Source organism: Carassius gibelio, chromosome A22, assembly GCF_023724105.1.
Source record: "Carassius gibelio isolate Cgi1373 ecotype wild population from Czech Republic chromosome A22, carGib1.2-hapl.c, whole genome shotgun sequence".
In the NCBI taxonomy this organism is placed as follows: domain Eukaryota; kingdom Metazoa; phylum Chordata; class Actinopteri; order Cypriniformes; family Cyprinidae; genus Carassius; species Carassius gibelio.
This window is the reverse complement of record NC_068392.1, coordinates 23,433,357-23,577,535: the sequence shown is the minus strand read 5'-3', so window position 1 is coordinate 23,577,535 and position 144,179 is coordinate 23,433,357. Positions and strand designations below refer to the sequence as shown.

The following is a 144,179-nucleotide window of genomic DNA, read 5'->3' as shown; positions in this document are numbered from 1 at the left end:
CTTAGCCCCAAACAAAACTGCTAGCCTTAGCCCCACTGACCGTAACCCACTGACCCCTGGCCCCACCGTTTTTAAACGTGCCAGTCCCTAGACTCTGTAAACCTTTATTAAACCAGACGCTTCATCAAATTCTGTACAGAAATATCATAAAACTAATATCATATTCTCCAGGATATAACCCTTGGCTTCTCGGTCGCCCTCTCCTGGATAAAACTGTGAATAGCCATGTGTAAAAAACTGATTAGGATTCCAATATTTTAGCAGGATTTGACACTCCAGGCGGAGCTCTTGAGCGGATGACTTCACTCAAAGACATCTTTCCAGTCTAATTTTAATGATGCACTCTCTCTCTCTTTCACAAACACACACATACCACTCCTGTGCACACTCACACGCACGTGTGCACACTCACACGCATATGCAGTCAAAACACACAGACGCACACGAACTGGCTGGAAAACTATTTTTATTCAGGCTAGTGATACCTTGTTCCTAAAAAGACAAATGATTTCACGGGTTATTTCGTTTGGATGTATTTCTTGTTTTTATCGATGACTGGCTTCCTTTTTGTCACGCTTTAGACTGATGTACGGTCACATTGGATTTGAAAACGACATCCTTTCTTCCATAGATCCACGCTACCTGAAAGAAGGCCGCCTTCTGAATCCAACGATACCAGTTATGTGCACATCGGACCTACGCTTCAAAAGATACGGACAGGTAAGCTTTGGCCAATCAGATCGCATATGCTAACGAGGGGTGGAATTAATGAGGGTGAAACTCGTTTTTATCTATATACCTAGCTGCAACTGACCCCAAACTAGCCCCTAAACCTTAACCCTCAAAACTGCTAGCCTTAGCCCCAAACAAAACTGCTAGCCTTAGCCCCACTGACCGTAACCCACTGACCCCTGGCCCCACCGTTTTTAAACGTGCCAGTCCCTAGACTCTGTAAACCTTTATTAACCAGACGCTTCATCAAATTCTGTACAGAAATATCATAAAACTAATATCATATTCTCCAGGATATAACCCTTGGCTTCTCGGTCGCCCTCTCCTGGATAAAACTGTGAATAGCCATGTGTAAAAAACTGATTAGGATTCCAATATTTTAGCAGGATTTGACACTCCAGGCGGAGCTCTTGAGCGGATGACTTCACTCAAAGACATCTTTCCAGTCTAATTTTAATGATGCACTCTCTCTCTCTTTCACAAACACACACATACACTCCTGTGCACACTCACACGCACGTGTGCACACTCACACGCATATGCAGTCAAAACACACAGACGCACACGAACTGGCTGGAAAACTATTTTTATTCAGGCTAGTGATACCTTGTTCCTAAAAAGACAAATGATTTCACGGGTTATTTCGTTTGGATGTATTTCTTGTTTTTATCGATGACTGGCTTCCTTTTTGTCACGCTTTAGACTGATGTACGGTCACATTGGATTTGAAAACGACATCCTTTCTTCCATAGATCCACGCTACCTGAAAGAAGGCCGCCTTCTGAATCCAACGATACCAGTTATGTGCACATCGGACCTACGCTTCAAAAGATACGGACAGGTAAGCTTTGGCCAATCAGATCGCATATGCTAACGAGGGTGGAATTAATGAGGGTGAAACTCGTTTTTATCTATATACCTAGCTGCAACTGACCCCAAACTAGCCCCTAAACCTTAACCCTCAAAACTGCTAGCCTTAGCCCCAAACAAAACTGCTAGCCTTAGCCCCACTGACCGTAACCCACTGACCCCTGGCCCCACCGTTTTTAAACGTGCCAGTCCCTAGACTCTGTAAACCTTTATTAACCAGACGCTTCATCAAATTCTGTACAGAAATATCATAAAACTAATATCATATTCTCCAGGATATAACCCTTGGCTTCTCGGTCGCCCTCTCCTGGATAAAACTGTGAATAGCCATGTGTAAAAAACTGATTAGGATTCCAATATTTTAGCAGGATTTGACACTCCAGGCGGAGCTCTTGAGCGGATGACTTCACTCAAAGACATCTTTCCAGTCTAATTTTAATGATGCACTCTCTCTCTCTTTCACAAACACACACGTACACTCCTGTGCACACTCACACGCACGTGTGCACACTCACACGCATATGCAGTCAAAACACACAGACGCACACGAACTGGCTGGAAAACTATTTTTATTCAGGCTAGTGATACCTTGTTCCTAAAAAGACAAATGATTTCACGGGTTATTTCGTTTGGATGTATTTCTTGTTTTTATCGATGACTGGCTTCCTTTTTGTCACGCTTTAGACTGATGTACGGTCACATTGGATTTGAAAACGACATCCTTTCTTCCATAGATCCACGCTACCTGAAAGAAGGCCGCCTTCTGAATCCAACGATACCAGTTATGTGCACATCGGACCTACGCTTCAAAAGATACGGACAGGTAAGCTTTGGCCAATCAGATCGCATATGCTAACGAGGGTGGAATTAATGAGGGTGAAACTCGTTTTTATCTATATACCTAGCTGCAACTGACCCCAAACTAGCCCCTAAACCTTAACCCTCAAAACTGCTAGCCTTAGCCCCAAACAAAACTGCTAGCCTTAGCCCCACTGACCGTAACCCACTGACCCCTGGCCCCACCGTTTTAAACGTGCCAGTCCCTAGACTCTGTAAACCTTTATTAACCAGACGCTTCATCAAATTCTGTACAGAAATATCATAAAACTAATATCATATTCTCCAGGATATAACCCTTGGCTTCTCGGTCGCCCTCTCCTGGATAAAACTGTGAATAGCCATGTGTAAAAAACTGATTAGGATTCCAATATTTTAGCAGGATTTGACACTCCAGGCGGAGCTCTTGAGCGGATGACTTCACTCAAAGACATCTTTCCAGTCTAATTTTAATGATGCACTCTCTCTCTCTTTCACAAACACACACATACACTCCTGTGCACACTCACACGCACGTGTGCACACTCACACGCATATGCAGTCAAAACACACAGACGCACACGAACTGGCTGGAAAACTATTTTTATTCAGGCTAGTGATACCTTGTTCCTAAAAAGACAAATGATTTCACGGGTTATTTCGTTTGGATGTATTTCTTGTTTTTATCGATGACTGGCTTCCTTTTTGTCACGCTTTAGACTGATGTACGGTCACATTGGATTTGAAAACGACATCCTTTCTTCCATAGATCCACGCTACCTGAAAGAAGGCCGCCTTCTGAATCCAACGATACCAGTTATGTGCACATCGGACCTACGCTTCAAAAGATACGGACAGGTAAGCTTTGGCCAATCAGATCGCATATGCTAACGAGGGTGGAATTAATGAGGGTGAAACTCGTTTTTATCTATATACCTAGCTGCAAACTGACCCCAAACTAGCCCCTAAACCTTAACCCTCAAAACTGCTAGCCTTAGCCCCAAACAAAACTGCTAGCCTTAGCCCCACTGACCGTAACCCACTGACCCCTGGCCCCACCGTTTTTAAACGTGCCAGTCCCTAGACTCTGTAAACCTTTATTAACCAGACGCTTCATCAAATTCTGTACAGAAATATCATAAAACTAATATCATATTCTCCAGGATATAACCCTTGGCTTCTCGGTCGCCCTCTCCTGGATAAAACTGTGAATAGCCATGTGTAAAAAACTGATTAGGATTCCAATATTTTAGCAGGATTTGACACTCCAGGCGGAGCTCTTGAGCGGATGACTTCACTCAAAGACATCTTTCCAGTCTAATTTTAATGATGCACTCTCTCTCTCTTTCACAAACACACACATACACTCCTGTGCACACTCACACGCACGTGTGCACACTCACACGCATATGCAGTCAAAACACACAGACGCACACGAACTGGCTGGAAAACTATTTTTATTCAGGCTAGTGATACCTTGTTCCTAAAAAGACAAATGATTTCACGGGTTATTTCGTTTGGATGTATTTCTTGTTTTTATCGATGACTGGCTTCCTTTTTGTCACGCTTTAGACTGATGTACGGTCACATTGGATTTGAAAACGACATCCTTTCTTCCATAGATCCACGCTACCTGAAAGAAGGCCGCCTTCTGAATCCAACGATACCAGTTATGTGCACATCGGACCTACGCTTCAAAAGATACGGACAGGTAAGCTTTGGCCAATCAGATCGCATATGCTAACGAGGGTGGAATTAATGAGGGTGAAACTCGTTTTTATCTATATACCTAGCTGCAACTGACCCCAAACTAGCCCCTAAACCTTAACCCTCAAAACTGCTAGCCTTAGCCCCAAACAAAACTGCTAGCCTTAGCCCCACTGACCGTAACCCACTGACCCCTGGCCCCACCGTTTTTAAACGTGCCAGTCCCTAGACTCTGTAAACCTTTATTAACCAGACGCTTCATCAAATTCTGTACAGAAATATCATAAAACTAATATCATATTCTCCAGGATATAACCCTTGGCTTCTCGGTCGCCCCTCTCCTGGATAAAACTGTGAATAGCCATGTGTAAAAAACTGATTAGGATTCCAATATTTTAGCAGGATTTGACACTCCAGGCGGAGCTCTTGAGCGGATGACTTCACTCAAAGACATCTTTCCAGTCTAATTTTAATGATGCACTCTCTCTCTCTTTCACAAACACACACATACACTCCTGTGCACACTCACACGCACGTGTGCACACTCACACGCATATGCAGTCAAAACACACAGACGCACACGAACTGGCTGGAAAACTATTTTTATTCAGGCTAGTGATACCTTGTTCCTAAAAAGACAAATGATTTCACGGGTTATTTCGTTTGGATGTATTTCTTGTTTTTATCGATGACTGGCTTCCTTTTTGTCACGCTTTAGACTGATGTACGGTCACATTGGATTTGAAAACGACATCCTTTCTTCCATAGATCCACGCTACCTGAAAGAAGGCCGCCTTCTGAATCCAACGATACCAGTTATGTGCACATCGGACCTACGCTTCAAAAGATACGGACAGGTAAGCTTTGGCCAATCAGATCGCATATGCTAACGAGGGTGGAATTAATGAGGGTGAAACTCGTTTTTATCTATATACCTAGCTGCAACTGACCCCAAACTAGCCCCTAAACCTTAACCCTCAAAACTGCTAGCCTTAGCCCCAAACAAAACTGCTAGCCTTAGCCCCACTGACCGTAACCCACTGACCCCTGGCCCCACCGTTTTTAAACGTGCCAGTCCCTAGACTCTGTAAACCTTTATTAACCAGACGCTTCATCAAATTCTGTACAGAAATATCATAAAACTAATATCATATTCTCCAGGATATAACCCTTGGCTTCTCGGTCGCCCTCTCCTGGATAAAACTGTGAATAGCCATGTGTAAAAAACTGATTAGGATTCCAATATTTTAGCAGGATTTGACACTCCAGGCGGAGCTCTTGAGCGGATGACTTCACTCAAAGACATCTTTCCAGTCTAATTTTAATGATGCACTCTCTCTCTCTTTCACAAACACACACGTACACTCCTGTGCACACTCACACGCACGTGTGCACACTCACACGCATATGCAGTCAAAACACACAGACGCACACGAACTGGCTGGAAAACTATTTTTATTCAGGCTAGTGATACCTTGTTCCTAAAAAGACAAATGATTTCACGGGTTATTTCGTTTGGATGTATTTCTTGTTTTTATCGATGACTGGCTTCCTTTTTGTCACGCTTTAGACTGATGTACGGTCACATTGGATTTGAAAACGACATCCTTTCTTCCATAGATCCACGCTACCTGAAAGAAGGCCGCCTTCTGAATCCAACGATACCAGTTATGTGCACATCGGACCTACGCTTCAAAAGATACGGACAGGTAAGCTTTGGCCAATCAGATCGCATATGCTAACGAGGGTGGAATTAATGAGGGTGAAACTCGTTTTTATCTATATACCTAGCTGCAACTGACCCCAAACTAGCCCCTAAACCTTAACCCTCAAAACTGCTAGCCTTAGCCCCAAACAAAACTGCTAGCCTTAGCCCCACTGACCGTAACCCACTGACCCCTGGCCCCACCGTTTTTAAACGTGCCAGTCCCTAGACTCTGTAAACCTTTATTAACCAGACGCTTCATCAAATTCTGTACAGAAATATCATAAAACTAATATCATATTCTCCAGGATATAACCCTTGGCTTCTCGGTCGCCCTCTCCTGGATAAAACTGTGAATAGCCATGTGTAAAAAACTGATTAGGATTCCAATATTTTAGCAGGATTTGACACTCCAGGCGGAGCTCTTGAGCGGATGACTTCACTCAAAGACATCTTTCCAGTCTAATTTTAATGATGCACTCTCTCTCTCTTTCACAAACACACACATACACTCCTGTGCACACTCACACGCACGTGTGCACACTCACACGCATATGCAGTCAAAACACACAGACGCACACGAACTGGCTGGAAAACTATTTTTATTCAGGCTAGTGATACCTTGTTCCTAAAAAGACAAATGATTTCACGGGTTATTTCGTTTGGATGTATTTCTTGTTTTTATCGATGACTGGCTTCCTTTTTGTCACGCTTTAGACTGATGTACGGTCACATTGGATTTGAAAACGACATCCTTTCTTCCATAGATCCACGCTACCTGAAAGAAGGCCGCCTTCTGAATCCAACGATACCAGTTATGTGCACATCGGACCTACGCTTCAAAAGATACGGACAGGTAAGCTTTGGCCAATCAGATCGCATATGCTAACGAGGGTGGAATTAATGAGGGTGAAACTCGTTTTTATCTATATACCTAGCTGCAACTGACCCCAAACTAGCCCCTAAACCTTAACCCTCAAAACTGCTAGCCTTAGCCCCAAACAAAACTGCTAGCCTTAGCCCCACTGACCGTAACCCACTGACCCCTGGCCCCACCGTTTTTAAACGTGCCAGTCCCTAGACTCTGTAAACCTTTATTAACCAGACGCTTCATCAAATTCTGTACAGAAATATCATAAAACTAATATCATATTCTCCAGGATATAACCCTTGGCTTCTCGGTCGCCCTCTCCTGGATAAAACTGTGAATAGCCATGTGTAAAAAACTGATTAGGATTCCAATATTTTAGCAGGATTTGACACTCCAGGCGGAGCTCTTGAGCGGATGACTTCACTCAAAGACATCTTTCCAGTCTAATTTTAATGATGCACTCTCTCTCTCTTTCACAAACACACACATACACTCCTGTGCACACTCACACGCACGTGTGCACACTCACACGCATATGCAGTCAAAACACACAGACGCACACGAACTGGCTGGAAAACTATTTTTATTCAGGCTAGTGATACCTTGTTCCTAAAAAGACAAATGATTTCACGGGTTATTTCGTTTGGATGTATTTCTTGTTTTTATCGATGACTGGCTTCCTTTTTGTCACGCTTTAGACTGATGTACGGTCACATTGGATTTGAAAACGACATCCTTTCTTCCATAGATCCACGCTACCTGAAAGAAGGCCGCCTTCTGAATCCAACGATACCAGTTATGTGCACATCGGACCTACGCTTCAAAAGATACGGACAGGTAAGCTTTGGCCAATCAGATCGCATATGCTAACGAGGGTGGAATTAATGAGGGTGAAACTCGTTTTTATCTATATACCTAGCTGCAACTGACCCCAAACTAGCCCCTAAACCTTAACCCTCAAAACTGCTAGCCTTAGCCCCAAACAAAACTGCTAGCCTTAGCCCCACTGACCGTAACCCACTGACCCCTGGCCCCACCGTTTTTAAACGTGCCAGTCCCTAGACTCTGTAAACCTTTATTAACCAGACGCTTCATCAAATTCTGTACAGAAATATCATAAAACTAATATCATATTCTCCAGGATATAACCCTTGGCTTCTCGGTCGCCCTCTCCTGGATAAAACTGTGAATAGCCATGTGTAAAAAACTGATTAGGATTCCAATATTTTAGCAGGATTTGACACTCCAGGCGGAGCTCTTGAGCGGATGACTTCACTCAAAGACATCTTTCCAGTCTAATTTTAATGATGCACTCTCTCTCTCTTTCACAAACACACACATACACTCCTGTGCACACTCACACGCACGTGTGCACACTCACACGCATATGCAGTCAAAACACACAGACGCACACGAACTGGCTGGAAAACTATTTTTATTCAGGCTAGTGATACCTTGTTCCTAAAAAGACAAATGATTTCACGGGTTATTTCGTTTGGATGTATTTCTTGTTTTTATCGATGACTGGCTTCCTTTTTGTCACGCTTTAGACTGATGTACGGTCACATTGGATTTGAAAACGACATCCTTTCTTCCATAGATCCACGCTACCTGAAAGAAGGCCGCCTTCTGAATCCAACGATACCAGTTATGTGCACATCGGACCTACGCTTCAAAAGATACGGACAGGTAAGCTTTGGCCAATCAGATCGCATATGCTAACGAGGGTGGAATTAATGAGGGTGAAACTCGTTTTTATCTATATACCTAGCTGCAACTGACCCCAAACTAGCCCCTAAACCTTAACCCTCAAAACTGCTAGCCTTAGCCCCAAACAAAACTGCTAGCCTTAGCCCCACTGACCGTAACCCACTGACCCCTGGCCCCACCGTTTTTAAACGTGCCAGTCCCTAGACTCTGTAAACCTTTATTAACCAGACGCTTCATCAAATTCTGTACAGAAATATCATAAAACTAATATCATATTCTCCAGGATATAACCCTTGGCTTCTCGGTCGCCCTCTCCTGGATAAAACTGTGAATAGCCATGTGTAAAAAACTGATTAGGATTCCAATATTTTAGCAGGATTTGACACTCCAGGCGGAGCTCTTGAGCGGATGACTTCACTCAAAGACATCTTTCCAGTCTAATTTTAATGATGCACTCTCTCTCTCTTTCACAAACACACACATACACTCCTGTGCACACTCACACGCACGTGTGCACACTCACACGCATATGCAGTCAAAACACACAGACGCACACGAACTGGCTGGAAAACTATTTTTATTCAGGCTAGTGATACCTTGTTCCTAAAAAGACAAATGATTTCACGGGTTATTTCGTTTGGATGTATTTCTTGTTTTTATCGATGACTGGCTTCCTTTTTGTCACGCTTTAGACTGATGTACGGTCACATTGGATTTGAAAACGACATCCTTTCTTCCATAGATCCACGCTACCTGAAAGAAGGCCGCCTTCTGAATCCAACGATACCAGTTATGTGCACATCGGACCTACGCTTCAAAAGATACGGACAGGTAAGCTTTGGCCAATCAGATCGCATATGCTAACGAGGGTGGAATTAATGAGGGTGAAACTCGTTTTTATCTATATACCTAGCTGCAACTGACCCCAAACTAGCCCCTAAACCTTAACCCTCAAAACTGCTAGCCTTAGCCCCAAACAAAACTGCTAGCCTTAGCCCCACTGACCGTAACCCACTGACCCCTGGCCCCACCGTTTTTAAACGTGCCAGTCCCTAGACTCTGTAAACCTTTATTAACCAGACGCTTCATCAAATTCTGTACAGAAATATCATAAAACTAATATCATATTCTCCAGGATATAACCCTTGGCTTCTCGGTCGCCCTCTCCTGGATAAAACTGTGAATAGCCATGTGTAAAAAACTGATTAGGATTCCAATATTTTAGCAGGATTTGACACTCCAGGCGGAGCTCTTGAGCGGATGACTTCACTCAAAGACATCTTTCCAGTCTAATTTTAATGATGCACTCTCTCTCTCTTTCACAAACACACACGTACACTCCTGTGCACACTCACACGCACGTGTGCACACTCACACGCATATGCAGTCAAAACACACAGACGCACACGAACTGGCTGGAAAACTATTTTTATTCAGGCTAGTGATACCTTGTTCCTAAAAAGACAAATGATTTCACGGGTTATTTCGTTTGGATGTATTTCTTGTTTTTATCGATGACTGGCTTCCTTTTTGTCACGCTTTAGACTGATGTACGGTCACATTGGATTTGAAAACGACATCCTTTCTTCCATAGATCCACGCTACCTGAAAGAAGGCCGCCTTCTGAATCCAACGATACCAGTTATGTGCACATCGGACCTACGCTTCAAAAGATACGGACAGGTAAGCTTTGGCCAATCAGATCGCATATGCTAACGAGGGTGGAATTAATGAGGGTGAAACTCGTTTTTATCTATATACCTAGCTGCAACTGACCCCAAACTAGCCCCTAAACCTTAACCCTCAAAACTGCTAGCCTTAGCCCCAAACAAAACTGCTAGCCTTAGCCCCACTGACCGTAACCCACTGACCCCTGGCCCCACCGTTTTTAAACGTGCCAGTCCCTAGACTCTGTAAACCTTTATTAACCAGACGCTTCATCAAATTCTGTACAGAAATATCATAAAACTAATATCATATTCTCCAGGATATAACCCTTGGCTTCTCGGTCGCCCTCTCCTGGATAAAACTGTGAATAGCCATGTGTAAAAAACTGATTAGGATTCCAATATTTTAGCAGGATTTGACACTCCAGGCGGAGCTCTTGAGCGGATGACTTCACTCAAAGACATCTTTCCAGTCTAATTTTAATGATGCACTCTCTCTCTCTTTCACAAACACACACATACACTCCTGTGCACACTCACACGCACGTGTGCACACTCACACGCATATGCAGTCAAAACACACAGACGCACACGAACTGGCTGGAAAACTATTTTTATTCAGGCTAGTGATACCTTGTTCCTAAAAAGACAAATGATTTCACGGGTTATTTCGTTTGGATGTATTTCTTGTTTTTATCGATGACTGGCTTCCTTTTTGTCACGCTTTAGACTGATGTACGGTCACATTGGATTTGAAAACGACATCCTTTCTTCCATAGATCCACGCTACCTGAAAGAAGGCCGCCTTCTGAATCCAACGATACCAGTTATGTGCACATCGGACCTACGCTTCAAAAGATACGGACAGGTAAGCTTTGGCCAATCAGATCGCATATGCTAACGAGGGTGGAATTAATGAGGGTGAAACTCGTTTTTATCTATATACCTAGCTGCAACTGACCCCAAACTAGCCCCTAAACCTTAACCCTCAAAACTGCTAGCCTTAGCCCCAAACAAAACTGCTAGCCTTAGCCCCACTGACCGTAACCCACTGACCCCTGGCCCCACCGTTTTTAAACGTGCCAGTCCCTAGACTCTGTAAACCTTTATTAACCAGACGCTTCATCAAATTCTGTACAGAAATATCATAAAACTAATATCATATTCTCCAGGATATAACCCTTGGCTTCTCGGTCGCCCTCTCCTGGATAAAACTGTGAATAGCCATGTGTAAAAAACTGATTAGGATTCCAATATTTTAGCAGGATTTGACACTCCAGGCGGAGCTCTTGAGCGGATGACTTCACTCAAAGACATCTTTCCAGTCTAATTTTAATGATGCACTCTCTCTCTCTTTCACAAACACACACATACACTCCTGTGCACACTCACACGCACGTGTGCACACTCACACGCATATGCAGTCAAAACACACAGACGCACACGAACTGGCTGGAAAACTATTTTTATTCAGGCTAGTGATACCTTGTTCCTAAAAAGACAAATGATTTCACGGGTTATTTCGTTTGGATGTATTTCTTGTTTTTATCGATGACTGGCTTCCTTTTTGTCACGCTTTAGACTGATGTACGGTCACATTGGATTTGAAAACGACATCCTTTCTTCCATAGATCCACGCTACCTGAAAGAAGGCCGCCTTCTGAATCCAACGATACCAGTTATGTGCACATCGGACCTACGCTTCAAAAGATACGGACAGGTAAGCTTTGGCCAATCAGATCGCATATGCTAACGAGGGTGGAATTAATGAGGGTGAAACTCGTTTTTATCTATATACCTAGCTGCAACTGACCCCAAACTAGCCCCTAAACCTTAACCCTCAAAACTGCTAGCCTTAGCCCCAAACAAAACTGCTAGCCTTAGCCCCACTGACCGTAACCCACTGACCCCTGGCCCCACCGTTTTTAAACGTGCCAGTCCCTAGACTCTGTAAACCTTTATTAACCAGACGCTTCATCAAATTCTGTACAGAAATATCATAAAACTAATATCATATTCTCCAGGATATAACCCTTGGCTTCTCGGTCGCCCTCTCCTGGATAAAACTGTGAATAGCCATGTGTAAAAAACTGATTAGGATTCCAATATTTTAGCAGGATTTGACACTCCAGGCGGAGCTCTTGAGCGGATGACTTCACTCAAAGACATCTTTCCAGTCTAATTTTAATGATGCACTCTCTCTCTCTTTCACAAACACACACATACACTCCTGTGCACACTCACACGCACGTGTGCACACTCACACGCATATGCAGTCAAAACACACAGACGCACACGAACTGGCTGGAAAACTATTTTTATTCAGGCTAGTGATACCTTGTTCCTAAAAAGACAAATGATTTCACGGGTTATTTCGTTTGGATGTATTTCTTGTTTTTATCGATGACTGGCTTCCTTTTTGTCACGCTTTAGACTGATGTACGGTCACATTGGATTTGAAAACGACATCCTTTCTTCCATAGATCCACGCTACCTGAAAGAAGGCCGCCTTCTGAATCCAACGATACCAGTTATGTGCACATCGGACCTACGCTTCAAAAGATACGGACAGGTAAGCTTTGGCCAATCAGATCGCATATGCTAACGAGGGTGGAATTAATGAGGGTGAAACTCGTTTTTATCTATATACCTAGCTGCAACTGACCCCAAACTAGCCCCTAAACCTTAACCCTCAAAACTGCTAGCCTTAGCCCCAAACAAAACTGCTAGCCTTAGCCCCACTGACCGTAACCCACTGACCCCTGGCCCCACCGTTTTTAAACGTGCCAGTCCCTAGACTCTGTAAACCTTTATTAACCAGACGCTTCATCAAATTCTGTACAGAAATATCATAAAACTAATATCATATTCTCCAGGATATAACCCTTGGCTTCTCGGTCGCCCTCTCCTGGATAAAACTGTGAATAGCCATGTGTAAAAAACTGATTAGGATTCCAATATTTTAGCAGGATTTGACACTCCAGGCGGAGCTCTTGAGCGGATGACTTCACTCAAAGACATCTTTCCAGTCTAATTTTAATGATGCACTCTCTCTCTCTTTCACAAACACACACATACACTCCTGTGCACACTCACACGCACGTGTGCACACTCACACGCATATGCAGTCAAAACACACAGACGCACACGAACTGGCTGGAAAACTATTTTTATTCAGGCTAGTGATACCTTGTTCCTAAAAAGACAAATGATTTCACGGGTTATTTCGTTTGGATGTATTTCTTGTTTTTATCGATGACTGGCTTCCTTTTTGTCACGCTTTAGACTGATGTACGGTCACATTGGATTTGAAAACGACATCCTTTCTTCCATAGATCCACGCTACCTGAAAGAAGGCCGCCTTCTGAATCCAACGATACCAGTTATGTGCACATCGGACCTACGCTTCAAAAGATACGGACAGGTAAGCTTTGGCCAATCAGATCGCATATGCTAACGAGGGTGGAATTAATGAGGGTGAAACTCGTTTTTATCTATATACCTAGCTGCAACTGACCCCAAACTAGCCCCTAAACCTTAACCCTCAAAACTGCTAGCCTTAGCCCCAAACAAAACTGCTAGCCTTAGCCCCACTGACCGTAACCCACTGACCCCTGGCCCCACCGTTTTTAAACGTGCCAGTCCCTAGACTCTGTAAACCTTTATTAACCAGACGCTTCATCAAATTCTGTACAGAAATATCATAAAACTAATATCATATTCTCCAGGATATAACCCTTGGCTTCTCGGTCGCCCTCTCCTGGATAAAACTGTGAATAGCCATGTGTAAAAAACTGATTAGGATTCCAATATTTTAGCAGGATTTGACACTCCAGGCGGAGCTCTTGAGCGGATGACTTCACTCAAAGACATCTTTCCAGTCTAATTTTAATGATGCACTCTCTCTCTCTTTCACAAACACACACATACACTCCTGTGCACACTCACACGCACGTGTGCACACTCACACGCATATGCAGTCAAAACACACAGACGCACACGAACTGGCTGGAAAACTATTTTTATTCAGGCTAGTGATACCTTGTTCCTAAAAAGACAAATGATTTCACGGGTTATTTCGTTTGGATGTATTTCTTGTTTTTATCGATGACTGGCTTCCTTTTTGTCACGCTTTAGACTGATGTACGGTCACATTGGATTTGAAAACGACATCCTTTCTTCCATAGATCCACGCTACCTGAAAGAAGGCCGCCTTCTGAATCCAACGATACCAGTTATGTGCACATCGGACCTACGCTTCAAAAGATACGGACAGGTAAGCTTTGGCCAATCAGATCGCATATGCTAACGAGGGTGGAATTAATGAGGGTGAAACTCGTTTTTATCTATATACCTAGCTGCAACTGACCCCAAACTAGCCCCTAAACCTTAACCCTCAAAACTGCTAGCCTTAGCCCCAAACAAAACTGCTAGCCTTAGCCCCACTGACCGTAACCCACTGACCCCTGGCCCCACCGTTTTTAAACGTGCCAGTCCCTAGACTCTGTAAACCTTTATTAACCAGACGCTTCATCAAATTCTGTACAGAAATATCATAAAACTAATATCATATTCTCCAGGATATAACCCTTGGCTTCTCGGTCGCCCTCTCCTGGATAAAACTGTGAATAGCCATGTGTAAAAAACTGATTAGGATTCCAATATTTTAGCAGGATTTGACACTCCAGGCGGAGCTCTTGAGCGGATGACTTCACTCAAAGACATCTTTCCAGTCTAATTTTAATGATGCACTCTCTCTCTCTTTCACAAACACACACATACACTCCTGTGCACACTCACACGCACGTGTGCACACTCACACGCATATGCAGTCAAAACACACAGACGCACACGAACTGGCTGGAAAACTATTTTTATTCAGGCTAGTGATACCTTGTTCCTAAAAAGACAAATGATTTCACGGGTTATTTCGTTTGGATGTATTTCTTGTTTTTATCGATGACTGGCTTCCTTTTTGTCACGCTTTAGACTGATGTACGGTCACATTGGATTTGAAAACGACATCCTTTCTTCCATAGATCCACGCTACCTGAAAGAAGGCCGCCTTCTGAATCCAACGATACCAGTTATGTGCACATCGGACCTACGCTTCAAAAGATACGGACAGGTAAGCTTTGGCCAATCAGATCGCATATGCTAACGAGGGTGGAATTAATGAGGGTGAAACTCGTTTTTATCTATATACCTAGCTGCAACTGACCCCAAACTAGCCCCTAAACCTTAACCCTCAAAACTGCTAGCCTTAGCCCCAAACAAAACTGCTAGCCTTAGCCCCACTGACCGTAACCCACTGACCCCTGGCCCCACCGTTTTTAAACGTGCCAGTCCCTAGACTCTGTAAACCTTTATTAACCAGACGCTTCATCAAATTCTGTACAGAAATATCATAAAACTAATATCATATTCTCCAGGATATAACCCTTGGCTTCTCGGTCGCCCTCTCCTGGATAAAACTGTGAATAGCCATGTGTAAAAAACTGATTAGGATTCCAATATTTTAGCAGGATTTGACACTCCAGGCGGAGCTCTTGAGCGGATGACTTCACTCAAAGACATCTTTCCAGTCTAATTTTAATGATGCACTCTCTCTCTCTTTCACAAACACACACATACACTCCTGTGCACACTCACACGCACGTGTGCACACTCACACGCATATGCAGTCAAAACACACAGACGCACACGAACTGGCTGGAAAACTATTTTTATTCAGGCTAGTGATACCTTGTTCCTAAAAAGACAAATGATTTCACGGGTTATTTCGTTTGGATGTATTTCTTGTTTTTATCGATGACTGGCTTCCTTTTTGTCACGCTTTAGACTGATGTACGGTCACATTGGATTTGAAAACGACATCCTTTCTTCCATAGATCCACGCTACCTGAAAGAAGGCCGCCTTCTGAATCCAACGATACCAGTTATGTGCACATCGGACCTACGCTTCAAAAGATACGGACAGGTAAGCTTTGGCCAATCAGATCGCATATGCTAACGAGGGTGGAATTAATGAGGGTGAAACTCGTTTTTATCTATATACCTAGCTGCAACTGACCCCAAACTAGCCCCTAAACCTTAACCCTCAAAACTGCTAGCCTTAGCCCCAAACAAAACTGCTAGCCTTAGCCCCACTGACCGTAACCCACTGACCCCTGGCCCCACCGTTTTTAAACGTGCCAGTCCCTAGACTCTGTAAACCTTTATTAACCAGACGCTTCATCAAATTCTGTACAGAAATATCATAAAACTAATATCATATTCTCCAGGATATAACCCTTGGCTTCTCGGTCGCCCTCTCCTGGATAAAACTGTGAATAGCCATGTGTAAAAAACTGATTAGGATTCCAATATTTTAGCAGGATTTGACACTCCAGGCGGAGCTCTTGAGCGGATGACTTCACTCAAAGACATCTTTCCAGTCTAATTTTAATGATGCACTCTCTCTCTCTTTCACAAACACACACATACACTCCTGTGCACACTCACACGCACGTGTGCACACTCACACGCATATGCAGTCAAAACACACAGACGCACACGAACTGGCTGGAAAACTATTTTTATTCAGGCTAGTGATACCTTGTTCCTAAAAAGACAAATGATTTCACGGGTTATTTCGTTTGGATGTATTTCTTGTTTTTATCGATGACTGGCTTCCTTTTTGTCACGCTTTAGACTGATGTACGGTCACATTGGATTTGAAAACGACATCCTTTCTTCCATAGATCCACGCTACCTGAAAGAAGGCCGCCTTCTGAATCCAACGATACCAGTTATGTGCACATCGGACCTACGCTTCAAAAGATACGGACAGGTAAGCTTTGGCCAATCAGATCGCATATGCTAACGAGGGTGGAATTAATGAGGGTGAAACTCGTTTTTATCTATATACCTAGCTGCAACTGACCCCAAACTAGCCCCTAAACCTTAACCCTCAAAACTGCTAGCCTTAGCCCCAAACAAAACTGCTAGCCTTAGCCCCACTGACCGTAACCCACTGACCCCTGGCCCCACCGTTTTTAAACGTGCCAGTCCCTAGACTCTGTAAACCTTTATTAACCAGACGCTTCATCAAATTCTGTACAGAAATATCATAAAACTAATATCATATTCTCCAGGATATAACCCTTGGCTTCTCGGTCGCCCTCTCCTGGATAAAACTGTGAATAGCCATGTGTAAAAAACTGATTAGGATTCCAATATTTTAGCAGGATTTGACACTCCAGGCGGAGCTCTTGAGCGGATGACTTCACTCAAAGACATCTTTCCAGTCTAATTTTAATGATGCACTCTCTCTCTCTTTCACAAACACACACATACACTCCTGTGCACACTCACACGCACGTGTGCACACTCACACGCATATGCAGTCAAAACACACAGACGCACACGAACTGGCTGGAAAACTATTTTTATTCAGGCTAGTGATACCTTGTTCCTAAAAAGACAAATGATTTCACGGGTTATTTCGTTTGGATGTATTTCTTGTTTTTATCGATGACTGGCTTCCTTTTTGTCACGCTTTAGACTGATGTACGGTCACATTGGATTTGAAAACGACATCCTTTCTTCCATAGATCCACGCTACCTGAAAGAAGGCCGCCTTCTGAATCCAACGATACCAGTTATGTGCACATCGGACCTACGCTTCAAAAGATACGGACAGGTAAGCTTTGGCCAATCAGATCGCATATGCTAACGAGGGTGGAATTAATGAGGGTGAAACTCGTTTTTATCTATATACCTAGCTGCAACTGACCCCAAACTAGCCCCTAAACCTTAACCCTCAAAACTGCTAGCCTTAGCCCCAAACAAAACTGCTAGCCTTAGCCCCACTGACCGTAACCCACTGACCCCTGGCCCCACCGTTTTTAAACGTGCCAGTCCCTAGACTCTGTAAACCTTTATTAACCAGACGCTTCATCAAATTCTGTACAGAAATATCATAAAACTAATATCATATTCTCCAGGATATAACCCTTGGCTTCTCGGTCGCCCTCTCCTGGATAAAACTGTGAATAGCCATGTGTAAAAAACTGATTAGGATTCCAATATTTTAGCAGGATTTGACACTCCAGGCGGAGCTCTTGAGCGGATGACTTCACTCAAAGACATCTTTCCAGTCTAATTTTAATGATGCACTCTCTCTCTCTTTCACAAACACACACATACACTCCTGTGCACACTCACACGCACGTGTGCACACTCACACGCATATGCAGTCAAAACACACAGACGCACACGAACTGGCTGGAAAACTATTTTTATTCAGGCTAGTGATACCTTGTTCCTAAAAAGACAAATGATTTCACGGGTTATTTCGTTTGGATGTATTTCTTGTTTTTATCGATGACTGGCTTCCTTTTTGTCACGCTTTAGACTGATGTACGGTCACATTGGATTTGAAAACGACATCCTTTCTTCCATAGATCCACGCTACCTGAAAGAAGGCCGCCTTCTGAATCCAACGATACCAGTTATGTGCACATCGGACCTACGCTTCAAAAGATACGGACAGGTAAGCTTTGGCCAATCAGATCGCATATGCTAACGAGGGTGGAATTAATGAGGGTGAAACTCGTTTTTATCTATATACCTAGCTGCAACTGACCCCAAACTAGCCCCTAAACCTTAACCCTCAAAACTGCTAGCCTTAGCCCCAAACAAAACTGCTAGCCTTAGCCCCACTGACCGTAACCCACTGACCCCTGGCCCCACCGTTTTTAAACGTGCCAGTCCCTAGACTCTGTAAACCTTTATTAACCAGACGCTTCATCAAATTCTGTACAGAAATATCATAAAACTAATATCATATTCTCCAGGATATAACCCTTGGCTTCTCGGTCGCCCTCTCCTGGATAAAACTGTGAATAGCCATGTGTAAAAAACTGATTAGGATTCCAATATTTTAGCAGGATTTGACACTCCAGGCGGAGCTCTTGAGCGGATGACTTCACTCAAAGACATCTTTCCAGTCTAATTTTAATGATGCACTCTCTCTCTCTTTCACAAACACACACGTACACTCCTGTGCACACTCACACGCACGTGTGCACACTCACACGCATATGCAGTCAAAACACACAGACGCACACGAACTGGCTGGAAAACTATTTTTATTCAGGCTAGTGATACCTTGTTCCTAAAAAGACAAATGATTTCACGGGTTATTTCGTTTGGATGTATTTCTTGTTTTTATCGATGACTGGCTTCCTTTTTGTCACGCTTTAGACTGATGTACGGTCACATTGGATTTGAAAACGACATCCTTTCTTCCATAGATCCACGCTACCTGAAAGAAGGCCGCCTTCTGAATCCAACGATACCAGTTATGTGCACATCGGACCTACGCTTCAAAAGATACGGACAGGTAAGCTTTGGCCAATCAGATCGCATATGCTAACGAGGGTGGAATTAATGAGGGTGAAACTCGTTTTTATCTATATACCTAGCTGCAACTGACCCCAAACTAGCCCCTAAACCTTAACCCTCAAAACTGCTAGCCTTAGCCCCAAACAAAACTGCTAGCCTTAGCCCCACTGACCATAACCCACTGACCCCTGGCCCCACCGTTTTTAAACGTGCCAGTCCCTAGACTCTGTAAACCTTTATCAACCAGACGCTTCATCAAATTCTGTACAGAAATATCATAAAACTAATATCATATTCTCCAGGATATAACCCTTGGCTTCTCGGTCGCCCTCTCCTGGATAAAACTGTGAATAGCCATGTGTAAAAAACTGATTAGGATTCCAATATTTTAGCAGGATTTGACACTCCAGGCGGAGCTCTTGAGCGGATGACTTCACTCAAAGACATCTTTCCAGTCTAATTTTAATGATGCACTCTCTCTCTCTTTCACAAACACACACATACACTCCTGTGCACACTCACACGCACGTGTGCACACTCACACGCATATGCAGTCAAAACACACAGACGCACACGAACTGGCTGGAAAACTATTTTTATTCAGGCTAGTGATACCTTGTTCCTAAAAAGACAAATGATTTCACGGGTTATTTCGTTTGGATGTATTTCTTGTTTTTATCGATGACTGGCTTCCTTTTTGTCACGCTTTAGACTGATGTACGGTCACATTGGATTTGAAAACGACATCCTTTCTTCCATAGATCCACGCTACCTGAAAGAAGGCCGCCTTCTGAATCCAACGATACCAGTTATGTGCACATCGGACCTACGCTTCAAAAGATACGGACAGGTAAGCTTTGGCCAATCAGATCGCATATGCTAACGAGGGTGGAATTAATGAGGGTGAAACTCGTTTTTATCTATATACCTAGCTGCAACTGACCCCAAACTAGCCCCTAAACCTTAACCCTCAAAACTGCTAGCCTTAGCCCCAAACAAAACTGCTAGCCTTAGCCCCACTGACCGTAACCCACTGACCCCTGGCCCCACCGTTTTTAAACGTGCCAGTCCCTAGACTCTGTAAACCTTTATTAACCAGACGCTTCATCAAATTCTGTACAGAAATATCATAAAACTAATATCATATTCTCCAGGATATAACCCTTGGCTTCTCGGTCGCCCTCTCCTGGATAAAACTGTGAATAGCCATGTGTAAAAAACTGATTAGGATTCCAATATTTTAGCAGGATTTGACACTCCAGGCGGAGCTCTTGAGCGGATGACTTCACTCAAAGACATCTTTCCAGTCTAATTTTAATGATGCACTCTCTCTCTCTTTCACAAACACACACATACACTCCTGTGCACACTCACACGCACGTGTGCACACTCACACGCATATGCAGTCAAAACACACAGACGCACACGAACTGGCTGGAAAACTATTTTTATTCAGGCTAGTGATACCTTGTTCCTAAAAAGACAAATGATTTCACGGGTTATTTCGTTTGGATGTATTTCTTGTTTTTATCGATGACTGGCTTCCTTTTTGTCACGCTTTAGACTGATGTACGGTCACATTGGATTTGAAAACGACATCCTTTCTTCCATAGATCCACGCTACCTGAAAGAAGGCCGCCTTCTGAATCCAACGATACCAGTTATGTGCACATCGGACCTACGCTTCAAAAGATACGGACAGGTAAGCTTTGGCCAATCAGATCGCATATGCTAACGAGGGTGGAATTAATGAGGGTGAAACTCGTTTTTATCTATATACCTAGCTGCAACTGACCCCAAACTAGCCCCTAAACCTTAACCCTCAAAACTGCTAGCCTTAGCCCCAAACAAAACTGCTAGCCTTAGCCCCACTGACCGTAACCCACTGACCCCTGGCCCCACCGTTTTTAAACGTGCCAGTCCCTAGACTCTGTAAACCTTTATTAACCAGACGCTTCATCAAATTCTGTACAGAAATATCATAAAACTAATATCATATTCTCCAGGATATAACCCTTGGCTTCTCGGTCGCCCTCTCCTGGATAAAACTGTGAATAGCCATGTGTAAAAAACTGATTAGGATTCCAATATTTTAGCAGGATTTGACACTCCAGGCGGAGCTCTTGAGCGGATGACTTCACTCAAAGACATCTTTCCAGTCTAATTTTAATGATGCACTCTCTCTCTCTTTCACAAACACACACATACACTCCTGTGCACACTCACACGCACGTGTGCACACTCACACGCACGTGTGCACACTCACACGCATATGCAGTCAAAACACACAGACGCACACGAACTGGCTGGAAAACTATTTTTATTCAGGCTAGTGATACCTTGTTCCTAAAAAGACAAATGATTTCACGGGTTATTTCGTTTGGATGTATTTCTTGTTTTTATCGATGACTGGCTTCCTTTTTGTCACGCTTTAGACTGATGTACGGTCACATTGGATTTGAAAACGACATCCTTTCTTCCATAGATCCACGCTACCTGAAAGAAGGCCGCCTTCTGAATCCAACGATACCAGTTATGTGCACATCGGACCTACGCTTCAAAAGATACGGACAGGTAAGCTTTGGCCAATCAGATCGCATATGCTAACGAGGGTGGAATTAATGAGGGTGAAACTCGTTTTTATCTATATACCTAGCTGCAACTGACCCCAAACTAGCCCCTAAACCTTAACCCTCAAAACTGCTAGCCTTAGCCCCAAACAAAACTGCTAGCCTTAGCCCCACTGACCGTAACCCACTGACCCCTGGCCCCACCGTTTTTAAACGTGCCAGTCCCTAGACTCTGTAAACCTTTATCAACCAGACGCTTCATCAAATTCTGTACAGAAATATCATAAAACTAATATCATATTCTCCAGGATATAACCCTTGGCTTCTCGGTCGCCCTCTCCTGGATAAAACTGTGAATAGCCATGTGTAAAAAACTGATTAGGATTCCAATATTTTAGCAGGATTTGACACTCCAGGCGGAGCTCTTGAGCGGATGACTTCACTCAAAGACATCTTTCCAGTCTAATTTTAATGATGCACTCTCTCTCTCTTTCACAAACACACACATACACTCCTGTGCACACTCACACGCACGTGTGCACACTCACACGCATATGCAGTCAAAACACACAGACGCACACGAACTGGCTGGAAAACTATTTTTATTCAGGCTAGTGATACCTTGTTCCTAAAAAGACAAATGATTTCACGGGTTATTTCGTTTGGATGTATTTCTTGTTTTTATCGATGACTGGCTTCCTTTTTGTCACGCTTTAGACTGATGTACGGTCACATTGGATTTGAAAACGACATCCTTTCTTCCATAGATCCACGCTACCTGAAAGAAGGCCGCCTTCTGAATCCAACGATACCAGTTATTTGCACATCGGACCTACGCTTCAAAAGATACGGACAGGTAAGCTTTGGCCAATCAGATCGCATATGCTAACGAGGGTGGAATTAATGAGGGTGAAACTCGTTTTTATCTATATACCTAGCTGCAACTGACCCCAAACTAGCCCCTAAACCTTAACCCTCAAAACTGCTAGCCTTAGCCCCAAACAAAACTGCTAGCCTTAGCCCCACTGACCGTAACCCACTGACCCCTGGCCCCACCGTTTTTAAACGTGCCAGTCCCTAGACTCTGTAAACCTTTATCAACCAGACGCTTCATCAAATTCTGTACAGAAATATCATAAAACTAATATCATATTCTCCAGGATATAACCCTTGGCTTCTCGGTCGCCCTCTCCTGGATAAAACTGTGAATAGCCATGTGTAAAAAACTGATTAGGATTCCAATATTTTAGCAGGATTTGACACTCCAGGCGGAGCTCTTGAGCGGATGACTTCACTCAAAGACATCTTTCCAGTCTAATTTTAATGATGCACTCTCTCTCTCTTTCACAAACACACACGTACACTCCTGTGCACACTCACACGCACGTGTGCACACTCACACGCATATGCAGTCAAAACACACAGACGCACACGAACTGGCTGGAAAACTATTTTTATTCAGGCTAGTGATACCTTGTTCCTAAAAAGACAAATGATTTGACGGGTTATTTCGTTTGGATGTATTTCTTGTTTTTATCGATGACTGGCTTCCTTTTTGTCACGCTTTAGACTGATGTACGGTCACATTGGATTTGAAAACGACATCCTTTCTTCCATAGATCCACGCTACCTGAAAGAAGGCCGCCTTCTGAATCCAACGATACCAGTTATGTGCACATCGGACCTACGCTTCAAAAGATACGGACAGGTAAGCTTTGGCCAATCAGATCGCATATGCTAACGAGGGTGGAATTAATGAGGGTGAAACTCGTTTTTATCTATATACCTAGCTGCAACTGACCCCAAACTAGCCCCTAAACCTTAACCCTCAAAACTGCTAGCCTTAGCCCCAAACAAAACTGCTAGCCTTAGCCCCACTGACCGTAACCCACTGACCCCTGGCCCCACCGTTTCTAAACGTGCCAGTCCCTAGACTCTGTAAACCTTTATCAACCAGACGCTTCATCAAATTCTGTACAGAAATATCATAAAACTAATATCATATTCTCCAGGATATAACCCTTGGCTTCTCGGTCGCCCTCTCCTGGATAAAACTGTGAATAGCCATGTGTAAAAAACTGATTAGGATTCCAATATTTTAGCAGGATTTGACACTCCAGGCGGAGCTCTTGAGCGGATGACTTCACTCAAAGACATCTTTCCAGTCTAATTTTAATGATGCACTCTCTCTCTCTTTCACAAACACACACGTACACTCCTGTGCACACTCACACGCACGTGTGCACACTCACACGCATATGCAGTCAAAACACACAGACGCACACGAACTGGCTGGAAAACTATTTTTATTCAGGCTAGTGATACCTTGTTCCTAAAAAGACAAATGATTTGACGGGTTATTTCGTTTGGATGTATTTCTTGTTTTTATCGATGACTGGCTTCCTTTTTGTCACGCTTTAGACTGATGTACGGTCACATTGGATTTGAAAACGACATCCTTTCTTCCATAGATCCACGCTACCTGAAAGAAGGCCGCCTTCTGAATCCAACGATACCAGTTATGTGCACATCGGACCTACGCTTCAAAAGATACGGACAGGTAAGCTTTGGCCAATCAGATCGCATATGCTAACGAGGGTGGAATTAATGAGGGTGAAACTCGTTTTTATCTATATACCTAGCTGCAACTGACCCCAAACTAGCCCCTAAACCTTAACCCTCAAAACTGCTAGCCTTAGCCCCAAACAAAACTGCTAGCCTTAGCCCCACTGACCGTAACCCACTGACCCCTGGCCCCACCGTTTTTAAACGTGCCAGTCCCTAGACTCTGTAAACCTTTATCAACCAGACGCTTCATCAAATTCTGTACAGAAATATCATAAAACTAATATCATATTCTCCAGGATATAACCCTTGGCTTCTCGGTCGCCCTCTCCTGGATAAAACTGTGAATAGCCATGTGTAAAAAACTGATTAGGATTCCAATATTTTAGCAGGATTTGACACTCCAGGCGGAGCTCTTGAGCGGATGACTTCACTCAAAGACATCTTTCCAGTCTAATTTTAATGATGCACTCTCTCTCTCTTTCACAAACACACACGTACACTCCTGTGCACACTCACACGCACGTGTGCACACTCACACGCATATGCAGTCAAAACACACAGACGCACACGAACTGGCTGGAAAACTATTTTTATTCAGGCTAGTGATACCTTGTTCCTAAAAAGACAAATGATTTGACGGGTTATTTCGTTTGGATGTATTTCTTGTTTTTATCGATGACTGGCTTCCTTTTTGTCACGCTTTAGACTGATGTACGGTCACATTGGATTTGAAAACGACATCCTTTCTTCCATAGATCCACGCTACCTGAAAGAAGGCCGCCTTCTGAATCCAACGATACCAGTTATGTGCACATCGGACCTACGCTTCAAAAGATACGGACAGGTAAGCTTTGGCCAATCAGATCGCATATGCTAACGAGGGTGGAATTAATGAGGGTGAAACTCGTTTTTATCTATATACCTAGCTGCAACTGACCCCAAACTAGCCCCTAAACCTTAACCCTCAAAACTGCTAGCCTTAGCCCCAAACAAAACTGCTAGCCTTAGCCCCACTGACCGTAACCCACTGACCCCTGGCCCCACCGTTTTTAAACGTGCCAGTCCCTAGACTCTGTAAACCTTTATTAACCAGACGCTTCATCAAATTCTGTACAGAAATATCATAAAACTAATATCATATTCTCCAGGATATAACCCTTGGCTTCTCGGTCGCCCTCTCCTGGATAAAACTGTGAATAGCCATGTGTAAAAAACTGATTAGGATTCCAATATTTTAGCAGGATTTGACACTCCAGGCGGAGCTCTTGAGCGGATGACTTCACTCAAAGACATCTTTCCAGTCTAATTTTAATGATGCACTCTCTCTCTCTTTCACAAACACACACATACACTCCTGTGCACACTCACACGCACGTGTGCACACTCACACGCATATGCAGTCAAAACACACAGACGCACACGAACTGGCTGGAAAACTATTTTTATTCAGGCTAGTGATACCTTGTTCCTAAAAAGACAAATGATTTCACGGGTTATTTCGTTTGGATGTATTTCTTGTTTTTATCGATGACTGGCTTCCTTTTTGTCACGCTTTAGACTGATGTACGGTCACATTGGATTTGAAAACGACATCCTTTCTTCCATAGATCCACGCTACCTGAAAGAAGGCCGCCTTCTGAATCCAACGATACCAGTTATGTGCACATCGGACCTACGCTTCAAAAGATACGGACAGGTAAGCTTTGGCCAATCAGATCGCATATGCTAACGAGGGTGGAATTAATGAGGGTGAAACTCGTTTTTATCTATATACCTAGCTGCAACTGACCCCAAACTAGCCCCTAAACCTTAACCCTCAAAACTGCTAGCCTTAGCCCCAAACAAAACTGCTAGCCTTAGCCCCACTGACCGTAACCCACTGACCCCTGGCCCCACCGTTTTTAAACGTGCCAGTCCCTAGACTCTGTAAACCTTTATTAACCAGACGCTTCATCAAATTCTGTACAGAAATATCATAAAACTAATATCATATTCTCCAGGATATAACCCTTGGCTTCTCGGTCGCCCTCTCCTGGATAAAACTGTGAATAGCCATGTGTAAAAAACTGATTAGGATTCCAATATTTTAGCAGGATTTGACACTCCAGGCGGAGCTCTTGAGCGGATGACTTCACTCAAAGACATCTTTCCAGTCTAATTTTAATGATGCACTCTCTCTCTCTTTCACAAACACACACATACACTCCTGTGCACACTCACACGCACGTGTGCACACTCACACGCATATGCAGTCAAAACACACAGACGCACACGAACTGGCTGGAAAACTATTTTTATTCAGGCTAGTGATACCTTGTTCCTAAAAAGACAAATGATTTCACGGGTTATTTCGTTTGGATGTATTTCTTGTTTTTATCGATGACTGGCTTCCTTTTTGTCACGCTTTAGACTGATGTACGGTCACATTGGATTTGAAAACGACATCCTTTCTTCCATAGATCCACGCTACCTGAAAGAAGGCCGCCTTCTGAATCCAACGATACCAGTTATGTGCACATCGGACCTACGCTTCAAAAGATACGGACAGGTAAGCTTTGGCCAATCAGATCGCATATGCTAACGAGGGTGGAATTAATGAGGGTGAAACTCGTTTTTATCTATATACCTAGCTGCAACTGACCCCAAACTAGCCCCTAAACCTTAACCCTCAAAACTGCTAGCCTTAGCCCCAAACAAAACTGCTAGCCTTAGCCCCACTGACCGTAACCCACTGACCCCTGGCCCCACCGTTTTTAAACGTGCCAGTCCCTAGACTCTGTAAACCTTTATTAACCAGACGCTTCATCAAATTCTGTACAGAAATATCATAAAACTAATATCATATTCTCCAGGATATAACCCTTGGCTTCTCGGTCGCCCTCTCCTGGATAAAACTGTGAATAGCCATGTGTAAAAAACTGATTAGGATTCCAATATTTTAGCAGGATTTGACACTCCAGGCGGAGCTCTTGAGCGGATGACTTCACTCAAAGACATCTTTCCAGTCTAATTTTAATGATGCACTCTCTCTCTCTTTCACAAACACACACATACACTCCTGTGCACACTCACACGCACGTGTGCACACTCACACGCATATGCAGTCAAAACACACAGACGCACACGAACTGGCTGGAAAACTATTTTTATTCAGGCTAGTGATACCTTGTTCCTAAAAAGACAAATGATTTCACGGGTTATTTCGTTTGGATGTATTTCTTGTTTTTATCGATGACTGGCTTCCTTTTTGTCACGCTTTAGACTGATGTACGGTCACATTGGATTTGAAAACGACATCCTTTCTTCCATAGATCCACGCTACCTGAAAGAAGGCCGCCTTCTGAATCCAACGATACCAGTTATGTGCACATCGGACCTACGCTTCAAAAGATACGGACAGGTAAGCTTTGGCCAATCAGATCGCATATGCTAACGAGGGTGGAATTAATGAGGGTGAAACTCGTTTTTATCTATATACCTAGCTGCAACTGACCCCAAACTAGCCCCTAAACCTTAACCCTCAAAACTGCTAGCCTTAGCCCCAAACAAAACTGCTAGCCTTAGCCCCACTGACCGTAACCCACTGACCCCTGGCCCCACCGTTTTTAAACGTGCCAGTCCCTAGACTCTGTAAACCTTTATTAACCAGACGCTTCATCAAATTCTGTACAGAAATATCATAAAACTAATATCATATTCTCCAGGATATAACCCTTGGCTTCTCGGTCGCCCTCTCCTGGATAAAACTGTGAATAGCCATGTGTAAAAAACTGATTAGGATTCCAATATTTTAGCAGGATTTGACACTCCAGGCGGAGCTCTTGAGCGGATGACTTCACTCAAAGACATCTTTCCAGTCTAATTTTAATGATGCACTCTCTCTCTCTTTCACAAACACACACATACACTCCTGTGCACACTCACACGCACGTGTGCACACTCACACGCATATGCAGTCAAAACACACAGACGCACACGAACTGGCTGGAAAACTATTTTTATTCAGGCTAGTGATACCTTGTTCCTAAAAAGACAAATGATTTCACGGGTTATTTCGTTTGGATGTATTTCTTGTTTTTATCGATGACTGGCTTCCTTTTTGTCACGCTTTAGACTGATGTACGGTCACATTGGATTTGAAAACGACATCCTTTCTTCCATAGATCCACGCTACCTGAAAGAAGGCCGCCTTCTGAATCCAACGATACCAGTTATGTGCACATCGGACCTACGCTTCAAAAGATACGGACAGGTAAGCTTTGGCCAATCAGATCGCATATGCTAACGAGGGTGGAATTAATGAGGGTGAAACTCGTTTTTATCTATATACCTAGCTGCAACTGACCCCAAACTAGCCCCTAAACCTTAACCCTCAAAACTGCTAGCCTTAGCCCCAAACAAAACTGCTAGCCTTAGCCCCACTGACCGTAACCCACTGACCCCTGGCCCCACCGTTTTTAAACGTGCCAGTCCCTAGACTCTGTAAACCTTTATCAACCAGACGCTTCATCAAATTCTGTACAGAAATATCATAAAACTAATATCATATTCTCCAGGATATAACCCTTGGCTTCTCGGTCGCCCTCTCCTGGATAAAACTGTGAATAGCCATGTGTAAAAAACTGATTAGGATTCCAATATTTTAGCAGGATTTGACACTCCAGGCGGAGCTCTTGAGCGGATGACTTCACTCAAAGACATCTTTCCAGTCTAATTTTAATGATGCACTCTCTCTCTCTTTCACAAACACACACGTACACTCCTGTGCACACTCACACGCACGTGTGCACACTCACACGCATATGCAGTCAAAACACACAGACGCACACGAACTGGCTGGAAAACTATTTTTATTCAGGCTAGTGATACCTTGTTCCTAAAAAGACAAATGATTTCACGGGTTATTTCGTTTGGATGTATTTCTTGTTTTTATCGATGACTGGCTTCCTTTTTGTCACGCTTTAGACTGATGTACGGTCACATTGGATTTGAAAACGACATCCTTTCTTCCATAGATCCACGCTACCTGAAAGAAGGCCGCCTTCTGAATCCAACGATACCAGTTATGTGCACATCGGACCTACGCTTCAAAAGATACGGACAGGTAAGCTTTGGCCAATCAGATCGCATATGCTAACGAGGGTGGAATTAATGAGGGTGAAACTCGTTTTTATCTATATACCTAGCTGCAACTGACCCCAAACTAGCCCCTAAACCTTAACCCTCAAAACTGCTAGCCTTAGCCCCAAACAAAACTGCTAGCCTTAGCCCCACTGACCATAACCCACTGACCCCTGGCCCCACCGTTTTTAAACGTGCCAGTCCCTAGACTCTGTAAACCTTTATTAACCAGACGCTTCATCAAATTCTGTACAGAAATATCATAAAACTAATATCATATTCTCCAGGATATAACCCTTGGCTTCTCGGTCGCCCTCTCCTGGATAAAACTGTGAATAGCCATGTGTAAAAAACTGATTAGGATTCCAATATTTTAGCAGGATTTGACACTCCAGGCGGAGCTCTTGAGCGGATGACTTCACTCAAAGACATCTTTCCAGTCTAATTTTAATGATGCACTCTCTCTCTCTTTCACAAACACACACATACACTCCTGTGCACACTCACACGCACGTGTGCACACTCACACGCATATGCAGTCAAAACACACAGACGCACACGAACTGGCTGGAAAACTATTTTTATTCAGGCTAGTGATACCTTGTTCCTAAAAAGACAAATGATTTCACGGGTTATTTCGTTTGGATGTATATTGGAATATATTGGAAAAAATAAATATATATAATAATATATGCCTAATATATTACATGATACTGTGGGCCATGGCCGAAGCTCTGACCCAGGCCTTGGACGAGTTTGATGTCTTTATGGATATGGTGAACTGGACAACAGTTTGATCCAGGGATCAAACACCTCCCCAGATCACTGTGTCTGTTTTATGGTTCTGTTTTTAGTTCATGTAATAGTTTTAAGAGTTCTTTGGTTTTATGATTTAAATGTTATAGTTTTATTGTTTTGTTGTATGTTTTATAGTTAATAAAAAAAATGTTCACAATTCACATTTAAGAGTTCTGATTTGTTCTACCAATCATACTTTCTATATTTGTTCTAAAACAACAGTTTTGGGCAGATACCGGCAGAAATTAGTCACCAAGGGCAAGAAGGAGAAGGATGGCCAAACACCTGAGCCCAAAAGAGGCAAAAAACTAATGGTTAAAGATGAAAAAAGTGCTTCAGATTAGAATGGAGAGATGTTGGGATTTCTTTCTTTTCCTTTTGTTTGACCAAAACAGTTTGTCATAGGGAGCATTTGGTCATTTGCTGGTCCATTATCCCTCAGTCCTGCATGATCCTTCATTATTTATTTTTTTATAAACATTAATTGTTGCATGATCTGACGGACTAAGTTAATTTGATGCTACAAGGCTATCTCTCTGTGTGTGTGTGTGTGTGTGTGTGTGTGTGTGTGTGTGTGTGTCAGTGTGTCTTTGTGTCAATTTGAAATTGCTGCAAATGTACTGTGCCCACAGCTCACTGGCTCTGCTTCGGTGACATCACTGAAGGTGAGACTGCTTCCCCCCCCCCACTGTTACTGTATCAACTGAGTGGAGGTGACAGTGAAATCAAAGCTGTCCTTTGGGATTTTTCATCAAAGTTTCACATCTGACCCGGACCCTCACTTACTTCGAGTCCTTTTGCAATGGCTGAACAAGCTGAGAGGAGGTAATATGTGTGTTTTTGTTTTACAATTGCATGTCTTTGTTTAACAGTTTAAACTGCAGTGTAAATAAACTGTAAACAAATGCTTTCCTTGCTTAGTATATTGTTTCCTGTCCGGATATCTATAAGCTCAGTCATCAAGAGGTTCACTGTCATTCACGTGTAGTCAAGCGTAAGATGTTGTTTATTGTTTTATGGAAAAGAATACAAATGAACCTAGCTGTTGGGTAAAGAAAGCTGAATGTTATTTGTCAATGGGCTAAGCTAAACCAAAAAACGTGTTTGCACTGGAATGTGTGCGTTAAAATTGTGTTATGAAATGTATTCCTGTTTTGATAGCAAAGTTAGAGTGATTTTTCAAGTTTTCAAGACTGTCTGTGCCTTTACAAAAACACTCTGCACTTTGAAGACCCATTGACACCATTACACAATGGAAATGCTAATGGCACAGGTCTCGCTCTGCTGCTGATGGCTGTTTTTTGTTGTTTGCCTTTCTAAATTTCTTTAACTCATGTCTGATTCTTTAAAATCATCTGTCAATTCTCCGTCATCGGTTAGGAACCTAGGTGTGCTATTTGATTGCAATCTTTCCTTAGAAAGCCACGTTTCTAGCATTTGTAAAACTGCATTTTTCCATCTCAAAAATATATCTAAATTACGGCCTATGCTCTCAATGTCAAATGCAGAAATGTTAATCCATGCATTTATGACCTCAAGGTTAGATTATTGTAATGCTCTATTGGATGGTTGTTCTGCACGCTTAGTAAACAAACTACAGCTAGTCCAAAATGCAGCAACAAGAGTTCTTACTAGAACCAGGAAGTATATGACCATACTAGCCCTGTCCTGTCAACACTGCACTGGCTCCCTATCAAACATCGTATAGATTTTAAAATATTGCTCATTACTTATAAAGCCCTGAATGGTTTTGCACCTCAGTATTTGAATGAGCTCCTTTTACATTATACTCCTCTACGTACGCTACGTTCTCAAAACTCAGGCAATTTGATAATACCTAGAATATCAAAATCAACTGCGGGCGGCAGATCCTTTTCCTATTTGGCGCCTAAACTCTGGAATAACCTACCTAACATTGTTCGGGAGGCAGACACACTCTTGCAGTTTAAATCTAGATTAAAGACCCATCTCTTTAACCTGGCTCACACATAACATACTAATATGCTTTTAATATCCAAATCCGTTAAAGGATTTTTAGGCTGCATTGATTAGGTAAACCGGAACCGGGAACACTTCCCATAACACCCTATGTACTTGCTATATCATTAGGCAAGGCAAGTTTATTTATATAGCACATTTCATACACAATGGTAATTCAAAGTGCTTTACATAAAAGAAAGTAAAATAATCATGAAGAAAAATAATAACAAAAATAAAACAAGCAATTTTAAAACTTTTAAAATGATTAAAACATTTAAAAACATTTAGAAAATGATTTTACATAAAAAAATAAAATAAAATAAAACATTGAAAATATAGTGCAATCAGTTCGGACATTGCACAGTGCTCATTCAATAAATGCACAGCTAAAAAGACGCGTTTTGAGTCTAGATTTAAATGTGACTAGTGTTTTAGCACATCTGATCTCTTCTGGAAGCTGCAGCCTTAAATTGAACTACTGGTTTCGTCTGGTCAGAGGAGAACTGAGCGTGGTTTCTCCCAAGGTTTTTTTCTCCATTCTGTCACCGATGGAGTTTCGGTTCCTTGCCGCTGTCGCCTCTGGCTTGTTCAGTTGGGGTCACTTCATCTACAGCGATGTCGTTGACTTGATTGCAAATAAATGCACAGACACTATTTAACTGAACAGAGATGACATCACTGAATTCAATGATGAACTGCCTTTAACTAACAATTTGCATTATTGACACACTGTTTTCCTAATGAATGTTGTTCAGTTGCTTCGACGCAATGTATTTTGTTTAAAGCGCTATATGAATAAAGGTGACTTGACTGACTTGACTTGTAGGAATCATTTATTTCATGTCCTCTCTCCCCCCTTTTTAGAAAAGCTGACCGGCGCTTCACTGCTTGGTTTGCCACAGACCGCAGGAGAACCTACCTGTCCACCTGGCGAGAAACAGCACGCCGGAACAAATAGCCTCAGAGGTTCAAAAGACGGAGTCCAGCAAGCACTGGATGCTTAGAGCTAGGACGTGGGACCACAGCCACATTTGTGCCCTCCATTTGTGCAGAACCTCGCAGGAGAACTTCTGAACCGTGGCTTCTTCGTGACAGACCTGCCCCTGGGAGCCCGGAGCCGGAGGTTTGGCGGAGGAGGCTGATGACCCGTCCTGTCTTCATGAAAAATAAGTGTACTCTGACCGTGCAACACATGTGCGAAACACAAAAAGCACCACGAGAGGGTGAAACTCTATCCATCTATCTATCCATCTATCTATCCATCTATCCATCTATCCATCTATCTATCTATCTATCTATCTATCTATCTATCTATCTATCTATCTATCTATCTATCTATCATATTCTCCAGGATATAACCCTTGGCTTCTCAGTCGCCCTCTCCTGGATAAAACTGTGAATAGCCATGTGTAAAAAACTGATTAGGATTCCAATATTTTAGCAGGATTTGACACTCCAGGCGGAGCTCTTGAGCGGATGACTTCACTCAAAGACATCTTTCCAGTCTAATTTTAATGATGCACTCTCTCTCTCTTTCACAAACACACACATACACTCCTGTGCACACTCACACGCACGTGTGCACACTCACACGCATATGCAGTCAAAACACACAGACGCACACGAACTGGCTGGAAAACTATTTTTATTCAGGCTAGTGATACCTTGTTCCTAAAAAGACAAATGATTTCACGGGTTATTTCGTTTGGATGTATTTCTTGTTTTTATCGATGACTGGCTTCCTTTTTGTCACGCTTTAGACTGATGTACGGTCACATTGGATTTGAAAACGACATCCTTTCTTCCATAGATCCACGCTACCTGAAAGAAGGCCGCCTTCTGAATCCAACGATACCAGTTATGTGCACATCGGACCTACGCTTCAAAAGATACGGACAGGTAAGCTTTGGCCAATCAGATCGCATATGCTAACGAGGGTGGAATTAATGAGGGTGAAACTCGTTTTTATCTATATACCTAGCTGCAACTGACCCCAAACTAGCCCCTAAACCTTAACCCTCAAAACTGCTAGCCTTAGCCCCAAACAAAACTGCTAGCCTTAGCCCCACTGACCGTAACCCACTGACCCCTGGCCCCACCGTTTTTAAACGTGCCAGTCCCTAGACTCTGTAAACCTTTATTAACCAGACGCTTCATCAAATTCTGTACAGAAATATCATAAAACTAATATCATATTCTCCAGGATATAACCCTTGGCTTCTCGGTCGCCCTCTCCTGGATAAAACTGTGAATAGCCATGTGTAAAAAACTGATTAGGATTCCAATATTTTAGCAGGATTTGACACTCCAGGCGGAGCTCTTGAGCGGATGACTTCACTCAAAGACATCTTTCCAGTCTAATTTTAATGATGCACTCTCTCTCTCTTTCACAAACACACACATACACTCCTGTGCACACTCACACGCACGTGTGCACACTCACACGCATATGCAGTCAAAACACACAGACGCACACGAACTGGCTGGAAAACTATTTTTATTCAGGCTAGTGATACCTTGTTCCTAAAAAGACAAATGATTTCACGGGTTATTTCGTTTGGATGTATTTCTTGTTTTTATCGATGACTGGCTTCCTTTTTGTCACGCTTTAGACTGATGTACGGTCACATTGGATTTGAAAACGACATCCTTTCTTCCATAGATCCACGCTACCTGAAAGAAGGCCGCCTTCTGAATCCAACGATACCAGTTATGTGCACATCGGACCTACGCTTCAAAAGATACGGACAGGTAAGCTTTGGCCAATCAGATCGCATATGCTAACGAGGGTGGAATTAATGAGGGTGAAACTCGTTTTTATCTATATACCTAGCTGCAACTGACCCCAAACTAGCCCCTAAACCTTAACCCTCAAAACTGCTAGCCTTAGCCCCAAACAAAACTGCTAGCCTTAGCCCCACTGACCATAACCCACTGACCCCTGGCCCCACCGTTTTTAAACGTGCCAGTCCCTAGACTCTGTAAACCTTTATTAACCAGACACTTCATCAAATTCTGTACAGAAATATCATAAAACTAATATCATATTCTCCAGGATATAACCCTTGGCTTCTCGGTCGCCCTCTCCTGGATAAAACTGTGAATAGCCATGTGTAAAAAACTGATTAGGATTCCAATATTTTAGCAGGATTTGACACTCCAGGCGGAGCTCTTGAGCGGATGACTTCACTCAAAGACATCTTTCCAGTCTAATTTTAATGATGCACTCTCTCTCTCTTTCACAAACACACACATACACTCCTGTGCACACTCACACGCACGTGTGCACACTCACACGCATATGCAGTCAAAACACACAGACGCACACGAACTGGCTGGAAAACTATTTTTATTCAGGCTAGTGATACCTTGTTCCTAAAAAGACAAATGATTTCACGGGTTATTTCGTTTGGATGTATTTCTTGTTTTTATCGATGACTGGCTTCCTTTTTGTCACGCTTTAGACTGATGTACGGTCACATTGGATTTGAAAACGACATCCTTTCTTCCATAGATCCACGCTACCTGAAAGAAGGCCGCCTTCTGAATCCAACGATACCGGTTATGTGCACATCGGACCTACGCTTCAAAAGATACGGACAGGTAAGCTTTGGCCAATCAGATCGCATATGCTAACGAGGGTGGAATTAATGAGGGTGAAACTCGTTTTTATCTATATACCTAGCTGCAACTGACCCCAAACTAGCCCCTAAACCTTAACCCTCAAAACTGCTAGCCTTAGCCCCAAACAAAACTGCTAGCCTTAGCCCCACTGACCGTAACCCACTGACCCCTGGCCCCACCGTTTTTAAACGTGCCAGTCCCTAGACTCTGTAAACCTTTATCAACCAGACGCTTCATCAAATTCTGTACAGAAATATCATAAAACTAATATCATATTCTCCAGGATATAACCCTTGGCTTCTCGGTCGCCCTCTCCTGGATAAAACTGTGAATAGCCATGTGTAAAAAACTGATTAGGATTCCAATATTTTAGCAGGATTTGACACTCCAGGCGGAGCTCTTGAGCGGATGACTTCACTCAAAGACATCTTTCCAGTCTAATTTTAATGATGCACTCTCTCTCTCTTTCACAAACACACACATACACTCCTGTGCACACTCACACGCACGTGTGCACACTCACACGCACGTGTGCACACTCACACGCATATGCAGTCAAAACACACAGACGCACACGAACTGGCTGGAAAACTATTTTTATTCAGGCTAGTGATACCTTGTTCCTAAAAAGACAAATGATTTCACGGGTTATTTCGTTTGGATGTATTTCTTGTTTTTATCGATGACTGGCTTCCTTTTTGTCACGCTTTAGACTGATGTACGGTCACATTGGATTTGAAAACGACATCCTTTCTTCCATAGATCCACGCTACCTGAAAGAAGGCCGCCTTCTGAATCCAACGATACCAGTTATGTGCACATCGGACCTACGCTTCAAAAGATACGGACAGGTAAGCTTTGGCCAATCAGATCGCATATGCTAACGAGGGTGGAATTAATGAGGGTGAAACTCGTTTTTATCTATATACCTAGCTGCAACTGACCCCAAACTAGCCCCTAAACCTTAACCCTCAAAACTGCTAGCCTTAGCCCCAAACAAAACTGCTAGCCTTAGCCCCACTGACCGTAACCCACTGACCCCTGGCCCCACCGTTTTTAAACGTGCCAGTCCCTAGACTCTGTAAACCTTTATCAACCAGACGCTTCATCAAATTCTGTACAGAAATATCATAAAACTAATATCATATTCTCCAGGATATAACCCTTGGCTTCTCGGTCGCCCTCTCCTGGATAAAACTGTGAATAGCCATGTGTAAAAAACTGATTAGGATTCCAATATTTTAGCAGGATTTGACACTCCAGGCGGAGCTCTTGAGCGGATGACTTCACTCAAAGACATCTTTCCAGTCTAATTTTAATGATGCACTCTCTCTCTCTTTCACAAACACACACATACACTCCTGTGCACACTCACACGCACGTGTGCACACTCACACGCATATGCAGTCAAAACACACAGACGCACACGAACTGGCTGGAAAACTATTTTTATTCAGGCTAGTGATACCTTGTTCCTAAAAAGACAAATGATTTCACGGGTTATTTCGTTTGGATGTATTTCTTGTTTTTATCGATGACTGGCTTCCTTTTTGTCACGCTTTAGACTGATGTACGGTCACATTGGATTTGAAAACGACATCCTTTCTTCCATAGATCCACGCTACCTGAAAGAAGGCCGCCTTCTGAATCCAACGATACCAGTTATGTGCACATCGGACCTACGCTTCAAAAGATACGGACAGGTAAGCTTTGGCCAATCAGATCGCATATGCTAACGAGGGTGGAATTAATGAGGGTGAAACTCGTTTTTATCTATATACCTAGCTGCAACTGACCCCAAACTAGCCCCTAAACCTTAACCCTCAAAACTGCTAGCCTTAGCCCCAAACAAAACTGCTAGCCTTAGCCCCACTGACCGTAACCCACTGAGCCCTGGCCCCACCGTTTTTAAACGTGCCAGTCCCTAGACTCTGTAAACCTTTATCAACCAGACGCTTCATCAAATTCTGTACAGAAATATCATAAAACTAATATCATATTCTCCAGGATATAACCCTTGGCTTCTCGGTCGCCCTCTCCTGGATAAAACTGTGAATAGCCATGTGTAAAAAACTGATTAGGATTCCAATATTTTAGCAGGATTTGACACTCCAGGCGGAGCTCTTGAGCGGATGACTTCACTCAAAGACATCTTTCCAGTCTAATTTTAATGATGCACTCTCTCTCTCTTTCACAAACACACACATACACTCCTGTGCACACTCACACGCACGTGTGCACACTCACACGCATATGCAGTCAAAACACACAGACGCACACGAACTGGCTGGAAAACTATTTTTATTCAGGCTAGTGATACCTTGTTCCTAAAAAGACAAATGATTTCACGGGTTATTTCGTTTGGATGTATTTCTTGTTTTTATCGATGACTGGCTTCCTTTTTGTCACGCTTTAGACTGATGTACGGTCACATTGGATTTGAAAACGACATCCTTTCTTCCATAGATCCACGCTACCTGAAAGAAGGCCGCCTTCTGAATCCAACGATACCAGTTATGTGCACATCGGACCTACGCTTCAAAAGATACGGACAGGTAAGCTTTGGCCAATCAGATCGCATATGCTAACGAGGGTGGAATTAATGAGGGTGAAACTCGTTTTTATCTATATACCTAGCTGCAACTGACCCCAAACTAGCCCCTAAACCTTAACCCTCAAAACTGCTAGCCTTAGCCCCAAACAAAACTGCTAGCCTTAGCCCCACTGACCATAACCCAATGACCCCTGGCCCCACCATTTTTAAACGTGCCAGTCCCTAGACTCTGTAAACCTTTATCAACCAGACGCTTCATCAAATTCTGTACAGAAATATCATAAAACTAATATCATATTCTCCAGGATATAACCCTTGGCTTCTCGGTCGCCCTCTCCTGGATAAAACTGTGAATAGCCATGTGTAAAAAACTGATTAGGATTCCAATATTTTAGCAGGATTTGACACTCCAGGCGGAGCTCTTGAGCGGATGACTTCACTCAAAGACATCTTTCCAGTCTAATTTTAATGATGCACTCTCTCTCTCTTTCACAAACACACACATACACTCCTGTGCACACTCACACGCACGTGTGCACACTCACACGCATATGCAGTCAAAACACACAGACGCACACGAACTGGCTGGAAAACTATTTTTATTCAGGCTAGTGATACCTTGTTCCTAAAAAGACAAATGATTTCACGGGTTATTTCGTTTGGATGTATTTCTTGTTTTTATCGATGACTGGCTTCCTTTTTGTCACGCTTTAGACTGATGTACGGTCACATTGGATTTGAAAACGACATCCTTTCTTCCATAGATCCACGCTACCTGAAAGAAGGCCGCCTTCTGAATCCAACGATACCGGTTATGTGCACATCGGACCTACGCTTCAAAAGATACGGACAGGTAAGCTTTGGCCAATCAGATCGCATATGCTAACGAGGGTGGAATTAATGAGGGTGAAACTCGTTTTTATCTATATACCTAGCTGCAACTGACCCCAAACTAGCCCCTAAACCTTAACCCTCAAAACTGCTAGCCTTAGCCCCAAACAAAACTGCTAGCCTTAGCCCCACTGACCGTAACCCACTGACCCCTGGCCCCACCGTTTTTAAACGTGCCAGTCCCTAGACTCTGTAAACCTTTATCAACCAGACGCTTCATCAAATTCTGTACAGAAATATCATAAAACTAATATCATATTCTCCAGGATATAACCCTTGGCTTCTCGGTCGCCCTCTCCTGGATAAAACTGTGAATAGCCATGTGTAAAAAACTGATTAGGATTCCAATATTTTAGCAGGATTTGACACTCCAGGCGGAGCTCTTGAGCGGATGACTTCACTCAAAGACATCTTTCCAGTCTAATTTTAATGATGCACTCTCTCTCTCTTTCACAAACACACACATACACTCCTGTGCACACTCACACGCACGTGTGCACACTCACACGCATATGCAGTCAAAACACACAGACGCACACGAACTGGCTGGAAAACTATTTTTATTCAGGCTAGTGATACCTTGTTCCTAAAAAGACAAATGATTTCACGGGTTATTTCGTTTGGATGTATTTCTTGTTTTTATCGATGACTGGCTTCCTTTTTGTCACGCTTTAGACTGATGTACGGTCACATTGGATTTGAAAACGACATCCTTTCTTCCATAGATCCACGCTACCTGAAAGAAGGCCGCCTTCTGAATCCAACGATACCAGTTATGTGCACATCGGACCTACGCTTCAAAAGATACGGACAGGTAAGCTTTGGCCAATCAGATCGCATATGCTAACGAGGGTGGAATTAATGAGGGTGAAACTCGTTTTTATCTATATACCTAGCTGCAACTGACCCCAAACTAGCCCCTAAACCTTAACCCTCAAAACTGCTAGCCTTAGCCCCAAACAAAACTGCTAGCCTTAGCCCCACTGACCGTAACCCACTGAGCCCTGGCCCCACCGTTTTTAAACGTGCCAGTCCCTAGACTCTGTAAACCTTTATCAACCAGACGCTTCATCAAATTCTGTACAGAAATATCATAAAACTAATATCATATTCTCCAGGATATAACCCTTGGCTTCTCGGTCGCCCTCTCCTGGATAAAACTGTGAATAGCCATGTGTAAAAAACTGATTAGGATTCCAATATTTTAGCAGGATTTGACACTCCAGGCGGAGCTCTTGAGCGGATGACTTCACTCAAAGACATCTTTCCAGTCTAATTTTAATGATGCACTCTCTCTCTCTTTCACAAACACACACATACACTCCTGTGCACACTCACACGCACGTGTGCACACTCACACGCATATGCAGTCAAAACACACAGACGCACACGAACTGGCTGGAAAACTATTTTTATTCAGGCTAGTGATACCTTGTTCCTAAAAAGACAAATGATTTCACGGGTTATTTCGTTTGGATGTATTTCTTGTTTTTATCGATGACTGGCTTCCTTTTTGTCACGCTTTAGACTGATGTACGGTCACATTGGATTTGAAAACGACATCCTTTCTTCCATAGATCCACGCTACCTGAAAGAAGGCCGCCTTCTGAATCCAACGATACCAGTTATGTGCACATCGGACCTACGCTTCAAAAGATACGGACAGGTAAGCTTTGGCCAATCAGATCGCATATGCTAACGAGGGTGGAATTAATGAGGGTGAAACTCGTTTTTATCTATATACCTAGCTGCAACTGACCCCAAACTAGCCCCTAAACCTTAACCCTCAAAACTGCTAGCCTTAGCCCCAAACAAAACTGCTAGCCTTAGCCCCACTGACCATAACCCAATGACCCCTGGCCCCACCGTTTTTAAACGTGCCAGTCCCTAGACTCTGTAAACCTTTATCAACCAGACGCTTCATCAAATTCTGTACAGAAATATCATAAAACTAATATCATATTCTCCAGGATATAACCCTTGGCTTCTCGGTCGCCCTCTCCTGGATAAAACTGTGAATAGCCATGTGTAAAAAACTGATTAGGATTCCAATATTTTAGCAGGATTTGACACTCCAGGCGGAGCTCTTGAGCGGATGACTTCACTCAAAGACATCTTTCCAGTCTAATTTTAATGATGCACTCTCTCTCTCTTTCACAAACACACACATACACTCCTGTGCACACTCACACGCACGTGTGCACACTCACACGCATATGCAGTCAAAACACACAGACGCACACGAACTGGCTGGAAAACTATTTTTATTCAGGCTAGTGATACCTTGTTCCTAAAAAGACAAATGATTTCACGGGTTATTTCGTTTGGATGTATTTCTTGTTTTTATCGATGACTGGCTTCCTTTTTGTCACGCTTTAGACTGATGTACGGTCACATTGGATTTGAAAACGACATCCTTTCTTCCATAGATCCACGCTACCTGAAAGAAGGCCGCCTTCTGAATCCAACGATACCGGTTATGTGCACATCGGACCTACGCTTCAAAAGATACGGACAGGTAAGCTTTGGCCAATCAGATCGCATATGCTAACGAGGGTGGAATTAATGAGGGTGAAACTCGTTTTTATCTATATACCTAGCTGCAACTGACCCCAAACTAGCCCCTAAACCTTAACCCTCAAAACTGCTAGCCTTAGCCCCAAACAAAACTGCTAGCCTTAGCCCCACTGACCGTAACCCACTGACCCCTGGCCCCACCGTTTTTAAACGTGCCAGTCCCTAGACTCTGTAAACCTTTATCAACCAGACGCTTCATCAAATTCTGTACAGAAATATCATAAAACTAATATCATATTCTCCAGGATATAACCCTTGGCTTCTCGGTCGCCCTCTCCTGGATAAAACTGTGAATAGCCATGTGTAAAAAACTGATTAGGATTCCAATATTTTAGCAGGATTTGACACTCCAGGCGGAGCTCTTGAGCGGATGACTTCACTCAAAGACATCTTTCCAGTCTAATTTTAATGATGCACTCTCTCTCTCTTTCACAAACACACACATACACTCCTGTGCACACTCACACGCACGTGTGCACACTCACACGCACGTGTGCACACTCACACGCATATGCAGTCAAAACACACAGACGCACACGAACTGGCTGGAAAACTATTTTTATTCAGGCTAGTGATACCTTGTTCCTAAAAAGACAAATGATTTCACGGGTTATTTCGTTTGGATGTATTTCTTGTTTTTATCGATGACTGGCTTCCTTTTTGTCACGCTTTAGACTGATGTACGGTCACATTGGATTTGAAAACGACATCCTTTCTTCCATAGATCCACGCTACCTGAAAGAAGGCCGCCTTCTGAATCCAACGATACCAGTTATGTGCACATCGGACCTACGCTTCAAAAGATACGGACAGGTAAGCTTTGGCCAATCAGATCGCATATGCTAACGAGGGTGGAATTAATGAGGGTGAAACTCGTTTTTATCTATATACCTAGCTGCAACTGACCCCAAACTAGCCCCTAAACCTTAACCCTCAAAACTGCTAGCCTTAGCCCCAAACAAAACTGCTAGCCTTAGCCCCACTGACCGTAACCCACTGACCCCTGGCCCCACCGTTTTTAAACGTGCCAGTCCCTAGACTCTGTAAACCTTTATCAACCAGACGCTTCATCAAATTCTGTACAGAAATATCATAAAACTAATATCATATTCTCCAGGATATAACCCTTGGCTTCTCGGTCGCCCTCTCCTGGATAAAACTGTGAATAGCCATGTGTAAAAAACTGATTAGGATTCCAATATTTTAGCAGGATTTGACACTCCAGGCGGAGCTCTTGAGCGGATGACTTCACTCAAAGACATCTTTCCAGTCTAATTTTAATGATGCACTCTCTCTCTCTTTCACAAACACACACGTACACTCCTGTGCACACTCACACGCACGTGTGCACACTCACACGCATATGCAGTCAAAACACACAGACGCACACGAACTGGCTGGAAAACTATTTTTATTCAGGCTAGTGATACCTTGTTCCTAAAAAGACAAATGATTTCACGGGTTATTTCGTTTGGATGTATTTCTTGTTTTTATCGATGACTGGCTTCCTTTTTGTCACGCTTTAGACTGATGTACGGTCACATTGGATTTGAAAACGACATCCTTTCTTCCATAGATCCACGCTACCTGAAAGAAGGCCGCCTTCTGAATCCAACGATACCAGTTATGTGCACATCGGACCTACGCTTCAAAAGATACGGACAGGTAAGCTTTGGCCAATCAGATCGCATATGCTAACGAGGGTGGAATTAATGAGGGTGAAACTCGTTTTTATCTATATACCTAGCTGCAACTGACCCCAAACTAGCCCCTAAACCTTAACCCTCAAAACTGCTAGCCTTAGCCCCAAACAAAACTGCTAGCCTTAGCCCCACTGACCGTAACCCACTGAGCCCTGGCCCCACCGTTTTTAAACGTGCCAGTCCCTAGACTCTGTAAACCTTTATCAACCAGACGCTTCATCAAATTCTGTACAGAAATATCATAAAACTAATATCATATTCTCCAGGATATAACCCTTGGCTTCTCGGTCGCCCTCTCCTGGATAAAACTGTGAATAGCCATGTGTAAAAAACTGATTAGGATTCCAATATTTTAGCAGGATTTGACACTCCAGGCGGAGCTCTTGAGCGGATGACTTCACTCAAAGACATCTTTCCAGTCTAATTTTAATGATGCACTCTCTCTCTCTTTCACAAACACACACATACACTCCTGTGCACACTCACACGCACGTGTGCACACTCACACGCATATGCAGTCAAAACACACAGACGCACACGAACTGGCTGGAAAACTATTTTTATTCAGGCTAGTGATACCTTGTTCCTAAAAAGACAAATGATTTCACGGGTTATTTCGTTTGGATGTATTTCTTGTTTTTATCGATGACTGGCTTCCTTTTTGTCACGCTTTAGACTGATGTACGGTCACATTGGATTTGAAAACGACATCCTTTCTTCCATAGATCCACGCTACCTGAAAGAAGGCCGCCTTCTGAATCCAACGATACCAGTTATGTGCACATCGGACCTACGCTTCAAAAGATACGGACAGGTAAGCTTTGGCCAATCAGATCGCATATGCTAACGAGGGTGGAATTAATGAGGGTGAAACTCGTTTTTATCTATATACCTAGCTGCAACTGACCCCAAACTAGCCCCTAAACCTTAACCCTCAAAACTGCTAGCCTTAGCCCCAAACAAAACTGCTAGCCTTAGCCCCACTGACCATAACCCAATGACCCCTGGCCCCACCGTTTTTAAACGTGCCAGTCCCTAGACTCTGTAAACCTTTATCAACCAGACGCTTCATCAAATTCTGTACAGAAATATCATAAAACTAATATCATATTCTCCAGGATATAACCCTTGGCTTCTCGGTCGCCCTCTCCTGGATAAAACTGTGAATAGCCATGTGTAAAAAACTGATTAGGATTCCAATATTTTAGCAGGATTTGACACTCCAGGCGGAGCTCTTGAGCGGATGACTTCACTCAAAGACATCTTTCCAGTCTAATTTTAATGATGCACTCTCTCTCTCTTTCACAAACACACACATACACTCCTGTGCACACTCACACGCACGTGTGCACACTCACACGCATATGCAGTCAAAACACACAGACGCACACGAACTGGCTGGAAAACTATTTTTATTCAGGCTAGTGATACCTTGTTCCTAAAAAGACAAATGATTTCACGGGTTATTTCGTTTGGATGTATTTCTTGTTTTTATCGATGACTGGCTTCCTTTTTGTCACGCTTTAGACTGATGTACGGTCACATTGGATTTGAAAACGACATCCTTTCTTCCATAGATCCACGCTACCTGAAAGAAGGCCGCCTTCTGAATCCAACGATACCGGTTATGTGCACATCGGACCTACGCTTCAAAAGATACGGACAGGTAAGCTTTGGCCAATCAGATCGCATATGCTAACGAGGGTGGAATTAATGAGGGTGAAACTCGTTTTTATCTATATACCTAGCTGCAACTGACCCCAAACTAGCCCCTAAACCTTAACCCTCAAAACTGCTAGCCTTAGCCCCAAACAAAACTGCTAGCCTTAGCCCCACTGACCGTAACCCACTGACCCCTGGCCCCACCGTTTTTAAACGTGCCAGTCCCTAGACTCTGTAAACCTTTATCAACCAGACGCTTCATCAAATTCTGTACAGAAATATCATAAAACTAATATCATATTCTCCAGGATATAACCCTTGGCTTCTCGGTCGCCCTCTCCTGGATAAAACTGTGAATAGCCATGTGTAAAAAACTGATTAGGATTCCAATATTTTAGCAGGATTTGACACTCCAGGCGGAGCTCTTGAGCGGATGACTTCACTCAAAGACATCTTTCCAGTCTAATTTTAATGATGCACTCTCTCTCTCTTTCACAAACACACACATACACTCCTGTGCACACTCACACGCACGTGTGCACACTCACACGCACGTGTGCACACTCACACGCATATGCAGTCAAAACACACAGACGCACACGAACTGGCTGGAAAACTATTTTTATTCAGGCTAGTGATACCTTGTTCCTAAAAAGACAAATGATTTCACGGGTTATTTCGTTTGGATGTATTTCTTGTTTTTATCGATGACTGGCTTCCTTTTTGTCACGCTTTAGACTGATGTACGGTCACATTGGATTTGAAAACGACATCCTTTCTTCCATAGATCCACGCTACCTGAAAGAAGGCCGCCTTCTGAATCCAACGATACCAGTTATGTGCACATCGGACCTACGCTTCAAAAGATACGGACAGGTAAGCTTTGGCCAATCAGATCGCATATGCTAACGAGGGTGGAATTAATGAGGGTGAAACTCGTTTTTATCTATATACCTAGCTGCAACTGACCCCAAACTAGCCCCTAAACCTTAACCCTCAAAACTGCTAGCCTTAGCCCCAAACAAAACTGCTAGCCTTAGCCCCACTGACCGTAACCCACTGACCCCTGGCCCCACCGTTTTTAAACGTGCCAGTCCCTAGACTCTGTAAACCTTTATCAACCAGACGCTTCATCAAATTCTGTACAGAAATATCATAAAACTAATATCATATTCTCCAGGATATAACCCTTGGCTTCTCGGTCGCCCTCTCCTGGATAAAACTGTGAATAGCCATGTGTAAAAAACTGATTAGGATTCCAATATTTTAGCAGGATTTGACACTCCAGGCGGAGCTCTTGAGCGGATGACTTCACTCAAAGACATCTTTCCAGTCTAATTTTAATGATGCACTCTCTCTCTCTTTCACAAACACACACGTACACTCCTGTGCACACTCACACGCACGTGTGCACACTCACACGCATATGCAGTCAAAACACACAGACGCACACGAACTGGCTGGAAAACTATTTTTATTCAGGCTAGTGATACCTTGTTCCTAAAAAGACAAATGATTTCACGGGTTATTTCGTTTGGATGTATTTCTTGTTTTTATCGATGACTGGCTTCCTTTTTGTCACGCTTTAGACTGATGTACGGTCACATTGGATTTGAAAACGACATCCTTTCTTCCATAGATCCACGCTACCTGAAAGAAGGCCGCCTTCTGAATCCAACGATACCAGTTATGTGCACATCGGACCTACGCTTCAAAAGATACGGACAGGTAAGCTTTGGCCAATCAGATCGCATATGCTAACGAGGGTGGAATTAATGAGGGTGAAACTCGTTTTTATCTATATACCTAGCTGCAACTGACCCCAAACTAGCCCCTAAACCTTAACCCTCAAAACTGCTAGCCTTAGCCCCAAACAAAACTGCTAGCCTTAGCCCCACTGACCGTAACCCACTGACCCCTGGCCCCACCGTTTTTAAACGTGCCAGTCCCTAGACTCTGTAAACCTTTATCAACCAGACGCTTCATCAAATTCTGTACAGAAATATCATAAAACTAATATCATATTCTCCAGGATATAACCCTTGGCTTCTCGGTCGCCCTCTCCTGGATAAAACTGTGAATAGCCATGTGTAAAAAACTGATTAGGATTCCAATATTTTAGCAGGATTTGACACTCCAGGCGGAGCTCTTGAGCGGATGACTTCACTCAAAGACATCTTTCCAGTCTAATTTTAATGATGCACTCTCTCTCTCTTTCACAAACACACACGTACACTCCTGTGCACACTCACACGCACGTGTGCACACTCACACGCATATGCAGTCAAAACACACAGACGCACACGAACTGGCTGGAAAACTATTTTTATTCAGGCTAGTGATACCTTGTTCCTAAAAAGACAAATGATTTCACGGGTTATTTCGTTTGGATGTATTTCTTGTTTTTATCGATGACTGGCTTCCTTTTTGTCACGCTTTAGACTGATGTACGGTCACATTGGATTTGAAAACGACATCCTTTCTTCCATAGATCCACGCTACCTGAAAGAAGGCCGCCTTCTGAATCCAACGATACCAGTTATGTGCACATCGGACCTACGCTTCAAAAGATACGGACAGGTAAGCTTTGGCCAATCAGATCGCATATGCTAACGAGGGTGGAATTAATGAGGGTGAAACTCGTTTTTATCTATATACCTAGCTGCAACTGACCCCAAACTAGCCCCTAAACCTTAACCCTCAAAACTGCTAGCCTTAGCCCCAAACAAAACTGCTAGCCTTAGCCCCACTGACCGTAACCCACTGACCCCTGGCCCCACCGTTTTTAAACGTGCCAGTCCCTAGACTCTGTAAACCTTTATCAACCAGACGCTTCATCAAATTCTGTACAGAAATATCATAAAACTAATATCATATTCTCCAGGATATAACCCTTGGCTTCTCGGTCGCCCTCTCCTGGATAAAACTGTGAATAGCCATGTGTAAAAAACTGATTAGGATTCCAATATTTTAGCAGGATTTGACACTCCAGGCGGAGCTCTTGAGCGGATGACTTCACTCAAAGACATCTTTCCAGTCTAATTTTAATGATGCACTCTCTCTCTCTTTCACAAACACACACGTACACTCCTGTGCACACTCACACGCACGTGTGCACACTCACACGCATATGCAGTCAAAACACACAGACGCACACGAACTGGCTGGAAAACTATTTTTATTCAGGCTAGTGATACCTTGTTCCTAAAAAGACAAATGATTTCACGGGTTATTTCGTTTGGATGTATTTCTTGTTTTTATCGATGACTGGCTTCCTTTTTGTCACGCTTTAGACTGATGTACGGTCACATTGGATTTGAAAACGACATCCTTTCTTCCATAGATCCACGCTACCTGAAAGAAGGCCGCCTTCTGAATCCAACGATACCAGTTATGTGCACATCGGACCTACGCTTCAAAAGATACGGACAGGTAAGCTTTGGCCAATCAGATCGCATATGCTAACGAGGGTGGAATTAATGAGGGTGAAACTCGTTTTTATCTATATACCTAGCTGCAACTGACCCCAAACTAGCCCCTAAACCTTAACCCTCAAAACTGCTAGCCTTAGCCCCAAACAAAACTGCTAGCCTTAGCCCCACTGACCGTAACCCACTGACCCCTGGCCCCACCGTTTTTAAACGTGCCAGTCCCTAGACTCTGTAAACCTTTATCAACCAGACGCTTCATCAAATTCTGTACAGAAATATCATAAAACTAATATCATATTCTCCAGGATATAACCCTTGGCTTCTCGGTCGCCCTCTCCTGGATAAAACTGTGAATAGCCATGTGTAAAAAACTGATTAGGATTCCAATATTTTAGCAGGATTTGACACTCCAGGCGGAGCTCTTGAGCGGATGACTTCACTCAAAGACATCTTTCCAGTCTAATTTTAATGATGCACTCTCTCTCTCTTTCACAAACACACACGTACACTCCTGTGCACACTCACACGCACGTGTGCACACTCACACGCATATGCAGTCAAAACACACAGACGCACACGAACTGGCTGGAAAACTATTTTTATTCAGGCTAGTGATACCTTGTTCCTAAAAAGACAAATGATTTCACGGGTTATTTCGTTTGGATGTATTTCTTGTTTTTATCGATGACTGGCTTCCTTTTTGTCACGCTTTAGACTGATGTACGGTCACATTGGATTTGAAAACGACATCCTTTCTTCCATAGATCCACGCTACCTGAAAGAAGGCCGCCTTCTGAATCCAACGATACCAGTTATGTGCACATCGGACCTACGCTTCAAAAGATACGGACAGGTAAGCTTTGGCCAATCAGATCGCATATGCTAACGAGGGTGGAATTAATGAGGGTGAAACTCGTTTTTATCTATATACCTAGCTGCAACTGACCCCAAACTAGCCCCTAAACCTTAACCCTCAAAACTGCTAGCCTTAGCCCCAAACAAAACTGCTAGCCTTAGCCCCACTGACCGTAACCCACTGACCCCTGGCCCCACCGTTTTTAAACGTGCCAGTCCCTAGACTCTGTAAACCTTTATCAACCAGACGCTTCATCAAATTCTGTACAGAAATATCATAAAACTAATATCATATTCTCCAGGATATAACCCTTGGCTTCTCGGTCGCCCTCTCCTGGATAAAACTGTGAATAGCCATGTGTAAAAAACTGATTAGGATTCCAATATTTTAGCAGGATTTGACACTCCAGGCGGAGCTCTTGAGCGGATGACTTCACTCAAAGACATCTTTCCAGTCTAATTTTAATGATGCACTCTCTCTCTCTTTCACAAACACACACGTACACTCCTGTGCACACTCACACGCACGTGTGCACACTCACACGCATATGCAGTCAAAACACACAGACGCACACGAACTGGCTGGAAAACTATTTTTATTCAGGCTAGTGATACCTTGTTCCTAAAAAGACAAATGATTTCACGGGTTATTTCGTTTGGATGTATTTCTTGTTTTTATCGATGACTGGCTTCCTTTTTGTCACGCTTTAGACTGATGTACGGTCACATTGGATTTGAAAACGACATCCTTTCTTCCATAGATCCACGCTACCTGAAAGAAGGCCGCCTTCTGAATCCAACGATACCAGTTATGTGCACATCGGACCTACGCTTCAAAAGATACGGACAGGTAAGCTTTGGCCAATCAGATCGCATATGCTAACGAGGGTGGAATTAATGAGGGTGAAACTCGTTTTTATCTATATACCTAGCTGCAACTGACCCCAAACTAGCCCCTAAACCTTAACCCTCAAAACTGCTAGCCTTAGCCCCAAACAAAACTGCTAGCCTTAGCCCCACTGACCGTAACCCACTGACCCCTGGCCCCACCGTTTTTAAACGTGCCAGTCCCTAGACTCTGTAAACCTTTATCAACCAGACGCTTCATCAAATTCTGTACAGAAATATCATAAAACTAATATCATATTCTCCAGGATATAACCCTTGGCTTCTCGGTCGCCCTCTCCTGGATAAAACTGTGAATAGCCATGTGTAAAAAACTGATTAGGATTCCAATATTTTAGCAGGATTTGACACTCCAGGCGGAGCTCTTGAGCGGATGACTTCACTCAAAGACATCTTTCCAGTCTAATTTTAATGATGCACTCTCTCTCTCTTTCACAAACACACACGTACACTCCTGTGCACACTCACACGCACGTGTGCACACTCACACGCATATGCAGTCAAAACACACAGACGCACACGAACTGGCTGGAAAACTATTTTTATTCAGGCTAGTGATACCTTGTTCCTAAAAAGACAAATGATTTCACGGGTTATTTCGTTTGGATGTATTTCTTGTTTTTATCGATGACTGGCTTCCTTTTTGTCACGCTTTAGACTGATGTACGGTCACATTGGATTTGAAAACGACATCCTTTCTTCCATAGATCCACGCTACCTGAAAGAAGGCCGCCTTCTGAATCCAACGATACCAGTTATGTGCACATCGGACCTACGCTTCAAAAGATACGGACAGGTAAGCTTTGGCCAATCAGATCGCATATGCTAACGAGGGTGGAATTAATGAGGGTGAAACTCGTTTTTATCTATATACCTAGCTGCAACTGACCCCAAACTAGCCCCTAAACCTTAACCCTCAAAACTGCTAGCCTTAGCCCCAAACAAAACTGCTAGCCTTAGCCCCACTGACCGTAACCCACTGACCCCTGGCCCCACCGTTTTTAAACGTGCCAGTCCCTAGACTCTGTAAACCTTTATCAACCAGACGCTTCATCAAATTCTGTACAGAAATATCATAAAACTAATATCATATTCTCCAGGATATAACCCTTGGCTTCTCGGTCGCCCTCTCCTGGATAAAACTGTGAATAGCCATGTGTAAAAAACTGATTAGGATTCCAATATTTTAGCAGGATTTGACACTCCAGGCGGAGCTCTTGAGCGGATGACTTCACTCAAAGACATCTTTCCAGTCTAATTTTAATGATGCACTCTCTCTCTCTTTCACAAACACACACATACACTCCTGTGCACACTCACACGCACGTGTGCACACTCACACGCATATGCAGTCAAAACACACAGACGCACACGAACTGGCTGGAAAACTATTTTTATTCAGGCTAGTGATACCTTGTTCCTAAAAAGACAAATGATTTCACGGGTTATTTCGTTTGGATGTATTTCTTGTTTTTATCGATGACTGGCTTCCTTTTTGTCACGCTTTAGACTGATGTACGGTCACATTGGATTTGAAAACGACATCCTTTCTTCCATAGATCCACGCTACCTGAAAGAAGGCCGCCTTCTGAATCCAACGATACCAGTTATGTGCACATCGGACCTACGCTTCAAAAGATACGGACAGGTAAGCTTTGGCCAATCAGATCGCATATGCTAACGAGGGTGGAATTAATGAGGGTGAAACTCGTTTTTATCTATATACCTAGCTGCAACTGACCCCAAACTAGCCCCTAAACCTTAACCCTCAAAACTGCTAGCCTTAGCCCCAAACAAAACTGCTAGCCTTAGCCCCACTGACCGTAACCCACTGACCCCTGGCCCCACCGTTTTTAAACGTGCCAGTCCCTAGACTCTGTAAACCTTTATCAACCAGACGCTTCATCAAATTCTGTACAGAAATATCATAAAACTAATATCATATTCTCCAGGATATAACCCTTGGCTTCTCGGTCGCCCTCTCCTGGATAAAACTGTGAATAGCCATGTGTAAAAAACTGATTAGGATTCCAATATTTTAGCAGGATTTGACACTCCAGGCGGAGCTCTTGAGCGGATGACTTCACTCAAAGACATCTTTCCAGTCTAATTTTAATGATGCACTCTCTCTCTCTTTCACAAACACACACATACACTCCTGTGCACACTCACACGCACGTGTGCACACTCACACGCATATGCAGTCAAAACACACAGACGCACACGAACTGGCTGGAAAACTATTTTTATTCAGGCTAGTGATACCTTGTTCCTAAAAAGACAAATGATTTCACGGGTTATTTCGTTTGGATGTATTTCTTGTTTTTATCGATGACTGGCTTCCTTTTTGTCACGCTTTAGACTGATGTACGGTCACATTGGATTTGAAAACGACATCCTTTCTTCCATAGATCCACGCTACCTGAAAGAAGGCCGCCTTCTGAATCCAACGATACCAGTTATGTGCACATCGGACCTACGCTTCAAAAGATACGGACAGGTAAGCTTTGGCCAATCAGATCGCATATGCTAACGAGGGTGGAATTAATGAGGGTGAAACTCGTTTTTATCTATATACCTAGCTGCAACTGACCCCAAACTAGCCCCTAAACCTTAACCCTCAAAACTGCTAGCCTTAGCCCCAAACAAAACTGCTAGCCTTAGCCCCACTGACCGTAACCCACTGACCCCTGGCCCCACCGTTTTTAAACGTGCCAGTCCCTAGACTCTGTAAACCTTTATCAACCAGACGCTTCATCAAATTCTGTACAGAAATATCATAAAACTAATATCATATTCTCCAGGATATAACCCTTGGCTTCTCGGTCGCCCTCTCCTGGATAAAACTGTGAATAGCCATGTGTAAAAAACTGATTAGGATTCCAATATTTTAGCAGGATTTGACACTCCAGGCGGAGCTCTTGAGCGGATGACTTCACTCAAAGACATCTTTCCAGTCTAATTTTAATGATGCACTCTCTCTCTCTTTCACAAACACACACATACACTCCTGTGCACACTCACACGCACGTGTGCACACTCACACGCATATGCAGTCAAAACACACAGACGCACACGAACTGGCTGGAAAACTATTTTTATTCAGGCTAGTGATACCTTGTTCCTAAAAAGACAAATGATTTCACGGGTTATTTCGTTTGGATGTATTTCTTGTTTTTATCGATGACTGGCTTCCTTTTTGTCACGCTTTAGACTGATGTACGGTCACATTGGATTTGAAAACGACATCCTTTCTTCCATAGATCCACGCTACCTGAAAGAAGGCCGCCTTCTGAATCCAACGATACCAGTTATGTGCACATCGGACCTACGCTTCAAAAGATACGGACAGGTAAGCTTTGGCCAATCAGATCGCATATGCTAACGAGGGTGGAATTAATGAGGGTGAAACTCGTTTTTATCTATATACCTAGCTGCAACTGACCCCAAACTAGCCCCTAAACCTTAACCCTCAAAACTGCTAGCCTTAGCCCCAAACAAAACTGCTAGCCTTAGCCCCACTGACCGTAACCCACTGACCCCTGGCCCCACCGTTTTTAAACGTGCCAGTCCCTAGACTCTGTAAACCTTTATCAACCAGACGCTTCATCAAATTCTGTACAGAAATATCATAAAACTAATATCATATTCTCCAGGATATAACCCTTGGCTTCTCGGTCGCCCTCTCCTGGATAAAACTGTGAATAGCCATGTGTAAAAAACTGATTAGGATTCCAATATTTTAGCAGGATTTGACACTCCAGGCGGAGCTCTTGAGCGGATGACTTCACTCAAAGACATCTTTCCAGTCTAATTTTAATGATGCACTCTCTCTCTCTTTCACAAACACACACATACACTCCTGTGCACACTCACACGCACGTGTGCACACTCACACGCATATGCAGTCAAAACACACAGACGCACACGAACTGGCTGGAAAACTATTTTTATTCAGGCTAGTGATACCTTGTTCCTAAAAAGACAAATGATTTCACGGGTTATTTCGTTTGGATGTATTTCTTGTTTTTATCGATGACTGGCTTCCTTTTTGTCACGCTTTAGACTGATGTACGGTCACATTGGATTTGAAAACGACATCCTTTCTTCCATAGATCCACGCTACCTGAAAGAAGGCCGCCTTCTGAATCCAACGATACCAGTTATGTGCACATCGGACCTACGCTTCAAAAGATACGGACAGGTAAGCTTTGGCCAATCAGATCGCATATGCTAACGAGGGTGGAATTAATGAGGGTGAAACTCGTTTTTATCTATATACCTAGCTGCAACTGACCCCAAACTAGCCCCTAAACCTTAACCCTCAAAACTGCTAGCCTTAGCCCCAAACAAAACTGCTAGCCTTAGCCCCACTGACCGTAACCCACTGACCCCTGGCCCCACCGTTTTTAAACGTGCCAGTCCCTAGACTCTGTAAACCTTTATCAACCAGACGCTTCATCAAATTCTGTACAGAAATATCATAAAACTAATATCATATTCTCCAGGATATAACCCTTGGCTTCTCGGTCGCCCTCTCCTGGATAAAACTGTGAATAGCCATGTGTAAAAAACTGATTAGGATTCCAATATTTTAGCAGGATTTGACACTCCAGGCGGAGCTCTTGAGCGGATGACTTCACTCAAAGACATCTTTCCAGTCTAATTTTAATGATGCACTCTCTCTCTCTTTCACAAACACACACATACACTCCTGTGCACACTCACACGCACGTGTGCACACTCACACGCATATGCAGTCAAAACACACAGACGCACACGAACTGGCTGGAAAACTATTTTTATTCAGGCTAGTGATACCTTGTTCCTAAAAAGACAAATGATTTCACGGGTTATTTCGTTTGGATGTATTTCTTGTTTTTATCGATGACTGGCTTCCTTTTTGTCACGCTTTAGACTGATGTACGGTCACATTGGATTTGAAAACGACATCCTTTCTTCCATAGATCCACGCTACCTGAAAGAAGGCCACCTTCTGAATCCAACGATACCAGTTATGTGCACATCGGACCTACGCTTCAAAAGATACGGACAGGTAAGCTTTGGCCAATCAGATCGCATATGCTAACGAGGGTGGAATTAATGAGGGTGAAACTCGTTTTTATCTATATACCTAGCTGCAACTGACCCCAAACTAGCCCCTAAACCTTAACCCTCAAAACTGCTAGCCTTAGCCCCAAACAAAACTGCTAGCCTTAGCCCCACTGACCATAACCCACTGACCCCTGGCCCCACCGTTTTTAAACGTGCCAGTCCCTAGACTCTGTAAACCTTTATCAACCAGACGCTTCATCAAATTCTGTACAGAAATATCATAAAACTAATATCATATTCTCCAGGATATAACCCTTGGCTTCTCGGTCGCCCTCTCCTGGATAAAACTGTGAATAGCCATGTGTAAAAAACTGATTAGGATTCCAATATTTTAGCAGGATTTGACACTCCAGGCGGAGCTCTTGAGCGGATGACTTCACTCAAAGACATCTTTCCAGTCTAATTTTAATGATGCACTCTCTCTCTCTTTCACAAACACACACATACACTCCTGTGCACACTCACACGCACGTGTGCACACTCACACGCATATGCAGTCAAAACACACAGACGCACACGAACTGGCTGGAAAACTATTTTTATTCAGGCTAGTGATACCTTGTTCCTAAAAAGACAAATGATTTCACGGGTTATTTCGTTTGGATGTATTTCTTGTTTTTATCGATGACTGGCTTCCTTTTTGTCACGCTTTAGACTGATGTACGGTCACATTGGATTTGAAAACGACATCCTTTCTTCCATAGATCCACGCTACCTGAAAGAAGGCCGCCTTCTGAATCCAACGATACCAGTTATGTGCACATCGGACCTACGCTTCAAAAGATACGGACAGGTAAGCTTTGGCCAATCAGATCGCATATGCTAACGAGGGTGGAATTAATGAGGGTGAAACTCGTTTTTATCTATATACCTAGCTGCAACTGACCCCAAACTAGCCCCTAAACCTTAACCCTCAAAACTGCTAGCCTTAGCCCCAAACAAAACTGCTAGCCTTAGCCCCACTGACCGTAACCCACTGACCCCTGGCCCCACCGTTTTTAAACGTGCCAGTCCCTAGACTCTGTAAACCTTTATCAACCAGACGCTTCATCAAATTCTGTACAGAAATATCATAAAACTAATATCATATTCTCCAGGATATAACCCTTGGCTTCTCGGTCGCCCTCTCCTGGATAAAACTGTGAATAGCCATGTGTAAAAAACTGATTAGGATTCCAATATTTTAGCAGGATTTGACACTCCAGGCGGAGCTCTTGAGCGGATGACTTCACTCAAAGACATCTTTCCAGTCTAATTTTAATGATGCACTCTCTCTCTCTTTCACAAACACACACATACACTCCTGTGCACACTCACACGCACGTGTGCACACTCACACGCATATGCAGTCAAAACACACAGACGCACACGAACTGGCTGGAAAACTATTTTTATTCAGGCTAGTGATACCTTGTTCCTAAAAAGACAAATGATTTCACGGGTTATTTCGTTTGGATGTATTTCTTGTTTTTATCGATGACTGGCTTCCTTTTTGTCACGCTTTAGACTGATGTACGGTCACATTGGATTTGAAAACGACATCCTTTCTTCCATAGATCCACGCTACCTGAAAGAAGGCCGCCTTCTGAATCCAACGATACCAGTTATGTGCACATCGGACCTACGCTTCAAAAGATACGGACAGGTAAGCTTTGGCCAATCAGATCGCATATGCTAACGAGGGTGGAATTAATGAGGGTGAAACTCGTTTTTATCTATATACCTAGCTGCAACTGACCCCAAACTAGCCCCTAAACCTTAACCCTCAAAACTGCTAGCCTTAGCCCCAAACAAAACTGCTAGCCTTAGCCCCACTGACCGTAACCCACTGACCCCTGGCCCCACCGTTTTTAAACGTGCCAGTCCCTAGACTCTGTAAACCTTTATCAACCAGACGCTTCATCAAATTCTGTACAGAAATATCATAAAACTAATATCATATTCTCCAGGATATAACCCTTGGCTTCTCGGTCGCCCTCTCCTGGATAAAACTGTGAATAGCCATGTGTAAAAAACTGATTAGGATTCCAATATTTTAGCAGGATTTGACACTCCAGGCGGAGCTCTTGAGCGGATGACTTCACTCAAAGACATCTTTCCAGTCTAATTTTAATGATGCACTCTCTCTCTCTTTCACAAACACACACATACACTCCTGTGCACACTCACACGCACGTGTGCACACTCACACGCATATGCAGTCAAAACACACAGACGCACACGAACTGGCTGGAAAACTATTTTTATTCAGGCTAGTGATACCTTGTTCCTAAAAAGACAAATGATTTCACGGGTTATTTCGTTTGGATGTATTTCTTGTTTTTATCGATGACTGGCTTCCTTTTTGTCACGCTTTAGACTGATGTACGGTCACATTGGATTTGAAAACGACATCCTTTCTTCCATAGATCCACGCTACCTGAAAGAAGGCCGCCTTCTGAATCCAACGATACCAGTTATGTGCACATCGGACCTACGCTTCAAAAGATACGGACAGGTAAGCTTTGGCCAATCAGATCGCATATGCTAACGAGGGTGGAATTAATGAGGGTGAAACTCGTTTTTATCTATATACCTAGCTGCAACTGACCCCAAACTAGCCCCTAAACCTTAACCCTCAAAACTGCTAGCCTTAGCCCCAAACAAAACTGCTAGCCTTAGCCCCACTGACCGTAACCCACTGACCCCTGGCCCCACCGTTTTTAAACGTGCCAGTCCCTAGACTCTGTAAACCTTTATCAACCAGACGCTTCATCAAATTCTGTACAGAAATATCATAAAACTAATATCATATTCTCCAGGATATAACCCTTGGCTTCTCGGTCGCCCTCTCCTGGATAAAACTGTGAATAGCCATGTGTAAAAAACTGATTAGGATTCCAATATTTTAGCAGGATTTGACACTCCAGGCGGAGCTCTTGAGCGGATGACTTCACTCAAAGACATCTTTCCAGTCTAATTTTAATGATGCACTCTCTCTCTCTTTCACAAACACACACATACACTCCTGTGCACACTCACACGCACGTGTGCACACTCACACGCATATGCAGTCAAAACACACAGACGCACACGAACTGGCTGGAAAACTATTTTTATTCAGGCTAGTGATACCTTGTTCCTAAAAAGACAAATGATTTCACGGGTTATTTCGTTTGGATGTATTTCTTGTTTTTATCGATGACTGGCTTCCTTTTTGTCACGCTTTAGACTGATGTACGGTCACATTGGATTTGAAAACGACATCCTTTCTTCCATAGATCCACGCTACCTGAAAGAAGGCCGCCTTCTGAATCCAACGATACCAGTTATGTGCACATCGGACCTACGCTTCAAAAGATACGGACAGGTAAGCTTTGGCCAATCAGATCGCATATGCTAACGAGGGTGGAATTAATGAGGGTGAAACTCGTTTTTATCTATATACCTAGCTGCAACTGACCCCAAACTAGCCCCTAAACCTTAACCCTCAAAACTGCTAGCCTTAGCCCCAAACAAAACTGCTAGCCTTAGCCCCACTGACCGTAACCCACTGACCCCTGGCCCCACCGTTTTTAAACGTGCCAGTCCCTAGACTCTGTAAACCTTTATCAACCAGACGCTTCATCAAATTCTGTACAGAAATATCATAAAACTAATATCATATTCTCCAGGATATAACCCTTGGCTTCTCGGTCGCCCTCTCCTGGATAAAACTGTGAATAGCCATGTGTAAAAAACTGATTAGGATTCCAATATTTTAGCAGGATTTGACACTCCAGGCGGAGCTCTTGAGCGGATGACTTCACTCAAAGACATCTTTCCAGTCTAATTTTAATGATGCACTCTCTCTCTCTTTCACAAACACACACATACACTCCTGTGCACACTCACACGCACGTGTGCACACTCACACGCATATGCAGTCAAAACACACAGACGCACACGAACTGGCTGGAAAACTATTTTTATTCAGGCTAGTGATACCTTGTTCCTAAAAAGACAAATGATTTCACGGGTTATTTCGTTTGGATGTATTTCTTGTTTTTATCGATGACTGGCTTCCTTTTTGTCACGCTTTAGACTGATGTACGGTCACATTGGATTTGAAAACGACATCCTTTCTTCCATAGATCCACGCTACCTGAAAGAAGGCCGCCTTCTGAATCCAACGATACCAGTTATGTGCACATCGGACCTACGCTTCAAAAGATACGGACAGGTAAGCTTTGGCCAATCAGATCGCATATGCTAACGAGGGTGGAATTAATGAGGGTGAAACTCGTTTTTATCTATATACCTAGCTGCAACTGACCCCAAACTAGCCCCTAAACCTTAACCCTCAAAACTGCTAGCCTTAGCCCCAAACAAAACTGCTAGCCTTAGCCCCACTGACCGTAACCCACTGACCCCTGGCCCCACCGTTTTTAAACGTGCCAGTCCCTAGACTCTGTAAACCTTTATCAACCAGACGCTTCATCAAATTCTGTACAGAAATATCATAAAACTAATATCATATTCTCCAGGATATAACCCTTGGCTTCTCGGTCGCCCTCTCCTGGATAAAACTGTGAATAGCCATGTGTAAAAAACTGATTAGGATTCCAATATTTTAGCAGGATTTGACACTCCAGGCGGAGCTCTTGAGCGGATGACTTCACTCAAAGACATCTTTCCAGTCTAATTTTAATGATGCACTCTCTCTCTCTTTCACAAACACACACATACACTCCTGTGCACACTCACACGCACGTGTGCACACTCACACGCATATGCAGTCAAAACACACAGACGCACACGAACTGGCTGGAAAACTATTTTTATTCAGGCTAGTGATACCTTGTTCCTAAAAAGACAAATGATTTCACGGGTTATTTCGTTTGGATGTATTTCTTGTTTTTATCGATGACTGGCTTCCTTTTTGTCACGCTTTAGACTGATGTACGGTCACATTGGATTTGAAAACGACATCCTTTCTTCCATAGATCCACGCTACCTGAAAGAAGGCCGCCTTCTGAATCCAACGATACCAGTTATGTGCACATCGGACCTACGCTTCAAAAGATACGGACAGGTAAGCTTTGGCCAATCAGATCGCATATGCTAACGAGGGTGGAATTAATGAGGGTGAAACTCGTTTTTATCTATATACCTAGCTGCAACTGACCCCAAACTAGCCCCTAAACCTTAACCCTCAAAACTGCTAGCCTTAGCCCCAAACAAAACTGCTAGCCTTAGCCCCACTGACCGTAACCCACTGACCCCTGGCCCCACCGTTTTTAAACGTGCCAGTCCCTAGACTCTGTAAACCTTTATCAACCAGACGCTTCATCAAATTCTGTACAGAAATATCATAAAACTAATATCATATTCTCCAGGATATAACCCTTGGCTTCTCGGTCGCCCTCTCCTGGATAAAACTGTGAATAGCCATGTGTAAAAAACTGATTAGGATTCCAATATTTTAGCAGGATTTGACACTCCAGGCGGAGCTCTTGAGCGGATGACTTCACTCAAAGACATCTTTCCAGTCTAATTTTAATGATGCACTCTCTCTCTCTTTCACAAACACACACATACACTCCTGTGCACACTCACACGCACGTGTGCACACTCACACGCATATGCAGTCAAAACACACAGACGCACACGAACTGGCTGGAAAACTATTTTTATTCAGGCTAGTGATACCTTGTTCCTAAAAAGACAAATGATTTCACGGGTTATTTCGTTTGGATGTATTTCTTGTTTTTATCGATGACTGGCTTCCTTTTTGTCACGCTTTAGACTGATGTACGGTCACATTGGATTTGAAAACGACATCCTTTCTTCCATAGATCCACGCTACCTGAAAGAAGGCCGCCTTCTGAATCCAACGATACCAGTTATGTGCACATCGGACCTACGCTTCAAAAGATACGGACAGGTAAGCTTTGGCCAATCAGATCGCATATGCTAACGAGGGTGGAATTAATGAGGGTGAAACTCGTTTTTATCTATATACCTAGCTGCAACTGACCCCAAACTAGCCCCTAAACCTTAACCCTCAAAACTGCTAGCCTTAGCCCCAAACAAAACTGCTAGCCTTAGCCCCACTGACCGTAACCCACTGACCCCTGGCCCCACCGTTTTTAAACGTGCCAGTCCCTAGACTCTGTAAACCTTTATCAACCAGACGCTTCATCAAATTCTGTACAGAAATATCATAAAACTAATATCATATTCTCCAGGATATAACCCTTGGCTTCTCGGTCGCCCTCTCCTGGATAAAACTGTGAATAGCCATGTGTAAAAAACTGATTAGGATTCCAATATTTTAGCAGGATTTGACACTCCAGGCGGAGCTCTTGAGCGGATGACTTCACTCAAAGACATCTTTCCAGTCTAATTTTAATGATGCACTCTCTCTCTCTTTCACAAACACACACATACACTCCTGTGCACACTCACACGCACGTGTGCACACTCACACGCATATGCAGTCAAAACACACAGACGCACACGAACTGGCTGGAAAACTATTTTTATTCAGGCTAGTGATACCTTGTTCCTAAAAAGACAAATGATTTCACGGGTTATTTCGTTTGGATGTATTTCTTGTTTTTATCGATGACTGGCTTCCTTTTTGTCACGCTTTAGACTGATGTACGGTCACATTGGATTTGAAAACGACATCCTTTCTTCCATAGATCCACGCTACCTGAAAGAAGGCCGCCTTCTGAATCCAACGATACCAGTTATGTGCACATCGGACCTACGCTTCAAAAGATACGGACAGGTAAGCTTTGGCCAATCAGATCGCATATGCTAACGAGGGTGGAATTAATGAGGGTGAAACTCGTTTTTATCTATATACCTAGCTGCAACTGACCCCAAACTAGCCCCTAAACCTTAACCCTCAAAACTGCTAGCCTTAGCCCCAAACAAAACTGCTAGCCTTAGCCCCACTGACCGTAACCCACTGACCCCTGGCCCCACCGTTTTTAAACGTGCCAGTCCCTAGACTCTGTAAACCTTTATCAACCAGACGCTTCATCAAATTCTGTACAGAAATATCATAAAACTAATATCATATTCTCCAGGATATAACCCTTGGCTTCTCGGTCGCCCTCTCCTGGATAAAACTGTGAATAGCCATGTGTAAAAAACTGATTAGGATTCCAATATTTTAGCAGGATTTGACACTCCAGGCGGAGCTCTTGAGCGGATGACTTCACTCAAAGACATCTTTCCAGTCTAATTTTAATGATGCACTCTCTCTCTCTTTCACAAACACACACATACACTCCTGTGCACACTCACACGCACGTGTGCACACTCACACGCATATGCAGTCAAAACACACAGACGCACACGAACTGGCTGGAAAACTATTTTTATTCAGGCTAGTGATACCTTGTTCCTAAAAAGACAAATGATTTCACGGGTTATTTCGTTTGGATGTATTTCTTGTTTTTATCGATGACTGGCTTCCTTTTTGTCACGCTTTAGACTGATGTACGGTCACATTGGATTTGAAAACGACATCCTTTCTTCCATAGATCCACGCTACCTGAAAGAAGGCCGCCTTCTGAATCCAACGATACCAGTTATGTGCACATCGGACCTACGCTTCAAAAGATACGGACAGGTAAGCTTTGGCCAATCAGATCGCATATGCTAACGAGGGTGGAATTAATGAGGGTGAAACTCGTTTTTATCTATATACCTAGCTGCAACTGACCCCAAACTAGCCCCTAAACCTTAACCCTCAAAACTGCTAGCCTTAGCCCCAAACAAAACTGCTAGCCTTAGCCCCACTGACCGTAACCCACTGACCCCTGGCCCCACCGTTTTTAAACGTGCCAGTCCCTAGACTCTGTAAACCTTTATCAACCAGACGCTTCATCAAATTCTGTACAGAAATATCATAAAACTAATATCATATTCTCCAGGATATAACCCTTGGCTTCTCGGTCGCCCTCTCCTGGATAAAACTGTGAATAGCCATGTGTAAAAAACTGATTAGGATTCCAATATTTTAGCAGGATTTGACACTCCAGGCGGAGCTCTTGAGCGGATGACTTCACTCAAAGACATCTTTCCAGTCTAATTTTAATGATGCACTCTCTCTCTCTTTCACAAACACACACATACACTCCTGTGCACACTCACACGCACGTGTGCACACTCACACGCATATGCAGTCAAAACACACAGACGCACACGAACTGGCTGGAAAACTATTTTTATTCAGGCTAGTGATACCTTGTTCCTAAAAAGACAAATGATTTCACGGGTTATTTCGTTTGGATGTATTTCTTGTTTTTATCGATGACTGGCTTCCTTTTTGTCACGCTTTAGACTGATGTACGGTCACATTGGATTTGAAAACGACATCCTTTCTTCCATAGATCCACGCTACCTGAAAGAAGGCCGCCTTCTGAATCCAACGATACCAGTTATGTGCACATCGGACCTACGCTTCAAAAGATACGGACAGGTAAGCTTTGGCCAATCAGATCGCATATGCTAACGAGGGTGGAATTAATGAGGGTGAAACTCGTTTTTATCTATATACCTAGCTGCAACTGACCCCAAACTAGCCCCTAAACCTTAACCCTCAAAACTGCTAGCCTTAGCCCCAAACAAAACTGCTAGCCTTAGCCCCACTGACCGTAACCCACTGACCCCTGGCCCCACCGTTTTTAAACGTGCCAGTCCCTAGACTCTGTAAACCTTTATCAACCAGACGCTTCATCAAATTCTGTACAGAAATATCATAAAACTAATATCATATTCTCCAGGATATAACCCTTGGCTTCTCGGTCGCCCTCTCCTGGATAAAACTGTGAATAGCCATGTGTAAAAAACTGATTAGGATTCCAATATTTTAGCAGGATTTGACACTCCAGGCGGAGCTCTTGAGCGGATGACTTCACTCAAAGACATCTTTCCAGTCTAATTTTAATGATGCACTCTCTCTCTCTTTCACAAACACACACATACACTCCTGTGCACACTCACACGCACGTGTGCACACTCACACGCATATGCAGTCAAAACACACAGACGCACACGAACTGGCTGGAAAACTATTTTTATTCAGGCTAGTGATACCTTGTTCCTAAAAAGACAAATGATTTCACGGGTTATTTCGTTTGGATGTATTTCTTGTTTTTATCGATGACTGGCTTCCTTTTTGTCACGCTTTAGACTGATGTACGGTCACATTGGATTTGAAAACGACATCCTTTCTTCCATAGATCCACGCTACCTGAAAGAAGGCCGCCTTCTGAATCCAACGATACCAGTTATGTGCACATCGGACCTACGCTTCAAAAGATACGGACAGGTAAGCTTTGGCCAATCAGATCGCATATGCTAACGAGGGTGGAATTAATGAGGGTGAAACTCGTTTTTATCTATATACCTAACCCTAACCCTAACCCTAACCCTAGCCTTAGCCCCAAACAAAACTGCTAGCCTTAGCCCCACTGACCGTAACCCACTGACCCCTGGCCCCACCGTTTTTAAACGTGCCAGTCCCTAGACTCTGTAAACCTTTATCAACCAGACGCTTCATCAAATTCTGTACAGAAATATCATAAAACTAATATCATATTCTCCAGGATATAACCCTTGGCTTCTCGGTCGCCCTCTCCTGGATAAAACTGTGAATAGCCATGTGTAAAAAACTGATTAGGATTCCAATATTTTAGCAGGATTTGACACTCCAGGCGGAGCTCTTGAGCGGATGACTTCACTCAAAGACATCTTTCCAGTCTAATTTTAATGATGCACTCTCTCTCTCTTTCACAAACACACACATACACTCCTGTGCACACTCACACGCATATGCAGTCAAAACACACAGACGCACACGAACTGGCTGGAAAACTATTTTTATTCAGGCTAGTGATACCTTGTTCCTAAAAAGACAAATGATTTCACGGGTTATTTCGTTTGGATGTATTTCTTGTTTTTATCGATGACTGGCTTCCTTTTTGTCACGCTTTAGACTGATGTACGGTCACATTGGATTTGAAAACGACATCCTTTCTTCCATAGATCCACGCTACCTGAAAGAAGGCCGCCTTCTGAATCCAACGATACCAGTTATGTGCACATCGGACCTACGCTTCAAAAGATACGGACAGGTAAGCTTTGGCCAATCAGATCGCATATGCTAACGAGGGTGGAATTAATGAGGGTGAAACTCGTTTTTATCTATATACCTAGCTGCAACTGACCCCAAACTAGCCCCTAAACCTTAACCCTCAAAACTGCTAGCCTTAGCCCCAAACAAAACTGCTAGCCTTAGCCCCACTGACCGTAACCCACTGACCCCTGGCCCCACCGTTTTTAAACGTGCCAGTCCCTAGACTCTGTAAACCTTTATCAACCAGACGCTTCATCAAATTCTGTACAGAAATATCATAAAACTAATATCATATTCTCCAGGATATAACCCTTGGCTTCTCGGTCGCCCTCTCCTGGATAAAACTGTGAATAGCCATGTGTAAAAAACTGATTAGGATTCCAATATTTTAGCAGGATTTGACACTCCAGGCGGAGCTCTTGAGCGGATGACTTCACTCAAAGACATCTTTCCAGTCTAATTTTAATGATGCACTCTCTCTCTCTTTCACAAACACACACATACACTCCTGTGCACACTCACACGCACGTGTGCACACTCACACGCATATGCAGTCAAAACACACAGACGCACACGAACTGGCTGGAAAACTATTTTTATTCAGGCTAGTGATACCTTGTTCCTAAAAAGACAAATGATTTCACGGGTTATTTCGTTTGGATGTATTTCTTGTTTTTATCGATGACTGGCTTCCTTTTTGTCACGCTTTAGACTGATGTACGGTCACATTGGATTTGAAAACGACATCCTTTCTTCCATAGATCCACGCTACCTGAAAGAAGGCCGCCTTCTGAATCCAACGATACCAGTTATGTGCACATCGGACCTACGCTTCAAAAGATACGGACAGGTAAGCTTTGGCCAATCAGATCGCATATGCTAACGAGGGTGGAATTAATGAGGGTGAAACTCGTTTTTATCTATATACCTAGCTGCAACTGACCCCAAACTAGCCCCTAAACCTTAACCCTCAAAACTGCTAGCCTTAGCCCCAAACAAAACTGCTAGCCTTAGCCCCACTGACCGTAACCCACTGACCCCTGGCCCCACCGTTTTTAAACGTGCCAGTCCCTAGACTCTGTAAACCTTTATCAACCAGACGCTTCATCAAATTCTGTACAGAAATATCATAAAACTAATATCATATTCTCCAGGATATAACCCTTGGCTTCTCGGTCGCCCTCTCCTGGATAAAACTGTGAATAGCCATGTGTAAAAAACTGATTAGGATTCCAATATTTTAGCAGGATTTGACACTCCAGGCGGAGCTCTTGAGCGGATGACTTCACTCAAAGACATCTTTCCAGTCTAATTTTAATGATGCACTCTCTCTCTCTTTCACAAACACACACATACACTCCTGTGCACACTCACACGCACGTGTGCACACTCACACGCATATGCAGTCAAAACACACAGACGCACACGAACTGTCTGGAAAACTATTTTTATTCAGGCTAGTGATACCTTGTTCCTAAAAAGACAAATGATTTCACGGGTTATTTCGTTTGGATGTATTTCTTGTTTTTATCGATGACTGGCTTCCTTTTTGTCACGCTTTAGACTGATGTACGGTCACATTGGATTTGAAAACGACATCCTTTCTTCCATAGATCCACGCTACCTGAAAGAAGGCCGCCTTCTGAATCCAACGATACCAGTTATGTGCACATCGGACCTACGCTTCAAAAGATACGGACAGGTAAGCTTTGGCCAATCAGATCGCATATGCTAACGAGGGTGGAATTAATGAGGGTGAAACTCGTTTTTATCTATATACCTAGCTGCAACTGACCCCAAACTAGCCCCTAAACCTTAACCCTCAAAACTGCTAGCCTTAGCCCCAAACAAAACTGCTAGCCTTAGCCCCACTGACCGTAACCCACTGACCCCTGGCCCCACCGTTTTTAAACGTGCCAGTCCCTAGACTCTGTAAACCTTTATCAACCAGACGCTTCATCAAATTCTGTACAGAAATATCATAAAACTAATATCATATTCTCCAGGATATAACCCTTGGCTTCTCGGTCGCCCTCTCCTGGACAAAACTGTGAATAGACATGTGTAAAAAACTGATTAGGATTCCAATATTTTAGCAGGATTTGACACTCCAGGCGGAGCTCTTGAGCGGATGACTTCACTCAAAGACATCTTTCCAGTCTAATTTTAATGATGCACTCTCTCTCTCTTTCACAAACACACACGTACACTCCTGTGCACACTCACACGCACGTGTGCACACTCACACGCATATGCAGTCAAAACACACAGACGCACACGAACTGGCTGGAAAACTATTTTTATTCAGGCTAGTGATACCTTGTTCCTAAAAAGACAAATGATTTCACGGGTTATTTCGTTTGGATGTATTTCTTGTTTTTATCGATGACTGGCTTCCTTTTTGTCACGCTTTAGACTGATGTACGGTCACATTGGATTTGAAAACGACATCCTTTCTTCCATAGATCCACGCTACCTGAAAGAAGGCCGCCTTCTGAATCCAACGATACCGGTTATGTGCACATCGGACCTACGCTTCAAAAGATACGGACAGGTAAGCTTTGGCCAATCAGATCGCATATGCTAACGAGGGTGGAATTAATGAGGGTGAAACTCGTTTTTATCTATATACCTAGCTGCAACTGACCCCAAACTAGCCCCTAAACCTTAACCCTCAAAACTGCTAGCCTTAGCCCCAAACAAAACTGCTAGCCTTAGCCCCACTGACCGTAACCCACTGACCCCTGGCCCCACCGTTTTTAAACGTGCCAGTCCCTAGACTCTGTAAACCTTTATCAACCAGACGCTTCATCAAATTCTGTACAGAAATATCATAAAACTAATATCATATTCTCCAGGATATAACCCTTGGCTTCTCGGTCGCCCTCTCCTGGATAAAACTGTGAATAGCCATGTGTAAAAAACTGATTAGGATTCCAATATTTTAGCAGGATTTGACACTCCAGGCGGAGCTCTTGAGCGGATGACTTCACTCAAAGACATCTTTCCAGTCTAATTTTAATGATGCACTCTCTCTCTCTTTCACAAACACACACGTACACTCCTGTGCACACTCACACGCACGTGTGCACACTCACACGCATATGCAGTCAAAACACACAGACGCACACGAACTGGCTGGAAAACTATTTTTATTCAGGCTAGTGATACCTTGTTCCTAAAAAGACAAATGATTTCACGGGTTATTTCGTTTGGATGTATTTCTTGTTTTTATCGATGACTGGCTTCCTTTTTGTCACGCTTTAGACTGATGTACGGTCACATTGGATTTGAAAACGACATCCTTTCTTCCATAGATCCACGCTACCTGAAAGAAGGCCGCCTTCTGAATCCAACGATACCAGTTATGTGCACATCGGACCTACGCTTCAAAAGATACGGACAGGTAAGCTTTGGCCAATCAGATCGCATATGCTAACGAGGGTGGAATTAATGAGGGTGAAACTCGTTTTTATCTATATACCTAGCTGCAACTGACCCCAAACTAGCCCCTAAACCTTAACCCTCAAAACTGCTAGCCTTAGCCCCAAACAAAACTGCTAGCCTTAGCCCCACTGACCGTAACCCACTGACCCCTGGCCCCACCGTTTTTAAACGTGCCAGTCCCTAGACTCTGTAAACCTTTATCAACCAGACGCTTCATCAAATTCTGTACAGAAATATCATAAAACTAATATCATATTCTCCAGGATATAACCCTTGGCTTCTCGGTCGCCCTCTCCTGGATAAAACTGTGAATAGCCATGTGTAAAAAACTGATTAGGATTCCAATATTTTAGCAGGATTTGACACTCCAGGCGGAGCTCTTGAGCGGATGACTTCACTCAAAGACATCTTTCCAGTCTAATTTTAATGATGCACTCTCTCTCTCTTTCACAAACACACACATACACTCCTGTGCACACTCACACGCACGTGTGCACACTCACACGCATATGCAGTCAAAACACACAGACGCACACGAACTGGCTGGAAAACTATTTTTATTCAGGCTAGTGATACCTTGTTCCTAAAAAGACAAATGATTTCACGGGTTATTTCGTTTGGATGTATTTCTTGTTTTTATCGATGACTGGCTTCCTTTTTGTCACGCTTTAGACTGATGTACGGTCACATTGGATTTGAAAACGACATCCTTTCTTCCATAGATCCACGCTACCTGAAAGAAGGCCGCCTTCTGAATCCAACGATACCAGTTATGTGCACATCGGACCTACGCTTCAAAAGATACGGACAGGTAAGCTTTGGCCAATCAGATCGCATATGCTAACGAGGGTGGAATTAATGAGGGTGAAACTCGTTTTTATCTATATACCTAGCTGCAACTGACCCCAAACTAGCCCCTAAACCTTAACCCTCAAAACTGCTAGCCTTAGCCCCAAACAAAACTGCTAGCCTTAGCCCCACTGACCGTAACCCACTGACCCCTGGCCCCACCGTTTTTAAACGTGCCAGTCCCTAGACTCTGTAAACCTTTATCAACCAGACGCTTCATCAAATTCTGTACAGAAATATCATAAAACTAATATCATATTCTCCAGGATATAACCCTTGGCTTCTCGGTCGCCCTCTCCTGGACAAAACTGTGAATAGACATGTGTAAAAAACTGATTAGGATTCCAATATTTTAGCAGGATTTGACACTCCAGGCGGAGCTCTTGAGCGGATGACTTCACTCAAAGACATCTTTCCAGTCTAATTTTAATGATGCACTCTCTCTCTCTTTCACAAACACACACGTACACTCCTGTGCACACTCACACGCACGTGTGCACACTCACACGCATATGCAGTCAAAACACACAGACGCACACGAACTGGCTGGAAAACTATTTTTATTCAGGCTAGTGATACCTTGTTCCTAAAAAGACAAATGATTTGACGGGTTATTTCGTTTGGATGTATTTCTTGTTTTTATCGATGACTGGCTTCCTTTTTGTCACGCTTTAGACTGATGTACGGTCACATTGGATTTGAAAACGACATCCTTTCTTCCATAGATCCACGCTACCTGAAAGAAGGCCGCCTTCTGAATCCAACGATACCGGTTATGTGCACATCGGACCTACGCTTCAAAAGATACGGACAGGTAAGCTTTGGCCAATCAGATCGCATATGCTAACGAGGGTGGAATTAATGAGGGTGAAACTCGTTTTTATCTATATACCTAGCTGCAACTGACCCCAAACTAGCCCCTAAACCTTAACCCTCAAAACTGCTAGCCTTAGCCCCAAACAAAACTGCTAGCCTTAGCCCCACTGACCGTAACCCACTGACCCCTGGCCCCACCGTTTTTAAACGTGCCAGTCCCTAGACTCTGTAAACCTTTATCAACCAGACGCTTCATCAAATTCTGTACAGAAATATCATAAAACTAATATCATATTCTCCAGGATATAACCCTTGGCTTCTCGGTCGCCCTCTCCTGGATAAAACTGTGAATAGCCATGTGTAAAAAACTGATTAGGATTCCAATATTTTAGCAGGATTTGACACTCCAGGCGGAGCTCTTGAGCGGATGACTTCACTCAAAGACATCTTTCCAGTCTAATTTTAATGATGCACTCTCTCTCTCTTTCACAAACACACACGTACACTCCTGTGCACACTCACACGCACGTGTGCACACTCACACGCATATGCAGTCAAAACACACAGACGCACACGAACTGGCTGGAAAACTATTTTTATTCAGGCTAGTGATACCTTGTTCCTAAAAAGACAAATGATTTCACGGGTTATTTCGTTTGGATGTATTTCTTGTTTTTATCGATGACTGGCTTCCTTTTTGTCACGCTTTAGACTGATGTACGGTCACATTGGATTTGAAAACGACATCCTTTCTTCCATAGATCCACGCTACCTGAAAGAAGGCCGCCTTCTGAATCCAACGATACCGGTTATGTGCACATCGGACCTACGCTTCAAAAGATACGGACAGGTAAGCTTTGGCCAATCAGATCGCATATGCTAACGAGGGTGGAATTAATGAGGGTGAAACTCGTTTTTATCTATATACCTAGCTGCAACTGACCCCAAACTAGCCCCTAAACCTTAACCCTCAAAACTGCTAGCCTTAGCCCCAAACAAAACTGCTAGCCTTAGCCCCACTGACCGTAACCCACTGACCCCTGGCCCCACCGTTTTTAAACGTGCCAGTCCCTAGACTCTGTAAACCTTTATCAACCAGACGCTTCATCAAATTCTGTACAGAAATATCATAAAACTAATATCATATTCTCCAGGATATAACCCTTGGCTTCTCGGTCGCCCTCTCCTGGATAAAACTGTGAATAGCCATGTGTAAAAAACTGATTAGGATTCCAATATTTTAGCAGGATTTGACACTCCAGGCGGAGCTCTTGAGCGGATGACTTCACTCAAAGACATCTTTCCAGTCTAATTTTAATGATGCACTCTCTCTCTCTTTCACAAACACACACATACACTCCTGTGCACACTCACACGCACGTGTGCACACTCACACGCATATGCAGTCAAAACACACAGACGCACACGAACTGGCTGGAAAACTATTTTTATTCAGGCTAGTGATACCTTGTTCCTAAAAAGACAAATGATTTCACGGGTTATTTCGTTTGGATGTATTTCTTGTTTTTATCGATGACTGGCTTCCTTTTTGTCACGCTTTAGACTGATGTACGGTCACATTGGATTTGAAAACGACATCCTTTCTTCCATAGATCCACGCTACCTGAAAGAAGGCCGCCTTCTGAATCCAACGATACCGGTTATGTGCACATCGGACCTACGCTTCAAAAGATACGGACAGGTAAGCTTTGGCCAATCAGATCGCATATGCTAACGAGGGTGGAATTAATGAGGGTGAAACTCGTTTTTATCTATATACCTAGCTGCAACTGACCCCAAACTAGCCCCTAAACCTTAACCCTCAAAACTGCTAGCCTTAGCCCCAAACAAAACTGCTAGCCTTAGCCCCACTGACCGTAACCCACTGACCCCTGGCCCCACCGTTTTTAAACGTGCCAGTCCCTAGACTCTGTAAACCTTTATCAACCAGACGCTTCATCAAATTCTGTACAGAAATATCATAAAACTAATATCATATTCTCCAGGATATAACCCTTGGCTTCTCGGTCGCCCTCTCCTGGATAAAACTGTGAATAGCCATGTGTAAAAAACTGATTAGGATTCCAATATTTTAGCAGGATTTGACACTCCAGGCGGAGCTCTTGAGCGGATGACTTCACTCAAAGACATCTTTCCAGTCTAATTTTAATGATGCACTCTCTCTCTCTTTCACAAACACACACATACACTCCTGTGCACACTCACACGCACGTGTGCACACTCACACGCATATGCAGTCAAAACACACAGACGCACACGAACTGGCTGGAAAACTATTTTTATTCAGGCTAGTGATACCTTGTTCCTAAAAAGACAAATGATTTCACGGGTTATTTCGTTTGGATGTATTTCTTGTTTTTATCGATGACTGGCTTCCTTTTTGTCACGCTTTAGACTGATGTACGGTCACATTGGATTTGAAAACGACATCCTTTCTTCCATAGATCCACGCTACCTGAAAGAAGGCCGCCTTCTGAATCCAACGATACCGGTTATGTGCACATCGGACCTACGCTTCAAAAGATACGGACAGGTAAGCTTTGGCCAATCAGATCGCATATGCTAACGAGGGTGGAATTAATGAGGGTGAAACTCGTTTTTATCTATATACCTAGCTGCAACTGACCCCAAACTAGCCCCTAAACCTTAACCCTCAAAACTGCTAGCCTTAGCCCCAAACAAAACTGCTAGCCTTAGCCCCACTGACCGTAACCCACTGACCCCTGGCCCCACCGTTTTTAAACGTGCCAGTCCCTAGACTCTGTAAACCTTTATCAACCAGACGCTTCATCAAATTCTGTACAGAAATATCATAAAACTAATATCATATTCTCCAGGATATAACCCTTGGCTTCTCGGTCGCCCTCTCCTGGATAAAACTGTGAATAGCCATGTGTAAAAAACTGATTAGGATTCCAATATTTTAGCAGGATTTGACACTCCAGGCGGAGCTCTTGAGCGGATGACTTCACTCAAAGACATCTTTCCAGTCTAATTTTAATGATGCACTCTCTCTCTCTTTCACAAACACACACATACACTCCTGTGCACACTCACACGCACGTGTGCACACTCACACGCATATGCAGTCAAAACACACAGACGCACACGAACTGGCTGGAAAACTATTTTTATTCAGGCTAGTGATACCTTGTTCCTAAAAAGACAAATGATTTCACGGGTTATTTCGTTTGGATGTATTTCTTGTTTTTATCGATGACTGGCTTCCTTTTTGTCACGCTTTAGACTGATGTACGGTCACATTGGATTTGAAAACGACATCCTTTCTTCCATAGATCCACGCTACCTGAAAGAAGGCCGCCTTCTGAATCCAACGATACCGGTTATGTGCACATCGGACCTACGCTTCAAAAGATACGGACAGGTAAGCTTTGGCCAATCAGATCGCATATGCTAACGAGGGTGGAATTAATGAGGGTGAAACTCGTTTTTATCTATATACCTAGCTGCAACTGACCCCAAACTAGCCCCTAAACCTTAACCCTCAAAACTGCTAGCCTTAGCCCCAAACAAAACTGCTAGCCTTAGCCCCACTGACCGTAACCCACTGACCCCTGGCCCCACCGTTTTTAAACGTGCCAGTCCCTAGACTCTGTAAACCTTTATCAACCAGACGCTTCATCAAATTCTGTACAGAAATATCATAAAACTAATATCATATTCTCCAGGATATAACCCTTGGCTTCTCGGTCGCCCTCTCCTGGATAAAACTGTGAATAGCCATGTGTAAAAAACTGATTAGGATTCCAATATTTTAGCAGGATTTGACACTCCAGGCGGAGCTCTTGAGCGGATGACTTCACTCAAAGACATCTTTCCAGTCTAATTTTAATGATGCACTCTCTCTCTCTTTCACAAACACACACGTACACTCCTGTGCACACTCACACGCACGTGTGCACACTCACACGCATATGCAGTCAAAACACACAGACGCACACGAACTGGCTGGAAAACTATTTTTATTCAGGCTAGTGATACCTTGTTCCTAAAAAGACAAATGATTTCACGGGTTATTTCGTTTGGATGTATTTCTTGTTTTTATCGATGACTGGCTTCCTTTTTGTCACGCTTTAGACTGATGTACGGTCACATTGGATTTGAAAACGACATCCTTTCTTCCATAGATCCACGCTACCTGAAAGAAGGCCGCCTTCTGAATCCAACGATACCGGTTATGTGCACATCGGACCTACGCTTCAAAAGATACGGACAGGTAAGCTTTGGCCAATCAGATCGCATATGCTAACGAGGGTGGAATTAATGAGGGTGAAACTCGTTTTTATCTATATACCTAGCTGCAACTGACCCCAAACTAGCCCCTAAACCTTAACCCTCAAAACTGCTAGCCTTAGCCCCAAACAAAACTGCTAGCCTTAGCCCCACTGACCGTAACCCACTGACCCCTGGCCCCACCGTTTTTAAACGTGCCAGTCCCTAGACTCTGTAAACCTTTATCAACCAGACGCTTCATCAAATTCTGTACAGAAATATCATAAAACTAATATCATATTCTCCAGGATATAACCCTTGGCTTCTCGGTCGCCCTCTCCTGGATAAAACTGTGAATAGCCATGTGTAAAAAACTGATTAGGATTCCAATATTTTAGCAGGATTTGACACTCCAGGCGGAGCTCTTGAGCGGATGACTTCACTCAAAGACATCTTTCCAGTCTAATTTTAATGATGCACTCTCTCTCTCTTTCACAAACACACACATACACTCCTGTGCACACTCACACGCACGTGTGCACACTCACACGCATATGCAGTCAAAACACACAGACGCACACGAACTGGCTGGAAAACTATTTTTATTCAGGCTAGTGATACCTTGTTCCTAAAAAGACAAATGATTTCACGGGTTATTTCGTTTGGATGTATTTCTTGTTTTTATCGATGACTGGCTTCCTTTTTGTCACGCTTTAGACTGATGTACGGTCACATTGGATTTGAAAACGACATCCTTTCTTCCATAGATCCACGCTACCTGAAAGAAGGCCGCCTTCTGAATCCAACGATACCGGTTATGTGCACATCGGACCTACGCTTCAAAAGATACGGACAGGTAAGCTTTGGCCAATCAGATCGCATATGCTAACGAGGGTGGAATTAATGAGGGTGAAACTCGTTTTTATCTATATACCTAGCTGCAACTGACCCCAAACTAGCCCCTAAACCTTAACCCTCAAAACTGCTAGCCTTAGCCCCAAACAAAACTGCTAGCCTTAGCCCCACTGACCGTAACCCACTGACCCCTGGCCCCACCGTTTTTAAACGTGCCAGTCCCTAGACTCTGTAAACCTTTATCAACCAGACGCTTCATCAAATTCTGTACAGAAATATCATAAAACTAATATCATATTCTCCAGGATATAACCCTTGGCTTCTCGGTCGCCCTCTCCTGGATAAAACTGTGAATAGCCATGTGTAAAAAACTGATTAGGATTCCAATATTTTAGCAGGATTTGACACTCCAGGCGGAGCTCTTGAGCGGATGACTTCACTCAAAGACATCTTTCCAGTCTAATTTTAATGATGCACTCTCTCTCTCTTTCACAAACACACACATACACTCCTGTGCACACTCACACGCACGTGTGCACACTCACACGCATATGCAGTCAAAACACACAGACGCACACGAACTGGCTGGAAAACTATTTTTATTCAGGCTAGTGATACCTTGTTCCTAAAAAGACAAATGATTTCACGGGTTATTTCGTTTGGATGTATTTCTTGTTTTTATCGATGACTGGCTTCCTTTTTGTCACGCTTTAGACTGATGTACGGTCACATTGGATTTGAAAACGACATCCTTTCTTCCATAGATCCACGCTACCTGAAAGAAGGCCGCCTTCTGAATCCAACGATACCAGTTATGTGCACATCGGACCTACGCTTCAAAAGATACGGACAGGTAAGCTTTGGCCAATCAGATCGCATATGCTAACGAGGGTGGAATTAATGAGGGTGAAACTCGTTTTTATCTATATACCTAGCTGCAACTGACCCCAAACTAGCCCCTAAACCTTAACCCTCAAAACTGCTAGCCTTAGCCCCAAACAAAACTGCTAGCCTTAGCCCCACTGACCGTAACCCACTGACCCCTGGCCCCACCGTTTTTAAACGTGCCAGTCCCTAGACTCTGTAAACCTTTATCAACCAGACGCTTCATCAAATTCTGTACAGAAATATCATAAAACTAATATCATATTCTCCAGGATATAACCCTTGGCTTCTCGGTCGCCCTCTCCTGGATAAAACTGTGAATAGCCATGTGTAAAAAACTGATTAGGATTCCAATATTTTAGCAGGATTTGACACTCCAGGCGGAGCTCTTGAGCGGATGACTTCACTCAAAGACATCTTTCCAGTCTAATTTTAATGATGCACTCTCTCTCTCTTTCACAAACACACACATACACTCCTGTGCACACTCACACGCACGTGTGCACACTCACACGCATATGCAGTCAAAACACACAGACGCACACGAACTGGCTGGAAAACTATTTTTATTCAGGCTAGTGATACCTTGTTCCTAAAAAGACAAATGATTTCACGGGTTATTTCGTTTGGATGTATTTCTTGTTTTTATCGATGACTGGCTTCCTTTTTGTCACGCTTTAGACTGATGTACGGTCACATTGGATTTGAAAACGACATCCTTTCTTCCATAGATCCACGCTACCTGAAAGAAGGCCGCCTTCTGAATCCAACGATACCAGTTATGTGCACATCGGACCTACGCTTCAAAAGATACGGACAGGTAAGCTTTGGCCAATCAGATCGCATATGCTAACGAGGGTGGAATTAATGAGGGTGAAACTCGTTTTTATCTATATACCTAGCTGCAACTGACCCCAAACTAGCCCCTAAACCTTAACCCTCAAAACTGCTAGCCTTAGCCCCAAACAAAACTGCTAGCCTTAGCCCCACTGACCGTAACCCACTGACCCCTGGCCCCACCGTTTTTAAACGTGCCAGTCCCTAGACTCTGTAAACCTTTATCAACCAGACGCTTCATCAAATTCTGTACAGAAATATCATAAAACTAATATCATATTCTCCAGGATATAACCCTTGGCTTCTCGGTCGCCCTCTCCTGGATAAAACTGTGAATAGCCATGTGTAAAAAACTGATTAGGATTCCAATATTTTAGCAGGATTTGACACTCCAGGCGGAGCTCTTGAGCGGATGACTTCACTCAAAGACATCTTTCCAGTCTAATTTTAATGATGCACTCTCTCTCTCTTTCACAAACACACACATACACTCCTGTGCACACTCACACGCACGTGTGCACACTCACACGCATATGCAGTCAAAACACACAGACGCACACGAACTGGCTGGAAAACTATTTTTATTCAGGCTAGTGATACCTTGTTCCTAAAAAGACAAATGATTTCACGGGTTATTTCGTTTGGATGTATTTCTTGTTTTTATCGATGACTGGCTTCCTTTTTGTCACGCTTTAGACTGATGTACGGTCACATTGGATTTGAAAACGACATCCTTTCTTCCATAGATCCACGCTACCTGAAAGAAGGCCGCCTTCTGAATCCAACGATACCAGTTATGTGCACATCGGACCTACGCTTCAAAAGATACGGACAGGTAAGCTTTGGCCAATCAGATCGCATATGCTAACGAGGGTGGAATTAATGAGGGTGAAACTCGTTTTTATCTATATACCTAGCTGCAACTGACCCCAAACTAGCCCCTAAACCTTAACCCTCAAAACTGCTAGCCTTAGCCCCAAACAAAACTGCTAGCCTTAGCCCCACTGACCGTAACCCACTGACCCCTGGCCCCACCGTTTTTAAACGTGCCAGTCCCTAGACTCTGTAAACCTTTATCAACCAGACGCTTCATCAAATTCTGTACAGAAATATCATAAAACTAATATCATATTCTCCAGGATATAACCCTTGGCTTCTCGGTCGCCCTCTCCTGGATAAAACTGTGAATAGCCATGTGTAAAAAACTGATTAGGATTCCAATATTTTAGCAGGATTTGACACTCCAGGCGGAGCTCTTGAGCGGATGACTTCACTCAAAGACATCTTTCCAGTCTAATTTTAATGATGCACTCTCTCTCTCTTTCACAAACACACACATACACTCCTGTGCACACTCACACGCACGTGTGCACACTCACACGCATATGCAGTCAAAACACACAGACGCACACGAACTGGCTGGAAAACTATTTTTATTCAGGCTAGTGATACCTTGTTCCTAAAAAGACAAATGATTTCACGGGTTATTTCGTTTGGATGTATTTCTTGTTTTTATCGATGACTGGCTTCCTTTTTGTCACGCTTTAGACTGATGTACGGTCACATTGGATTTGAAAACGACGTCCTTTCTTCCATAGATCCACGCTACCTGAAAGAAGGCCGCCTTCTGAATCCAACGATACCGGTTATGTGCACATCGGACCTACGCTTCAAAAGATACGGACAGGTAAGCTTTGGCCAATCAGATCGCATATGCTAACGAGGGTGGAATTAATGAGGGTGAAACTCGTTTTTATCTATATACCTAGCTGCAACTGACCCCAAACTAGCCCCTAAACCTTAACCCTCAAAACTGCTAGCCTTAGCCCCAAACAAAACTGCTAGCCTTAGCCCCACTGACCGTAACCCACTGACCCCTGGCCCCACCGTTTTTAAACGTGCCAGTCCCTAGACTCTGTAAACCTTTATCAACCAGACGCTTCATCAAATTCTGTACAGAAATATCATAAAACTAATATCATATTCTCCAGGATATAACCCTTGGCTTCTCGGTCGCCCTCTCCTGGATAAAACTGTGAATAGCCATGTGTAAAAAACTGATTAGGATTCCAATATTTTAGCAGGATTTGACACTCCAGGCGGAGCTCTTGAGCGGATGACTTCACTCAAAGACATCTTTCCAGTCTAATTTTAATGATGCACTCTCTCTCTCTTTCACAAACACACACGTACACTCCTGTGCACACTCACACGCACGTGTGCACACTCACACGCATATGCAGTCAAAACACACAGACGCACACGAACTGGCTGGAAAACTATTTTTATTCAGGCTAGTGATACCTTGTTCCTAAAAAGACAAATGATTTCACGGGTTATTTCGTTTGGATGTATTTCTTGTTTTTATCGATGACTGGCTTCCTTTTTGTCACGCTTTAGACTGATGTACGGTCACATTGGATTTGAAAACGACATCCTTTCTTCCATAGATCCACGCTACCTGAAAGAAGGCCGCCTTCTGAATCCAACGATACCGGTTATGTGCACATCGGACCTACGCTTCAAAAGATACGGACAGGTAAGCTTTGGCCAATCAGATCGCATATGCTAACGAGGGTGGAATTAATGAGGGTGAAACTCGTTTTTATCTATATACCTAGCTGCAACTGACCCCAAACTAGCCCCTAAACCTTAACCCTCAAAACTGCTAGCCTTAGCCCCAAACAAAACTGCTAGCCTTAGCCCCACTGACCGTAACCCACTGACCCCTGGCCCCACCGTTTTTAAACGTGCCAGTCCCTAGACTCTGTAAACCTTTATCAACCAGACGCTTCATCAAATTCTGTACAGAAATATCATAAAACTAATATCATATTCTCCAGGATATAACCCTTGGCTTCTCGGTCGCCCTCTCCTGGATAAAACTGTGAATAGCCATGTGTAAAAAACTGATTAGGATTCCAATATTTTAGCAGGATTTGACACTCCAGGCGGAGCTCTTGAGCGGATGACTTCACTCAAAGACATCTTTCCAGTCTAATTTTAATGATGCACTCTCTCTCTCTTTCACAAACACACACGTACACTCCTGTGCACACTCACACGCACGTGTGCACACTCACACGCATATGCAGTCAAAACACACAGACGCACACGAACTGGCTGGAAAACTATTTTTATTCAGGCTAGTGATACCTTGTTCCTAAAAAGACAAATGATTTCACGGGTTATTTCGTTTGGATGTATTTCTTGTTTTTATCGATGACTGGCTTCCTTTTTGTCACGCTTTAGACTGATGTACGGTCACATTGGATTTGAAAACGACATCCTTTCTTCCATAGATCCACGCTACCTGAAAGAAGGCCGCCTTCTGAATCCAACGATACCGGTTATGTGCACATCGGACCTACGCTTCAAAAGATACGGACAGGTAAGCTTTGGCCAATCAGATCGCATATGCTAACGAGGGTGGAATTAATGAGGGTGAAACTCGTTTTTATCTATATACCTAGCTGCAACTGACCCCAAACTAGCCCCTAAACCTTAACCCTCAAAACTGCTAGCCTTAGCCCCAAACAAAACTGCTAGCCTTAGCCCCACTGACCGTAACCCACTGACCCCTGGCCCCACCGTTTTTAAACGTGCCAGTCCCTAGACTCTGTAAACCTTTATCAACCAGACGCTTCATCAAATTCTGTACAGAAATATCATAAAACTAATATCATATTCTCCAGGATATAACCCTTGGCTTCTCGGTCGCCCTCTCCTGGATAAAACTGTGAATAGCCATGTGTAAAAAACTGATTAGGATTCCAATATTTTAGCAGGATTTGACACTCCAGGCGGAGCTCTTGAGCGGATGACTTCACTCAAAGACATCTTTCCAGTCTAATTTTAATGATGCACTCTCTCTCTCTTTCACAAACACACACATACACTCCTGTGCACACTCACACGCACGTGTGCACACTCACACGCATATGCAGTCAAAACACACAGACGCACACGAACTGGCTGGAAAACTATTTTTATTCAGGCTAGTGATACCTTGTTCCTAAAAAGACAAATGATTTCACGGGTTATTTCGTTTGGATGTATTTCTTGTTTTTATCGATGACTGGCTTCCTTTTTGTCACGCTTTAGACTGATGTACGGTCACATTGGATTTGAAAACGACATCCTTTCTTCCATAGATCCACGCTACCTGAAAGAAGGCCGCCTTCTGAATCCAACGATACCGGTTATGTGCACATCGGACCTACGCTTCAAAAGATACGGACAGGTAAGCTTTGGCCAATCAGATCGCATATGCTAACGAGGGTGGAATTAATGAGGGTGAAACTCGTTTTTATCTATATACCTAGCTGCAACTGACCCCAAACTAGCCCCTAAACCTTAACCCTCAAAACTGCTAGCCTTAGCCCCAAACAAAACTGCTAGCCTTAGCCCCACTGACCGTAACCCACTGACCCCTGGCCCCACCGTTTTTAAACGTGCCAGTCCCTAGACTCTGTAAACCTTTATCAACCAGACGCTTCATCAAATTCTGTACAGAAATATCATAAAACTAATATCATATTCTCCAGGATATAACCCTTGGCTTCTCGGTCGCCCTCTCCTGGATAAAACTGTGAATAGCCATGTGTAAAAAACTGATTAGGATTCCAATATTTTAGCAGGATTTGACACTCCAGGCGGAGCTCTTGAGCGGATGACTTCACTCAAAGACATCTTTCCAGTCTAATTTTAATGATGCACTCTCTCTCTCTTTCACAAACACACACATACACTCCTGTGCACACTCACACGCACGTGTGCACACTCACACGCATATGCAGTCAAAACACACAGACGCACACGAACTGGCTGGAAAACTATTTTTATTCAGGCTAGTGATACCTTGTTCCTAAAAAGACAAATGATTTCACGGGTTATTTCGTTTGGATGTATTTCTTGTTTTTATCGATGACTGGCTTCCTTTTTGTCACGCTTTAGACTGATGTACGGTCACATTGGATTTGAAAACGACATCCTTTCTTCCATAGATCCACGCTACCTGAAAGAAGGCCGCCTTCTGAATCCAACGATACCGGTTATGTGCACATCGGACCTACGCTTCAAAAGATACGGACAGGTAAGCTTTGGCCAATCAGATCGCATATGCTAACGAGGGTGGAATTAATGAGGGTGAAACTCGTTTTTATCTATATACCTAGCTGCAACTGACCCCAAACTAGCCCCTAAACCTTAACCCTCAAAACTGCTAGCCTTAGCCCCAAACAAAACTGCTAGCCTTAGCCCCACTGACCGTAACCCACTGACCCCTGGCCCCACCGTTTTTAAACGTGCCAGTCCCTAGACTCTGTAAACCTTTATCAACCAGACGCTTCATCAAATTCTGTACAGAAATATCATAAAACTAATATCATATTCTCCAGGATATAACCCTTGGCTTCTCGGTCGCCCTCTCCTGGATAAAACTGTGAATAGCCATGTGTAAAAAACTGATTAGGATTCCAATATTTTAGCAGGATTTGACACTCCAGGCGGAGCTCTTGAGCGGATGACTTCACTCAAAGACATCTTTCCAGTCTAATTTTAATGATGCACTCTCTCTCTCTTTCACAAACACACACGTACACTCCTGTGCACACTCACACGCACGTGTGCACACTCACACGCATATGCAGTCAAAACACACAGACGCACACGAACTGGCTGGAAAACTATTTTTATTCAGGCTAGTGATACCTTGTTCCTAAAAAGACAAATGATTTCACGGGTTATTTCGTTTGGATGTATTTCTTGTTTTTATCGATGACTGGCTTCCTTTTTGTCACGCTTTAGACTGATGTACGGTCACATTGGATTTGAAAACGACATCCTTTCTTCCATAGATCCACGCTACCTGAAAGAAGGCCGCCTTCTGAATCCAACGATACCAGTTATGTGCACATCGGACCTACGCTTCAAAAGATACGGACAGGTAAGCTTTGGCCAATCAGATCGCATATGCTAACGAGGGTGGAATTAATGAGGGTGAAACTCGTTTTTATCTATATACCTAGCTGCAACTGACCCCAAACTAGCCCCTAAACCTTAACCCTCAAAACTGCTAGCCTTAGCCCCAAACAAAACTGCTAGCCTTAGCCCCACTGACCGTAACCCACTGACCCCTGGCCCCACCGTTTTTAAACGTGCCAGTCCCTAGACTCTGTAAACCTTTATCAACCAGACGCTTCATCAAATTCTGTACAGAAATATCATAAAACTAATATCATATTCTCCAGGATATAACCCTTGGCTTCTCGGTCGCCCTCTCCTGGATAAAACTGTGAATAGCCATGTGTAAAAAACTGATTAGGATTCCAATATTTTAGCAGGATTTGACACTCCAGGCGGAGCTCTTGAGCGGATGACTTCACTCAAAGACATCTTTCCAGTCTAATTTTAATGATGCACTCTCTCTCTCTTTCACAAACACACACATACACTCCTGTGCACACTCACACGCACGTGTGCACACTCACACGCATATGCAGTCAAAACACACAGACGCACACGAACTGGCTGGAAAACTATTTTTATTCAGGCTAGTGATACCTTGTTCCTAAAAAGACAAATGATTTCACGGGTTATTTCGTTTGGATGTATATTGGAATATATTGGAAAAAATAAATATATATAATAATATATGCCTAATATATTACATGATACTGTGGGCCATGGCCGAAGCTCTGACCCAGGCCTTGGACGAGTTTGATGTCTTTATGGATATGGTGAACTGGACAACAGTTTGATCCAGGGATCAAACACCTCCCCAGATCACTGTGTCTGTTTTATGGTTCTGTTTTTAGTTCATGTAATAGTTTTAAGAGTTCTTTGGTTTTATGATTTAAATGTTATAGTTTTATTGTTTTGTTGTATGTTTTATAGTTAATAAAAAAAATGTTCACAATTCACATTTAAGAGTTCTGATTTGTTCTACCAATCATACTTTCTATATTTGTTCTAAAACAACAGTTTTGGGCAGATACCGGCAGAAATTAGTCACCAAGGGCAAGAAGGAGAAGGATGGCCAAACACCTGAGCCCAAAAGAGGCAAAAAACTAATGGTTAAAGATGAAAAAAGTGCTTCAGATTAGAATGGAGAGATGTTGGGATTTCTTTCTTTTCCTTTTGTTTGACCAAAACAGTTTGTCATAGGGAGCATTTGGTCATTTGCTGGTCCATTATCCCTCAGTCCTGCATGATCCTTCATTATTAATTTTTTTATAAACATTAATTGTTGCATGATCTGACGGACTAAGTTAATTTGATGCTACAAGGCTATCTCTCTGTGTGTGTGTGTGTGTGTGTGTGTGTGTGTCAGTGTGTCTTTGTGTCAATTTGAAATTGCTGCAAATGTACTGTGCCCACAGCTCACTGGCTCTGCTTCGGTGACATCACTGAAGGTGAGACTGCTTCCCCCCCACTGTTACTGTATCAACTGAGTGGAGGTGACAGTGAAATCAAAGCTGTCCTTTGGGATTTTTCATCAAAGTTTCACATCTGACCCGGACCCTCACTTACTTCGAGTCCTTTTGCAATGGCTGAACAAGCTGAGAGGAGGTAATATGTGTGTTTTTGTTTTACAATTGCATGTCTTTGTTTAACAGTTTAAACTGCAGTGTAAATAAACTGTAAACAAATGCTTTCCTTGCTTAGTATATTGTTTCCTGTCCGGATATCTATAAGCTCAGTCATCAAGAGGTTCACTGTCATTCACGTGTAGTCAAGCGTAAGATGTTGTTTATTGTTTTATGGAAAAGAATACAAATGAACCTAGCTGTTGGGTAAAGAAAGCTGAATGTTATTTGTCAATGGGCTAAGCTAAACCAAAAAACGTGTTTGCACTGGAATGTGTGCGTTAAAATTGTGTTATGAAATGTATTCCTGTTTTGATAGCAAAGTTAGAGTGATTTTTCAAGTTTTCAAGACTGTCTGTGCCTTTACAAAAACACTCTGCACTTTGAAGACCCATTGACACCATTACACAATGGAAATGCTAATGGCACAGGTCTCGCTCTGCTGCTGATGGCTGTTTTTTGTTGTTTGCCTTTCTAAATTTCTTTAACTCATGTCTGATTCTTTAAAATCATCTGTCAATTCTCCGTCATCGGTTAGGAACCTAGGTGTGCTATTTGATTGCAATCTTTCCTTAGAAAGCCACGTTTCTAGCATTTGTAAAACTGCATTTTTCCATCTCAAAAATATATCTAAATTACGGCCTATGCTCTCAATGTCAAATGCAGAAATGTTAATCCATGCATTTATGACCTCAAGGTTAGATTATTGTAATGCTCTATTGGATGGTTGTTCTGCACGCTTAGTAAACAAACTACAGCTAGTCCAAAATGCAGCAACAAGAGTTCTTACTAGAACCAGGAAGTATATGACCATACTAGCCCTGTCCTGTCAACACTGCACTGGCTCCCTATCAAACATCGTATAGATTTTAAAATATTGCTCATTACTTATAAAGCCCTGAATGGTTTTGCACCTCAGTATTTGAATGAGCTCCTTTTACATTATACTCCTCTACGTACGCTACGTTCTCAAAACTCAGGCAATTTGATAATACCTAGAATATCAAAATCAACTGCGGGCGGCAGATCCTTTTCCTATTTGGCGCCTAAACTCTGGAATAACCTACCTAACATTGTTCGGGAGGCAGACACACTCTTGCAGTTTAAATCTAGATTAAAGACCCATCTCTTTAACCTGGCTCACACATAACATACTAATATGCTTTTAATATCCAAATCCGTTAAAGGATTTTTAGGCTGCATTGATTAGGTAAACCGGAACCGGGAACACTTCCCATAACACCCTATGTACTTGCTATATCATTAGGCAAGGCAAGTTTATTTATATAGCACATTTCATACACAATGGTAATTCAAAGTGCTTTACATAAAAGAAAGTAAAATAATCATGAAGAAAAATAATAACAAAAATAAAACAAGCAATTTTAAAACTTTTAAAATGATTAAAACATTTAAAAACATTTAGAAAATGATTTTACATAAAAAAATAAAATAAAATAAAACATTGAAAATATAGTGCAATCAGTTCGGACATTGCACAGTGCTCATTCAATAAATGCACAGCTAAAAAGACGCGTTTTGAGTCTAGATTTAAATGTGACTAGTGTTTTAGCACATCTGATCTCTTCTGGAAGCTGCAGCCTTAAATTGAACTACTGGTTTCGTCTGGTCAGAGGAGAACTGAGCGTGGTTTCTCCCAAGGTTTTTTTCTCCATTCTGTCACCGATGGAGTTTCGGTTCCTTGCCGCTGTCGCCTCTGGCTTGTTCAGTTGGGGTCACTTCATCTACAGCGATGTCGTTGACTTGATTGCAAATAAATGCACAGACACTATTTAACTGAACAGAGATGACATCACTGAATTCAATGATGAACTGCCTTTAACTAACAATTTGCATTATTGACACACTGTTTTCCTAATGAATGTTGTTCAGTTGCTTCGACGCAATGTATTTTGTTTAAAGCGCTATATGAATAAAGGTGACTTGACTGACTTGACTTGTAGGAATCATTTATTTCATGTCCTCTCTCCCCCCTTTTTAGAAAAGCTGACCGGCGCTTCACTGCTTGGTTTGCCACAGACCGCAGGAGAACCTTCCTGTCCACCTGGCGAGAAACAGCACGCCGGAACAAATAGCCTCAGAGGTTCAAAAGACGGAGTCCAGCAAGCACTGGATGCTTAGAGCTAGGACGTGGGACCACAGCCACATTTGTGCCCTCCATTTGTGCAGAACCTCGCAGGAGAACTTCTGAACCGTGGCTTCTTCGTGACAGACCTGCCCCTGGGAGCCCGGAGCCGGAGGTTTGGCGGAGGAGGCTGATGACCCGTCCTGTCTTCATGAAAAATAAGTGTACTCTGACCGTGCAACACATGTGCGAAACACAAAAAGCACCACGAGAGGGTGAAACTCTATCCATCTATCTATCCATCTATCTATCCATCTATCCATCTATCCATCTATCTATCTATCTATCTATCTATCTATCTATCTATCATATTCTCCAGGATATAACCCTTGGCTTCTCAGTCGCCCTCTCCTGGATAAAACTGTGAATAGCCATGTGTAAAAAACTGATTAGGATTCCAATATTTTAGCAGGATTTGACACTCCAGGCGGAGCTCTTGAGCGGATGACTTCACTCAAAGACATCTTTCCAGTCTAATTTTAATGATGCACTCTCTCTCTCTTTCACAAACACACACATACACTCCTGTGCACACTCACACGCACGTGTGCACACTCACACGCATATGCAGTCAAAACACACAGACGCACACGAACTGGCTGGAAAACTATTTTTATTCAGGCTAGTGATACCTTGTTCCTAAAAAGACAAATGATTTCACGGGTTATTTCGTTTGGATGTATTTCTTGTTTTTATCGATGACTGGCTTCCTTTTTGTCACGCTTTAGACTGATGTACGGTCACATTGGATTTGAAAACGACATCCTTTCTTCCATAGATCCACGCTACCTGAAAGAAGGCCGCCTTCTGAATCCAACGATACCAGTTATGTGCACATCGGACCTACGCTTCAAAAGATACGGACAGGTAAGCTTTGGCCAATCAGATCGCATATGCTAACGAGGGTGGAATTAATGAGGGTGAAACTCGTTTTTATCTATATACCTAACCCTAACTCTAACTCTAACCCTAACCCTAACCCTAACCCTAACCCTAACGGACGGGTAAGCTTTGGCCAATCAGATCGCATATGCTAACGAGGGTGGAATTAATGAGGGTGAAACTCGTTTTTATCTATATACCTAGCTGCAACTGACCCCAAACTAGCCCCTAAACCTTAACCCTCAAAACTGCTAGCCTTAGCCCCAAACAAAACTGCTAGCCTTAGCCCCACTGACCGTAACCCACTGACCCCTGGCCCCACCGTTTTTAAACGTGCCAGTCCCTAGACTCTGTAAACCTTTATCAACCAGACGCTTCATCAAATTCTGTACAGAAATATCATAAAACTAATATCATATTCTCCAGGATATAACCCTTGGCTTCTCGGTCGCCCTCTCCTGGATAAAACTGTGAATAGCCATGTGTAAAAAACTGATTAGGATTCCAATATTTTAGCAGGATTTGACACTCCAGGCGGAGCTCTTGAGCGGATGACTTCACTCAAAGACATCTTTCCAGTCTAATTTTAATGATGCACTCTCTCTCTCTTTCACAAACACACACATACACTCCTGTGCACACTCACACGCACGTGTGCACACTCACACGCATATGCAGTCAAAACACACAGACGCACACGAACTGGCTGGAAAACTATTTTTATTCAGGCTAGTGATACCTTGTTCCTAAAAAGACAAATGATTTCACGGGTTATTTCGTTTGGATGTATTTCTTGTTTTTATCGATGACTGGCTTCCTTTTTGTCACGCTTTAGACTGATGTACGGTCACATTGGATTTGAAAACGACATCCTTTCTTCCATAGATCCACGCTACCTGAAAGAAGGCCGCCTTCTGAATCCAACGATACCGGTTATGTGCACATCGGACCTACGCTTCAAAAGATACGGACAGGTAAGCTTTGGCCAATCAGATCGCATATGCTAACGAGGGTGGAATTAATGAGGGTGAAACTCGTTTTTATCTATATACCTAGCTGCAACTGACCCCAAACTAGCCCCTAAACCTTAACCCTCAAAACTGCTAGCCTTAGCCCCAAACAAAACTGCTAGCCTTAGCCCCACTGACCGTAACCCACTGACCCCTGGCCCCACCGTTTTTAAACGTGCCAGTCCCTAGACTCTGTAAACCTTTATCAACCAGACGCTTCATCAAATTCTGTACAGAAATATCATAAAACTAATATCATATTCTCCAGGATATAACCCTTGGCTTCTCGGTCGCCCTCTCCTGGATAAAACTGTGAATAGCCATGTGTAAAAAACTGATTAGGATTCCAATATTTTAGCAGGATTTGACACTCCAGGCGGAGCTCTTGAGCGGATGACTTCACTCAAAGACATCTTTCCAGTCTAATTTTAATGATGCACTCTCTCTCTCTTTCACAAACACACACGTACACTCCTGTGCACACTCACACGCACGTGTGCACACTCACACGCATATGCAGTCAAAACACACAGACGCACACGAACTGGCTGGAAAACTATTTTTATTCAGGCTAGTGATACCTTGTTCCTAAAAAGACAAATGATTTCACGGGTTATTTCGTTTGGATGTATTTCTTGTTTTTATCGATGACTGGCTTCCTTTTTGTCACGCTTTAGACTGATGTACGGTCACATTGGATTTGAAAACGACATCCTTTCTTCCATAGATCCACGCTACCTGAAAGAAGGCCGCCTTCTGAATCCAACGATACCGGTTATGTGCACATCGGACCTACGCTTCAAAAGATACGGACAGGTAAGCTTTGGCCAATCAGATCGCATATGCTAACGAGGGTGGAATTAATGAGGGTGAAACTCGTTTTTATCTATATACCTAGCTGCAACTGACCCCAAACTAGCCCCTAAACCTTAACCCTCAAAACTGCTAGCCTTAGCCCCAAACAAAACTGCTAGCCTTAGCCCCACTGACCGTAACCCACTGACCCCTGGCCCCACCGTTTTTAAACGTGCCAGTCCCTAGACTCTGTAAACCTTTATCAACCAGACGCTTCATCAAATTCTGTACAGAAATATCATAAAACTAATATCATATTCTCCAGGATATAACCCTTGGCTTCTCGGTCGCCCTCTCCTGGATAAAACTGTGAATAGCCATGTGTAAAAAACTGATTAGGATTCCAATATTTTAGCAGGATTTGACACTCCAGGCGGAGCTCTTGAGCGGATGACTTCACTCAAAGACATCTTTCCAGTCTAATTTTAATGATGCACTCTCTCTCTCTTTCACAAACACACACGTACACTCCTGTGCACACTCACACGCACGTGTGCACACTCACACGCATATGCAGTCAAAACACACAGACGCACACGAACTGGCTGGAAAACTATTTTTATTCAGGCTAGTGATACCTTGTTCCTAAAAAGACAAATGATTTCACGGGTTATTTCGTTTGGATGTATTTCTTGTTTTTATCGATGACTGGCTTCCTTTTTGTCACGCTTTAGACTGATGTACGGTCACATTGGATTTGAAAACGACATCCTTTCTTCCATAGATCCACGCTACCTGAAAGAAGGCCGCCTTCTGAATCCAACGATACCAGTTATGTGCACATCGGACCTACGCTTCAAAAGATACGGACAGGTAAGCTTTGGCCAATCAGATCGCATATGCTAACGAGGGTGGAATTAATGAGGGTGAAACTCGTTTTTATCTATATACCTAGCTGCAACTGACCCCAAACTAGCCCCTAAACCTTAACCCTCAAAACTGCTAGCCTTAGCCCCAAACAAAACTGCTAGCCTTAGCCCCACTGACCGTAACCCACTGACCCCTGGCCCCACCGTTTTTAAACGTGCCAGTCCCTAGACTCTGTAAACCTTTATCAACCAGACGCTTCATCAAATTCTGTACAGAAATATCATAAAACTAATATCATATTCTCCAGGATATAACCCTTGGCTTCTCGGTCGCCCTCTCCTGGATAAAACTGTGAATAGCCATGTGTAAAAAACTGATTAGGATTCCAATATTTTAGCAGGATTTGACACTCCAGGCGGAGCTCTTGAGCGGATGACTTCACTCAAAGACATCTTTCCAGTCTAATTTTAATGATGCACTCTCTCTCTCTTTCACAAACACACACATACACTCCTGTGCACACTCACACGCACGTGTGCACACTCACACGCATATGCAGTCAAAACACACAGACGCACACGAACTGGCTGGAAAACTATTTTTATTCAGGCTAGTGATACCTTGTTCCTAAAAAGACAAATGATTTCACGGGTTATTTCGTTTGGATGTATATTGGAATATATTGGAAAAAATAAATATATATAATAATATATGCCTAATATATTACATGATACTGTGGGCCATGGCCGAAGCTCTGACCCAGGCCTTGGACGAGTTTGATGTCTTTATGGATATGGTGAACTGGACAACAGTTTGATCCAGGGATCAAACACCTCCCCAGATCACTGTGTCTGTTTTATGGTTCTGTTTTTAGTTCATGTAATAGTTTTAAGAGTTCTTTGGTTTTATGATTTAAATGTTATAGTTTTATTGTTTTGTTGTATGTTTTATAGTTAATAAAAAAAATGTTCACAATTCACATTTAAGAGTTCTGATTTGTTCTACCAATCATACTTTCTATATTTGTTCTAAAACAACAGTTTTGGGCAGATACCGGCAGAAATTAGTCACCAAGGGCAAGAAGGAGAAGGATGGCCAAACACCTGAGCCCAAAAGAGGCAAAAAACTAATGGTTAAAGATGAAAAAAGTGCTTCAGATTAGAATGGAGAGATGTTGGGATTTCTTTCTTTTCCTTTTGTTTGACCAAAACAGTTTGTCATAGGGAGCATTTGGTCATTTGCTGGTCCATTATCCCTCAGTCCTGCATGATCCTTCATTATTAATTTTTTTATAAACATTAATTGTTGCATGATCTGACGGACTAAGTTAATTTGATGCTACAAGGCTATCTCTCTGTGTGTGTGTGTGTGTGTGTGTGTGTGTGTCAGTGTGTCTTTGTGTCAATTTGAAATTGCTGCAAATGTACTGTGCCCACAGCTCACTGGCTCTGCTTCGGTGACATCACTGAAGGTGAGACTGCTTCCCCCCCACTGTTACTGTATCAACTGAGTGGAGGTGACAGTGAAATCAAAGCTGTCCTTTGGGATTTTTCATCAAAGTTTCACATCTGACCCGGACCCTCACTTACTTCGAGTCCTTTTGCAATGGCTGAACAAGCTGAGAGGAGGTAATATGTGTGTTTTTGTTTTACAATTGCATGTCTTTGTTTAACAGTTTAAACTGCAGTGTAAATAAACTGTAAACAAATGCTTTCCTTGCTTAGTATATTGTTTCCTGTCCGGATATCTATAAGCTCAGTCATCAAGAGGTTCACTGTCATTCACGTGTAGTCAAGCGTAAGATGTTGTTTATTGTTTTATGGAAAAGAATACAAATGAACCTAGCTGTTGGGTAAAGAAAGCTGAATGTTATTTGTCAATGGGCTAAGCTAAACCAAAAAACGTGTTTGCACTGGAATGTGTGCGTTAAAATTGTGTTATGAAATGTATTCCTGTTTTGATAGCAAAGTTAGAGTGATTTTTCAAGTTTTCAAGACTGTCTGTGCCTTTACAAAAACACTCTGCACTTTGAAGACCCATTGACACCATTACACAATGGAAATGCTAATGGCACAGGTCTCGCTCTGCTGCTGATGGCTGTTTTTTGTTGTTTGCCTTTCTAAATTTCTTTAACTCATGTCTGATTCTTTAAAATCATCTGTCAATTCTCCGTCATCGGTTAGGAACCTAGGTGTGCTATTTGATTGCAATCTTTCCTTAGAAAGCCACGTTTCTAGCATTTGTAAAACTGCATTTTTCCATCTCAAAAATATATCTAAATTACGGCCTATGCTCTCAATGTCAAATGCAGAAATGTTAATCCATGCATTTATGACCTCAAGGTTAGATTATTGTAATGCTCTATTGGATGGTTGTTCTGCACGCTTAGTAAACAAACTACAGCTAGTCCAAAATGCAGCAACAAGAGTTCTTACTAGAACCAGGAAGTATATGACCATACTAGCCCTGTCCTGTCAACACTGCACTGGCTCCCTATCAAACATCGTATAGATTTTAAAATATTGCTCATTACTTATAAAGCCCTGAATGGTTTTGCACCTCAGTATTTGAATGAGCTCCTTTTACATTATACTCCTCTACGTACGCTACGTTCTCAAAACTCAGGCAATTTGATAATACCTAGAATATCAAAATCAACTGCGGGCGGCAGATCCTTTTCCTATTTGGCGCCTAAACTCTGGAATAACCTACCTAACATTGTTCGGGAGGCAGACACACTCTTGCAGTTTAAATCTAGATTAAAGACCCATCTCTTTAACCTGGCTCACACATAACATACTAATATGCTTTTAATATCCAAATCCGTTAAAGGATTTTTAGGCTGCATTGATTAGGTAAACCGGAACCGGGAACACTTCCCATAACACCCTATGTACTTGCTATATCATTAGGCAAGGCAAGTTTATTTATATAGCACATTTCATACACAATGGTAATTCAAAGTGCTTTACATAAAAGAAAGTAAAATAATCATGAAGAAAAATAATAACAAAAATAAAACAAGCAATTTTAAAACTTTTAAAATGATTAAAACATTTAAAAACATTTAGAAAATGATTTTACATAAAAAAATAAAATAAAATAAAACATTGAAAATATAGTGCAATCAGTTCGGACATTGCACAGTGCTCATTCAATAAATGCACAGCTAAAAAGACGCGTTTTGAGTCTAGATTTAAATGTGACTAGTGTTTTAGCACATCTGATCTCTTCTGGAAGCTGCAGCCTTAAATTGAACTACTGGTTTCGTCTGGTCAGAGGAGAACTGAGCGTGGTTTCTCCCAAGGTTTTTTTCTCCATTCTGTCACCGATGGAGTTTCGGTTCCTTGCCGCTGTCGCCTCTGGCTTGTTCAGTTGGGGTCACTTCATCTACAGCGATGTCGTTGACTTGATTGCAAATAAATGCACAGACACTATTTAACTGAACAGAGATGACATCACTGAATTCAATGATGAACTGCCTTTAACTAACAATTTGCATTATTGACACACTGTTTTCCTAATGAATGTTGTTCAGTTGCTTCGACGCAATGTATTTTGTTTAAAGCGCTATATGAATAAAGGTGACTTGACTGACTTGACTTGTAGGAATCATTTATTTCATGTCCTCTCTCCCCCCTTTTTAGAAAAGCTGACCGGCGCTTCACTGCTTGGTTTGCCACAGACCGCAGGAGAACCTTCCTGTCCACCTGGCGAGAAACAGCACGCCGGAACAAATAGCCTCAGAGGTTCAAAAGACGGAGTCCAGCAAGCACTGGATGCTTAGAGCTAGGACGTGGGACCACAGCCACATTTGTGCCCTCCATTTGTGCAGAACCTCGCAGGAGAACTTCTGAACCGTGGCTTCTTCGTGACAGACCTGCCCCTGGGAGCCCGGAGCCGGAGGTTTGGCGGAGGAGGCTGATGACCCGTCCTGTCTTCATGAAAAATAAGTGTACTCTGACCGTGCAACACATGTGCGAAACACAAAAAGCACCACGAGAGGGTGAAACTCTATCCATCTATCTATCCATCTATCTATCCATCTATCCATCTATCCATCTATCTATCTATCTATCTATCTATCTATCTATCTATCTATCATATTCTCCAGGATATAACCCTTGGCTTCTCAGTCGCCCTCTCCTGGATAAAACTGTGAATAGCCATGTGTAAAAAACTGATTAGGATTCCAATATTTTAGCAGGATTTGACACTCCAGGCGGAGCTCTTGAGCGGATGACTTCACTCAAAGACATCTTTCCAGTCTAATTTTAATGATGCACTCTCTCTCTCTTTCACAAACACACACATACACTCCTGTGCACACTCACACGCACGTGTGCACACTCACACGCATATGCAGTCAAAACACACAGACGCACACGAACTGGCTGGAAAACTATTTTTATTCAGGCTAGTGATACCTTGTTCCTAAAAAGACAAATGATTTCACGGGTTATTTCGTTTGGATGTATTTCTTGTTTTTATCGATGACTGGCTTCCTTTTTGTCACGCTTTAGACTGATGTACGGTCACATTGGATTTGAAAACGACATCCTTTCTTCCATAGATCCACGCTACCTGAAAGAAGGCCGCCTTCTGAATCCAACGATACCAGTTATGTGCACATCGGACCTACGCTTCAAAAGATACGGACAGGTAAGCTTTGGCCAATCAGATCGCATATGCTAACGAGGGTGGAATTAATGAGGGTGAAACTCGTTTTTATCTATATACCTAACCCTAACTCTAACTCTAACCCTAACCCTAACCCTAACCCTAACCCTAACGGACGGGTAAGCTTTGGCCAATCAGATCGCATATGCTAACGAGGGTGGAATTAATGAGGGTGAAACTCGTTTTTATCTATATACCTAGCTGCAACTGACCCCAAACTAGCCCCTAAACCTTAACCCTCAAAACTGCTAGCCTTAGCCCCAAACAAAACTGCTAGCCTTAGCCCCACTGACCGTAACCCACTGACCCCTGGCCCCACCGTTTTTAAACGTGCCAGTCCCTAGACTCTGTAAACCTTTATCAACCAGACGCTTCATCAAATTCTGTACAGAAATATCATAAAACTAATATCATATTCTCCAGGATATAACCCTTGGCTTCTCGGTCGCCCTCTCCTGGATAAAACTGTGAATAGCCATGTGTAAAAAACTGATTAGGATTCCAATATTTTAGCAGGATTTGACACTCCAGGCGGAGCTCTTGAGCGGATGACTTCACTCAAAGACATCTTTCCAGTCTAATTTTAATGATGCACTCTCTCTCTCTTTCACAAACACACACATACACTCCTGTGCACACTCACACGCACGTGTGCACACTCACACGCATATGCAGTCAAAACACACAGACGCACACGAACTGGCTGGAAAACTATTTTTATTCAGGCTAGTGATACCTTGTTCCTAAAAAGACAAATGATTTCACGGGTTATTTCGTTTGGATGTATTTCTTGTTTTTATCGATGACTGGCTTCCTTTTTGTCACGCTTTAGACTGATGTACGGTCACATTGGATTTGAAAACGACATCCTTTCTTCCATAGATCCACGCTACCTGAAAGAAGGCCGCCTTCTGAATCCAACGATACCGGTTATGTGCACATCGGACCTACGCTTCAAAAGATACGGACAGGTAAGCTTTGGCCAATCAGATCGCATATGCTAACGAGGGTGGAATTAATGAGGGTGAAACTCGTTTTTATCTATATACCTAGCTGCAACTGACCCCAAACTAGCCCCTAAACCTTAACCCTCAAAACTGCTAGCCTTAGCCCCAAACAAAACTGCTAGCCTTAGCCCCACTGACCGTAACCCACTGACCCCTGGCCCCACCGTTTTTAAACGTGCCAGTCCCTAGACTCTGTAAACCTTTATCAACCAGACGCTTCATCAAATTCTGTACAGAAATATCATAAAACTAATATCATATTCTCCAGGATATAACCCTTGGCTTCTCGGTCGCCCTCTCCTGGATAAAACTGTGAATAGCCATGTGTAAAAAACTGATTAGGATTCCAATATTTTAGCAGGATTTGACACTCCAGGCGGAGCTCTTGAGCGGATGACTTCACTCAAAGACATCTTTCCAGTCTAATTTTAATGATGCACTCTCTCTCTCTTTCACAAACACACACATACACTCCTGTGCACACTCACACGCACGTGTGCACACTCACACGCATATGCAGTCAAAACACACAGACGCACACGAACTGGCTGGAAAACTATTTTTATTCAGGCTAGTGATACCTTGTTCCTAAAAAGACAAATGATTTGACGGGTTATTTCGTTTGGATGTATTTCTTGTTTTTATCGATGACTGGCTTCCTTTTTGTCACGCTTTAGACTGATGTACGGTCACATTGGATTTGAAAACGACATCCTTTCTTCCATAGATCCACGCTACCTGAAAGAAGGCCGCCTTCTGAATCCAACGATACCAGTTATGTGCACATCGGACCTACGCTTCAAAAGATACGGACAGGTAAGCTTTGGCCAATCAGATCGCATATGCTAACGAGGGTGGAATTAATGAGGGTGAAACTCGTTTTTATCTATATACCTAGCTGCAACTGACCCCAAACTAGCCCCTAAACCTTAACCCTCAAAACTGCTAGCCTTAGCCCCAAACAAAACTGCTAGCCTTAGCCCCACTGACCGTAACCCACTGACCCCTGGCCCCACCGTTTTTAAACGTGCCAGTCCCTAGACTCTGTAAACCTTTATCAACCAGACGCTTCATCAAATTCTGTACAGAAATATCATAAAACTAATATCATATTCTCCAGGATATAACCCTTGGCTTCTCGGTCGCCCTCTCCTGGATAAAACTGTGAATAGCCATGTGTAAAAAACTGATTAGGATTCCAATATTTTAGCAGGATTTGACACTCCAGGCGGAGCTCTTGAGCGGATGACTTCACTCAAAGACATCTTTCCAGTCTAATTTTAATGATGCACTCTCTCTCTCTTTCACAAACACACACATACACTCCTGTGCACACTCACACGCACGTGTGCACACTCACACGCATATGCAGTCAAAACACACAGACGCACACGAACTGGCTGGAAAACTATTTTTATTCAGGCTAGTGATACCTTGTTCCTAAAAAGACAAATGATTTCACGGGTTATTTCGTTTGGATGTATTTCTTGTTTTTATCGATGACTGGCTTCCTTTTTGTCACGCTTTAGACTGATGTACGGTCACATTGGATTTGAAAACGACATCCTTTCTTCCATAGATCCACGCTACCTGAAAGAAGGCCGCCTTCTGAATCCAACGATACCAGTTATGTGCACATCGGACCTACGCTTCAAAAGATACGGACAGGTAAGCTTTGGCCAATCAGATCGCATATGCTAACGAGGGTGGAATTAATGAGGGTGAAACTCGTTTTTATCTATATACCTAGCTGCAACTGACCCCAAACTAGCCCCTAAACCTTAACCCTCAAAACTGCTAGCCTTAGCCCCAAACAAAACTGCTAGCCTTAGCCCCACTGACCGTAACCCACTGACCCCTGGCCCCACCGTTTTTAAACGTGCCAGTCCCTAGACTCTGTAAACCTTTATCAACCAGACGCTTCATCAAATTCTGTACAGAAATATCATAAAACTAATATCATATTCTCCAGGATATAACCCTTGGCTTCTCGGTCGCCCTCTCCTGGATAAAACTGTGAATAGCCATGTGTAAAAAACTGATTAGGATTCCAATATTTTAGCAGGATTTGACACTCCAGGCGGAGCTCTTGAGCGGATGACTTCACTCAAAGACATCTTTCCAGTCTAATTTTAATGATGCACTCTCTCTCTCTTTCACAAACACACACATACACTCCTGTGCACACTCACACGCACGTGTGCACACTCACACGCATATGCAGTCAAAACACACAGACGCACACGAACTGGCTGGAAAACTATTTTTATTCAGGCTAGTGATACCTTGTTCCTAAAAAGACAAATGATTTCACGGGTTATTTCGTTTGGATGTATTTCTTGTTTTTATCGATGACTGGCTTCCTTTTTGTCACGCTTTAGACTGATGTACGGTCACATTGGATTTGAAAACGACATCCTTTCTTCCATAGATCCACGCTACCTGAAAGAAGGCCGCCTTCTGAATCCAACGATACCAGTTATGTGCACATCGGACCTACGCTTCAAAAGATACGGACAGGTAAGCTTTGGCCAATCAGATCGCATATGCTAACGAGGGTGGAATTAATGAGGGTGAAACTCGTTTTTATCTATATACCTAGCTGCAACTGACCCCAAACTAGCCCCTAAACCTTAACCCTCAAAACTGCTAGCCTTAGCCCCAAACAAAACTGCTAGCCTTAGCCCCACTGACCGTAACCCACTGACCCCTGGCCCCACCGTTTTTAAACGTGCCAGTCCCTAGACTCTGTAAACCTTTATCAACCAGACGCTTGATCAAATTCTGTACAGAAATATCATAAAACTAATATCATATTCTCCAGGATATAACCCTTGGCTTCTCGGTCGCCCTCTCCTGGATAAAACTGTGAATAGCCATGTGTAAAAAACTGATTAGGATTCCAATATTTTAGCAGGATTTGACACTCCAGGCGGAGCTCTTGAGCGGATGACTTCACTCAAAGACATCTTTCCAGTCTAATTTTAATGATGCACTCTCTCTCTCTTTCACAAACACACACATACACTCCTGTGCACACTCACACGCACGTGTGCACACTCACACGCATATGCAGTCAAAACACACAGACGCACACGAACTGGCTGGAAAACTATTTTTATTCAGGCTAGTGATACCTTGTTCCTAAAAAGACAAATGATTTCACGGGTTATTTCGTTTGGATGTATTTCTTGTTTTTATCGATGACTGGCTTCCTTTTTGTCACGCTTTAGACTGATGTACGGTCACATTGGATTTGAAAACGACATCCTTTCTTCCATAGATCCACGCTACCTGAAAGAAGGCCGCCTTCTGAATCCAACGATACCGGTTATGTGCACATCGGACCTACGCTTCAAAAGATACGGACAGGTAAGCTTTGGCCAATCAGATCGCATATGCTAACGAGGGTGGAATTAATGAGGGTGAAACTCGTTTTTATCTATATACCTAGCTGCAACTGACCCCAAACTAGCCCCTAAACCTTAACCCTCAAAACTGCTAGCCTTAGCCCCAAACAAAACTGCTAGCCTTAGCCCCACTGACCGTAACCCACTGACCCCTGGCCCCACCGTTTTTAAACGTGCCAGTCCCTAGACTCTGTAAACCTTTATCAACCAGACGCTTCATCAAATTCTGTACAGAAATATCATAAAACTAATATCATATTCTCCAGGATATAACCCTTGGCTTCTCGGTCGCCCTCTCCTGGATAAAACTGTGAATAGCCATGTGTAAAAAACTGATTAGGATTCCAATATTTTAGCAGGATTTGACACTCCAGGCGGAGCTCTTGAGCGGATGACTTCACTCAAAGACATCTTTCCAGTCTAATTTTAATGATGCACTCTCTCTCTCTTTCACAAACACACACATACACTCCTGTGCACACTCACACGCACGTGTGCACACTCACACGCATATGCAGTCAAAACACACAGACGCACACGAACTGGCTGGAAAACTATTTTTATTCAGGCTAGTGATACCTTGTTCCTAAAAAGACAAATGATTTCACGGGTTATTTCGTTTGGATGTATTTCTTGTTTTTATCGATGACTGGCTTCCTTTTTGTCACGCTTTAGACTGATGTACGGTCACATTGGATTTGAAAACGACATCCTTTCTTCCATAGATCCACGCTACCTGAAAGAAGGCCGCCTTCTGAATCCAACGATACCGGTTATGTGCACATCGGACCTACGCTTCAAAAGATACGGACAGGTAAGCTTTGGCCAATCAGATCGCATATGCTAACGAGGGTGGAATTAATGAGGGTGAAACTCGTTTTTATCTATATACCTAGCTGCAACTGACCCCAAACTAGCCCCTAAACCTTAACCCTCAAAACTGCTAGCCTTAGCCCCAAACAAAACTGCTAGCCTTAGCCCCACTGACCGTAACCCACTGACCCCTGGCCCCACCGTTTTTAAACGTGCCAGTCCCTAGACTCTGTAAACCTTTATCAACCAGACGCTTCATCAAATTCTGTACAGAAATATCATAAAACTAATATCATATTCTCCAGGATATAACCCTTGGCTTCTCGGTCGCCCTCTCCTGGATAAAACTGTGAATAGCCATGTGTAAAAAACTGATTAGGATTCCAATATTTTAGCAGGATTTGACACTCCAGGCGGAGCTCTTGAGCGGATGACTTCACTCAAAGACATCTTTCCAGTCTAATTTTAATGATGCACTCTCTCTCTCTTTCACAAACACACACATACACTCCTGTGCACACTCACACGCACGTGTGCACACTCACACGCATATGCAGTCAAAACACACAGACGCACACGAACTGGCTGGAAAACTATTTTTATTCAGGCTAGTGATACCTTGTTCCTAAAAAGACAAATGATTTCACGGGTTATTTCGTTTGGATGTATTTCTTGTTTTTATCGATGACTGGCTTCCTTTTTGTCACGCTTTAGACTGATGTACGGTCACATTGGATTTGAAAACGACATCCTTTCTTCCATAGATCCACGCTACCTGAAAGAAGGCCGCCTTCTGAATCCAACGATACCGGTTATGTGCACATCGGACCTACGCTTCAAAAGATACGGACAGGTAAGCTTTGGCCAATCAGATCGCATATGCTAACGAGGGTGGAATTAATGAGGGTGAAACTCGTTTTTATCTATATACCTAGCTGCAACTGACCCCAAACTAGCCCCTAAACCTTAACCCTCAAAACTGCTAGCCTTAGCCCCAAACAAAACTGCTAGCCTTAGCCCCACTGACCGTAACCCACTGACCCCTGGCCCCACCGTTTTTAAACGTGCCAGTCCCTAGACTCTGTAAACCTTTATCAACCAGACGCTTCATCAAATTCTGTACAGAAATATCATAAAACTAATATCATATTCTCCAGGATATAACCCTTGGCTTCTCGGTCGCCCTCTCCTGGATAAAACTGTGAATAGCCATGTGTAAAAAACTGATTAGGATTCCAATATTTTAGCAGGATTTGACACTCCAGGCGGAGCTCTTGAGCGGATGACTTCACTCAAAGACATCTTTCCAGTCTAATTTTAATGATGCACTCTCTCTCTCTTTCACAAACACACACATACACTCCTGTGCACACTCACACGCACGTGTGCACACTCACACGCATATGCAGTCAAAACACACAGACGCACACGAACTGGCTGGAAAACTATTTTTATTCAGGCTAGTGATACCTTGTTCCTAAAAAGACAAATGATTTCACGGGTTATTTCGTTTGGATGTATTTCTTGTTTTTATCGATGACTGGCTTCCTTTTTGTCACGCTTTAGACTGATGTACGGTCACATTGGATTTGAAAACGACATCCTTTCTTCCATAGATCCACGCTACCTGAAAGAAGGCCGCCTTCTGAATCCAACGATACCGGTTATGTGCACATCGGACCTACGCTTCAAAAGATACGGACAGGTAAGCTTTGGCCAATCAGATCGCATATGCTAACGAGGGTGGAATTAATGAGGGTGAAACTCGTTTTTATCTATATACCTAGCTGCAACTGACCCCAAACTAGCCCCTAAACCTTAACCCTCAAAACTGCTAGCCTTAGCCCCAAACAAAACTGCTAGCCTTAGCCCCACTGACCGTAACCCACTGACCCCTGGCCCCACCGTTTTTAAACGTGCCAGTCCCTAGACTCTGTAAACCTTTATCAACCAGACGCTTCATCAAATTCTGTACAGAAATATCATAAAACTAATATCATATTCTCCAGGATATAACCCTTGGCTTCTCGGTCGCCCTCTCCTGGATAAAACTGTGAATAGCCATGTGTAAAAAACTGATTAGGATTCCAATATTTTAGCAGGATTTGACACTCCAGGCGGAGCTCTTGAGCGGATGACTTCACTCAAAGACATCTTTCCAGTCTAATTTTAATGATGCACTCTCTCTCTCTTTCACAAACACACACATACACTCCTGTGCACACTCACACGCACGTGTGCACACTCACACGCATATGCAGTCAAAACACACAGACGCACACGAACTGGCTGGAAAACTATTTTTATTCAGGCTAGTGATACCTTGTTCCTAAAAAGACAAATGATTTCACGGGTTATTTCGTTTGGATGTATATTGGAATATATTGGAAAAAATACATATATATAATAATATATGCCTAATATATTACATGATACTGTGGGCCATGGCCGAAGCTCTGACCCAGGCCTTGGACGAGTTTGATGTCTTTATGGATATGGTGAACTGGACAACAGTTTGATCCAGGGATCAAACACCTCCCCAGATCACTGTGTCTGTTTTATGGTTCTGTTTTTAGTTCATGTAATAGTTTTAAGAGTTCTTTGGTTTTATGATTTAAATGTTATAGTTTTATTGTTTTGTTGTATGTTTTATAGTTAATAAAAAAAATGTTCACAATTCACATTTAAGAGTTCTGATTTGTTCTACCAATCATACTTTCTATATTTGTTCTAAAACAACAGTTTTGGGCAGATACCGGCAGAAATTAGTCACCAAGGGCAAGAAGGAGAAGGATGGCCAAACACCTGAGCCCAAAAGAGGCAAAAAACTAATGGTTAAAGATGAAAAAAGTGCTTCAGATTAGAATGGAGAGATGTTGGGATTTCTTTCTTTTGCTTTTGTTTGACCAAAACAGTTTGTCATAGGGAGCATTTGGTCATTTGCTGGTCCATTATCCCTCAGTCCTGCATGATCCTTCATTATTTATTTTTTTATAAACATTAATTGTTGCATGATCTGACGGACTAAGTTAATTTGATGCTACAAGGCTATCTGTGTGTGTGTGTGTGTGTGTGTGTGTGTGTGTGTGTCTTTGTGTCAGTTTGAAATTGCTGCAAATGTACTGTGCCCACAGCTCACTGGCTCTGCTTCGGTGACATCACTGAAGGTGAGACTGCTTCCCCCCCCACTGTTACTGTATCAACTGAGTGGAGGTGACAGTGAAATCAAAGCTGTCCTTTGGGATTTTTCATCAAAGTTTCACATCTGACCCGGACCCTCACTTACTTCGAGTCCTTTTGCAATGGCTGAACAAGCTGAGAGGAGGTAATATGTGTGTTTCTGTTTTACAATTGCATGTCTTTGTTTAACAGTTGAAACTGCAGTGTAAATAAACTGTAAACAAATGCTTTCCTTGCTTAGTATATTGTTTCCTGTCCGGATATCTATAAGCTCAGTCATCAAGAGGTTCACTGTCATTCACGTGTAGTCAAGCGTAAGATGTTGTTTATTGTTTTATGGAAAAGAATACAAATGAACCTAGCTGTTGGGTAAAGAAAGCTGAATGTTATTTGTCAATGGGCTAAGCTAAACCAAAAAACGTGTTTGCACTGGAATGTGTGCGTTAAAATTGTGTTATGAAATGTATTCCTGTTTTGATAGCAAAGTTAGAGTGATTTTTCAAGTTTTCAAGACTGTCTGTGCCTTTACAAAAACACTCTGCACTTTGAAGACCCATTGACACCATTACACAATGGAAATGCTAATGGCACAGGTCTCGCTCTGCTGCTGATGGCTGTTTTTTGTTGTTTGCCTTTCTAAATTTCTTTAACTCATGTCTGATTCTTTAAAATCATCTGTCAATTCTCCGTCATCGGTTAGGAACCTAGGTGTGCTATTTGATTGCAATCTTTCCTTAGAAAGCCACGTTTCTAGCATTTGTAAAACTGCATTTTTCCATCTCAAAAATATATCTAAATTACGGCCTATGCTCTCAATGTCAAATGCAGAAATGTTAATCCATGCATTTATGACCTCAAGGTTAGATTATTGTAATGCTCTATTGGATGGTTGTTCTGCACGCTTAGTAAACAAACTACAGCTAGTCCAAAATGCAGCAGCAAGAGTTCTTACTAGAACCAGGAAGTATATGACCATACTAGCCCTGTCCTGTCAACACTGCACTGGCTCCCTATCAAACATCGTATAGATTTTAAAATATTGCTCATTACTTATAAAGCCCTGAATGGTTTTGCACCTCAGTATTTGAATGAGCTCCTTTTACATTATACTCCTCTACGTACGCTACGTTCTCAAAACTCAGGCAATTTGATAATACCTAGAATATCAAAATCAACTGCGGGCGGCAGATCCTTTTCCTATTTGGCGCCTAAACTCTGGAATAACCTACCTAACATTGTTCGGGAGGCAGACACACTCTTGCAGTTTAAATCTAGATTAAAGAACCATCTCTTTAACCTGGCTCACACATAACATACTAATATGCTTTTAATATCCAAATCCGTTAAAGGATTTTTAGGCTGCATTGATTAGGTAAACCGGAACCGGGAACACTTCCCATAACACCCTATGTACTTGCTATATCAGTAGGCAAGGCAAGTTTATTTATATAGCACATTTCATACACAATGGTAATTCAAAGTGCTTTACATAAAAGAAAGTAAAATAATCATGAAGAAAAATAATAACAAAAATAAAACAAGCAATTTTAAAACTTTTAAAATGATTAAAACATTTAAAAACATTTAGAAAATGATTTTACATAAAAAAATAAAATAAAATAAAACATTGAAAATATAGTGCAATCAGTTCGGACATTGCACAGTGCTCATTCAATAAATGCACAGCTAAAAAGACGCGTTTTGAGTCTAGATTTAAATGTGACTAGTGTTTTAGCACATCTGATCTCTTCTGGAAGCTGCAGCCTTAAATTGAACTACTGGTTTCGTCTGGTCAGAGGAGAACTGAGCCTGGTTTCTCCCAAGGTCTTTTTCTCCATTCTGTCACCGATGGAGTTTCGGTTCCTTGCCGCTGTCGCCTCTGGCTTGTTCAGTTGGGGTCACTTCATCTACAGCGATGTCGTTGACTTGATTGCAAATAAATGCACAGACACTATTTAACTGAACGGAGATGACATCACTGAATTCAATGATGAACTGCCTTTAACTAACAATTTGCATTATTGACACACTGTTTTCCTAATGAATGTTGTTCAGTTGCTTCGACGCAATGTATTTTGTTTAAAGCGCTATATGAATAAAGGTGACTTGACTGACTTGACTTGTAGGAATCATTTATTTCATGTCCTCTCTCCCCCCTTTTTAGAAAAGCTGACCGGCGCTTCACTGCTTGGTTTGCCACAGACCGCAGGAGAACCTACCTGTCCACCTGGCGAGAAACAGCACGCCGGAACAAATAGCCTCAGAGGTTCAAAAGACGGAGTCCAGCAAGCACTGGATGCTTAGAGCTAGGACGTGGGACCACAGCCACATTTGTGCCCTCCATTTGTGCAGAACCTCGCAGGAGAACTTCTGAACCGTGGCTTCTTCGTGACAGACCTGCCCCCTGGGAGCCCGGAGCCGGAGGTTTGGCGGAAGAGGCTGATGACCCGTCCTGTCTTCATGAAAAATAAGTGTACTCTGACCGTGCAACACATGTGCGAAACACAAAAAGCACCACGAGAGGGTGAAACTCTATCCATCTATCTATCCATCTATCTATCCATCTATCCATCTATCCATCTATCTATCTATCTATCTATCTATCTATCTATCTATCTATCTATCATATTCTCCAGGATATAACCCTTGGCTTCTCAGTCGCCCTCTCCTGGATAAAACTGTGAATAGCCATGTGTAAAAAACTGATTAGGATTCCAATATTTTAGCAGGATTTGACACTCCAGGCGGAGCTCTTGAGCGGATGACTTCACTCAAAGACATCTTTCCAGTCTAATTTTAATGATGCACTCTCTCTCTCTTTCACAAACACACACATACACTCCTGTGCACACTCACACGCACGTGTGCACACTCACACGCATATGCAGTCAAAACACACAGACGCACACGAACTGGCTGGAAAACTATTTTTATTCAGGCTAGTGATACCTTGTTCCTAAAAAGACAAATGATTTCACGGGTTATTTCGTTTGGATGTATTTCTTGTTTTTATCGATGACTGGCTTCCTTTTTGTCACGCTTTAGACTGATGTACGGTCACATTGGATTTGAAAACGACATCCTTTCTTCCATAGATCCACGCTACCTGAAAGAAGGCCGCCTTCTGAATCCAACGATACCAGTTATGTGCACATCGGACCTACGCTTCAAAAGATACGGACAGGTAAGCTTTGGCCAATCAGATCGCATATGCTAACGAGGGTGGAATTAATGAGGGTGAAACTCGTTTTTATCTATATACCTAGCTGCAACTGACCCCAAACTAGCCCCTAAACCTTAACCCTCAAAACTGCTAGCCTTAGCCCCAAACAAAACTGCTAGCCTTAGCCCCACTGACCGTAACCCACTGACCCCTGGCCCCACCGTTTTTAAACGTGCCAGTCCCTAGACTCTGTAAACCTTTATCAACCAGACGCTTCATCAAATTCTGTACAGAAATATCATAAAACTAATATCATATTCTCCAGGATATAACCCTTGGCTTCTCGGTCGCCCTCTCCTGGATAAAACTGTGAATAGCCATGTGTAAAAAACTGATTAGGATTCCAATATTTTAGCAGGATTTGACACTCCAGGCGGAGCTCTTGAGCGGATGACTTCACTCAAAGACATCTTTCCAGTCTAATTTTAATGATGCACTCTCTCTCTCTTTCACAAACACACACATACACTCCTGTGCACACTCACACGCACGTGTGCACACTCACACGCATATGCAGTCAAAACACACAGACGCACACGAACTGGCTGGAAAACTATTTTTATTCAGGCTAGTGATACCTTGTTCCTAAAAAGACAAATGATTTCACGGGTTATTTCGTTTGGATGTATTTCTTGTTTTTATCGATGACTGGCTTCCTTTTTGTCACGCTTTAGACTGATGTACGGTCACATTGGATTTGAAAACGACATCCTTTCTTCCATAGATCCACGCTACCTGAAAGAAGGCCGCCTTCTGAATCCAACGATACCAGTTATGTGCACATCGGACCTACGCTTCAAAAGATACGGACAGGTAAGCTTTGGCCAATCAGATCGCATATGCTAACGAGGGTGGAATTAATGAGGGTGAAACTCGTTTTTATCTATATACCTAGCTGCAACTGACCCCAAACTAGCCCCTAAACCTTAACCCTCAAAACTGCTAGCCTTAGCCCCAAACAAAACTGCTAGCCTTAGCCCCACTGACCGTAACCCACTGACCCCTGGCCCCACCGTTTTTAAACGTGCCAGTCCCTAGACTCTGTAAACCTTTATCAACCAGACGCTTCATCAAATTCTGTACAGAAATATCATAAAACTAATATCATATTCTCCAGGATATAACCCTTGGCTTCTCGGTCGCCCTCTCCTGGATAAAACTGTGAATAGCCATGTGTAAAAAACTGATTAGGATTCCAATATTTTAGCAGGATTTGACACTCCAGGCGGAGCTCTTGAGCGGATGACTTCACTCAAAGACATCTTTCCAGTCTAATTTTAATGATGCACTCTCTCTCTCTTTCACAAACACACACATACACTCCTGTGCACACTCACACGCACGTGTGCACACTCACACGCATATGCAGTCAAAACACACAGACGCACACGAACTGGCTGGAAAACTATTTTTATTCAGGCTAGTGATACCTTGTTCCTAAAAAGACAAATGATTTCACGGGTTATTTCGTTTGGATGTATTTCTTGTTTTTATCGATGACTGGCTTCCTTTTTGTCACGCTTTAGACTGATGTACGGTCACATTGGATTTGAAAACGACATCCTTTCTTCCATAGATCCACGCTACCTGAAAGAAGGCCGCCTTCTGAATCCAACGATACCAGTTATGTGCACATCGGACCTACGCTTCAAAAGATACGGACAGGTAAGCTTTGGCCAATCAGATCGCATATGCTAACGAGGGTGGAATTAATGAGGGTGAAACTCGTTTTTATCTATATACCTAGCTGCAACTGACCCCAAACTAGCCCCTAAACCTTAACCCTCAAAACTGCTAGCCTTAGCCCCAAACAAAACTGCTAGCCTTAGCCCCACTGACCGTAACCCACTGACCCCTGGCCCCACCGTTTTTAAACGTGCCAGTCCCTAGACTCTGTAAACCTTTATCAACCAGACGCTTCATCAAATTCTGTACAGAAATATCATAAAACTAATATCATATTCTCCAGGATATAACCCTTGGCTTCTCGGTCGCCCTCTCCTGGATAAAACTGTGAATAGCCATGTGTAAAAAACTGATTAGGATTCCAATATTTTAGCAGGATTTGACACTCCAGGCGGAGCTCTTGAGCGGATGACTTCACTCAAAGACATCTTTCCAGTCTAATTTTAATGATGCACTCTCTCTCTCTTTCACAAACACACACATACACTCCTGTGCACACTCACACGCACGTGTGCACACTCACACGCATATGCAGTCAAAACACACAGACGCACACGAACTGGCTGGAAAACTATTTTTATTCAGGCTAGTGATACCTTGTTCCTAAAAAGACAAATGATTTCACGGGTTATTTCGTTTGGATGTATATTGGAATATATTGGAAAAAATACATATATATAATAATATATGCCTAATATATTACATGATACTGTGGGCCATGGCCGAAGCTCTGACCCAGGCCTTGGACGAGTTTGATGTCTTTATGGATATGGTGAACTGGACAACAGTTTGATCCAGGGATCAAACACCTCCCCAGATCACTGTGTCTGTTTTATGGTTCTGTTTTTAGTTCATGTAATAGTTTTAAGAGTTCTTTGGTTTTATGATTTAAATGTTATAGTTTTATTGTTTTGTTGTATGTTTTATAGTTAATAAAAAAAATGTTCACAATTCACATTTAAGAGTTCTGATTTGTTCTACCAATCATACTTTCTATATTTGTTCTAAAACAACAGTTTTGGGCAGATACCGGCAGAAATTAGTCACCAAGGGCAAGAAGGAGAAGGATGGCCAAACACCTGAGCCCAAAAGAGGCAAAAAACTAATGGTTAAAGATGAAAAAAGTGCTTCAGATTAGAATGGAGAGATGTTGGGATTTCTTTCTTTTGCTTTTGTTTGACCAAAACAGTTTGTCATAGGGAGCATTTGGTCATTTGCTGGTCCATTATCCCTCAGTCCTGCATGATCCTTCATTATTTATTTTTTTATAAACATTAATTGTTGCATGATCTGACGGACTAAGTTAATTTGATGCTACAAGGCTATCTGTGTGTGTGTGTGTGTGTGTGTGTCTTTGTGTCAGTTTGAAATTGCTGCAAATGTACTGTGCCCACAGCTCACTGGCTCTGCTTCGGTGACATCACTGAAGGTGAGACTGCTTCCCCCCCCACTGTTACTGTATCAACTGAGTGGAGGTGACAGTGAAATCAAAGCTGTCCTTTGGGATTTTTCATCAAAGTTTCACATCTGACCCGGACCCTCACTTACTTCGAGTCCTTTTGCAATGGCTGAACAAGCTGAGAGGAGGTAATATGTGTGTTTCTGTTTTACAATTGCATGTCTTTGTTTAACAGTTGAAACTGCAGTGTAAATAAACTGTAAACAAATGCTTTCCTTGCTTAGTATATTGTTTCCTGTCCGGATATCTATAAGCTCAGTCATCAAGAGGTTCACTGTCATTCACGTGTAGTCAAGCGTAAGATGTTGTTTATTGTTTTATGGAAAAGAATACAAATGAACCTAGCTGTTGGGTAAAGAAAGCTGAATGTTATTTGTCAATGGGCTAAGCTAAACCAAAAAACGTGTTTGCACTGGAATGTGTGCGTTAAAATTGTGTTATGAAATGTATTCCTGTTTTGATAGCAAAGTTAGAGTGATTTTTCAAGTTTTCAAGACTGTCTGTGCCTTTACAAAAACACTCTGCACTTTGAAGACCCATTGACACCATTACACAATGGAAATGCTAATGGCACAGGTCTCGCTCTGCTGCTGATGGCTGTTTTTTGTTGTTTGCCTTTCTAAATTTCTTTAACTCATGTCTGATTCTTTAAAATCATCTGTCAATTCTCCGTCATCGGTTAGGAACCTAGGTGTGCTATTTGATTGCAATCTTTCCTTAGAAAGCCACGTTTCTAGCATTTGTAAAACTGCATTTTTCCATCTCAAAAATATATCTAAATTACGGCCTATGCTCTCAATGTCAAATGCAGAAATGTTAATCCATGCATTTATGACCTCAAGGTTAGATTATTGTAATGCTCTATTGGATGGTTGTTCTGCATACTTAGTAAACAAACTACAGCTAGTCCAAAATGCAGCAGCAAGAGTTCTTACTAGAACCAGGAAGTATATGACCATACTAGCCCTGTCCTGTCAACACTGCACTGGCTCCCTATCAAACATCGTATAGATTTTAAAATATTGCTCATTACTTATAAAGCCCTGAATGGTTTTGCACCTCAGTATTTGAATGAGCTCCTTTTACATTATACTCCTCTACGTACGCTACGTTCTCAAAACTCAGGCAATTTGATAATACCTAGAATATCAAAATCAACTGCGGGCGGCAGATCCTTTTCCTATTTGGCGCCTAAACTCTGGAATAACCTACCTAACATTGTTCGGGAGGCAGACACACTCTTGCAGTTTAAATCTAGATTAAAGAACCATCTCTTTAACCTGGCTCACACATAACATACTAATATGCTTTTAATATCCAAATCCGTTAAAGGATTTTTAGGCTGCATTGATTAGGTAAACCGGAACCGGGAACACTTCCCATAACACCCTATGTACTTGCTATATCAGTAGGCAAGGCAAGTTTATTTATATAGCACATTTCATACACAATGGTAATTCAAAGTGCTTTACATAAAAGAAAGTAAAATAATCATGAAGAAAAATAATAACAAAAATAAAACAAGCAATTTTAAAACTTTTAAAATGATTAAAACATTTAAAAACATTTAGAAAATGATTTTACATAAAAAAAATAAAATAAAATAAAACATTGAAAATATAGTGCAATCAGTTCGGACATTGCACAGTGCTCATTCAATAAATGCACAGCTAAAAAGACGCGTTTTGAGTCTAGATTTAAATGTGACTAGTGTTTTAGCACATCTGATCTCTTCTGGAAGCTGCAGCCTTAAATTGAACTACTGGTTTCGTCTGGTCAGAGGAGAACTGAGCCTGGTTTCTCCCAAGGTCTTTTTCTCCATTCTGTCACCGATGGAGTTTCGGTTCCTTGCCGCTGTCGCCTCTGGCTTGTTCAGTTGGGGTCACTTCATCTACAGCGATGTCGTTGACTTGATTGCAAATAAATGCACAGACACTATTTAACTGAACGGAGATGACATCACTGAATTCAATGATGAACTGCCTTTAACTAACAATTTGCATTATTGACACACTGTTTTCCTAATGAATGTTGTTCAGTTGCTTCGACGCAATGTATTTTGTTTAAAGCGCTATATGAATAAAGGTGACTTGACTGACTTGACTTGTAGGAATCATTTATTTCATGTCCTCTCTCCCCCCTTTTTAGAAAAGCTGACCGGCGCTTCACTGCTTGGTTTGCCACAGACCGCAGGAGAACCTACCTGTCCACCTGGCGAGAAACAGCACGCCGGAACAAATAGCCTCAGAGGTTCAAAAGACGGAGTCCAGCAAGCACTGGATGCTTAGAGCTAGGACGTGGGACCACAGCCACATTTGTGCCCTCCATTTGTGCAGAACCTCGCAGGAGAACTTCTGAACCGTGGCTTCTTCGTGACAGACCTGCCCCCTGGGAGCCCGGAGCCGGAGGTTTGGCGGAAGAGGCTGATGACCCGTCCTGTCTTCATGAAAAATAAGTGTACTCTGACCGTGCAACACATGTGCGAAACACAAAAAGCACCACGAGAGGGTGAAACTCTATCCATCTATCTATCCATCTATCTATCCATCTATCCATCTATCCATCTATCTATCTATCTATCTATCTATCTATCTATCTATCTATCTATCTATCTATCATATTCTCCAGGATATAACCCTTGGCTTCTCAGTCGCCCTCTCCTGGATAAAACTGTGAATAGCCATGTGTAAAAAACTGATTAGGATTCCAATATTTTAGCAGGATTTGACACTCCAGGCGGAGCTCTTGAGCGGATGACTTCACTCAAAGACATCTTTCCAGTCTAATTTTAATGATGCACTCTCTCTCTCTTTCACAAACACACACATACACTCCTGTGCACACTCACACGCACGTGTGCACACTCACACGCATATGCAGTCAAAACACACAGACGCACACGAACTGGCTGGAAAACTATTTTTATTCAGGCTAGTGATACCTTGTTCCTAAAAAGACAAATGATTTCACGGGTTATTTCGTTTGGATGTATTTCTTGTTTTTATCGATGACTGGCTTCCTTTTTGTCACGCTTTAGACTGATGTACGGTCACATTGGATTTGAAAACGACATCCTTTCTTCCATAGATCCACGCTACCTGAAAGAAGGCCGCCTTCTGAATCCAACGATACCAGTTATGTGCACATCGGACCTACGCTTCAAAAGATACGGACAGGTAAGCTTTGGCCAATCAGATCGCATATGCTAACGAGGGTGGAATTAATGAGGGTGAAACTCGTTTTTATCTATATACCTAACCCTAACCCTAACCCATACCTAGCTGCAACTGACCCCAAACTAGCCCCTAAACCTTAACCCTCAAAACTGCTAGCCTTAGCCCCAAACAAAACTGCTAGCCTTAGCCCCACTGACCATAACCCACTGACCCCTGGCCCCACCGTTTTTAAACGTGCCAGTCCCTAGACTCTGTAAACCTTTATCAACCAGACGCTTCATCAAATTCTGTACAGAAATATCATAAAACTAATATCATATTCTCCAGGATATAACCCTTGGCTTCTCGGTCGCCCTCTCCTGGATAAAACTGTGAATAGCCATGTGTAAAAAACTGATTAGGATTCCAATATTTTAGCAGGATTTGACACTCCAGGCGGAGCTCTTGAGCGGATGACTTCACTCAAAGACATCTTTCCAGTCTAATTTTAATGATGCACTCTCTCTCTCTTTCACAAACACACACATACAGTCCTGTGCACACTCACACGCACGTGTGCACACTTACACACATATGCAGTCACTATTTTTATTCAGGCTAGTGATACCTTGTTCCTAAAAAGACAAATGATTTCACGGGTTATTTCGTTTGGATGTATTTCTTGTTTTTATCGATGACTGGCTTCCTTTTTGTCACGCTTTAGACTGATGTACGGTCACATTGGATTTGAAAACGACATCCTTTCTTCCATAGATCCACGCTACCTGAAAGAAGGCCGCCTTCTGAATCCAACGATACCAGTTATGTGCACATCGGACCTACGCTTCAAAAGATACGGACAGGTAAGCTTTGGCCAATCAGATCGCATATGCTAACGAGGGTGGAATTAATGAGGGTGAAACTCGTTTTTATCTATATACCTAGCTGCAACTGACCCCAAACTAGCCCCTAAACCTTAACCCTCAAAACTGCTAGCCTTAGCCCCAAACAAAACTGCTAGCCTTAGCCCCACTGACCATAACCCACTGACCCCTGGCCCCACCGTTTTTAAACGTGCCAGTCCCTAGACTCTGTAAACCTTTATCAACCAGACGCTTCATCAAATTCTGTACAGAAATATCATAAAACTAATATCATATTCTCCAGGATATAACCCTTGGCTTCTCGGTCGCCCTCTCCTGGATAAGACTGTGAATAGCCATGTGTAAAAAACTGATTAGGATTCCAATATTTTAGCAGGATTTGACACTCCAGGCGGAGCTCTTGAGCGGATGACTTCACTCAAAGACATCTTTCCAGTCTAATTTTAATGATGCACTCTCTCTCTCTTTCGCAAACACACACATACACTCCTGTGCACACTCACACGCACGTGTGCACACTCACACGCATATGCAGTCAAAACACACAGACGCACACGAACTGGCTGGAAAACTATTTTTATTCAGGCTAGTGATACCTTGTTCCTAAAAAGACAAATGATTTCACGGGTTATTTCGTTTGGATGTATTTCTTGTTTTTATCGATGACTGGCTTCCTTTTTGTCACGCTTTAGACTGATGTACGGTCACATTGGATTTGAAAACGACATCCTTTCTTCCATAGATCCACGCTACCTGAAAGAAGGCCGCCTTCTGAATCCAACGATACCAGTTATGTGCACATCGGACCTACGCTTCAAAAGATACGGACAGGTAAGCTTTGGCCAATCAGATCGCATATGCTAACGAGGGTGGAATTAATGAGGGTGAAACTCGTTTTTATCTATATACCTAGCTGCAACTGACCCCAAACTAGCCCCTAAACCTTAACCCTCAAAACTGCTAGCCTTAGCCCCAAACAAAACTGCTAGCCTTAGCCCCACTGACCGTAACCCACTGACCCCTGGCCCCACCGTTTTTAAACGTGCCAGTCCCTAGACTCTGTAAACCTTTATCAACCAGACGCTTCATCAAATTCTGTACAGAAATATCATAAAACTAATATCATATTCTCCAGGATATAACCCTTGGCTTCTCGGTCGCCCTCTCCTGGATAAGACTGTGAATAGCCATGTGTAAAAAACTGATTAGGATTCCAATATTTTAGCAGGATTTGACACTCCAGGCGGAGCTCTTGAGCGGATGACTTCACTCAAAGACATCTTTCCAGTCTAATTTTAATGATGCACTCTCTCTCTCTTTCACAAACACACACATACACTCCTGTGCACACTCACACGCACGTGTGCACACTCACACGCATATGCAGTCAAAACACACAGACGCACACGAACTGGCTGGAAAACTATTTTTATTCAGGCTAGTGATACCTTGTTCCTAAAAAGACAAATGATTTCACGGGTTATTTCGTTTGGATGTATTTCTTGTTTTTATCGATGACTGGCTTCCTTTTTGTCACGCTTTAGACTGATGTACGGTCACATTGGGTTTGAAAACGACATCCTTTCTTCCATAGATCCACGCTACCTGAAAGAAGGCCGCCTTCTGAATCCAACGATACCAGTTATGTGCACATCGGACCTACGCTTCAAAAGATACGGACAGGTAAGCTTTGGCCAATCAGATCGCATATGCTAACGAGGGTGGAATTAATGAGGGTGAAACTCGTTTTTATCTATATACCTAGCTGCAACTGACCCCAAACTAGCCCCTAAACCTTAACCCTCAAAACTGCTAGCCTTAGCCCCAAACAAAACTGCTAGCCTTAGCCCCACTGACCGTAACCCACTGACCCCTGGCCCCACCGTTTTTAAACGTGCCAGTCCCTAGACTCTGTAAACCTTTATCAACCAGACGCTTCATCAAATTCTGTACAGAAATATCATAAAACTAATATCATATTCTCCAGGATATAACCCTTGGCTTCTCGGTCGCCCTCTCCTGGATAAGACTGTGAATAGCCATGTGTAAAAAACTGATTAGGATTCCAATATTTTAGCAGGATTTGACACTCCAGGCGGAGCTCTTGAGCGGATGACTTCACTCAAAGACATCTTTCCAGTCTAATTTTAATGATGCACTCTCTCTCTCTTTCACAAACACACACATACACTCCTGTGCACACTCACACGCACGTGTGCACACTCACACGCATATGCAGTCAAAACACACAGACGCACACGAACTGGCTGGAAAACTATTTTTATTCAGGCTAGTGATACCTTGTTCCTAAAAAGACAAATGATTTCACGGGTTATTTCGTTTGGATGTATTTCTTGTTTTTATCGATGACTGGCTTCCTTTTTGTCACGCTTTAGACTGATGTACGGTCACATTGGATTTGAAAACGACATCCTTTCTTCCATAGATCCACGCTACCTGAAAGAAGGCCGCCTTCTGAATCCAACGATACCAGTTATGTGCACATCGGACCTACGCTTCAAAAGATACGGACAGGTAAGCTTTGGCCAATCAGATCGCATATGCTAACGAGGGTGGAATTAATGAGGGTGAAACTCGTTTTTATCTATATACCTAGCTGCAACTGACCCCAAACTAGCCCCTAAACCTTAACCCTCAAAACTGCTAGCCTTAGCCCCAAACAAAACTGCTAGCCTTAGCCCCACTGACCATAACCCACTGACCCCTGGCCCCACCGTTTTTAAACGTGCCAGTCCCTAGACTCTGTAAACCTTTATCAACCAGACGCTTCATCAAATTCTGTACAGAAATATCATAAAACTAATATCATATTCTCCAGGATATAACCCTTGGCTTCTCGGTCGCCCTCTCCTGGATAAAACTGTGAATAGCCATGTGTAAAAAACTGATTAGGATTCCAATATTTTAGCAGGATTTGACACTCCAGGCGGAGCTCTTGAGCGGATGACTTCACTCAAAGACATCTTTCCAGTCTAATTTTAATGATGCACTCTCTCTCTCTTTCACAAACACACACATACACTCCTGTGCACACTCACACGCACGTGTGCACACTCACACGCATATGCAGTCAAAACACACAGACGCACACGAACTGGCTGGAAAACTATTTTTATTCAGGCTAGTGATACCTTGTTCCTAAAAAGACAAATGATTTCACGGGTTATTTCGTTTGGATGTATTTCTTGTTTTTATCGATGACTGGCTTCCTTTTTGTCACGCTTTAGACTGATGTACGGTCACATTGGATTTGAAAACGACATCCTTTCTTCCATAGATCCACGCTACCTGAAAGAAGGCCGCCTTCTGAATCCAACGATACCAGTTATGTGCACATCGGACCTACGCTTCAAAAGATACGGACAGGTAAGCTTTGGCCAATCAGATCGCATATGCTAACGAGGGTGGAATTAATGAGGGTGAAACTCGTTTTTATCTATATACCTAGCTGCAACTGACCCCAAACTAGCCCCTAAACCTTAACCCTCAAAACTGCTAGCCTTAGCCCCAAACAAAACTGCTAGCCTTAGCCCCACTGACCATAACCCACTGACCCCTGGCCCCACCGTTTTTAAACGTGCCAGTCCCTAGACTCTGTAAACCTTTATCAACCAGACGCTTCATCAAATTCTGTACAGAAATATCATAAAACTAATATCATATTCTCCAGGATATAACCCTTGGCTTCTCGGTCGCCCTCTCCTGGATAAAACTGTGAATAGCCATGTGTAAAAAACTGATTAGGATTCCAATATTTTAGCAGGATTTGACACTCCAGGCGGAGCTCTTGAGCGGATGACTTCACTCAAAGACATCTTTCCAGTCTAATTTTAATGATGCACTCTCTCTCTCTTTCACAAACACACACATACACTCCTGTGCACACTCACACGCACGTGTGCACACTCACACGCATATGCAGTCAAAACACACAGACGCACACGAACTGGCTGGAAAACTATTTTTATTCAGGCTAGTGATACCTTGTTCCTAAAAAGACAAATGATTTCACGGGTTATTTCGTTTGGATGTATTTCTTGTTTTTATCGATGACTGGCTTCCTTTTTGTCACGCTTTAGACTGATGTACGGTCACATTGGATTTGAAAACGACATCCTTTCTTCCATAGATCCACGCTACCTGAAAGAAGGCCGCCTTCTGAATCCAACGATACCAGTTATGTGCACATCGGACCTACGCTTCAAAAGATACGGACAGGTAAGCTTTGGCCAATCAGATCGCATATGCTAACGAGGGTGGAATTAATGAGGGTGAAACTCGTTTTTATCTATATACCTAACCCTAACCCTAACTCTAACCTAACCCTAACCCTAACCTAACCGATGAAGTGACGTACACCGTTTTTTTCTTTGGGGAAACGTGAACTACACCACACACACTAAACTTACCAGCCACAGTTGCTGTGCAGACCCAAGGGAAAGAGCCCTGAGTTCTCTAACCCCATTTTGGGATTTTTTGCGTCAACAGAGAGATATTTTTGGGCCCCTGGAAGTCGAGAGGTGGTGTCCGGGATAGTGGTCAGTGGACGGATGGACCGTGCACAACCAGGTTCAGACCTCAGGTCTGGACCTTGGACGTTTCATTCCTCTAACCAGCCAGTGCCTTCGTCTCTGAGCTTTCTCTGGGCCCCTCTTTGGTGACCGGGGGCCCCGGAATTTTTTGTGGGGATGCAAAAATAGTAAAAACACATAACTGAGACAGTTAAAACAATTCGTTTTTATTTTTGAAAAATACAAGAGCAACAGTGACATCGAGTGGTTTGGTGTGAGTGGGGAACACGCCCACTCAGAAAAAAACATAAATACATGGCTGCTGTAGAGAATTCCAGCCATTTGTGTCCAACGCTTGCCTGAGGAAGGATCAGAAAATCCGAAACGTCGCGATAGGCCTTGGACACAGGATTTTGGGCCTCCATCATGAGACTGGGTGATGTAGAGAGCCACATATATGAGAAGAGAGTCAAATAAAGTGTATCTAAAAGACGAGAGAGTCAAACTGAATTTATTGAAGTGTATCTAAAAGACGAGAGAGTCAAACTGAATTTATTGAAGTGTATCTAAAAGACGAGAGAGTCAAACTAAATTTATTTCCTTCATCTACACCGATGAAGTGACGTACACCGTTTTTTTCTTTGGGGAAACGTGAACTACACCACACACACTAAACTTACCAGCCACAGTTGCTGTGCAGACCCAAGGGAAAGAGCCCTGAGTTCTCTAACCCCATTTTGGGATTTTTTGCGTCAACAGAGAGATATTTTTGGGCCCCTGGAAGTCGAGAGGTGGTGTCCGGGATAGTGGTCAGTGGACGGATGGACCGTGCACAACCAGGTTCAGACCTCAGGTCTGGACCTTGGACGTTTCATTCCTCTAACCAGCCAGTGCCTTCGTCTCTGAGCTTTCTCTGGGCCCCTCTTTGGTGACCGGGGGCCCCGGAATTTTTTGTGGGGATGCAAAAATAGTAAAAACACATAACTGAGACAGTTAAAACAATTCGTTTTTATTTTTGAAAAATACAAGAGCAACAGTGACATCGAGTGGTTTGGTGTGAGTGGGGAACACGCCCACTCAGAAAAAAACATAAATACATGGCTGCTGTAGAGAATTCCAGCCATTTGTGTCCAACGCTTGCCTGAGGAAGGATCAGAAAATCCGAAACGTCGCGATAGGCCTTGGACACAGGATTTTGGGCCTCCATCATGAGACTGGGTGATGTAGAGAGCCACATATATGAGAAGAGAGTCAAATAAAGTGTATCTAAAAGACGAGAGAGTCAAACTGAATTTATTGAAGTGTATCTAAAAGACGAGAGAGTCAAACTGAATTTATTGAAGTGTATCTAAAAGACGAGAGAGTCAAACTAAATTTATTTCCTTCATCTACACCGATGAAGTGACGTACACCGTTTTTTTCTTTGGGGAAACGTGAACTACACCACACACACTAAACTTACCAGCCACAGTTGCTGTGCAGACCCAAGGGAAAGAGCCCTGAGTTCTCTAACCCCATTTTGGGATTTTTTGCGTCAACAGAGAGATATTTTTGGGCCCCTGGAAGTCGAGAGGTGGTGTCCGGGATAGTGGTCAGTGGACGGATGGACCGTGCACAACCAGGTTCAGACCTCAGGTCTGGACCTTGGACGTTTCATTCCTCTAACCAGCCAGTGCCTTCGTCTCTGAGCTTTCTCTGGGCCCCTCTTTGGTGACCGGGGGCCCCGGAATTTTTTGTGGGGATGCAAAAATAGTAAAAACACATAACTGAGACAGTTAAAACAATTCGTTTTTATTTTTGAAAAATACAAGAGCAACAGTGACATCGAGTGGTTTGGTGTGAGTGGGGAACACGCCCACTCAGAAAAAAACATAAATACATGGCTGCTGTAGAGAATTCCAGCCATTTGTGTCCAACGCTTGCCTGAGGAAGGATCAGAAAATCCGAAACGTCGCGATAGGCCTTGGACACAGGATTTTGGGCCTCCATCATGAGACTGGGTGATGTAGAGAGCCACATATATGAGAAGAGAGTCAAATAAAGTGTATCTAAAAGACGAGAGAGTCAAACTGAATTTATTGAAGTGTATCTAAAAGACGAGAGAGTCAAACTGAATTTATTGAAGTGTATCTAAAAGACGAGAGAGTCAAACTAAATTTATTTCCTTCATCTACACCGATGAAGTGACGTACACCGTTTTTTTCTTTGGGGAAACGTGAACTACACCACACACACTAAACTTACCAGCCACAGTTGCTGTGCAGACCCAAGGGAAAGAGCCCTGAGTTCTCTAACCCCATTTTGGGATTTTTTGCGTCAACAGAGAGATATTTTTGGGCCCCTGGAAGTCGAGAGGTGGTGTCCGGGATAGTGGTCAGTGGACGGATGGACCGTGCACAACCAGGTTCAGACCTCAGGTCTGGACCTTGGACGTTTCATTCCTCTAACCAGCCAGTGCCTTCGTCTCTGAGCTTTCTCTGGGCCCCTCTTTGGTGACCGGGGGCCCCGGAATTTTTTGTGGGGATGCAAAAATAGTAAAAACACATAACTGAGACAGTTAAAACAATTCGTTTTTATTTTTGAAAAATACAAGAGCAACAGTGACATCGAGTGGTTTGGTGTGAGTGGGGAACACGCCCACTCAGAAAAAAACATAAATACATGGCTGCTGTAGAGAATTCCAGCCATTTGTGTCCAACGCTTGCCTGAGGAAGGATCAGAAAATCCGAAACGTCGCGATAGGCCTTGGACACAGGATTTTGGGCCTCCATCATGAGACTGGGTGATGTAGAGAGCCACATATATGAGAAGAGAGTCAAATAAAGTGTATCTAAAAGACGAGAGAGTCAAACTGAATTTATTGAAGTGTATCTAAAAGACGAGAGAGTCAAACTGAATTTATTGAAGTGTATCTAAAAGACGAGAGAGTCAAACTAAATTTATTTCCTTCATCTACACCGATGAAGTGACGTACACCGTTTTTTTCTTTGGGGAAACGTGAACTACACCACACACACTAAACTTACCAGCCACAGTTGCTGTGCAGACCCAAGGGAAAGAGCCCTGAGTTCTCTAACCCCATTTTGGGATTTTTTGCGTCAACAGAGAGATATTTTTGGGCCCCTGGAAGTCGAGAGGTGGTGTCCGGGATAGTGGTCAGTGGACGGATGGACCGTGCACAACCAGGTTCAGACCTCAGGTCTGGACCTTGGACGTTTCATTCCTCTAACCAGCCAGTGCCTTCGTCTCTGAGCTTTCTCTGGGCCCCTCTTTGGTGACCGGGGGCCCCGGAATTTTTTGTGGGGATGCAAAAATAGTAAAAACACATAACTGAGACAGTTAAAACAATTCGTTTTTATTTTTGAAAAATACAAGAGCAACAGTGACATCGAGTGGTTTGGTGTGAGTGGGGAACACGCCCACTCAGAAAAAAACATAAATACATGGCTGCTGTAGAGAATTCCAGCCATTTGTGTCCAACGCTTGCCTGAGGAAGGATCAGAAAATCCGAAACGTCGCGATAGGCCTTGGACACAGGATTTTGGGCCTCCATCATGAGACTGGGTGATGTAGAGAGCCACATATATGAGAAGAGAGTCAAATAAAGTGTATCTAAAAGACGAGAGAGTCAAACTGAATTTATTGAAGTGTATCTAAAAGACGAGAGAGTCAAACTGAATTTATTGAAGTGTATCTAAAAGACGAGAGAGTCAAACTAAATTTATTTCCTTCATCTACACCGATGAAGTGACGTACACCGTTTTTTTCTTTGGGGAAACGTGAACTACACCACACACACTAAACTTACCAGCCACAGTTGCTGTGCAGACCCAAGGGAAAGAGCCCTGAGTTCTCTAACCCCATTTTGGGATTTTTTGCGTCAACAGAGAGATATTTTTGGGCCCCTGGAAGTCGAGAGGTGGTGTCCGGGATAGTGGTCAGTGGACGGATGGACCGTGCACAACCAGGTTCAGACCTCAGGTCTGGACCTTGGACGTTTCATTCCTCTAACCAGCCAGTGCCTTCGTCTCTGAGCTTTCTCTGGGCCCCTCTTTGGTGACCGGGGGCCCCGGAATTTTTTGTGGGGATGCAAAAATAGTAAAAACACATAACTGAGACAGTTAAAACAATTCGTTTTTATTTTTGAAAAATACAAGAGCAACAGTGACATCGAGTGGTTTGGTGTGAGTGGGGAACACGCCCACTCAGAAAAAAACATAAATACATGGCTGCTGTAGAGAATTCCAGCCATTTGTGTCCAACGCTTGCCTGAGGAAGGATCAGAAAATCCGAAACGTCGCGATAGGCCTTGGACACAGGATTTTGGGCCTCCATCATGAGACTGGGTGATGTAGAGAGCCACATATATGAGAAGAGAGTCAAATAAAGTGTATCTAAAAGACGAGAGAGTCAAACTGAATTTATTGAAGTGTATCTAAAAGACGAGAGAGTCAAACTGAATTTATTGAAGTGTATCTAAAAGACGAGAGAGTCAAACTAAATTTATTTCCTTCATCTACACCGATGAAGTGACGTACACCGTTTTTTTCTTTGGGGAAACGTGAACTACACCACACACACTAAACTTACCAGCCACAGTTGCTGTGCAGACCCAAGGGAAAGAGCCCTGAGTTCTCTAACCCCATTTTGGGATTTTTTGCGTCAACAGAGAGATATTTTTGGGCCCCTGGAAGTCGAGAGGTGGTGTCCGGGATAGTGGTCAGTGGACGGATGGACCGTGCACAACCAGGTTCAGACCTCAGGTCTGGACCTTGGACGTTTCATTCCTCTAACCAGCCAGTGCCTTCGTCTCTGAGCTTTCTCTGGGCCCCTCTTTGGTGACCGGGGGCCCCGGAATTTTTTGTGGGGATGCAAAAATAGTAAAAACACATAACTGAGACAGTTAAAACAATTCGTTTTTATTTTTGAAAAATACAAGAGCAACAGTGACATCGAGTGGTTTGGTGTGAGTGGGGAACACGCCCACTCAGAAAAAAACATAAATACATGGCTGCTGTAGAGAATTCCAGCCATTTGTGTCCAACGCTTGCCTGAGGAAGGATCAGAAAATCCGAAACGTCGCGATAGGCCTTGGACACAGGATTTTGGGCCTCCATCATGAGACTGGGTGATGTAGAGAGCCACATATATGAGAAGAGAGTCAAATAAAGTGTATCTAAAAGACGAGAGAGTCAAACTGAATTTATTGAAGTGTATCTAAAAGACGAGAGAGTCAAACTGAATTTATTGAAGTGTATCTAAAAGACGAGAGAGTCAAACTAAATTTATTTCCTTCATCTACACCGATGAAGTGACGTACACCGTTTTTTTCTTTGGGGAAACGTGAACTACACCACACACACTAAACTTACCAGCCACAGTTGCTGTGCAGACCCAAGGGAAAGAGCCCTGAGTTCTCTAACCCCATTTTGGGATTTTTTGCGTCAACAGAGAGATATTTTTGGGCCCCTGGAAGTCGAGAGGTGGTGTCCGGGATAGTGGTCAGTGGACGGATGGACCGTGCACAACCAGGTTCAGACCTCAGGTCTGGACCTTGGACGTTTCATTCCTCTAACCAGCCAGTGCCTTCGTCTCTGAGCTTTCTCTGGGCCCCTCTTTGGTGACCGGGGGCCCCGGAATTTTTTGTGGGGATGCAAAAATAGTAAAAACACATAACTGAGACAGTTAAAACAATTCGTTTTTATTTTTGAAAAATACAAGAGCAACAGTGACATCGAGTGGTTTGGTGTGAGTGGGGAACACGCCCACTCAGAAAAAAACATAAATACATGGCTGCTGTAGAGAATTCCAGCCATTTGTGTCCAACGCTTGCCTGAGGAAGGATCAGAAAATCCGAAACGTCGCGATAGGCCTTGGACACAGGATTTTGGGCCTCCATCATGAGACTGGGTGATGTAGAGAGCCACATATATGAGAAGAGAGTCAAATAAAGTGTATCTAAAAGACGAGAGAGTCAAACTGAATTTATTGAAGTGTATCTAAAAGACGAGAGAGTCAAACTGAATTTATTGAAGTGTATCTAAAAGACGAGAGAGTCAAACTAAATTTATTTCCTTCATCTACACCGATGAAGTGACGTACACCGTTTTTTTCTTTGGGGAAACGTGAACTACACCACACACACTAAACTTACCAGCCACAGTTGCTGTGCAGACCCAAGGGAAAGAGCCCTGAGTTCTCTAACCCCATTTTGGGATTTTTTGCGTCAACAGAGAGATATTTTTGGGCCCCTGGAAGTCGAGAGGTGGTGTCCGGGATAGTGGTCAGTGGACGGATGGACCGTGCACAACCAGGTTCAGACCTCAGGTCTGGACCTTGGACGTTTCATTCCTCTAACCAGCCAGTGCCTTCGTCTCTGAGCTTTCTCTGGGCCCCTCTTTGGTGACCGGGGGCCCCGGAATTTTTTGTGGGGATGCAAAAATAGTAAAAACACATAACTGAGACAGTTAAAACAATTCGTTTTTATTTTTGAAAAATACAAGAGCAACAGTGACATCGAGTGGTTTGGTGTGAGTGGGGAACACGCCCACTCAGAAAAAAACATAAATACATGGCTGCTGTAGAGAATTCCAGCCATTTGTGTCCAACGCTTGCCTGAGGAAGGATCAGAAAATCCGAAACGTCGCGATAGGCCTTGGACACAGGATTTTGGGCCTCCATCATGAGACTGGGTGATGTAGAGAGCCACATATATGAGAAGAGAGTCAAATAAAGTGTATCTAAAAGACGAGAGAGTCAAACTGAATTTATTGAAGTGTATCTAAAAGACGAGAGAGTCAAACTGAATTTATTGAAGTGTATCTAAAAGACGAGAGAGTCAAACTAAATTTATTTCCTTCATCTACACCGATGAAGTGACGTACACCGTTTTTTTCTTTGGGGAAACGTGAACTACACCACACACACTAAACTTACCAGCCACAGTTGCTGTGCAGACCCAAGGGAAAGAGCCCTGAGTTCTCTAACCCCATTTTGGGATTTTTTGCGTCAACAGAGAGATATTTTTGGGCCCCTGGAAGTCGAGAGGTGGTGTCCGGGATAGTGGTCAGTGGACGGATGGACCGTGCACAACCAGGTTCAGACCTCAGGTCTGGACCTTGGACGTTTCATTCCTCTAACCAGCCAGTGCCTTCGTCTCTGAGCTTTCTCTGGGCCCCTCTTTGGTGACCGGGGGCCCCGGAATTTTTTGTGGGGATGCAAAAATAGTAAAAACACATAACTGAGACAGTTAAAACAATTCGTTTTTATTTTTGAAAAATACAAGAGCAACAGTGACATCGAGTGGTTTGGTGTGAGTGGGGAACACGCCCACTCAGAAAAAAACATAAATACATGGCTGCTGTAGAGAATTCCAGCCATTTGTGTCCAACGCTTGCCTGAGGAAGGATCAGAAAATCCGAAACGTCGCGATAGGCCTTGGACACAGGATTTTGGGCCTCCATCATGAGACTGGGTGATGTAGAGAGCCACATATATGAGAAGAGAGTCAAATAAAGTGTATCTAAAAGACGAGAGAGTCAAACTGAATTTATTGAAGTGTATCTAAAAGACGAGAGAGTCAAACTGAATTTATTGAAGTGTATCTAAAAGACGAGAGAGTCAAACTAAATTTATTTCCTTCATCTACACCGATGAAGTGACGTACACCGTTTTTTTCTTTGGGGAAACGTGAACTACACCACACACACTAAACTTACCAGCCACAGTTGCTGTGCAGACCCAAGGGAAAGAGCCCTGAGTTCTCTAACCCCATTTTGGGATTTTTTGCGTCAACAGAGAGATATTTTTGGGCCCCTGGAAGTCGAGAGGTGGTGTCCGGGATAGTGGTCAGTGGACGGATGGACCGTGCACAACCAGGTTCAGACCTCAGGTCTGGACCTTGGACGTTTCATTCCTCTAACCAGCCAGTGCCTTCGTCTCTGAGCTTTCTCTGGGCCCCTCTTTGGTGACCGGGGGCCCCGGAATTTTTTGTGGGGATGCAAAAATAGTAAAAACACATAACTGAGACAGTTAAAACAATTCGTTTTTATTTTTGAAAAATACAAGAGCAACAGTGACATCGAGTGGTTTGGTGTGAGTGGGGAACACGCCCACTCAGAAAAAAACATAAATACATGGCTGCTGTAGAGAATTCCAGCCATTTGTGTCCAACGCTTGCCTGAGGAAGGATCAGAAAATCCGAAACGTCGCGATAGGCCTTGGACACAGGATTTTGGGCCTCCATCATGAGACTGGGTGATGTAGAGAGCCACATATATGAGAAGAGAGTCAAATAAAGTGTATCTAAAAGACGAGAGAGTCAAACTGAATTTATTGAAGTGTATCTAAAAGACGAGAGAGTCAAACTGAATTTATTGAAGTGTATCTAAAAGACGAGAGAGTCAAACTAAATTTATTTCCTTCATCTACACCGATGAAGTGACGTACACCGTTTTTTTCTTTGGGGAAACGTGAACTACACCACACACACTAAACTTACCAGCCACAGTTGCTGTGCAGACCCAAGGGAAAGAGCCCTGAGTTCTCTAACCCCATTTTGGGATTTTTTGCGTCAACAGAGAGATATTTTTGGGCCCCTGGAAGTCGAGAGGTGGTGTCCGGGATAGTGGTCAGTGGACGGATGGACCGTGCACAACCAGGTTCAGACCTCAGGTCTGGACCTTGGACGTTTCATTCCTCTAACCAGCCAGTGCCTTCGTCTCTGAGCTTTCTCTGGGCCCCTCTTTGGTGACCGGGGGCCCCGGAATTTTTTGTGGGGATGCAAAAATAGTAAAAACACATAACTGAGACAGTTAAAACAATTCGTTTTTATTTTTGAAAAATACAAGAGCAACAGTGACATCGAGTGGTTTGGTGTGAGTGGGGAACACGCCCACTCAGAAAAAAACATAAATACATGGCTGCTGTAGAGAATTCCAGCCATTTGTGTCCAACGCTTGCCTGAGGAAGGATCAGAAAATCCGAAACGTCGCGATAGGCCTTGGACACAGGATTTTGGGCCTCCATCATGAGACTGGGTGATGTAGAGAGCCACATATATGAGAAGAGAGTCAAATAAAGTGTATCTAAAAGACGAGAGAGTCAAACTGAATTTATTGAAGTGTATCTAAAAGACGAGAGAGTCAAACTGAATTTATTGAAGTGTATCTAAAAGACGAGAGAGTCAAACTAAATTTATTTCCTTCATCTACACCGATGAAGTGACGTACACCGTTTTTTTCTTTGGGGAAACGTGAACTACACCACACACACTAAACTTACCAGCCACAGTTGCTGTGCAGACCCAAGGGAAAGAGCCCTGAGTTCTCTAACCCCATTTTGGGATTTTTTGCGTCAACAGAGAGATATTTTTGGGCCCCTGGAAGTCGAGAGGTGGTGTCCGGGATAGTGGTCAGTGGACGGATGGACCGTGCACAACCAGGTTCAGACCTCAGGTCTGGACCTTGGACGTTTCATTCCTCTAACCAGCCAGTGCCTTCGTCTCTGAGCTTTCTCTGGGCCCCTCTTTGGTGACCGGGGGCCCCGGAATTTTTTGTGGGGATGCAAAAATAGTAAAAACACATAACTGAGACAGTTAAAACAATTCGTTTTTATTTTTGAAAAATACAAGAGCAACAGTGACATCGAGTGGTTTGGTGTGAGTGGGGAACACGCCCACTCAGAAAAAAACATAAATACATGGCTGCTGTAGAGAATTCCAGCCATTTGTGTCCAACGCTTGCCTGAGGAAGGATCAGAAAATCCGAAACGTCGCGATAGGCCTTGGACACAGGATTTTGGGCCTCCATCATGAGACTGGGTGATGTAGAGAGCCACATATATGAGAAGAGAGTCAAATAAAGTGTATCTAAAAGACGAGAGAGTCAAACTGAATTTATTGAAGTGTATCTAAAAGACGAGAGAGTCAAACTGAATTTATTGAAGTGTATCTAAAAGACGAGAGAGTCAAACTAAATTTATTTCCTTCATCTACACCGATGAAGTGACGTACACCGTTTTTTTCTTTGGGGAAACGTGAACTACACCACACACACTAAACTTACCAGCCACAGTTGCTGTGCAGACCCAAGGGAAAGAGCCCTGAGTTCTCTAACCCCATTTTGGGATTTTTTGCGTCAACAGAGAGATATTTTTGGGCCCCTGGAAGTCGAGAGGTGGTGTCCGGGATAGTGGTCAGTGGACGGATGGACCGTGCACAACCAGGTTCAGACCTCAGGTCTGGACCTTGGACGTTTCATTCCTCTAACCAGCCAGTGCCTTCGTCTCTGAGCTTTCTCTGGGCCCCTCTTTGGTGACCGGGGGCCCCGGAATTTTTTGTGGGGATGCAAAAATAGTAAAAACACATAACTGAGACAGTTAAAACAATTCGTTTTTATTTTTGAAAAATACAAGAGCAACAGTGACATCGAGTGGTTTGGTGTGAGTGGGGAACACGCCCACTCAGAAAAAAACATAAATACATGGCTGCTGTAGAGAATTCCAGCCATTTGTGTCCAACGCTTGCCTGAGGAAGGATCAGAAAATCCGAAACGTCGCGATAGGCCTTGGACACAGGATTTTGGGCCTCCATCATGAGACTGGGTGATGTAGAGAGCCACATATATGAGAAGAGAGTCAAATAAAGTGTATCTAAAAGACGAGAGAGTCAAACTGAATTTATTGAAGTGTATCTAAAAGACGAGAGAGTCAAACTGAATTTATTGAAGTGTATCTAAAAGACGAGAGAGTCAAACTAAATTTATTTCCTTCATCTACACCGATGAAGTGACGTACACCGTTTTTTTCTTTGGGGAAACGTGAACTACACCACACACACTAAACTTACCAGCCACAGTTGCTGTGCAGACCCAAGGGAAAGAGCCCTGAGTTCTCTAACCCCATTTTGGGATTTTTTGCGTCAACAGAGAGATATTTTTGGGCCCCTGGAAGTCGAGAGGTGGTGTCCGGGATAGTGGTCAGTGGACGGATGGACCGTGCACAACCAGGTTCAGACCTCAGGTCTGGACCTTGGACGTTTCATTCCTCTAACCAGCCAGTGCCTTCGTCTCTGAGCTTTCTCTGGGCCCCTCTTTGGTGACCGGGGGCCCCGGAATTTTTTGTGGGGATGCAAAAATAGTAAAAACACATAACTGAGACAGTTAAAACAATTCGTTTTTATTTTTGAAAAATACAAGAGCAACAGTGACATCGAGTGGTTTGGTGTGAGTGGGGAACACGCCCACTCAGAAAAAAACATAAATACATGGCTGCTGTAGAGAATTCCAGCCATTTGTGTCCAACGCTTGCCTGAGGAAGGATCAGAAAATCCGAAACGTCGCGATAGGCCTTGGACACAGGATTTTGGGCCTCCATCATGAGACTGGGTGATGTAGAGAGCCACATATATGAGAAGAGAGTCAAATAAAGTGTATCTAAAAGACGAGAGAGTCAAACTGAATTTATTGAAGTGTATCTAAAAGACGAGAGAGTCAAACTGAATTTATTGAAGTGTATCTAAAAGACGAGAGAGTCAAACTAAATTTATTTCCTTCATCTACACCGATGAAGTGACGTACACCGTTTTTTTCTTTGGGGAAACGTGAACTACACCACACACACTAAACTTACCAGCCACAGTTGCTGTGCAGACCCAAGGGAAAGAGCCCTGAGTTCTCTAACCCCATTTTGGGATTTTTTGCGTCAACAGAGAGATATTTTTGGGCCCCTGGAAGTCGAGAGGTGGTGTCCGGGATAGTGGTCAGTGGACGGATGGACCGTGCACAACCAGGTTCAGACCTCAGGTCTGGACCTTGGACGTTTCATTCCTCTAACCAGCCAGTGCCTTCGTCTCTGAGCTTTCTCTGGGCCCCTCTTTGGTGACCGGGGGCCCCGGAATTTTTTGTGGGGATGCAAAAATAGTAAAAACACATAACTGAGACAGTTAAAACAATTCGTTTTTATTTTTGAAAAATACAAGAGCAACAGTGACATCGAGTGGTTTGGTGTGAGTGGGGAACACGCCCACTCAGAAAAAAACATAAATACATGGCTGCTGTAGAGAATTCCAGCCATTTGTGTCCAACGCTTGCCTGAGGAAGGATCAGAAAATCCGAAACGTCGCGATAGGCCTTGGACACAGGATTTTGGGCCTCCATCATGAGACTGGGTGATGTAGAGAGCCACATATATGAGAAGAGAGTCAAATAAAGTGTATCTAAAAGACGAGAGAGTCAAACTGAATTTATTGAAGTGTATCTAAAAGACGAGAGAGTCAAACTGAATTTATTGAAGTGTATCTAAAAGACGAGAGAGTCAAACTAAATTTATTTCCTTCATCTACACCGATGAAGTGACGTACACCGTTTTTTTCTTTGGGGAAACGTGAACTACACCACACACACTAAACTTACCAGCCACAGTTGCTGTGCAGACCCAAGGGAAAGAGCCCTGAGTTCTCTAACCCCATTTTGGGATTTTTTGCGTCAACAGAGAGATATTTTTGGGCCCCTGGAAGTCGAGAGGTGGTGTCCGGGATAGTGGTCAGTGGACGGATGGACCGTGCACAACCAGGTTCAGACCTCAGGTCTGGACCTTGGACGTTTCATTCCTCTAACCAGCCAGTGCCTTCGTCTCTGAGCTTTCTCTGGGCCCCTCTTTGGTGACCGGGGGCCCCGGAATTTTTTGTGGGGATGCAAAAATAGTAAAAACACATAACTGAGACAGTTAAAACAATTCGTTTTTATTTTTGAAAAATACAAGAGCAACAGTGACATCGAGTGGTTTGGTGTGAGTGGGGAACACGCCCACTCAGAAAAAAACATAAATACATGGCTGCTGTAGAGAATTCCAGCCATTTGTGTCCAACGCTTGCCTGAGGAAGGATCAGAAAATCCGAAACGTCGCGATAGGCCTTGGACACAGGATTTTGGGCCTCCATCATGAGACTGGGTGATGTAGAGAGCCACATATATGAGAAGAGAGTCAAATAAAGTGTATCTAAAAGACGAGAGAGTCAAACTGAATTTATTGAAGTGTATCTAAAAGACGAGAGAGTCAAACTGAATTTATTGAAGTGTATCTAAAAGACGAGAGAGTCAAACTAAATTTATTTCCTTCATCTACACCGATGAAGTGACGTACACCGTTTTTTTCTTTGGGGAAACGTGAACTACACCACACACACTAAACTTACCAGCCACAGTTGCTGTGCAGACCCAAGGGAAAGAGCCCTGAGTTCTCTAACCCCATTTTGGGATTTTTTGCGTCAACAGAGAGATATTTTTGGGCCCCTGGAAGTCGAGAGGTGGTGTCCGGGATAGTGGTCAGTGGACGGATGGACCGTGCACAACCAGGTTCAGACCTCAGGTCTGGACCTTGGACGTTTCATTCCTCTAACCAGCCAGTGCCTTCGTCTCTGAGCTTTCTCTGGGCCCCTCTTTGGTGACCGGGGGCCCCGGAATTTTTTGTGGGGATGCAAAAATAGTAAAAACACATAACTGAGACAGTTAAAACAATTCGTTTTTATTTTTGAAAAATACAAGAGCAACAGTGACATCGAGTGGTTTGGTGTGAGTGGGGAACACGCCCACTCAGAAAAAAACATAAATACATGGCTGCTGTAGAGAATTCCAGCCATTTGTGTCCAACGCTTGCCTGAGGAAGGATCAGAAAATCCGAAACGTCGCGATAGGCCTTGGACACAGGATTTTGGGCCTCCATCATGAGACTGGGTGATGTAGAGAGCCACATATATGAGAAGAGAGTCAAATAAAGTGTATCTAAAAGACGAGAGAGTCAAACTGAATTTATTGAAGTGTATCTAAAAGACGAGAGAGTCAAACTGAATTTATTGAAGTGTATCTAAAAGACGAGAGAGTCAAACTAAATTTATTTCCTTCATCTACACCGATGAAGTGACGTACACCGTTTTTTTCTTTGGGGAAACGTGAACTACACCACACACACTAAACTTACCAGCCACAGTTGCTGTGCAGACCCAAGGGAAAGAGCCCTGAGTTCTCTAACCCCATTTTGGGATTTTTTGCGTCAACAGAGAGATATTTTTGGGCCCCTGGAAGTCGAGAGGTGGTGTCCGGGATAGTGGTCAGTGGACGGATGGACCGTGCACAACCAGGTTCAGACCTCAGGTCTGGACCTTGGACGTTTCATTCCTCTAACCAGCCAGTGCCTTCGTCTCTGAGCTTTCTCTGGGCCCCTCTTTGGTGACCGGGGGCCCCGGAATTTTTTGTGGGGATGCAAAAATAGTAAAAACACATAACTGAGACAGTTAAAACAATTCGTTTTTATTTTTGAAAAATACAAGAGCAACAGTGACATCGAGTGGTTTGGTGTGAGTGGGGAACACGCCCACTCAGAAAAAAACATAAATACATGGCTGCTGTAGAGAATTCCAGCCATTTGTGTCCAACGCTTGCCTGAGGAAGGATCAGAAAATCCGAAACGTCGCGATAGGCCTTGGACACAGGATTTTGGGCCTCCATCATGAGACTGGGTGATGTAGAGAGCCACATATATGAGAAGAGAGTCAAATAAAGTGTATCTAAAAGACGAGAGAGTCAAACTGAATTTATTGAAGTGTATCTAAAAGACGAGAGAGTCAAACTGAATTTATTGAAGTGTATCTAAAAGACGAGAGAGTCAAACTAAATTTATTTCCTTCATCTACACCGATGAAGTGACGTACACCGTTTTTTTCTTTGGGGAAACGTGAACTACACCACACACACTAAACTTACCAGCCACAGTTGCTGTGCAGACCCAAGGGAAAGAGCCCTGAGTTCTCTAACCCCATTTTGGGATTTTTTGCGTCAACAGAGAGATATTTTTGGGCCCCTGGAAGTCGAGAGGTGGTGTCCGGGATAGTGGTCAGTGGACGGATGGACCGTGCACAACCAGGTTCAGACCTCAGGTCTGGACCTTGGACGTTTCATTCCTCTAACCAGCCAGTGCCTTCGTCTCTGAGCTTTCTCTGGGCCCCTCTTTGGTGACCGGGGGCCCCGGAATTTTTTGTGGGGATGCAAAAATAGTAAAAACACATAACTGAGACAGTTAAAACAATTCGTTTTTATTTTTGAAAAATACAAGAGCAACAGTGACATCGAGTGGTTTGGTGTGAGTGGGGAACACGCCCACTCAGAAAAAAACATAAATACATGGCTGCTGTAGAGAATTCCAGCCATTTGTGTCCAACGCTTGCCTGAGGAAGGATCAGAAAATCCGAAACGTCGCGATAGGCCTTGGACACAGGATTTTGGGCCTCCATCATGAGACTGGGTGATGTAGAGAGCCACATATATGAGAAGAGAGTCAAATAAAGTGTATCTAAAAGACGAGAGAGTCAAACTGAATTTATTGAAGTGTATCTAAAAGACGAGAGAGTCAAACTGAATTTATTGAAGTGTATCTAAAAGACGAGAGAGTCAAACTAAATTTATTTCCTTCATCTACACCGATGAAGTGACGTACACCGTTTTTTTCTTTGGGGAAACGTGAACTACACCACACACACTAAACTTACCAGCCACAGTTGCTGTGCAGACCCAAGGGAAAGAGCCCTGAGTTCTCTAACCCCATTTTGGGATTTTTTGCGTCAACAGAGAGATATTTTTGGGCCCCTGGAAGTCGAGAGGTGGTGTCCGGGATAGTGGTCAGTGGACGGATGGACCGTGCACAACCAGGTTCAGACCTCAGGTCTGGACCTTGGACGTTTCATTCCTCTAACCAGCCAGTGCCTTCGTCTCTGAGCTTTCTCTGGGCCCCTCTTTGGTGACCGGGGGCCCCGGAATTTTTTGTGGGGATGCAAAAATAGTAAAAACACATAACTGAGACAGTTAAAACAATTCGTTTTTATTTTTGAAAAATACAAGAGCAACAGTGACATCGAGTGGTTTGGTGTGAGTGGGGAACACGCCCACTCAGAAAAAAACATAAATACATGGCTGCTGTAGAGAATTCCAGCCATTTGTGTCCAACGCTTGCCTGAGGAAGGATCAGAAAATCCGAAACGTCGCGATAGGCCTTGGACACAGGATTTTGGGCCTCCATCATGAGACTGGGTGATGTAGAGAGCCACATATATGAGAAGAGAGTCAAATAAAGTGTATCTAAAAGACGAGAGAGTCAAACTGAATTTATTGAAGTGTATCTAAAAGACGAGAGAGTCAAACTGAATTTATTGAAGTGTATCTAAAAGACGAGAGAGTCAAACTAAATTTATTTCCTTCATCTACACCGATGAAGTGACGTACACCGTTTTTTTCTTTGGGGAAACGTGAACTACACCACACACACTAAACTTACCAGCCACAGTTGCTGTGCAGACCCAAGGGAAAGAGCCCTGAGTTCTCTAACCCCATTTTGGGATTTTTTGCGTCAACAGAGAGATATTTTTGGGCCCCTGGAAGTCGAGAGGTGGTGTCCGGGATAGTGGTCAGTGGACGGATGGACCGTGCACAACCAGGTTCAGACCTCAGGTCTGGACCTTGGACGTTTCATTCCTCTAACCAGCCAGTGCCTTCGTCTCTGAGCTTTCTCTGGGCCCCTCTTTGGTGACCGGGGGCCCCGGAATTTTTTGTGGGGATGCAAAAATAGTAAAAACACATAACTGAGACAGTTAAAACAATTCGTTTTTATTTTTGAAAAATACAAGAGCAACAGTGACATCGAGTGGTTTGGTGTGAGTGGGGAACACGCCCACTCAGAAAAAAACATAAATACATGGCTGCTGTAGAGAATTCCAGCCATTTGTGTCCAACGCTTGCCTGAGGAAGGATCAGAAAATCCGAAACGTCGCGATAGGCCTTGGACACAGGATTTTGGGCCTCCATCATGAGACTGGGTGATGTAGAGAGCCACATATATGAGAAGAGAGTCAAATAAAGTGTATCTAAAAGACGAGAGAGTCAAACTGAATTTATTGAAGTGTATCTAAAAGACGAGAGAGTCAAACTGAATTTATTGAAGTGTATCTAAAAGACGAGAGAGTCAAACTAAATTTATTTCCTTCATCTACACCGATGAAGTGACGTACACCGTTTTTTTCTTTGGGGAAACGTGAACTACACCACACACACTAAACTTACCAGCCACAGTTGCTGTGCAGACCCAAGGGAAAGAGCCCTGAGTTCTCTAACCCCATTTTGGGATTTTTTGCGTCAACAGAGAGATATTTTTGGGCCCCTGGAAGTCGAGAGGTGGTGTCCGGGATAGTGGTCAGTGGACGGATGGACCGTGCACAACCAGGTTCAGACCTCAGGTCTGGACCTTGGACGTTTCATTCCCCTAACTCTAACCCTAGGCTGGGGGGAGCTGTTGTATTTTTCCAAACCTAACCCTAACTCTAACCTAACCTAACCCTAACCCTAACCCTTAACCTACCATTGGTTTTTCTTCACACACCCCTATGAAAAACAGCCCGTGTGGCTGTAGCCCGGGTTTGGGATTTTTTACAGAGCCTAAAAAAATATTTTAGACTGGCGTTGGCTTTCTGTGGGGAAGTGTTGGCTGTTGTGTGTGATTTGGGGGTGTGCTTGTGACTCTTGGCGGCCGGTGGGACTCAGGACCGTGCATAACCGTTTTCGAATCCTTCGGGATTCGGATCCTGGATTTTCCTTCACCTAACCAAGCCAGTGCCGGGTTCCTATGGACCTCGAGTTCCCTGTACTCACCTGAATTATGCACAAAGGTGCCTACTTACCTGCTGCAAGTGCCTGCTGATCGACATTATTCGCCTAGTACCTGTAAAAAATTAAAAAACAACAATACAGTTTATTAGTGTGTGAAAGAAACAATTCATGAAGCATCATACAATGCTGAAGGTGGTTATCGGTTGCTATTGGTTGCGAGGTGAGAAGCCCCGCCCTCCTGGCACATAAATGCTGGAGCGAGCTGGGTCAGAGTCATTTTGTCATTGAATTCGCCTGATGAGAACACTGTGGGAAGGTTCGAAACGCGTCGCGACAGACCTGAATGACAAAATTTGAAGACATTTAAAAATAAACAGCCGGCATCATTAGGGTGGTGATGCGTCTGAGCACAATATATGTTTATTCAATTTTTCTTCTCCGTCCATACAGACGTTGAGATGTGTACTTGTAGAGTAATATACCCCTCACCACATCTAAACCTTAACCTACCATCGGTTTTTCTTCACACACCCCTGAGAAAAACAGCCCGTGTGGCTGTAGCCCGGGTTTGGGATTTTTTACAGAGCCTAAAAAAATATTTTAGACTGGCGTTGGCTTTCTGTGGGGAAGTGTTGGCTGTTGTGTGTGATTTGGGGGTGTGCTTGTGACTCTTGGCGGCCGGTGGGACTCAGGACCGTGCATAACCGTTTTCGAATCCTTCGGGATTCGGATCCTGGATTTTCCTTCATCTAACCTAACTGACTCCGCATGTCATGGATGTCCACTCAGACCTATGGTCTATACTTACATAATAACCTCTCCCTCCTAGGTATGATCTAAACCATTTTAGGACTATCCCAGAAAGCCCCACCCAGTTTTCCAGTCTGTCAAGAAGTATGTTGTGATCGACAGTGTCAAATGCAGCACTGAGGTCGAGTAGTACCAGCACTGATAATTTGCCTCTATCAGTATTTAAGCGAATATCGTTTATTATCTTTGTGAGCGCTGTCTCTGTGCTGTGATGCGATCGGAAACCAGATAGAAAATTGTCAAAGTATCCATTCGAGCTTAAAAATTTGTTCAGCTGATTGAAAACAACTTTTTCAATGATCTTGCCTATGAAAGGAAGATTTGAGATCCGTCTATAGTTGCTCAATATGGTCTAATCCAGATTGCTCTTTTTCAGGAGGGGCTTTACAACTGCAGTTTTCAGGGAGTTTGGAAAACTCCCAGAGAGAAGTGAGGCATTTACCACTTCTAGGAGATCTGCTTCTAAGCTGTTTAACACACTTTTGAAAAAAGATGTGGGAAGTGTGTCAAGGGCACAGGTTGATGTTTTAAGGTGCTGTACGGTTTCTTCCAAAATTTTGCCATCAATTTCTTCGAAATCAGACATAATAACTACTTTCTCAGGTTCAGGTCTGACCTGTGTGACCCCAGTGCATCTCAAGGATGTGCTGATCACCTTTCTGATATTATTGATTTTCTCAGAGAAGAAAGCAGCAAACTCACTGCACTTGCTGTCTGAGAGCATTTCACTGGGAATCTGGCTTGGGGGGTTGTTAGTCTCTCTACGGTAGCAAAAAGAGTGTGTGTGTTGTTTAAGTTTCTGTTTATAATATTTGAGAAGAAAGTCTGTCTAGCTTTGCCTAGTTCAATATTGAAAGCATGGATGCTGTCTTTGTAGATGTTATAATAGATTACAAGTTTTGTCTTCCACCACATGCGCTCAGCTTTTCTGCATTGTCTTTTCATATTTTGCACTGCTGTTTCTGTTGAGTCAGATCAAAAGTATTTAAAACAGTTTTGATTTCTTTTGTCATATTGGTTTCTGCATTATCTATGTGAATGTTAAAATCTCCAGCAATGGCAAAACAGTCAGTTCTGTAAAGTCCTCAGCAAAGGCTGGAGAGTATTTTGGAGGCCTGTAAATAATGATAAGTAAAATACGTGGAGCACCTTTTAACACAATACCCAGATATTCGAAAGACGGATAATTCCCAAATGATATTTGCTTACATTGATAGACATCTTTAAAAAGAGCAGCTACACCCCCACCTCTCCTAGCAGTTCTGCAGACACTCATAAAAGTAAAGTTAGGAGGAGAGGTTTCATTGAGAATTGTTGCACTGCAGCTGTCTTCTAGCCAAGTTTCATTTAGAAACATAAAATCCAGGTTGTATGTGGTTATTACAGTTTTTTTCAATTGTTTACATGCAATTTTGAAAACCGGGTTCTTTTTGTCAAAATATAATCACAATTATCCAAACACCACACTCAATTTGCATAATTCCTAGATTGTTTACAAAATGACACACTTCAGTCAAAACATACACACATATTTGTGAAAATGCTATTAGTTTTCATTTAACCAACACAGTCCTCAATGATCAGACACTATTGCAGCCAGTTTCACTCTGCTGTGATAAATAAAAACCACATTTGTAGAAAAACTAATTTTAGGAAATAGCATGTGCTAGATTTTTCCTCTACCTCCTTCTCCTCTTCCTCTACCTGGGCCTCCTCCTCTACCTCCTTCTCCTCTTCCTCTACCTCTGCCTCCTCCTCTACCAGGGAAAGAGTAAAAAATACTTGAGCGTGTTGTTGCCTCTCAACTTCGTAACCATCTCACAACCAATAACCTCTTTGAACCCCTTCAGTCAGGTTTTCGTAAATTTCACAGCACGGAAACAGCGTTGGTCAAAGTAACCAATGACTTGTTAATGGCCTCGGATTCTGGTTCTACCTCACTTCTCATTCTTCTTGACCTTAAAGCTGCCTTGGATACTGTGGATCACGGCCTCTTACTTTCCCGTCTAAAAACTGCTTTTGGTGTATCTGGTACAGTTCTGGACTGGTTTAAATCCTATTTTACCAACCGTACCCATTTTGTCTCGATGGGTGGCTTTAGGTCTGATACTTGCTCGGTGCTCACTGGTGTTCCTCAGGGATCAGTTCTGGGTCCGCTGCTTTTTAACATCTATCTATCTCCTCTTGGACATCTGTTGCAATCGCTCGGTCTTAATTACCATTTGTATGCAGACGACACTCAAATATACATCCACTCTAAACCTGGCGAAGATATTGATGCTTGTTATCTTTCTGGCTGTATTTCTGAGATTAAGGCATGGTTGAATAATAATTTCCTTTGCTTGAATAGTGGGAAAACTGAGGTTATGCTTATAGGTTCCCGTCATCAAATTCGCAAAGCCGCTCAACTATCCATGTCTGTTGATGGCGCTGATTTAGAGATCCTGAGTAAGATGAGGAACCTTGGTGTAATTTTTGACTCCTGCCTCACTTTTGATCATTTTGTACAGAGTACTGAGAAGGCATCTTTTTTCCACCTTAGAAATATAGCCAGACTGCGTCCTATCTTAAACTTGACTGTTGCTGAAAAACTGATTAATTCATTTGTGGTCACAAGACTGGATTATTGTAATGCAGTTCTAGCTGGAGTTTCCAAATCCTCAATTAACAAATTGCAATATGTCCAGAACTCGGCAGCCCGGATTCTGACGGGAACCGGAAAATTCGAGCATATTACTCCTGTCTTGAAATCGTTACACTGGCTACCGGTTAAGTACCGTGTTGACTTTAAGATCATGATGTTAACTTATAAGGCATTACATGGCTTAGCACCGCAATATTTGTCTGGTTTACTGAACAGCTACACTCCAACACGCAGACTGCGATCTTCACAGTGTCATTTATTAACTGTTCCACAAACGCACCTAAAATCTATGGGTGACAGGGCTTTTTCTGTTTACGCTCCAAACCTTTGGAACTCTTTACCACGTGAACTCAGGGAAGCACAGACTTTGGGTATTTTTAAAGTTCTTCTCAAAACTTATTTTTTTAAACATGCATTTAATTGCTGATGCCTTTCCGTTTGGTGTATCGCAGTTTTTATTATTTTCACAGTTGATGCTTTTATTAATTTCTGTTTTATGCATCTTTGGTGGATTGTGATTTTATGTTCAGCGCTTTGAGAAGCCACTTTTAAAGGCGCTTTATAAAATAAAGCTTATTATTATTATTATTACCTCCTTCTCCTCTTCCTCTACCTGGGCCTCCTCTTCTACCTCCTTCTCCTCTTCCTCTACCTCTGCCTCCTCCTCTACCTCCTTCTCCTCTTCCTCCTCCTCTACCTCCTTCTCCTCTTCCTCTACCTCTGCCGCCTCCTCTACCTCCTTCTCCTCTTCCTCTACCTCAGCCTCCTCCTCTATCTCCTTCTCCTCTTCCTCTACCTCTGCCTCCTCCTCTATCTCCTTCTCCTCTTCCTCTACCTGGGCCTCCTACTCTATTGCATTCTCCTCTTCCTCTACCTGGGCCTCCTCCTCTACCTCCTTCTCCTCTTCCTCTACCTGGGCCTCCTCCTCTACCTCCTTCTCCTCTTCCTCTACCTGGGCCTCCTACTCTATCGCATTCTCCTCTTCCTCTACCTCTGCCTCCTCCTCTACCTCCCCCTCTCATTCTCACTCCTTCTTCTTCTTCTTCTTCTTCTTCTTCTTCTTCTTCTTCTAGCTCCTTCCATTTTTGTTGAAGACAGGTGAACTCACCTGCTGCCTTTTATAGCACAACTGAGTGCTGCGTTTTCAAATTAGCACATGTGTGCTTCCACATCTGGTGGATGTGATTATCCAACTCGTTCATTAGTGTGGTCATTGGCAATCCGGGGCTTTGTAATGACAAGGAAGTAACCTCACAATCAGCCCTGTCATCAGCCCTGTCACACATACTAAGAGCGTCCGCCCCTTTAGCCAGATCAGTGACCTCTGAATCTTCTTCCTGGGCTTCCCTTATTTCAGACAGGGAGGAAGGCAGATCCGAAGAAGTGTAGGCGTTAGCTGCAGCATAGACGGCAGCTGAAGAAGGTGTAACTGCTCGGGACAGGGCGTCAGGCACGATATTATCGAGTCCTTTCCTATACTGAACTCTAAACTGAAACTGTTGGAGCCGCAGGATCCAGCGGGTCAGGCGAGAGGAGGTTTTTGGACAATTGAAGGCCCAGGTCAAGGCAGCATGGTCAGTGTATATGGTGAATTCAGCCCCCTCAAGGTAGTGCCTCCACTTTTCAACAGCCCAAACGACTGCAAGACACTCCTTTTCAGAGGTGGAGTAATTGCATTCTGCACCACGCAGCCCCCTGGATGCATAGGCGATCACCTTCTCCCCTTCAGCTGTTTTCTGCACCAGCACGGCCCCCAAACCCACATCACTGGCATCTGTGTAGATTTCGAATGGCAGGGAGGCGTCAGGCTGCATGAGGATAGGTGCGTCCACCAGCACCCTCTTCAACTGATCAAAACTCTGCTGACATTCGTCTGACCAGACCCACTCCACGGCCTTTCTCTTAAGACGATTCAATGGGGCAGCCAGGTCTGCAAAATGGTCAATAAATTTGTGGTACCAGCCCACAAGTCCTAAGAAACGCTGGAGGGTCTTGATGTTAGTGGGCTTGGGATATGTCGTCACTGCCCGTGTCTTTTCTGGATCCACCTGCACGCCCTTGTCCGATACTTCATGACCCAAGAACCTCAATTCTTGCCGGAACAATACACACTTTTTGAGATTAAGTGTCAGTCCAGCCTTATGTACAGTATTGTTCAAAATAATAGCAGTACAATGTGACTAACCAGAATAATCAAGGTTTTCCGTATATTTTTTTATTGCTACGTGGCAAACAAGTTACCAGTAGGTTCAGTAGATTCTCAGAAAACAAATGAGGTATTCATCAAGGTCCACCAGTGGTGCAACACTTTCTTCTGACATTTTTTTTTTTTTTTTTTACAGTGTAATACCAAACAGAGCAGAGTATGTGCAATAATTGCTTAGTGGAAGTATTCAGCGAGATCCAGGATATAATTACAAAGTAACTACAACCAATATTCACATCACTATGGTAACAATAGAGCAAAGTTACAAAAATTGCATTTCATTCCCTGTACGGGCCACCATCTGTAACACTTCGCCCTTTAATGTTCTTTTTAAATGGCGGTGTTAATATATACGCACAAGAGGATCTTTGGAATGAAAGCAGTAATCACACTGGTATCACAACGCTTCAATAATGTCACAGACTCAATGTTTTCTCAAATAGATAAAGATGCATAAGAGCAGGTGTAATGGAATTAATAAAGCTCACAGCGACAAACAAATATTCAGATGGTGCTGAACACCATTCAAACAAAAGACGCATCAAACAGTTCCATAGAATGACGCACTTAGCGCGGTATATTATACAGGATCAATTATCCCGTGCAAACACACAATTTCCCCCTTTTGTCCCAGTCCACAAAATTAAAACTGAAAGTCCAAACTAAAGAAAACTTTCAGGCTGGCTCAGATGCGCGCTACAGTTCTTTCCGACCAGGAAAAAGTTAGTCCGTGAGAATAATCCTCTGTTTGGAACGTAACGAAAAAAACGTAATCCACAAAAAAAGAAAACAATGTAGAGTGTTGATCCAGTGGTATACCACGCCAAAAAATACAAGAATGAAGCTGATCTCACCAGACCCGTAACGTAGATCGTCGGGCAATGTTAACCCACACACTTAAACAGTTTGGGATCGGTCGCGTCCTCTTGCCGGCGACGTGCACATGAATAAACAGTCCAGGTGGTTAAAATATGTTATGTCCTTCTCTCCACCATTAAAGCAGTCTCTTAGGTATTGTTTGAAAAGGCTCTCAAACCATAAAGAACAAGCTTTAAATGTCCATAGCTGCAGCAAACAATAATGGCGCCATGTATTCACAACACACCTCCCTTTCTGTTGATTTCTCTTCACACCCTCAAGTAAGCTTGAGCGCACCTTCCTTCAAATTAAGGGCTAACGAGGAATTAAAGAGACATCCCCAATATTACCAAAATACACAGTGGAAACTAAATAAATTACAAAGGAATACACATGAGTATCATTCATCATACAAACATTATATATAACCCATACAATACTTTAAGCAAGCATATAGGTTGCCGTTTCAAAAGGAACACTTAACTTAATGTGACGGTGTCACACAGGGCTGAGGCAAAGAGAGAAATCCGAGGAAACAGGCAGAGAATCAAGAGAACCAGGACACGGGTGAAACGGGATACAAACACTAAACAAGACTTGTCAGAGAATGAATGAGAAAACCAGGCTTATATAGTGTGAGCTAAACAGGATAATGAGACACAGGTGAAAGTGATAATGGATGATGGTCTGGGCAAAGGATTATGGGGAATGGAGTCTGTGGAGTTCCCTCTGATGGTAATCCCGGGCACTCTCACTGGTGACCGTTACATTTATATTATTATGAGACGCATGTGACCGTGCCAAAGGAG

At 43.1% G+C, this 144,179-nt stretch overlaps 1 long non-coding RNA gene across 2 annotated transcripts; it reads left to right on the top strand.

Annotated features, from left to right (window-relative positions):
- The first annotated feature begins 30,896 nt into the window (after positions 1 to 30,896).
- LOC127942494 (uncharacterized) lies at positions 30,897 to 113,436 on the top strand. Of its 2 annotated transcripts, none has more exons than XR_008149330.1 (3): positions 30,897 to 31,350; positions 33,370 to 33,628; positions 113,045 to 113,436. It is a non-coding gene; the product is annotated as an uncharacterized LOC127942494 (long non-coding RNA). The 2 variants fall into 2 exon arrangements; XR_008149329.1 differs by lacking the exon at positions 113,045 to 113,436 and adding an exon at positions 106,693 to 107,076.
- Positions 113,437 to 144,179: the final 30,743 nt, after the last annotated feature.